This window comes from Callithrix jacchus, chromosome 2 (genome assembly GCF_049354715.1).
Source record: "Callithrix jacchus isolate 240 chromosome 2, calJac240_pri, whole genome shotgun sequence".
Lineage (NCBI taxonomy): Eukaryota > Metazoa > Chordata > Mammalia > Primates > Cebidae > Callithrix > Callithrix jacchus.
The window spans coordinates 138,337,930-138,482,108 of NC_133503.1; the positions used below are offsets into that span (position 1 = coordinate 138,337,930).

Genomic DNA, 144,179 nt, shown 5'->3' on the forward strand with positions numbered 1-144,179 from the left:
AGGATTTTTAGGTCTTACATTTAAGCCTCTAATCTATTTTCATTTGATTTTTGTATATGGTGAGAGACAGGGGTGTGGTTTTATTCTTCTGCATCAATATATCCAGTCTTTCTAGCACCATTTGTTAAAGAAACTGTCCTTTACCCAATATATATTCTTGGCATCTTTGTCAAAAAATATAGTTGGCTATAAATGTGTGAATGTATTTCTGGGGTCTATTCTGTTTTATTGGTCTATGTGTCTGTTTTTAAGCCAGTAAAATGCTGTTTAGGTTACTAGAGCAGCTCTGTAGTATAATTTGAAATCAGGTAGTGTGATGCCTCTAGAAGTGTTCTTTTTGCTCAAGATTTCTTTGGCTAATTATTGGTCTTCTGTGGTTCTATGCAAATTTTAGATTTTTTTTCTATTTCTGTAAAGAATATTATTGATACTTTGATAGGAGTTGCATTGAATTTGTAGATCACTTTGGATAGTATGGACATTTTAACAGCATTAGTTCCTCCAGTCTGTGAGCATAGGATATCTTTCCATTTGTTTGAGCCCTCTTCAAGTGTTTAATAGTTTTCATTGTAGAGATCTTTGGTTACATTTATTCCTGTTTTTTTTGTTGTTGTTGTTTGGTGGGGTTTTTTTTTTTTTTTGTAACCATTGTAAATGGGATTTCTTTATTGGTTTCTTTTTCAGATTGTTTGTTTTTAGTGTATAGAAATGCTACTGACTTTATATGTTGCGTTTTTATCCTGAAACTCTGCTGAATTTATTGACCAGTTCTAACAATTTTTTGGTGGCATCTTTTTCTAAATCTAGGCTCATGTTATCTGTGAACAGGATAATTTGATTTTTTCCCTTTCCAATTTGTATGACCTTTATTTTGTTTTCTCCCCTACTTGCTGTGGCTAGGACTTCCAGTACTATGTTGAATAAAATTGATGAAAGTGGGCATCCTTGTCTCATTCCAGATATTAAAGGAAAGGCTTTCAAATTTTCTCCATTTAGTATGATGTTAGCTGTGGATTTGTTATATATGTCTTTTATTGTTTTGAGGTATGTTAGTTCTATACCCAGTTTTTTGAGAAATTTTATCATGAAGGCATATTGAATATTGTTGAACGATTTTTTTTAGCATTTATTGTAACTATCGCATGGTTTTTGTTCTTAATTCTGCTAACGTGATGTATCTGTCTATTCATTTGCATATGCTGAACCAGCCTTGCATTCCCTGGATGAATCTCCATTGATCACAATGAATGATTTTTTCATGTGTTGTTGAATTCAGTTTGCTAGTATTTTGCTGAGAAATTTTGCCTCAGCAAAATTTGTTCATCAGGAATATGGGCCTGTAGTTTTCTTTTGTGTGTGTGTCCTTGTCTGATTTTGGTATCAGGGTAATGTTGATCTCATAGAATGAATTTAAAAGTATTCCCTCCTCTTCAACTTTTTAGAATAGTTTGAATAGAATTGGTGTTATTTCTTCTTTAAATGTTTGGTAGAATTTAGCAGTGAGGCCATTAGGTTCTGGGCTTTTCTTTGATGGGAGACTTTTTTACTGCTTCAATCTTATTACTTGTTATTGGTCAGTTCTGGTTTTCTGCTTCTTTGTGGTTCAGTCTTGGTAGATTGTGTGTGTAATGGAGTTTCATCCATATCTTCTAGACTTTCCAATTTGTTGGCAAGCTAAAGATTTGTCAATTTTGCTTTTTTTTAAACCAACTTTTAATTTTGTTAATCTTCTGGGTTTTTTTGGTCTCAGTTACATTTATTTCTGCCCTGATCTTTATTATGTCTTTTCTTCTACTGATTTTGGGTTTGTTCTTGCCTTTCTAGTTCCTTGAGATGCATCATTTGTATCTCAAGGTTGTTTATTTGAAGTCCTTTTACTTTTTTGATGTAGATGCTATACACTTCCCTCTTAGCACTACTTTTGCTGTATCCCATAGGTGTCAGTACATTGTGTTTCCATTTTAATTTGTCTTGAGGAATTTAAAATTTTCTTTTAAATGCCTTCATAGTCCCTCCATTGTTCAGGAGCATACTATTTTATTTCTATGAATTTGTACAATTTTCAACATTTTTTCCATTATTGATTTCTAGGTTTGTTCCAGAAAAAAATACATTGTTTTAACTTTGATTTTTAAAAATTATTAAGACTTATTTTGTGGCCTGCCCTATTGTCTATCCTGGCAAATGTTCTGTGGAAACATTCCATGTGTTCTGAAAAAATATGTGCATTCTGTAGCTGTTAAATGGAATGTTCTGCAAATACCTGTTAGGTTCATTTGCTCTAGAGTGCGGTTTAACTCTCATGTTTCTTAGTTGATTTTCTGTCTTCACAGTGTATCCATTGCTGAAAGTGGAGTGTTGAAGTCCTTTACTATTATTGCATTGTAATAATACAACATATAGTATTATAATCTCTCCCTTTAAGCCAATTAATATTTGTTTTAAATGTTTGGGTGCTTTGGAGTTCGGTGTATATTTATTTAATTGTTATATTCTCTTGATACATTGACCCTTTTATCATTATATAATATTCTCCTTTGCCTTTTTTTTTAACTGTTCTTGACTTAAAGTTTATTTTCTGTACTATAAAGCATAGCTACTCCTGCTCTTTTTTGGTTTCCAGTTGCATGGAATATCTGTTTTAATTCTGCCACTTTTAGGCTGTGCATGTCTTTATAGGTAGAGTGGGTTTCTTAAAGACAGCACATAATTGGGTCTTTCAAAAAATCTTAACCCATTTAGTCACTCTATGTCTTTTAATTGGAGAATTTAATACATTTACATTCGAAGGTATTATTGATAGGTAAGGGTTTATTATTGCCTTTTTGGCACTTGCTTTCTGATTGCTTTGTGGGTCCTTCCCTCCATTTGCCTTCTCCTACTGTCTTCTTTGTGGTTATCCACGCTGTTTATTTTAAGTGTCTCTATTATACATTTTTACTTTCTGGTTACTATGAAACATACAGAGACCTCTTATAACAGGTTATCTCTAACTGATATGGACTTGACTTTGATTGCAAAGAAAAGAAAGAAAACAAACTCTATACTTTAGCACCCTTCATTTTGATTTTCAATTTTTCAGTTTACATATTTTTATATTGCTTATTTCTTAACCAATTATCATTATTTTTATAAAATAGTTTTGTCTTTTAGTCTTCTTACTTAAGCTGTTAGTGGTTTCTTTATCTCAATTACAGCATTAAAATATTCTAAATTTGTCTGTTTTCTTTCTTTTACCAGTGAGTTTAATATCTTAAGATGTTTTCATGTTACACATTAGCATCCATTTCTTTCAGATTGAAGAACACCCTTTAGTATTTCTTGTAAGGAAGGTCTGGGGTTGATAATTTCCTCAGCTTTTGTTTGTCTGGGAAATTCTTTATCTCTCTTTTGTGTCTGAGAGAAGCTTTTCTAGGTACAATATGCATGGCTGGCAGCTTGTTTTTCTTCAGCACTTTGAATATAGCATCCCTATCTCTCTTGGCCTACAAGCTTTCTGCTGAGGAATCCACTGCATGTCATATTGGAGTTCCAACGAATGTGGTATTTTTTTTCTTTCCTTTTGCTGCATTGAGTATCCTTTTTTGTCTCTGATTTTGGCTAATTTGATTATGATGTGTCCTTTTTTTTGAGACGGAGTTTTGCTCGTTACCCAGGCTGGAGTGCAATGGCGCGATCTCGGCTCACCACAACCTCTGCCTCCTGGGTTCAGGCAATTTTCCTGCCTCAGCCTCCCGAGTAGCTGGGATTACAGGCACGCGCCACCATGCCCAGCTAATTTTTGTGTTTTTAGTAGCAAAGGGGTTTCACCATGTTGACCAGGATGGTCTCGATCTCTTGACCTCATGATCCACCCGCCTCGGCCTCCCAAAGTGCTGGGATTACAGGCTTGAGCCACCGTGCCCGGCCGATTACGATGTGTCTTGCAGAATTCCTCTTGGGTTGAATTTGGTTGATAACTTCCAAGCATCTTGTACCTGGATGCTGTCTTCCTTCTTCAGATTAGGGAAATTTTCAGCCATTATTTCCTTAAATATGCTTTCTAAACCCTTTTCTCTCTTGTTTCTTTCCTATCAGAATTCCTATTATGCAAAGATCGGTTCATTTAATGGTGTTTCGTAATTCTCAGAGGCCCTCCTCACTCTTTTTAATTCTTTTTTTTCTCCCTGATTGGGTAATTTTATATATTTTGTCTTCAGGCTCATTAATTCTTTCCTCTGTTTGATCAAGTCTGCTGTTGAAGATTTCTAACGAGTTTTTCTAATGAAGATTTCTAATGAGTTCAGTTATTGTATTCTTTATTTGTAGGTTTTCTATTATTTTTAAAATTGTTTTCATTTCTTTGTCAATTTTCTTATTTTGTTCCTGGATTGTTTTCCAAATTTCATTTAGTTTTCTATCCATATTTGCTTGTGATCTCTGACCTTGTTTAAGAGGATTATTTTGAATTCTCTCTCACAGACTTCACAGACCTTCATTTCTTCTGGGTTCATGCTGCAGCTTTGTTGGTTTCTCTTGGTCATGTCATATTTCTCTGAGTTTCCACAATCTTTGTGTGTTTACACTGATGCCTGAACATTTGAGGAGACTGCTACCTCTTCCAGTTTTTAAAGATATCTGTTGATGATGTTAGACCTTTACTACTTACTATCAGAACTCAAATGCTGTTCTGTTATTGCTTCTCATTCTGGGGAGGACTTATGGTGAACTGAACTGACACACTGCGGTCGAACTAATTTGTTGCCCTACTGTTGTTTCCTGGCCTCAAAAACTCATAGTGAACACTGGAATTCAAATGCTGTTCCATAACTAAACTGTTGCCCTCACATTGTTTTTCAGTGTGGGGGAAACTTACAGTGAGCACTGGAAGTTAGATGTTGCCCCAGAAATATATTGCTGCTCTGCAAATGTTTTCCAGTCTGAGGAAGACTTAAGTTGGCACTGTAACTTAATTCTGACATTTTAGTTGTTTCTGGGTAGGAGAAGGCTCCATGCAAGCACCTGGTCTTTGTGGAACAACCAGCCAAGGATTTGGGCTTTCCTATGGGTTGTGACTCTTGCAATGCTATGGTGCTAATCAGTCTCTTCAACTTGGCAGCTCCACTTATCAGAGTGCAGAGAAGCTCTCAGGATCCACTTTCCAATCATTGTGATTAACGCCCTGCTTTTTGTCCCCAATTCACTACAGGTGGTTTAGCCCATCTGGCATTCCTGATGGCTCCTGTGGGACAGAACGGGAGTGGGCTTCCACAAAGATTTGAAGATCAATGGAGAGATGGAACATGCACCTCCAATTCCCTTCTCTCACCACAGAAACAAGGAGTTTAAAGAAATTCTCTGAGTGGTATTTTGCTGGCTTGGGAAAGGCACAGTCTGAAGTGAATATTTCTTTTACCAGTTGTGACTTCTCTCAATTCTGCAAGTGTAGGGAGTTCTCCAATTCTGGTGAATTCAGGGTGGTATTCTTGTCTTTGAATATTTTCTATTTATATGTTTGTTGGGGGACTGATGCTGGGGAATCTTCTACTCCACAGTCTTGCTGATGTCACTGTACTGTTCATATTTCTATCAGCATCCTAGTCACAACCACTTATGCAGTAACTAAGGAGTGCCAAAGTTTCTCTAGTCTTCTTGTCTTCTAAGCCCTCAACAGCTAGGCTTTTTCTAGCTGGTTTCTACAAATTCTTCCAACCTCTTTCCATTACCCAGTTCCAAAGCCACTTCCACATTTTTGGGTATCTGTTATCAGCAACACCCCACTTCTCTGTACCAATTTTCTGTATTAGCTTGCTTTCTGTTGCTTGTAACAGAATAATTGAAACTGGATAATTTAAAAGAAAAAGAATTTATTTCTTATAATTATGGAGGCTAAGAAGTCTCAAGTTGAGGGGTCATAGCTAATGAGAGCCTTCTTGCTGGTGGGGCCTCTTTGAAGAGTCCTATGGCAGTGCAAGGTGTCACATAATGAGGGGGCTGAACATGCTAGCTCAGGTTTCTAGTCCTTGTTTTAGAAATCCACCAGTCTGACTCCCATGATAACCCATGAATCCATTAACCATTTAATCCATTAACTTACGAATGGACTAATGTGTTCATTATGGCTAAACCCTTATGATCCAATAACTGCTTAAAGGCCCAACCTCTCAAAGTTGCCACACTGAGGAATAAGTTTCAAAATGAATTTTTTGAGGGGTATTTAAACCATAGCTAGGTATAGGGTTTCAAATGTGCAAGATACAAAGTCTGGAGATCTGCTTCACAACATGTGGACATACTTAACACTATTAAATTGTATACTTAGTGGTTAAGATGATAAATTACAGGTTATGCATTTTATACTACAATTTACAAATCTAGGCTTGTTATATAATAAATAGTTCACTCTCTCTTGTAAAATTTACTACCTTATCAAATTGTTCAAATTGAACCAGTGACTGAACTGTAGTCTTCTCTAGAGCACTTAAAATTACTAAAATAAAAGAATAAGTATGTAAACCAATAGCTGGCAATGCTTTTAAAATAATTCACTTATTTAAACTGTGACACACACACAAATGACAAACTATTAGTTATTTGATGTCTTTACTATATCTAAAATAATTGCTCTGACAGAGATAGGGACACAGTAAAAGAGGTACTATTGAAGTTAGTATACTATACTGCAGATACTGTTGAAATACTTTAGAAGTACTATTGAAATATTTTAACAGAATGGCACATTAAACAGACTGGCTAAAGTTCTTATACAAGGACCTCATCTAAATAACAACAAAATAATAATAAATCTAAGAATTGCATAAAAGAGATATACAAAATTTGGATGCCAACATTCTTTTTCTTTTTTTGAGATGAAATCTTGCTCTGTCACCCAGGCTTGAGTGCAATGGCACTATCTTGGCTCATTGCAACCTCAGCCTCCTTCGTTCAAGTGATTCTCCTGCCTCAGCCTCTCTAGTAGCTGGGATTAATAGGCACATACCACCATGCCCGACTAGTTTTGTACTCTTAGTAGAGACACAGTTTTACCATTTTGGCCAGGCTGGTCTTGAACTCCTGACCTCAGGTGATCCACCTGCCTCAGCCTCCCAAAGTGCTGGTATTACAGGCATGAGCCACTGCACCTGGCCTGAATGCCAAAATTCTTAAAAGACACATGGGGAGTTATCTCATTATGAGCTCCATAAGACTAAGATCTGGCAAAACCAGATCTTGAAGTATGAGATGAAACCTCAAACTGACATTTCCATTAAATTTCTCCATTAAACAACCCATCACAGTAGGGATAAATTTGCCACAGTATTAAACACTGACTAGAAAACTTCTGTAGTATAGCAGAGGACATGGCCAGTTCATGCATTATCTATGCTAAATTAAGCTCAGTATGGTTTCAGAATGATTCAAGCACATTACATTTATTGTGCACTTTATTTCTATTATTACTACATTATAATACATAATGAAATGATTATACAATGCATCATAATGTAGAATCAGTGGGAGCCCTGAGCTTGTTTTCCTGCAACTAAACAGTCCCATCTGGAAGTAATGGGAGACAGTGGCAGATATAATCAGGCATTCAGTTCTCATACGGAGTGAGCAGCCTAGATTTCTTGCATGTGCAGTTCACAATAGGGTTCACACTTCTGTGAGAATCTAATGCCACCGCAGATCTGACAGGAGGCGGAACTCAGGTGATAATGTGAGTGATGAGGGACAGCTGTAAACACAGATGAAGCTTTGCTTGCTTGCCCACTGCTCACTTCCAAGAGGCCACAAACTGATGCCAGGGGTTGGGGACCCCTGCTCTAAGTAATAGTTTTAGCATCCCCAAACAGAGTCATATAATTTATACAATTGTGTTTATTAATGTGTACTAATAGGTACAGTTATTTTCTGGGTGGGTTGAAGTATTTCCCCATCAAAAATCCACAGCCCTTACTATGACAAAATAAAAACATAACAAAACAACAAAATAACAGTTCAATTAGATTTTGTGTTACTTGCTTAGAATATTCCAATTATCTAATACACAGACATATTTAATTAGAATGCTTATTTATAGAATGCTTACATAAAAGCTATGTTAAGACTTTTTTTATTACTCATAAACTTTATTGTCCCTATCACTCCTAATCCTCTGAGAAAATGAAAAGGTCCTTGACCCAACTGAAAAGTTACATCTGCTAGATAGGTTAAATTGAGGTTCTCCAGAGAGCCTTTGCCAGTGGTTCACAGAAGTTGACTGCTAGCCCAAAATCATCAGAATAAGCTGATGATTACATGGAGGAGATAATTTTGGCTCAAGATATTCGGAAGAAGATTCTTCTATATATCACACTCTGTTGCATACTCTTCTATTTTACCTTTGTGATAATACTATTACCATTCTCCTTTATTGCTTTAAGGTATTCCACTTCTGACTTAGCCTATCATATTCACTTTACTAGTGGTAATAAGTTACCTTTGTCTAGACCCAAGTTGGCAAACTATGGCTTACAGACTGAATCTGGCCTGCCACCTGTTGTAAAAAATGTTTTATTGGAACATAGCCACAGCCATTTTTTTTTAACATGTGGCCTGTGACTGCTCTTGTGCTACAACAGCAGAACTGAGTCATGACTAAAAAAAATGTATGGCTCACAAAGCCAAAAACTTTAACATCTAGCGAATATTTGCTGATCCTTGATCTAGATAATAATAACTCTATAATTCGGTTCTTCCAAGCTATTTTTAGCTCAGTCATTTAAATAAATGATGTTAAGGTATGTTACTCTAACTTTCCAATAACAATACTCTTTGTCCAAGAAAAGCATAGTGAGAAGGAAAACAACAACAACAAGAACAAAAAGCCAAACAAACAATACTCTGCGTGCAATATATACACAAAATAAAGTGTCCTTGTATCAGGGAAATTACAAAATGCAAACAATAACTATTTGTCAACAGTACTCAGAAACAGTATATCTGGAGTTTCATCCATGTGGAATTATCTCTTATATATCTTTTTGTTATTTTTTTTCCTTTAAACAACGAGACTCCTCAGTGCCAGTACAGGACCAAGGTTAATTGTCTGTTGAATGATTAGGCCATTCCAACAGTGTAATTTCTGTGGTAGTCAGTCTCCAAGTTAGTACACATTGATTTTCACTTCTTGGTATTCATGCCCTTGTACACTGTATTTCTCCCACACTGTGCCAAGGTTGGTGTATGTGGTCTCTATGGCAACTGTGATGGTATGCCACTTTCATTGTTAGGTAATAAAAGACAATGCTGCCTTGTTCTCTATCATACAATTCACTCTAGGGAAAGTTAGCTGCCATGTTGTGAGTAGCTCTATGAAAAGGCCCATGTAGCAAGGAACTGAGTCATCTTGCCAACAACCAGTGAGAAACTGAGGCCTCCAATTCCTCAGCCAGGTGAGTGAACTTTCTTAAAAGTGGACCCTATACTCCATTCAAACCTTCAGAGAACTGCAGCCTTAGCTGACATTCTGGCTGTAACTTCATAAGATACACTAATCCAGAACCACTCAGATGAGATGCTCCAACATTTGCAACCCTCAGGAACTATGTGACATAATATTCTTGTTTTCAAGCTGCTAAATTTGGAATCATTTGTTGTAGAGCAAAATATAACTAATACAATTTAGTTCCCCAACATCCCAAATGAACTATACATCCTTTCAAAGGGTACATAAAACACTTTATGAAGAGAGAATTCTGAGAATAATGATCCTATCCACAGGAGTGAAACGACTAGAAGCTTTTATAGAAAATTACTTTGGTTGATGTAGTAAATAATACATCCCAAAACTGTGAGGCACAGCAAACACAACAAACCAGTTTAAATTCTTTAAACAAGTAGTTATAAATAATAGAATTGTCTTGGATATTCTTTTGGCCAACCAGGGAAGATTCTTTACTATTGCTAACATTGTGTATTATAACTAAACACTTCAGGTGAATTGGAATAATCTATATCTAAGCTAAAAGAAAAGGCAACCCGGCTACCTGGCTACCTAAAATAAACTTGGAAAGTCTTTGAGACTTGTTTTCGTGATCAGGTCTGGGAAATTTGGAGTCATGGTTGTGAAATATCTTCCAGGCCTTTCCAGTTATACTGATCCCACTGGTGTTCATTGTCTATGTTCCAGAATCTTAAATGCTTGTGTGCAGCCATAGAATCATCAGTGATTCAACAAATGACTCAAAGACAAAAAACAGCAAAAAATTACTTTGATAGACACAAAAAACTGAAAATCAGATCTCCACAGATGAAACTTCACCCTCAAGGAAAATCACCAACAGGGTTAAAGAGCTGCACAACACTTGAGGTTTTCTCCTGCAGCTTTGATTTAGGAAGGACTAAAAATAAAGAAGTTTCTACAAACATAGAAAAAGACTGATTTTTTTTTTCTGTAGCAATGTTAACAAAACAGCCATAAGAACCAGTTTTAAATCCATTCAGTTGATCAAGAATAACCTGCATCAGTGAGCTGTGCACTAATGAGTACGCTCGCCGGGGAAAGACTCACTCCAATAAACACACCTCTCAGTGCCAGCTAATCAGCAGCAGTCTTACCTGAGTAACTGAGTTTCCACAGATGACTTTCAATCACTCATACCCCTGAAAGTCTGTCAATTCCTGGCACTCCATGCTTCTCCTAAAGAAAAATCTGATGTAAGGCTAACTAGCCCTCCCTGAGTATGGGAAGCAGCACATTCAGCTTTTTCTTGTCAATGTTTTTAATGTTGAGTGCTGGTCTCATTATCCTTTGACCAACTCCCCTGATTCTTTTATCATTTTTAAAAACTCTTCCTGTTTGATACTACTAACAGTAATGGTAATGATGATGATGATCATTATTTTGTAACTTCTACTTACCATATGCCGTGCACTGTGCCAAGGGCTTTCATTATCTTAAGGTCTGGCTACCAGCACTTTTTAGATTTTCTGGTAGCACTCATACCTGAGGCTATCCCTGGCTTATTCCATGTGCTGGTCCTTTGCTGGTTGCCTTTGATTCACTCCTCACCCTTTCTCTGCTCTGTCATGGAAGGCTGACTCCTTGAGATTTGGGATTTGCCAGGCTTTCCCGTCAGCTGGCTTCCAGCTCACTTCTGCTACTGGGAATCTGTGGTGAAAGATGGAAGACCAGAAAGGAGGAAGGAAGAATATTTCTTCCCTTTTGGCTTCTGGAGATGGCTTGGCCAATAACTGTATTTCTTCCTATTGCTCCAGCTCCTTTGAACATGTCTTATTTCTTTCAGTGCTGAAGGCATGATGCTGTAGATATCAAGGTTGTTTGGCAATCCTGTTTAGATTCTCAGCTTTTACAACACCAATAATACATTCTTTTTAAAACAGCTTGAGTCTTTCTAATTTCCTGGACCATTGACAGAATCAGCAAGAACAGGTGGTAGAATTCATATCAGGTGGAATTGAGAATCTGGAGATTTGGTCCCAAGTCTGTCTCTGAATCACTTGTGACCTCGAAACAATCACAGGTTGGTGCTTCAGTTTTGCTATCTATACAATAGAATTATTGATCTTTAAGGGTCCTCCTCCTGGCCCGCTATCATTATCCTACCCAATTAGAACCTTCTATAATGCGTGGCTTGCAAAAATTGGTTTAATGTTTATAAGAGTTATAACTGTTCTATTCTGTCATGTAAGAGCTTAAAAATTGCTTTAAAATGAAAATGCAGAGCCCTTGTTTAAAGAGTAGGAAAAAGGTGTCATTAAAAGTGTTATAAATAAAGATTTTCCTTTAGAAATTTGTAATATTTATAAAATGCTATAGAGGTAGTAGCGTAAAGGTGATATATGAGCAAATTAACTTAAAAAGTATAAAAATTTTTCTGGCATTATATATTATACAATACAACATATAATACTACTTTATTTTTTTAAATTTTTTATTGCATTTTAGGTTTTGGGGTACATGTGCAGAACATGCAAGACAGTTGCATAGGTACACACATGGCAGTGTGTTTTGCTTCCTTTCTCCCCTTCACCCACATTTGGCATTTCTCCCAGGCTATCCCTCCCCAGCTCCTGCCCCCCCGCTGGCCCTCCCCATTTCCCCCAATAGACCCCAGTGTTTAGTACTCCCCTTCCTGTGTCCATGTGTTCTCATTTTTCATCACCCGCCTATGAGTGAGAATATGCAGTATTTCATTTTTTATTCTTGTGTCAGTTTGCTGAGAATGATGTTCTCCAGATTCATCCATGTCCCTACAAATGACACGAACTCATCATTTCTGATTGCTGCATAATATTCCATGGTGTATATGTGCCACATTTTCCCCATCCAGTCTATCATCAATGGGCATTTGGGTTGGTTCCAGGTCTTTGCTATTGTAAACAGTGCTGCAATTAACATTCGTGTGCATGTGTCCTTATAGTAGAATGATTTATATTCCTTTGGATATATAGCCAGTAATGGGATTGCTGGGTCAAATTGAATTTCAATTTCTAAGGCCTTGAGGAATCACCACACTGTCTTCCACAATTGTTGAACTAATTTACACTCCTGCCAACAGTGTAAAAGTGTTCCTTTTTCTCCACATCCTCTCCAGCATCTGTTGTCTCCAGATTTTTTAATGATTGCCATTCTAACTGGCATGAGATGGTATCTCAATGTGGTTTTGATTTGCATCTCTCTAATGACCAGTGACGATGAGCATTTTTTCATATGATTGTTGGCCTCATATATGTCTTCTTTCGTAAAGTGTCTATTCATATCCTTTGCCCATTTTGGAATGGGCTTGTTTGTTTTTTTCCTGTAAATCTGTTTGAGTTCTTTGTAAATTCTGGATATCAGCCCTTTGTCAGATGGGTAAACTGCAAAAATTTTTTCCCATTCTGTTGGTTGCCGATTCACTCTAGTGACTGTTTCTTTTGCCGTGCAGAAGCTGTGGAGTTTCATTAGGTCCCATTTGTCTATTTTGGCTTTTGTTGACAATGCTTTTGGTGTTTTGTTCATGAAGTCCTTGCCTACTCCTATGTCCTGGATGGTTTTGCCTAGATTTTCTTCTAGGGTTTTTATGGTGCCAGGTCTTATGTTTAAGTCTTTAATCCATCTGGAGTTAATTTTAGTGTAAGGTGTCAGGAAGGGGTCCAGTTTCTGCTTTCTGCACATGGCTAGCCAGTTTTCCCAACACCATTTATGAAACGGAATCCTTTCCCCATTGCTTGTTTTTGTCAGGTTTATCAAAGATTGTATGGTGGTAGATATGTTGTGTTGCCTCCGATTTCTCTGTTTTGTTCCATTGGTCTATATCTCTGTTTTGGTACCAGTACCATGCTGTTTGGGTTACTGTAGCCCTGTAGTATAGTTTGAAATCCGGTAGTGTGATGCCCCCCGCTGTGTTCTTTTTGCTTAGAATTGACTTGGCTATGCGGGCTCTCTTTTGGTTCCATATGAAGTTCATGGTGGTTTTTTCCAGTTCTGTGAAGAAAGTCAATGGTAGCTTGATGGGGATAGCATTGATTCTGTAAATTACTTTGGGCAGTATAGCCATTTTCACGATATTAATTCTTCCTAACCGTGAACATGGAATGTTTCTCCATCTGTTTGTGTCCTCTCTTATTTCGTTGAGCAATGGTTTGTGGTTTTCCTTGAAGAGGTCCCTTACGTTCCTTGTTAGTTGTATTCCTAGGTATTTTATTCTCTTTGTAGCAATTGTGAATGGCAGTTCGTTCTTGATTTGGCTTTCTTTAAGTCTGTTATTGGTGTATAGGAATGCTTGTGACTTTTGCACATTGATTTTAAATCCTGAGACTTTGCTGAAGTTGCATATCAGTTTCAGGAGTTTTTGGGCTGAGGCGATGGAGTCTTCTAGGTATACTATCATGTCGTCTGCAAATAGAGACAATTTGCCTTCCACCTTTCCTATTTGAATGCCCTTTATTTCTTTTTCTTGCCGGATTGCTCTGGCTAGAACTTCCAGTACTATATTGAATAGGAGTGGTGAAAGAGGGCATCCTTATCTAGTGCCAGATTTCAAAGGGAATGCTTCCAGTTTTTGCCCATTCAGTATGATATTGGCTGTTAGTTTGTCGTAAATAGCTTTTATTACTTTGAGATACATTTCATCGATACCGAGTTTATTGAGGGTTTTTAGCATAAAGTGCTGTTGAATTTTGTCGAATGCCTTCTCTGCATCAATTGAGATAATCATGTGGTTTTTGTTTTTTGTTCTGTTTATGTGGTGAATTACGTTTATAGACTTGCGTATGTTGAACCAGCCTTGCATCCCTGGGATGAATCCTACTTGATCATGATGGATAAGTTTTTTGATTTGCTGTTGCAATTGGCTTGCCAATATTTTATTGAAGATTTTTGCATCTGTGTTCATCATGGATATTGGCCTGAAGTTTTTTTTTCTTGTTGGGTCTCTGCCGGGTTTTGGTATCAGGATGATGTTGGTCTCATAAAATGATTTGGGAAGGATTCCCTCTTTTTGGATTATTTGGAATAGTTTCAGAAGAATGGTACAAGCTCCTCCTTGTGTGTCTGGTAGAATTCGGCTGTGAACCCATCTGGACCTGGGCTTTTTTTGTGTGGTAGGCTCTTAATTGCTGCCTCGACTTCTGACCTTGTTATTGGTCTATTCATAGTTTCAGCTTCCTCCTGGTTTAGGCTTGGGAGGACACAGGAGTCCAGGAATTTATCCATTTCTTCCAGGTTTACTAGTTTATGTGCATAGAGTTGTTTGTAATATTCTCTGATGATGGTTTGAATTTCTGTGGAATGTGGTGATTTCCCCTTTATCATTTTTTATTGCATCTATTTGGTTGTTCTCTCTTTTCTTTTTTATCAATCTGGCTAATGGTTTGTCTATTTTGTTGATCTTTTCAAAAAACCAGCTCTTGGATTTATTGATTTTTTGAAGGGTTTTTTGTGTCTCTATTTCCTTCAGTTCAGCTCTGATCTTAGTTATTTCTTGTCTTCTGCTAGGTTTTGAGTTTTTTTGATGTTGCTCCTCTAGCTCTTTCAATTTTGATGATAGGGTGTCAATTTTGGATCTCTCCATTCTCCTCATATGGGCACTTATTGCTATATATTTTCCTCTAGAGACTGCTTTAATGTGTCCCAGAGATTCTGGCATATTGTGTCTTCGTTCTCATTGGTTTCGAAGAACTTCTTTATTTCTGCCTTCATTTCATTGTTTATCCAGTCAACATTCAAGAGCCAGTTTTTCAGTTTCCACGAAGCTGTGCGGTTCTGGGTTGGTTTCTGAATTCTGAGTTCTAACTTGATTGCACTATGATCTGAGAGACTGTTTGTTATGATTTCAGTTGTTTTGCATTTGCTGAGGAGTGCTTTACTTCCAATTATGTGGTCAATTTTAGAGTAGGTGTGACGTGGTGCTGAGAAGAATGTATATTCTGTGGATTTGGGGTGGAGAGTTCTGTAAATGTCTATCAGGTTTGCTTGTTCTAGGTCTGAGTTCAAGCCCTGGATATCCTTGTTGATTTTATGTCTGGTTGATATGTCTATTATTAACAGTGGAGTGTTAAAGTCTCCCACTATTATTGTGTGGGAGTCTAAGTCTCTTTGTAAGTCATTAAGGTCTTGCCTTATGTATCTGGGTGCTCCTGTATTGGGTCCATATATGTTTAGGATCGTTAGCTCTTCTTGTTGTATCGATCCTTTTACCATTATGTAATGGCCTTCTTTGTCTCTTTTGATCTTTGTTGCTTTAAAGTCTATTTTATCAGAGATGAAAAAAAAGCAACTCCTGCTTTTTTTTGCTCTCCATTTGCTTGGTAAATCTTCTTCCATCCGTTTATTTTGAGCCTTTGTGTATCCTTGCATGTGAGATGGGTTTCCTGAATAAGGCACACTGATGGGTTTTGGTTTTTTATCCAATTTGCCAGTCTGTGTCTTTTGATTGGTGCATTTAGTCCATTTACATTTAGGGTTAATATTGTTATGTGTGAATTTGATACTGCCATTTTGATGCTAGCTTGCTGTTTTGCCCGTTAGTTGATGTAGATTCTTCATTATGTTGATGCTCTTTAGCATTTAGTGTGATTTTGGAATGGCTGGTACTGGTTGTTCCTTTCTATGTGTAGTGCCTCTTTCAGGAGCTCTTGTAAAGCAGGCCTGGTGGTGACAAAATCTCTTAGTACTTGCTTGTTCGCAAAGGATTTTATTTTTCCTTCACTTCTGAAGCTCAGTTTGGCTGGATATGAAATTCTGGGTTGAAAGTTCTTTTCTTTAAGGATGTTGAATATTGGCCCCCACTCTCTTCTGGCTTGTAGAGTTTCTGCCAAGAGATCTGCTGTGAGTCTGATGGGCTTCCCTTTGTGGGTGACTGACCTTTCTCTCTGGCTGCCCTTAGTTTTTTTCTCCTTTGTTTCAACCCTGGTGAATCTGACGATTATGTGCCTTGAAGCTGCTCTTCTTGCGGAATATCTTTATGGTGTTCTCTGTATTTCCTGCATTTGAGTGTTGACCTGACTTGCTAGGTTGGGGAAATTTTCCTGGATAATATCCTGAAGAGTATTTTCCACCTTGGATTCATTCTCTTCGTCACATTCTGGTACACCTATGAAACGTAGGTTAGGTCTCTTCACATAGTCCCACATTTCTTGGAGACTTTGTTCATTCCTTTTGCGCTTTTTTCTCTAATCTTGGTTTCTCATTTTATTTCATTGAGTTGATCTTCAACTTCTGATATTCTTTCTTCTGCTTGGTCCATTCGGCTGTTGAAACTTGTGCATGCTTCGTGAAGTTCTCGTATTGTGTTTTTCAGCTCCTTTAATTCATTCATATTCCTCTCTAAGTTATCCATTTTTGTTATCATTTCCTCGAATCTTTTTTCAAGGTTGTTAATTTCTTTGCATTGATTTAAAACATGATCTTTTAGCTCACAAAAGTTTCTCATTATCCACCTTCTGAAGTCTGATTCCGTCATTTCATCACAGTCATTTTCCATCCAGCTTTGTTCCCTTGCTGGTGAGGAGTTTTGGTCCTTTCTAGGAGGCGAGGTGTTCTGGTTTCGGGTGTTTTCCTCCTTTCTGCACTGGTTTCTTCCCATCTTTGTGGATTTATCCACCTGTCGTCTGTGTAGTTGCTGACTTTTCGATTGGGTCTCTGAGTGGATGCCCAGATTGTTGATGATGAAGTATTTCTGTTACTTGGTTTTCCTTCTACCAGTCTAGCCCCTCCACTGTATGACTGCAGAGGTCCACTCCAGGCCTTGCTTGTCTGGGGTGCACCGATAGCAGCTGTGAAACAGTGAGGGATGCTACTAGTTTCTTTTTCTGCTATCTTTGTCCCAGAATGATGCCTTCCAAATGTCAGTCTTCTGGATATAGAGGTGTCAGGGAGCTGCTTGAAGAGACAGTCTGTACTTTATAGGAGCTCAGGTGCTGATCTGTGAGCTCTGTTGTTTATTCAGGGCTGTTAGGCTGCTACATTTAATTCTGATGCAGCAGAACTCATAAAAAAAAACCTTTTTTTCTCAGATGCTCTGTCTCAGGGGTTTGGGGTTTTCTTTATGTGTCTGTTGCGCTGTCCTGCCCAGCTAGGAGGCAGTCTAGTCACTATTTGCCTGCCAAGGCTCTGCCCTGATGGTGTGAGGTCTGCCCTGTTGCTGCAGGCTCTGCCCTGCTGCTGTGGTCTCCACCCTCCTGCCATGGGCTACGCCCTGCGGTGGAGTCTCTCTGTTGTGGCAGGTTGCCTCGGCAATGGCAGGCTGCGTCAGCAATGGGAGTGTACCTCAGTAGGGTCGGGTTTCCTCGGTAATGGCAAACACCCCTCCACACTGAGCTGCACCGTCCTGGGTTCAGCCATGCCCGCAGTGAAACTCTCCACCCGGAGTGTTTGGAATCGCCATTTTGTTTGTCCCACTGCCCTGGCCCAAATGCCATTTCCCTGGAATCTCCTGGCCTGGCTCACTGTCCAAGTCCCGTTCAATCATATGGATATGCCAATCGCCCTCTCAAGTCTCAGATTGCCGGTTCAACAGGGCACCCAGACCAGTGTGCTTTGTGCAGAGCACTGCTGAGGTGCAGCGCCTGCCACTGGCTGCACCGGCCGCCAGCTGCACCAGCCAAAACTGCTTTGCTGGCATCCCACATCTCTTTTATACCTGGGAATTTCCCCGTTCTGTGGACAACAAAGATCTGTCTGGAAATGCGGCCCTGACTCACCCTCCGCGTGTTCACCGAGAGCTTCAATCCTGGGTTGTTCTCACCGCGCCATCTTGAGTCCTCCTCAATACTACTTTATTAATGTGATACCTTGAATAATGATAAGATTTTTCAGGCTTACTTTCCACAGACTCATTAAATGGGTCATCAAAATTTAAACTTTCAGAAATTTTATTTTTGATTGATACAATTTAAAGTGACATTAGTTTCTCTTGGAAAGTGACAGATTGCAAATATTTTTTGATTATTTTAAATTTTGATGAGGATCTTGCTGCCAATGCAATTGTTATTGGAGCTGTTAAGAGTATTTTGTAGCCTGTTACAGTTGGGATACATTTCTGATAAATTATTATTGTTACTATATTTTAAGACTAGTCCAGTATAGTAGTGAGAAGGGGGGAAGAGTAGAAAAAAGATTTTGATCTGTAACTGACTATGAATAATCAATTGAGATAACTCACTACTCTCAGGTCATCCTGATAAATTGTTTTGAAATAAAAATTTTAGCATATGTAGAGCTGATGATTCTCTTGGAGCAATTTTTCTAAAAATATTTAATTCTTTATACAAATTAGTTTTGTATGAGACTAAATTTAATTGTAAATGTAAATTTATACAATGGCATTTTAATGTTTCCTTTGACGTTTCCTATAACTTGTAGAGGTTGTACAAGAAACTAAATGTGGCTTCATGATTTGTATAAAATTCAAAATTATGGTTTATGCAGTCTACCAATGTATCTTTAATTATAAGGAGAAAACTGATGTAAACATGGTCTCAGCTGCCATGGTGGCACCTACCTGTAGTCCCAGCTTTTTGGGAGACTGAGGCAGAAGGATCCCTTGAATCCAGGAGCTGGAGGCAGAAATCCTTAAGTCCAGGAATTTGAGGCTATAGTGTGCCATGATCAAGTCTGAGACTAGCCACTGCTCTCCAGCCTGGGAAATACATCAAAAACCTGTCTCAATAAATAAATGTGAAATTGTCTTACTCATTAATAATTTGTTCGTCTGAAGCTTCATATGAAACTAGTATATTTTTCCATCAAATGACACCATCTTTAAATTACTTTTCTATTTTTAAGACACAATCTTTAAATTTCTTTTCTATTTCCAAGCCTATTTCTGTTTCTAAACAGCTTTGCAATGTTAAGGCTGTTTTAAAAATCTAAGATTCCAAATATTTTAGAGAATTTTAATGATTCCCTGATATGCTTTCTTGAATATCCATGTGTGCACTTTTATTTCACAATAATTTACTGAGAGTTTACTGCCTGTATTCTGGCAGTTTTTGTTCTGGCCTCAGGCCAGGTGTACAGACACCTCAAGGTTAGGCTCCAGGGACTGATGGCCATGCCCATCTCCCTGTATGGGTCCCAGAGATGCCTACCTGCAGAATCCCTTTTTTCTCCCTTGCCTGCAGCCACTGCTGCTGTTGCTGCTGCTTTTGTGCTGCTGTCACTATTCCAGCTGCCATCATGGTCCCATGTCCAGGTCCAGCAGCTTTAGTCAGGTAAATATAATCTTTTTGTGTACTTGAGACCTTGAAAGATGAGCAAAACACTGCAGAAGAGGAGCTGGGGCTGTTTATCTTCTTTCTACACAAGAAATTTTTGTAGCCTCAACTGTGAGGGACCTCAGTCATTGATACTTGCTGCAGTAAGTCTCAAATCAGGGGTCAAGACACAGAGCCACAGATACTCAGGAAAAGCCATAGCATTGCCAGGGGACATAGGAGATTGAGCACAATTTTTTCCAAGATGTTCAACAACATATTCAGTATTATAGGTGACTGAGAATTTTCCAGAATTGGTGTTACATGAAGATTGGTATGTTGGAGCAAACAATATCTAACCACCTTGAGGAAACTTGAGATGTTTACTTACATGCCAGCATGTTATCTTTAGTACTTCTTGAAGATTTTACACGATTCATTCACCATAGGTGTGAAATATATTGTACTGTTTTTTACAATGATATTGTAAAAAAAATTTTTTAATGTGAAAACAAGTTTTAAAATAAGTTTGAAAACATTTTGTTATGGAAAATTTCAAACATATTCAAAAGTAGAGTGAATAGATAATATAATGAACCCCTCCTTAGGTACCCATTAACTCAGCTTCAATGATTCCATAATTAAATTTATCTATACCTCCATTCCGTTCCCTCAGTCCTAGGTTACTTTGAAACAAATCCCAAATATCCTATCATTTTATCAGCAAATATTTTAATAATATCTTTAAAAGATTAGGTACTATTATTTCACCTAAAAATTGAACAATTCTTAATATTATAAAATAGTTATTAGTTAAATTTCTCTAATTATCTCCAATTTTTTTGGAGTTTGTTTGAACCATGATATAAACACACTCTGCATACTGCTATTAGTTGGTATGCTTCTTAAGTCTCTTTTAATATATAATTGCTGGCTGGGTGCCATGGCTCATGCCTGTAATCCCAGCACTTTGGGAGGCTGAGGCGGGAAGATCACTTGAACTCAGAAGTTTGAGACCAGCCTGGGCAAAATAGTGAAACCCTGACTCTACAAAAAAAAAATATACATAAAAAATTAGCTGGGTGCAGTGGCATGTGCTTGTTGTCCTAGTGACTCAGGAGGCTAAGACAGGAGGATTGCTTGAGGCTGGGAGGTAGAGGCTGCAGTGACCTGAGATTGCACCATTGCAATGCAGCTTGGGTGACAGGAATAAAACTGTCTGAAAAAAGGAAAACCCAAATCCTGTCTCAAAAAAAAAGCCCCAAACATATATATATATATATATATATATATATATTTGCCCCATCTTCTCTTTTTTTCTTTGTAATTTATTTGTTGAAGAAACTGGGTCATTTTGTACTGTAGAATGAAGCATGGTAATGATTCCGCTTGTTGCATCCTGCTATGGTTTGAATGTTTGTGTCCCTGCAAAACTCATATGCTGAAATTCCAACCTCTGAGATAATGGTATTAAGGAGATGAGGTTTTTGGGAGGTAATTAGGTCATGAGGGTGGAGGCCTCATGAATGGCTTTAGTGCTCTTATCAAAGAGATCCAAGAGAGACCTTGTGTTCCTTCTACCATGTGAGGACACAGTAAAAATATGGCTATCCAAGAACTATAACTGGGCCCTCGAAAGACACCAAAGACTTGATCTTGGAGTTCCCAGCCTCCAGAACTGTGAGAAATGAATTTCTGTTGTTTATACGTCATTCAGTTTATTGTATTTTTTAGAGCACCCCAAATGGACAAAGACACATCTCTAGGTGATTGTTTAGCATATTCTCTAGTTCTTGGTATTTCTGTAACTTGGTCCTTGTATTTCTGTTGGCTTAGATGATTTAGCTTTGATTATTTGGTGTGTGGCTACTTCATAGGTGGTCTTATGTACTTCTATTCAGACACAATAATGCCACTTTTTTGTGATGTTAGCAGCTGTTAAATCTTTTTTCAGATCCATTATTTCATGAGGGTTTACAAAAGGATTATATTTAAATTGTATCATTATTTATTAGTTGGGCTATTTCTATAAAGATAAATCTCTCTGTATAAAATATGGTTATTATGGTCTGAAGTATAGTATGCATAAAAAAACAAGACTTACGCTTATGCTTGATTCTTTATTTACCAGTTTTCAAAATAATGAATTGCTTCTCCAGCATCCTCCATATGAGACCAATGAGGGTTTTTAAAACAATAATTATGAATTCGTGGGTTTAAATTTATTTGATGTGTTTTAATTCCTACTAATGCCCAAATTGTCTCATCTTTGGCCAGTGAGACAGAATGCTTGGCTTTTGAGTCCTTTTGACAGGCTGACACTAGTCTTTTATAGTTTCCTCGCTTTTTGGTATAGTCTGATATTGTAGCTTCGTCTGGCGCATTTTCTGTCCCAGGTTTGGAAACAGCTCTTTCTCCAGTGTATCCTGTGTTCTTAAGTGAAAATGATGTTTTCAAACTATAGTCAAGTTTCTAGGTTTTTCCAGTAGACAGACCCAGGAGTTTTAAAAAATAAAATAAATAATGAATTCATATTGGTACTTCTAATTCGAATTCAGGATCACAGGGTTTTTGTTTAACATTACCAATCTTAAGTCATCTGTATCTTCTTTGTCCATGAAGAAATTGATTGATTCTCAAGGACACCAATATAATTATTCAACTGCTTTGTCCCACAAAACATAACCCCACGCCCAAATAACTGTATCAATGCTATACCAACGTTGTGTTTACTGCAGACAATTTATAATTATTTTATTTTTAGAGGCAAGGTTTCACTTTGACACCCAGGCTAGAGTGCAAGCCATGATCATTGGAATCTTGAACTCAGAATAGCTGGGAATACAGGAGCACCCCACTACAAGCAGCTAATTTAACACATTATTTGTAGAGACAGGGCTTTTACTATGTTGCCCAGGCTAATCTCGAACTCCTGGGCTTAAATACCCTCCTACCTCAGCCTTCTACAACCCTGGGATTACAGGTGTGAGTCACAGCACTGGTCCACTTTGTGATTATTTGTATGGTTAATTTTTTGTCTTTAGGTTTAATCCTACTAGGATTAAACAACCAAATTATTATGCTGTAAAGTCACTGGAAATAATTTGTGTGATCCATTTTTAAAATTTGTTTTTTGTTTTATAGAATTATTAAATTTAATTTTGTTTTATAATTATATAAAATATTTGTGTCCTCGAAGTCAATATACAAAATTAAGTACATTCAGAGTAGTATGACTTTTGTCTCTGCTGCTACTCTATTCTCTCTCATAATTTTTTTTTTTTGAGACAGAGTCTTGCTGTGTCACCAGGCACCAGGCTGGAGCACAGTGCCACAATATGGGCTCACTGCAAACTCCGCCTCCTGGGTTCAAGCAATTCTTCTGCCTCAGCCTCCTGAGTAGCTGGGATTACAGGTGCTCACCACCACGCCCAGCTAATTTTTGTATTTTAGTAGAGATGGGATTTCACCATGTTGGCCAAGATGATCTTGATCTCTTGACCCCGTGATTCACCCACCTCAGCCTCCCAAAGTGCTGGGATTACAGGCCTATAATTTTTTAAAAATTAAATTTTTGGTTTAGTATTCTATTTCTTCTAGTTTTTATAGTGTGTTAAGAAGATATATAAGGCTCATAGGAAACTAGGTATCTTTCACAACCTGAAGTTGTAGAGTTTGGGGGTAAAGAGGGAAAAGGAGGATGGAGGTAGGCATTGGGCTTCTGATGGGCATAGCCAGAATGACCAGGAAATTGAAGAGTCTGCTGTTACTTGCTTGAGTAAACAAAGGAAAATGCTATAAATACCTGGAAAGATACAAGAAAAACTAGAATAATAGTGAGAAGCAAGGTAAAGCTTCATTCAACACTTACTGAGAACCCATTGTTTTCTAGGAATGGTGACAGGGCAAGACTAATCAAGTTTTAGGGAAGGTCTAATTTCTTAGTATACATTTTCGTTTGTGATTACTTGGGTTCTCTTATTTTATTCATATTGTTATGAAGTAGTTGAGAAGAAGTTGATTTTGGACTGGGCATATCAGGGAATGCTTCAGTCCAGTTCTAAGGTTCTATAGTGTCTTGTTTCAGTAGATGGCTCTTGACTGATAGATAATCAAAGAGATACATAGAGAAGCAAAAGATAGATAGGGAGGCAAAGAGAAAGGGCATCCCAGGACGAAGGGGACAGGTGACCTAGGTGTGTTTGTGAGCATTCAATCATGGCTGTTCTCATATGAATAATTTCTTTTCTTTCTTTTTTTTTTTTGAGATGAAGTCCTGCTCTGCTGCCCATGCTGGAGTACACTAGCATGATCTTGGCTCCTTTTAACCTCTGCCTCCCAGGTTCGAGCAATTCTCCTGCCTCAGCCTCCAGAATAGCTGGGATTATAGACATGTGCCACCACACCCAGCTAATTTTTGTAGTTTTGTAGAGACAGGGTTTCACCATGTTGATCTTGTGAGAGAGTGAAATATGAACTCTTGACCTCAAGTAATCTGCCCACCTTGACCTCCCAAAGTGCTGGGATTATAGGCATGAGATATTGCTCCTGGTCAGGTAACTATGGAAGGTAATGAAGATATATATATATATATATATATATTTTTTTTTTTTTTTCAACAGATGGGGTCTTATGGTGTTGCCCAGGCTGGTCTCGAACTCCTTGAGCTCAAGTGATCCTCACACCTTGGCATCCCAAAATGCTAGGATTACAGGTAAATTATATTAATAATTTCTATAACCACAATTTGGGACAAAACAACTCAACATGCTTAAAAATCCTAGATAATTTGGCAGAACCAACCAGTATGGCATAAATGGAACATTTGAAAATAAGGAGAACATATTTTCTCTCATAGAATTATGTTATTTAGAGTAAGGTGATTAATCATGTGTGTCCACTTGACTGGCCACAAGGTGCCTAGACTAAACATGATTTCTGTTGTGTCCGTCTAGGTGTTTCGGCGTGAGATTAGCATTCAGACTGGTGGACTCAGTAAAGCAGACAGCCTTTTCCAGTGTGAGTGGGTATCATTCAATCGTTGAAGGCATGAAGAGAACAAAAAAGTGAGGAAGAATTCGCCTTCTTTCTTGCTGCCCACCTGCTTGGGCTGGGACATCTCATCTCACCTTCTCCAGCCTTTGGATGAGGATTTACACCCTGGTTCTCAGGCCTTCAGGCTTGAACTGGAGCTACACTATCAGCTTTCCTGGGTCTCCAGATTGTGGATGGTAGATCACGGTAGTTTTTAGCCTCCATCATAACATAAGCCAATTCCTAATAATAAATCAATCTCTCTCTCTCTCTCTCTCTCTCTCTCTCTCTCTCTCTCTCTCTCTCTCTCTCTCCCCCTCTCTCTTTCTCTCTCTCTGTCTCCATATAACTATCTACTCTCTAGTTCTGCTTCTCTGGAGAACCCTAATACATAGAGTTATAAATTAGGTTTTTTGTTTTTTGTTGCTTTTAAGATAGAGTTTTGCTCTTGTCGCCAAGGTTGGAGTGCAATGGTGTGATCTTGGCTACTGCAATTCTGATTCTCATGCCTTAGCCTCCTGAGTAGCTGGGACTATAGGTGCATGCCAGTATTTTTAGTAGAGACGGGGTTTCACCATGTTGGCCAGGCTAGTCTCAGACTCTCCCAAAGTGCTGGGATTACAGATGTGAGCCACCATGCCTGACCAAAATTAGTTTTGTTTTTTTTTTTTTGTTTTAAATTTTAAACAAGCCCTGTCTGTGAAAAAGGCAAAAAGAGCCCTTTTAAAAGATCCTCTTATTTCACAAAAAACTCAGTTGCTCTTATCACAGCTCTAAAAGTGGAAGAGTTAGGTGAAATGAGAAAACATTGTCTCGATTATTCTAAATGGTTGTAAGGCACCACTTGTTATAGTGCTGCTTTTATTTTTTTCTGTGTTATTTGTCAGGTTTGTGAGGGAGTGAAATATGTTCTTGGATACCATGGTAAGAGCGAGAAGAGATTACTGCATTTCATCAACTTAAGATGCCTTTGACTGTAAGATGTACTGTTATTTTATGCACATTAAGAAAGAGAAAAAAACTGTCATTAAACCGTGACACAATGTGAGATCCACTCCAACTTCAGAGATGTTAAAATGTGAAAATAAGTGTGCATTTTAGAATCAATATGATACAGTACTTATTGACTGCCTACTATGTACCAGGCTTTGTTGCTGATCCTGACAAATGCTATCTTAATTAATTCTTATAAAAACCAAGTGATGTGTGTATCCCTGCCCTTATTTTACAGGTGAGAAAAAAGAGGCACAGTGAGGCTAAAGATATTGGCCAAAGATCACAAACCTAAGTAGAACAAGCTACTTTCCTACTTAACAAGAACCTTCCTCCCTTCAATCCTCTGTTATGTTCTGTTCTGTTCTGTTCTGTTCTGTTCTGTTCTTCTTTTTTAACTACAACAGTCATTTATTCTCTCTAACAATTACAATTGGTGGGCAATTTTGGAGTAATTTGGTTGGGTGTTCTGGCTCAGGGTCTCTTATGAGTTTGCAATCAGATGTCAGCCGTGGCTGTATCATCTGGACACATGACTGAGGCTGGAACATTCAACTTCAAGGTCTCTCACTCATGCGGCTGGTAAGCTGGTGCTGGCCGTTGGCTAGGAGTCTTAGTTTCTGGCCACATGGGCCACTCCATGAGGCTGCTTGAATGTCCTCTCAACATCGTGTCTGGATCTTTGGATTACGAAAGACCAATACGGAATCTGCAATGCCATTTATAATTTATCCTTGAAAGTTCACACACTTCTGCTGTACAAACTTCTGTTCTTACCTATGACTCTCTGGTCAAGCTATGTCTTGATAAATGGTAACACTTTTGAGTCTTTGAAGAAGGTGATCTGTTTTTAGTGTGGGTACTTTTCATTGATCTCAAACTCTTGTAGCATAATACTGGGAACATAATGAGTCACTGAGTTTTTTTTTTTTAATTTTTTATTGCATTTTAGGTTTTGGGGTACATGAGCAGAACATGCAAGACAGTTGCGTAGGTACACACATGGCAGTGTGTTTTGCTTCCTTTCTCCCCTTCACCCACATTTGGCATTTCTCCCCAGGCTATCCCTCCCCTCCTCCCCCTCCCACTGGCCCTCCCCTTTTCCCCCCAATAGACCCCAGTGTTTAGTACTCCCCTCCCTGTGTCCATGTGTTCTCATTTTTCATCACCCGCCTATGAGTGAGAATATGCGGTGTTTCATTTTCTGTTCTTGTGTCAGTTTGCTGAGAATGATGTTCTCCAGATTCATCCATGATCCTACAAAAGACACAAACTCATCATTTCTGAGTGCTGCGTAATATTCCATGGTGTGAGTTTTTAATCATTACTTGAGTAATGTTAATGAAAATCTTTTTGGGTATATATTTGAATGCCAAATAGTTATTGACTATCCAAAATGTGGTTTTCCTTGGTCTCGAGGCCGGGGCTTTGCATTTGTTAGGGTTCTTCAAACAGAACCAATAGGAGATAGATAAGTAGGAAGAAAAAGAAAGAAATATAGAAAGAAAGATTGATTGATTGATTTAGATATAACTATATGAGAGGGGATTTAGTAAGGGAATTGGCTTACATGATTATCAAGGCTAAGAAGTCCCACAACAGGCCATCTGCAGGCTAGAGACCCTGCGATACCTGTGGCATGTCTCAATCTAAATCTGAAGCTCTCAGAGCCAGGGAGGCTGATGTTTAACTCTAAGTCTGAGGCTGAAGGCCTGAGAAACTGGGGGGCTACTGGTCTAAGTCCTAAAGTTCAAAAGCTGGAGAGAACCTTGGAGTTTTGATATCCAAGGACAGGAGAAGAATGTATCCCAGTTCTAGAAGAGAGGAAATTTCTTTTTGTTCTATCTGGGCCCCCAGCCAACTGGGTGGTGCCAGCTCACATTGAGGGCAGATCTTCACTGATCAGTCTCCTGACATGCATCAATCTCCTCCAGAATCACCCTCCTAGACACACCCAGGGATGATCCATTACCAGTTCTCTAGATATTCCTTAATCCAGTCAGGTTAGCACCTAAAATTAACCACCACAAGGGCTTTACTTTATATGTCTAAAATTCCCCAAAGAGTTCCTGGACAAGGGCTATTGCTGTGTTCAATAGTAGAATGCTAGAATGCCCTTTCTTTCTTTCTTTTTTTTTTTTGAGATAGAGTTTTGCTCTTGTTGCCCAGGCTGGAGTGCAGTGGCATGATCTCGGCTCACCGCAACTGCCACCTTTTAACAAGACAGTTCCTTACTGCTTTTAAAATGCCCTGGGCTATTTCCTCCATTCTAAACTACTGAAGCATACTCATGTGCAAAAGCAGCAAGGATCCCTACCTAACACATAATCTAGTTAAGAGCAGAATTCGGAAAATGAGACACTCAACAGGTAAGCATTTGTCTTTGGGGTGAAACTTCCCTTTGTTTCAGTGTGGACAACTTAAGTGAATTCTTTTAGTAATGTACTTGTAGGGCAAACACCTATTCATTTTTCTTGGGGAAGCCCAGGATGTAGAGTAATAATCTCAACTGCAAAAGCTTTAGAGTGAGATATTAAGTGTCTGTTTAATAATATAAATGTAGTGTATTAGCAAGTTAATGAAAGAAATTCACCTAAATCTGGATTTGGACTATCCTTTATGTGAAAATGATTGTGTCAGTGGAAGTATGTGTCTTTTTGTTCAAGCAGTGTCCCTTCAAAGTTGGGAACAATGGCAGGAAGGTCATGCAGGTCTGGACTTCCTTTCCCCTCAAGGCAAAGAGAAGTCTGTGATAAGAATAGAGATGGCTTGAAGCTAGATGAACTGGACTGTTGGTGTCCTACATAGGAGCTATTTAAGAAGGAACAGCCCTGATTTGGGAAGATGTTTAGAGACTCATTCTAATGATTGTCCCAGGTATGTCTTCGAGATGAGGGCACCCTCACCCTTAAGGAACTGAGTTCTCATGCTCCTGCCATCCTGAGGTGAAAAAGAAAAGGGTCTTGCACAAGGGAGAGAAGGCAATCAATCCTTTACTGAAAGCAAAGAGGGAATTGAGCTTGGCCTCTGGTATATGGAAGTGTCTGAAGATTTCTGTGAATGAGGGTGCTGCTGACCCCCACTCCAGTTAGATAAAATCCTGTGGGAGTCAAGTAGAGAGACTCAACTTGTATTTGGGGCGTGGTTTTCGGAGTAACCACCTTTAGTTATGCCATAGGTCGCCTTCTATGAGTATTCTATTTTTTCAAACCTTTTAGTGAAGCCTTATTTAAAGGGATAGCCCTCTCCTAGATGTGCCTTGGGGGCATTAATGAAGGGGTCTATGTCATGCTTGCAGTTTACATGACGCTGGAGAGGCAGAAAGAGCCTAGGGCAGGTGGTGGGTCTAAACCGAGATGCTGTGCATGGAATAGTGCAATAATCCAGAAACAGTAACTGTCTGGGGGATCCCAAGATTTTGTAGAACTTGCCATCATTTTTCAGGTTTTCACTGCTGTACTTGAGAAAGTAACCAAATGAAAGATGAGACTTTCTGCTTTTACAGGGTCAGGCTATTGTCATTTGGGCATTGAAGAGATGACCTTAGGGAAGCTGGAGAACTTGGGGAAACAGCTGACTTGCACATCCTTCAATGCTCCACTTACATATTATTCCTTCTGAAGTCTCCTCAGCTTCATGCTAGTTTGGTGTCTTTTCTAGTGTTCCTTTAGCCCCTTGGATGCTATCATTTACACAACTAAATAATAATTGCAACAGACTCTTATTGAGTACTTACGTTACACCAAGGATTGCATGGATTATCTCGTTTAGTAATTTGGTAATCCCCATTCTAAAGCTAAGGACACTGAAACCTAGCAAAATTATGTGATTTGCTTCAAGTCCTACAGAGAGACTCATGGAGCCTGATTTTGAACCAAGATGGTCTAGTCCAGAGCCAGTACATGCAGGATTTAGAATATACTAATTTTATTTCTCCCCTTGTCCAGTTTTTTTTTTTAAGTACTATGAGCTTTCTTAGGATAATCTCTTTCCTTTATATCTGTATCCTTATCTTTCCTTATCTTTTAGTATAGGGCTAGGCACCTTAGTAAGTGAAAAATGTTTATGAAAAGGATAGATGAAAGATAGAGCCTAAGGCATAACATTTTAATAACACACTGAGGCTCTTACAGTTTATGACTGAATAAATAAAGTACTCACCTCTCCTTTTGGTACATAATTATCATTCAATAAATGTTAATTATTTGTTATAATTAAGTTAGTTATTTTATTATCATTTAAGGGAGGAGGATCACTTGAGGCCAGGATTTCAAGACCAGCCTGGGCAACATAGTGAGACCCCGAGATCTCTGCAAAAAAAAAAAAAGTTATATTTATTTAGAAAAACAATCATCCTTGCATAGGAATGCATCATATGTCTAATTTTTTTCAAAATTTCCTTCACTCTAATCACATGTTTCCACATGATTTTAGAAAGAGGTGAATGGTTAGTTTCTATGCAGTATTTTGAATGTGTAGGAGTCAAATGTCACTTTTGATAGAGTTTTCCCTTGAAATTTGAGTTGTGTTTGCTTGAAATATGCATACAGTTAAGTAGAAAAGCAGGCTGCTACAAGTTCAATTTAAGAAATCTGTAGTGTCACAATTTGAGAATGAAGATGACATTAAATGTAAAAGCTTCTTATCATATGTGTCCAGCTACCACAGCCTGAGGACAAAAGACGACTGGCAGATTCGAGGAATGTTGTGATTTTAGTTTACAAAACTCACCTTCTCATTTTTCACTTCATAGCCAGTAAGTTCCTAAATTGCTTTTACATTAAAAATTTTACGATACCTACTTATGGTGTTAGAATATCCCGATGTAGATGTCTTTGAGGAGGTAGCGTAAGTACATTATTATATTCTCATTATTGTTATATACCCTTTGTCCATTTGTGGCAGAGCCTGGTGGTTGCATATTCCAATATCCATTCTTCTACTTAAGAACAGAATCTTGTACTTATATGGGCACAATACACCCAACTAATGGACTTAGCCTTTCTCACAACTAGGTGTGAGTGGATTATCTGCTCAAAAAGATAAAAATGGAGGTGTTGTGAGCTATTTTGGGAAAATCTCTTTTAAAAAGAGAGAGTAGACCTTTCTTTACCCCTTCTCATTTCCCATTGCCTGGAATGTACACATAATGCCTGGCACTCTGGCAGCTATTTTGGAACATGAGGTGACATGGAGAATAGAAGCCATAAATGGCAAAACAACAATGTAGAAAGATCCTGGGCGTCTAACACCATGAAGCCTTAATACTAGCATTGAACTACCAATTTCTGGCCTTCTATTATGTGAAAGAGATTTACACTTTCATCTTATTTCCACTGTTACTTTGGGTCTTTCTGTTATATATGGCCAAACCCAATCCTACTAAATAAACCATTAATAAAGTATCAGAAACTGTTCAAAAGAACTTTCTTTGTATTTCTATCAGTGTGTCAAGGTGCCTTCATTCTGTAGGGTTTTGTTTTTCTTCATCTCTAGCCTCCTGGTCCTATCTTCCCTTCTCTAATACTCTTGGTAGTTTCCCTTTATGATGTCAGCTATTTTGAGGACACTTACTGCTATACTGTTTTCAGTATTACTGTAAGGATCTTATCATTTTCTCAGATAGCTCCTCTTTTCTCTGAAATTTGCCCGGGGCCACAGCATAAATCTACAGTTACAACCATGAAGATAGAGGTTACCATTAATTCAGAGGGCAGGAACTTGTGGACACAGCTGTTCTAAGTAATATTTTATTTAATAGGATTTGCGGATACTAATTTTTAGATAGTATTTCTAGGATGATAGATTAGCAAATAATGAGTTGAATACAGACAGTCTTGATTTCAACCAAGCATTTGATAGTCTCTAATGAGGAACAGTGCATACAAAGAACCCTGACCAAGGAGTCTAGAGCTATGACTCCCAGCTCTGACATTCATTAGCTAGAAGAAAAGGCATCTTTTGACTTGGAAAAGATGTCTAAACTCCTTGAGCCTCTGTTTCCTTATCTGTAAAATTAGCTGTGATAAAGATAAAATAAGCTATGATAAATATTAAATGAGCTAATGCACATGTAATAATACAAACATTTTTGCTTTTAATTCTAACGTACTTTGCAAACGTAATGTACTTTGCATCAATGGTAAAAAATCTGGGTCCAGAACTAAGTACAGACTTGCAAGATATGTGATTTGGGCCAACTTATTTAATGTCTCCGAGCCTCAGCTTTCTTATCTATAAAATGAAAATGACAATACTATAGACTTAAGTGGGCTGGTAAGAGAATTAAATGAAATAATGTATGTGAAGACTCCAAGACTGTACCTGGTGATCAGAAAATGAAAAATATTAGTATTCTTGTGGTTATTGCCATTATTACCATTTTGGAGTTAAATGGAGATAAATGGCTTGCTGACATTTAGAGTAGATAAATGGATGTGTAGTTGACCCATACTATAAATAGAATATATATTACTAGCTTAAAATCAACTTAAAGGAACAATTGGGTAGAATACTGCAGGCACAGGTAACATTTTTATTAATGTAATTTGTGAAGATCAAGTTTGCTTATTACATGTGATCATAACACCAAGTTGGGAGGAATGAAACCGTGGATGTAATATAATGGAAAAGACTTGGAGTTTGAAGACTTTGGCTTTGAGACCCAAAATGAAACCATATGACTCAGTTTCTTCATCTGTAAAATGATATTAACACTAGCAAAATACCAGGAAGATGTATTGTGAGTATATGTTTTAAAAATCTCACATAATTCATTACTCATTTTGCAAAATGACAGTAGGCTGGCCTCTTAACATTTAAAGTAGATCCAATAAATGGCAATAATATAAATACTATTTACCAGCTTCAAACTTATGCAATTTCTTTTAAAAATAGGGAACTGGAATTATTTCAAATTTTATGCACAAGGTGTAACTTTACTAATATTTCCAATCCATGTACTGAAAATTTGCATAAAATGAATTAACCTGGGCTGCTACTCAGGAGATAGCTGGATGGTTTTGGATTCTGAAACCAGCCTGAAACATTGAAGATATGAGAAGAGCAATTTGACCAAAATATGATGGTTGCTCCTAAAAAGATCAATTTTGATAGAAGACTGACAATATACATTTTTTGTCTCTCAGCCCTATCTTGGAGACAATGGTGCCCTGCTGGTGTGGGGGTAGAAGCTGTCTGGAGTTGACTAGATAAGCTAGATTTGTATATTAAGTTGGATAAAACTGAACTTTGGAGCTATACTGGGTACCTGTTATTTTCCTGTTTGCCATTCAGACCACAAGAAGGGTCTAGCCAGATATCTACCAACAATGGCTATGTCAAGTGCATTCTTTCAGTCTCACTTGACTTCTAAAGCCTTGTGTTTTTATGGCTTTGCCATAGCTACTGTGGTGAAGAACTCTATGCAGTGATGAAATGCAAGGGCCCATGCATTTCTCTTACCTGAGGCGAATGTTCAGTCTCTGGCTTGTCTTACCATTACTAGATTTCTATGAAGTCCTACATAGAAGACTAGGTGCTAGTGGCTGCTGAAGTGGCCACAGCTTGGGTGTTCAGAGGAATCAGTTCCTCATAGAGCCGATTTTGATTAGGGGGAAACAGGAATCAGGATGGAGCTAGCAGATAAATTCCCTCTCTATTTCTCCCTGCAGTGGACTGTTCTGAGTTATGATTTTTCCATAAAGCCTGTCCAGACATGTCCTGTGTGGCCAAGTGAGAGTCAAGCAGTGCTTGTTTTGACATAGCAGCTAGTGTGATCAATGCATTATCTTACATTTGCTCCCCATCCTGTGCTGCTTCAATCGTCTTTTCCTTTTCTCTTGCTGCCCTGGGATTACACTTGTCCGTAAGTCTTGCCACAGACTCTTTTTTTTTTTTTCCTAGAGAACTCAGACTAGGGCACTTACTATGAGCAGGGAATTGAGCTAGGTACTGAGTCCGTACCTTCTAAAAGCTACAGTTTAGGTCAAGAGACAGAAACACGAAGCATACATTACAACACAAAGCCATGCCTGATGACAACTCATAATCTCATCTTTGAGATCTTCCAGAACCTTGGTAGTTATCTCAGGTTCTGGGGATTTCTTTTTGTGCTACTTTTCACCTCCTGATTTACCTCTAACATTGCAGTTAGTCCTCTGAGACTTATTTAAGGTCTTCATGTGAAGAAGGCCAGCATTTTCCTTGGAGTTTCAAGAAAATATTTGGAATGTGTTCATTTCTGTAGGTATTTTACTTTAGAAATTACACCACTCAGTTTTTCTTTAATAATACCATTTTATCATAGTCTTCTTTTAAAATCAAATTATTGTTGGATTTTTTTGGCTGCTCTTCTGAGTCAGATAATTCAGCATAATGATGTTGTTTACCCATAGAGACTGTTTAGACTAATTTTCATCCTGCTTTATGAAATTAATTTAGCAGTCCTTGCAGCCTAGCTAGCTGCCTGTGTGGTACTCTGGTAGGTGTTTTGGACCTAGACTTTATATTTTTGAACATGTTGTCCCTAAGTAGAGACAAAAATGTGATTGAATTTGAAAAGTGCCAGAAATTTGCTTTAATTGATTAAAGGTAGAACATAAAATGTGTTGTGGGAAAGTCTTTTTCTTCATTTTGGGAGGTTTAATTTGTTGTCTTATTCATGTCTGAATAAATTAGGCATGTATGTTAAATATTGCTACTTACCAAATCATCCTAAACCTTGCAGCAAAAACAGTAATTTATTTTTCACAAAGTTTATGTGGGTCATTAACTCAGGAACGGCTTAGCTGGGTAGTTCTGGCTCAGGGTCTGCCATGAGATTTGCTAATCCATCACTTCTCAGTTAAGATGTTGGTCAGAGCTGTAGTCTTTAAAAGACTTTACTGGGGCTGGAAGATCCATTTCCAAACTGGCTCACTCATTGGGTTAGCAAGTTGACGCTGGCCGTTGGAGGCCTCAGTTTCTCACCACTAGGATCTCTCCATAGGGCTGCTTTGGTGTTCTCATGACGTGGTAGCTGGTTTCCCCAGCATGAGTGATCCAAGAGAAAACAAGAAGAGGGTGGAATGTTTTAAAGGACAGCCTTGAAAGTCACACATTGTCACTTCTACTGTATTCCATTGGTTGCACAGACCAACCCTGATACATTGTAGGAGGGAACTATACAAGGAAGGTAATGAGCACCAGGAGACAAGTGTCATTAGGGAGCCACCTGGAGGTTGGCTACCACATTAAATTGTATCAGTTACGTTTCTTGAAAGCCTTTTAGCTGTGGAGTAATCCAAATGCAAACCTTATCAGACAGGGATGAGAGGTATTTTGTTTGATAATAACATTCTCAAAGGCTGACCTGATTGGAGATTGGCAGCATGTATCTCTGAAGAGATTAATTTAATGGTAAGTGATTTTTCCCCTTCCTCTGCTGGAGAGAACACCAGAGGTAGTGATGAGAAGGGAAAAAACAAGATGCCCATTGGAAGGACTCATGGGGATGGGGCAAAATCTTAAGTTCTTTGTAGTTATAACTTTAGTAACTCAAAGTTTCTTTAGCTCACACTTCTGGCAAAATTCCCATAGAAAGTTCTGTGATTCTCCCAGTTGTCACACATGCCCACAGTCCAGCCCATTAGGAGCAATCATCACATGGGACTGCTGTGTTTCCTCTCTCTGTTCCAGCTTCCCCGAGTCCACGTCTGCAGCCTCCACTTCTTTGCCTGTGATAATAGTGCCTATCACAAGAATGCTAAAATCTTTGCTGAATATACTTTTTCCCTGAAGCTACAAATCCCCTGGGGGCCATAGGGATGCTGGACCCAGTGCAGCAACCTCACAGGTAGAAAAATCAGCCCTTTTTCTAACTTCTATGATCTACATCATTGCCAGGGCCCTGAAGCACGACCTGTGCCCAGACTGTCACAAAGTATTTCATGAAAACAGGTCCTTTTTACCTTTGAGTAACTCTCCAACAAAAAAGCACAAGGACCAACAGTAGTGTTTAGACACCGCTAAAACCACAATCCAAAGGAAACAAGCCTCCGAAGGAAATGGTGTTTGCAGAAAACCAACTTGTCCTATAACACAGATAACATTCTTTCGTCTCAGCTTGAGTATTCTTGTATCCTTGAGAGGTACTCTTTTAACTAGTTCTTTTTCCATTATGGCCTGGGCCTTGCATACCCAAAGACCTGTTGGTAGGCTCTCCTAGAACAAAAAGCGAGGCTCTGTGATGCCTTATCAAAATCTCTGCTTCTCAGGCCAGCAGGGTGGCTCATGCCTGTCATCCCAGCACTTTGAGAGACTGAGGAGGGAGGATCACTTGAGCCCAGGAATTCAAGACAAGCCTGGCAACATAGTGAGACTCCCCATCTCTAAAAAAGTTAAAAATTAGTCAGGCATGATGCTTTAGGGAGCCATGATCACACCACTGCACTCCAGCCTGGTGAAAGGGTGAGATCCTGTTTCAAAAACACAAAAACAAAAACTCTACTTCTTACATATCAAAAGCTCTTGCACAGCTGGACTAAATCCTTCTTGGTCGTGGTGGGATTGTTTTCACACACTGTAGGATTGGATTTTCTAATATCTTAGAGCATTTTGTGGCTAAGTTCATGAAAGATACTAGTCTGTAGTTTTCTGGAAGAGACTGTGTAAAATTGGTGTTAAATTTTTGGTAGAATTCTACATTGAAACCATCTGATAATTGATTGGCTTCTCTTTCCCTCCTCCCTTCCTTCCTCTTTCTCTTCCTTCTTTTCTTTTAATAGACTTTATTTTGCAGAGCAGTTTTAGGTTCACAGCAAACTGGAGAAGAAGGTACAGAGATTTCCCACATGCTCTCTTGCTCCCATGCATGGTTATCCTTCCCCATTATCTGCTACCCTCACCAGATTGTGCATTTGTTACAACTGATGAAGCCACACTGCCACATTGTTATCACCCAAAGTCTGTGGTTTACATTAGGCTTTACTCTTGGTGTGTTATCTTCCATGGATTTACACAAATGTATAATGACATGCATGCACCATCATAGTACCACACAGAGTTGTTTCCCTGCCCTCTGAATCCTTGGCCTATTCATTTCTCTGTCCCCTGGCAACCACTGATCTTTTCACTGTCTCTGTAGTGTTGCTTTTTCCAGAATGTCATATACTGTAGTTGGAATCACATAGCACATAGCTTTTTCAGGTTGGCTTGTTTGACTTAGTAATAAGCATTTAGGTTTCTTCTCTGTCTTTTCATGGCCTGATAGTCATTTCTTTTTAGTGATGAATGATATTCCATTGTCTGGATGTACTACACTTTATTTATCTATTCATCTACTGAAGGACATTTGGTTGTTTCCAAAGTTTGGTAACTGTGAATAAAGCTACTATAAACATCCATGTGCAGGTTTTTGTCAATTATATCCAGTTGATTGATGGGTCATTGAGTTCAACTATATCCTTATTGATTTTCTGCCTAATGGATCTGTCCATTTCTGACAGAGGGGTATTGAAGCCTCTAACTACAATATTGGATTCATCTTTGCAGTTCTATTAGTTTTTGCTTCTTTTATTTTGATGTGTGCTTGTCAGGTGACAGGTTGTTATGTGTTCTTGGAGAACTGGCACCTTTATCATTAGATAATAATGCTCCTCTCTAGCTCTGAAAACTTACCTTGCTCTGAAATTTGCTCTAACATTAATATAACTAGTTCTGCTTTGTTTTGGTTAGTTTCAGCTTGGTATATCTTTCTTCATTCATTAACTTAAAAAATTTTTTTCTCTCTTTTTTTGGGGGGGGGATTATCACACAGTCTTTTTTTTTGAAAGAAAGAAAGAAAAAAAGGAGTGAAGGAGAGGAAGAAAGAGGAAGAAAAAGAGGGAGAGAGAACAGGAATATTGCTTTATTCTGAAAATGGGTATTAATAATGGCCAATCAATATTTTGTGTATTTAAGGTGGAGAATGTATATTTTGTGTATTTAAAATGGAGAGATCTATAAATATTTATTGAGTTTACTTGTTCCAGATCTGAGTTCAAGTCCTGGATATCCTTATTAATTTTCTGTCTCGTTGAGTCTAAATCTCTTTATGAGTGTTATGTATCTGGGTATTAGGATCGTTAGCTCTTGTTGTTGCATTGATCCTTTTACCACCATATCTTTGTTGGTTTGAAATCTATTTTATCAGATGCAAGAATTGCAACTCCTGCTTTTTATTTATTTATTTATTTTTGCTCTCCATTTGATTGGTAAATCTTTCTCCATCCCTTTGTTTTAAGTCTTTGTGTATCTTTGGATGTGAAATAGGTGTGGATGCAGCATATCGTTAGGTTTTGGCTGTATCTTTTGATTGGGGGATTTAGTCGATTTAAATTTAGGGTTACTGCCATTTGATGTTAACTGGCTATTTTATCCATTTGTTGATGTAAATTCTTCTTTATGTTGATGCTCTTTACTTTTTGGTATACTTTTAGAAAAGCGAATACTGGTTGTTCCTTTCTATGTATAATGCTTCTTGCAGAAGCTCTTGTAAAGCCAGCCTGGTGGTAATAAAATCTCTGAGTACTTGCTTCTTCATAAAAGATTTTATTTTTCCTTCAATTGTGAAACTTAGTTTGGCAGGATATGAAATTCTGGGCTGAAAGTTCTGTTCTTTAAGGATGTTTCTGCTGAGAGATCTGCTGTAAGTCTAATAGGCTTCCCTTTGTGGGTAACCTGACCTTTCTCTCTGGATGCCCTTAGTATTTTCTCCTTCATTTCAACCCTGGTGAATCTAACGATTATGTGCCTTGGGGGTTGCTCTTCTTGAGGAATATCTTTGTGGTGTTCTCTGTATTACCTGGGGTTGAATATTGTGCTGCTTTGCTAGATTCAGAAAGATTTCCTGAATAATGTCCTGAAGAGTATTTTCAGCTTGGATTCATTCTCTTCGTCATATTCAGGTACACCTATCAAACATAAATTAGGTCTTTTCACATAGTCCCATACTTCTTGGAGACTTTGCTCATTCCTTTTTATCCTTTTTTCTTCTTGTTTTATTTCATTAAGTAGGTTTTCGATCTCTGATATCCTTTCTTCTGCTTGATCAATTCGGCTATTCAAACTTGTGCATATTTCGCTAAGTTTTTGTGTTGTGTTTTTCAACTCTGTTAGTTCATTTATATTCCTCTCTATATTGTCTATTCTTGTTAGCATTTCGTCAAACCCTTTTTCAAAGTTCTTAGTTTCTTTACATTGGGTTAGAACAAGTTCTTTTAACTCTCAGAAGTTTCTTATCCACCTTCTGAAGCCTGCTGCTGATAATGGCACACAGTCCTTTTCCATCAGGGCTTGTTCCATTGCTGATGAGGAACTATAATCCCCTGTAGAGGGAGAGGGGTTCTGATTTTGAGTATTCTCAGCCTTTAATGCTGGTTTCTTCCCTTTGTTATAAATTTATCCATCTGTTGTCTTTACAATTACTGCCTTTCTAGTTGGGTTTCTGAGTGGACGCCCAGTTTATTGATTCCCAGCACTGGAATCCGAGCAACACACTACGCCAGCCAAAACAGCAGTGATAAGACTGATGGTACTCTTCTGCCCGGGAATTTCCTCCCCTTTACTCTGCACGAAGAGCTGCCGTGCTTAGGTGCCGGCAAAACTGGCCACAAGAGTCCCACTGGCCACCCGTGGGGCCCCTCCACTGGGAATCTTCTGGTCCATGAGCGACGAAAATTCATCTGAAAGTGTGGTGTCCTCTTGTTCTCTGCGCTTTCACTGGGAGCTACAATCCCGAACTGTTAGCGATCAGCCTTCTTGGATCTCTCTCCAAAACTGGCTAATTTTTGTAGTTTGTAGTAGAGATGGTGTTTCACCATCCTGGCCATGCTGGTCTTGAACTCCTGACCTCACGATCCACCTGCCTCAGCCTCCCAAAGTGCTGGGATTACAGGAATGAGCCACTTTGCCCAGCCCTATTAACTTTTAATCTATATGTGTCTTATATATAAAGTGGGTTTCTTGCAGACAATGTAGAGTTGGGTAGTTTTCTTGATCAATTTGCATAATCTGTCTTTTAACTGGCACACTTACATCACTGACATTTGTGGTGATTATCAATATATTTGTATTAATATCTAGCATATTTATTACTGGTATTTGTTCTCCTTTTTCTTATTCTCTTTTTGTCTTCCACTCTTTTTCTACCTTTTGTGATTTTGATTGAATATTTAATGTTTCATTTTTTTCTTCTTTCTTCACATATCAGTTGTACTTTTTTTTTAACCTTTTTTTTAGTGGCTGCCCTAGGATTTGCAATATATATTCACAAATAATGCACATTCAAATAACACTATACTGCTTCACAGTTAGTGCAAGTACCTTATAATTAAAAAATAATCCCAATTCCTCCCTCCATCCTGTGTGTATCATTGCTTGCATTCATTTTGCTAACATACACACACACACACACACACACACACACACACACACACACACAGATGGATACATAATGAAATACAGTACACACACATACACACAGAAGGATGCATAATCAAATACAGTAGTGTCCCCTTATTTTCAGTGGATACCTTCCAAGAATCCCAGTGGATGCCTGAAATCAAAGATGGTACTGAACCTGATTGGCATCAAGTGGAACGCACTTAAGTTCTTGTCTTCCACCCACAAATTTAATTCTTTTTTTCATCTTACCAAAGCACTTACCATGCACTGTGGCTGTAACTTTTGCAGTCTGACAGCAAAACGAGCATTCATTTCTTTTTCTTTCTACACAGTTCATAGATTGAAATTCATTCTTATTATAGAATTTAGAAACCTAGGCATATGTTTTTTTTCCCCTTTTCCTATTAAGTAAAAAACTCACCTCTTCACTTCTCTTTAGCTTATTCAAATTGCCACTATCACTACTCTTGTGCTTTGGGGCCATTATTAAATAAAATAAGGGTGATTTGAGCGTAAGGACTGTGACACTGAGACAGTTGATCTGATTACCAAAATGGTTACTAGGTGATTAACCTGTGGTTAGAGTATACAGCAGAGGTCCCCCCACCCACCTCGGCTGCTGCGGACCTGGATCTGTCTGCAGCTTGTTAGGAACCGGCCTGCAGAGCAAGGAGGTGAGCAGCAGCCAAGCATTACCACCCGAGCTCCACCTTCTGTCAGATCAGCAGCAGCATGAGAGTCTCATAGGAGGCGAACCCTGCTGTGAACCGGTATGCAAGGGATCTAGGTTGAGTGCTCCTTTTGAGAATCTAATGCCTGATGCTCTGAGGTGACAGTTTCACCTGGAAAGCATCCCCTTGCCACCCCGCCGTCCGTGGAAAAATTGTCTTCCACAAAACCAATCTCTGATGCCAAAAAAGTTGGGGACCACTAATATTCAGCCCAGATTCACTGGATGAAGGGGATGATTCATGTCCCAGGCAGGACGGCATGAGATTTCATCACACTGCTTAGAATGGCATGAAATTCAAAACTTACAAATTGTTTATTTCCAGAATTTTCCATTTAATATTTTATTTTATTCTATTTTTTTTTATTTTTTGAGACAGGGTCTCTCACTCTGTTGCCCAGGCTGGAGTGCAGTGGTGCCATCTCGGCTCCCAGGTTCAAGTGCAAACCTCTGCCTCCCAGGTTCAAGTGATTTTCCTGCCTCAGCCTCCTGATTAGCTGGGATTACAGGCATGCGCCACGAGGCCCAGCTAATTTTTGCGTTTTTAGTAGAGCTGGGTTTTGCCATGTTGGCCAGACTGGCCTCAAACTCCTGGCCTCAAGCAGTCCACCCAGCTTTGTCTCCCAAAGCTCTGGGATTACAGGCGTGTGCCACCACACCTGGCCTCCATTTAATATTTTTGACCTTGGTTGACCACAGGTAAATGAAACCCAAGAAAGCAGAACTGCAGTTAAGTGGGAACTATTGTACATTGTTGCAATTGTTGTTTTGAACAAACTCTTATCTGTGGGATTAATTAAAATAAGAAAAATAAAACTTTTAATTTTACCTTCACATTTGTTCTTCCCTTATGTAGACATGAGTTTCTGACCTAGTGTTTTCCCTTCTCTCTAAAGAACTTTTAACATTTCTTGCAAGGCAAACCTATTGGCTATCCATTCCTTCCATTTCTGTTTGTCTGAGAAAGTCTATTTCTTCTTCACTTTTGAAATATAATTTTGCAGAATTCTAGGTTTTTTTTTTTTTAATTTAACACTTTGAGTATTTCACTCCATTCTCTTCCAGCTTGCATGGTTTCTGAGAAGTGGGGTGTAATTCTTATCTTTGCTTCTCTATAAGTCAGGCATTTTCCCCCACTATGGCTTCTGTCTTGAGTTTTGGTTCGTCTTTAGTTATTCTGTAGTTGAATAAGCTGAGGCATAGTTTTTTTGACATTTATCCTGTTTGGTGTTCTCTGAACTTCCTAGATCTGTGGTTTGGCATCTGATATTAATTTGGTAAAGGTCCCAATTATTATTATTTCAAATATTTTCTTTCCTTCCTTGCTTCTCTTTCTTGTATTCTCATTATGTGTGTGTTGTACCTTTCATATAGTTGTCCCACAGTTCTTGAATCTCCTGGGGTTTTTTTTTTTCAGCCTTATTTTCTCTTTACTTTTCAGTCTTGGCAGTTTCTATTGAGATATCCTCAAATTCAGAGATTCCTTCCTCAGCCATGTCCAATCTACCAGTAAGCTCATTAAAGGTATTCTGTAGTTCTGTGTTTTCGATCTCTAGCATTTCTTTTGGGATCTTTCTTAGAATTTCGCCTCTCTGCTTATGTTGCCCATCTGCATGCGTGGTGTGTACTTTACCCATTAAAGCCCTTAGCATCTTACAGTTGTTTTAAATTTCCAATTTGGTAATTCCAACATCCCTGCTATATCTGGGTCTGGTTCTGAGCCTTAACTCTGTTTCTTCACATTACGTTTTTCACCTTTTGGTATACTTTGTAGTTTTTTATTTTTTGATGTCATCTGAAATAAAGATAATTTACTTTTTGCTTTTCAAACTAAAGGTCTTTTTTTTTCTTGCATAATTTTCCTGGCATCACCAGAACAATGTTTAAAGGAAGTAATAAAAGTGAACATTCTTATCTGGTTCTCAATCTTCTGAAGAAAATGTTCAGTCTTTCATCATTAAAAGTGATGCTGAAGCAAGGCAGAGTGTCTCATGCCTGTAATTTCAGCACTTTGGGAGGCCGAGGCGGATGGATCAGTTGAGGTCAGGAGTTCAAGACTAGCCTGGTCAACATAGTGAAACCCCATCTCTACTAAAAATACAAAAATTAGCTGGGCAGTGGCGCAAGGGCCTGTAATCCTAGCTACGAGGGAGACTGAGGCAAGAGAATTGCTTGAGCCCAGGAGGCAGAGGTTGCAGTGAGACGAGATCATGCCATGGCACTCCAGTCTGAGAAACAGGGTGAGATAGAGTGAACCCTGTTTAAAAAAAAAAATTATGCTGGTCCTAGATTTGGAGTATTGATAGTTTGTGATTTTTAAGGAATTGGTCTATTTCTTCAAAGTTGTTGACTACATGAGCATGATGTTGTTATGTAGTGATATGGTTAGGTTTTGTGTCCCCACCCAAATCTCATCTTGAACTGTAGTCCCCGTAATACTCATAAACCCCACTTGTCAAGGGAAACACCAGGTAGAGGTAATTGAATCATGGGGGCAGTTTCCTCCTGATGTTATTGTGATAGTGAGTTGTCATGAGATATGATAGTTTCATAAGGGGCTCTTCTTCCTTCTCTTGGCACTTCTTCCTGCTGTCTTGTGAAGAAGGTGTGTTGCTTCCTCTTCACCCTCCCCCTTGACTATAAGTTTTCTGAGGCCTCCCAAGCCATGCTGAACTATGAGCCAATTAAACCTCTTTCCTGTATAAATTACCCAGCCTCAGGCAGTTCTTTATAACAGTATGAAAATGGACTAGTATATGTAGTATTTCTTTATCATCTTTTTCTGGCTGCAGGATCTGTAGTGATATCTTATTTTGTTCCTGCTATTGATAATTTTGTCTTCTTTTTAAAATTTTTATCAATATTGCTAGAGAATTATACATTTTATTGATTTTTTAAAACCAGACTCTTATTTTGTTGACTTTCTCTATCATTTTTCTGTTTCTTATTTCATTGATTTCTGCTCTTATTCATTATTTTCTTTCTTCTGCTGGCCTTGAGTTTGTTTTGATCTTCTTTTTCTAATTTCTTAGGGTGCGAACTTACTTTATTAATTTGAGATCTTTCCTCTTTTATAATCTAAGCATTAGAAATGTCAGTGCCGTAAGTTTCTCAGCATTGCTTTAACTGCATCCCACATATTTTGATATGTTGTAATTTTAATTACATTGAAATTCTTTGTTTTAAAAATGTTTGTTTGAACTCTGTCTTTGACCCAAGTGTCATTTAAAAGTCATTGCTTAATTTCTAAGCATTTTAAGAAAACTTTATCTTGTTACTGACTCCTGGTTTGATTCTGTTTTGGTTAGAAAACATTCTGTATGATTTTAATTGTAAAATATTTGTTGAGGTTTTGTGGCTTAGGAGATGGCCCTCCTTGGTGAATGTTCCATGGGCACTGGAAAAAAGTGTCTATTCTGTCATTGTTGGGTGGAAGCTTTTATATATCAATTAGATACTGCTGGCTAATTATATTGCTCAGTTATTCTATATCCTTGATGATTTTCTAGCTAATAATTTTCTCAGTTGCTAAGCAATCAAAAGCTCTTTAGTTTTAAAAAGAGGGTTTCTGGAAGAATCATCATCCTCAATAATAAACAGTCAAAGATCAATTTCAAAGCAACATGTGCTTTCTTTCCTTCTAGGAATGTCTCTGTTGTTTCCAAACTCAGGCTAGAATCAATTAGTGGTCACTCTCTCCTTTTGCAAACAACCCAAATTATTTTCTAGATTCTTTACTTTGGATGCAACTGAATAACCTTCCAACCTAACTTGTATTTATAGGTTGCTATTTTCTTCCCATATATTTACACAGTCTGCTAGTTATTCCCCATACTGCCAAATGTCTTCTGAAATAATCAGCTGTCAGAGGTGAGAAAAATCTGTTAACACATGATGTGTGGCATAGCACAGAGTTGTGATAAAAAAAAAAACTAGAGTATTAAAAATTCAAGCTGCCCTCTTTTAGCTAAGCTTTAAGCAAGTGCTAGTCATCTGCCCAAGGTCATTTGACTTTTGCCAGATTCTCCGTATTGTGAACACTCTTGCGATACTTCTTATGTGGCACCATCTAAAACTTTCTTGCATACTCTCTAGACATTTTACATGGAAGTGCTAAGTAAACTGTGCTTACTGTCTTGGATCCGTCGAGTCTCCTGGGCCAGAGCCCTGGGAATCCCTAGCTGGCGGTTTCTGTTATTGCATACATTGCACGTATCTCCTGTGGATTCTGCCTCCAAAATACCTTTCAAATTTCTCTCTTTCTCCTCATCTCCACCACCACTGGCTTGGTTCAGGCCCTCATCAAGATAATTCCGGTAGTATGCACACTGGTCCCACCTTGCTTTAATTCATCTCCACGTGGCTACTGTGAGCATAATCTAAATATAAATGAAATCGCATTTCTCCTTCTTAAAGTCCTTCTATAAATCTTCCCATAGGTACTGGAATCAAACTGAAGCAGTAAGTTAGCTGACAGATATTTACCTACCTCTCTGACTTCATTTCCACCAACCTCCCTTCTGTGCTTATTTGCAGCCACTCAACCTGCAATTACTTTAAGTTTATGTTGTTTAGTGTCCTATGCATTAGCAATTATTATTCCTTCTGTCTTACATACATTTTCTACTCATCCTGACCTAGGTCAGGCATCGTCCCCTCTAAGATGATTTTCTGGTGTGGGTTGGATGTTTCTCCCATGTTCCACAGCATCTTCTACACTATTCTCTCCATATGAGATACAGTATGGCATTGTGGTTTAAATTGCAGGCTCTGAAGCCAGAGTATGTGAGTGTAAGTCGCCTTTTTGTTTCTGTTTCCTTTGAGAGAGAGTCTTGCTCTCTTGCCCAGGCTGGAGTGCAGTGTGGCTTAATGTTGGCTCACTGCAACCTCCACCTCTTGGGCTCAAGCAATTCTCCTGCCTCAGCCTCCCAAGTAGCTGGGATTACAGGCCTATGCCACCATGCCCAGCTAATTTTTGTATTTTTAGTAGAGACAGGGTTTCCACATGTTGGCCACGCTGGTCTGAAACTCCTGACTTCAGGTGATCCACCCACCTCAGCCTCCTAAAGTGCTGGGATTACAGGTGTGAGCCACTGTGGCCCTGCCGTAAGTCACCTTTTTAAAATGACTGTGTGACCTCTGCAAGTTTTTTTAGCTTTTCTCATTCCTCAGTTTCCCTGTCTGTGAAGTGATAACAGTATCTGTCTAATGTGAATGCTTTGGTTTTTTTTTTTTTTTTCACCTGGGTGCAGGCGGGCTGAGGGTGAAAATGGCCTCAGCTGCTTTGGGTTTTATATTGAGGTGACAAACATGGAGTCCTTAGAATTATGCCTACATCAGAGTGGACATTCGATGCATATTAGCTGTTCCCAATAATTTATTTTTCAGTTTGCTGTTTCATAAGATCCTAAGCTTTCAAAAGAATGTAACTAGTCTTTGTTTTGTCAGCATGTAGTGCAAAGAAGGCATTCAATGCTTTGTGAATGCAGAAATGACGATAAGCACCATATGTTAGGTGTTCTTTTACATGGTGGTACTCTCCTATTCCCCAGTACTTTCTGACACATTTAGCTCATACAAGAACAAGCCAGCAGTGTGTACAGCAAGTCTTTAAACAATTATAGTAAATTATAGCATATATATTATATTATTTATTTCCAGAGCAAGTTTTCGTAACTTAGAGAAGGATAATATCTAAATTTGATAGAATTTTATTGTTTGGGTGATTTGTTTTGAAAAGTCAGCACTGTTCTTTCTTGTTGGTGTGTGGCATCTTCTATGACGCCGTGTGCCACTAGCTTCAAATTATGACAAAATCCACATATTGCTCATGTTGTTGGCATAGTGGAAAATTCTGTTTCCTATCTTGTTTGAATCTCTCACATATTTTTGCATTTTATACAATGTTTCAAAATCACATCCTGTGTCCAATAGGCTAAAAACAAGCAAGCTCCTGCCATCTCCCTGAGAAAAGGCTGCTAAATGGCACAAGATTTCATTTTCCAGCAACATCGTCTGGGAAATACACAAGACATTCATCTTCCTCCATTTCTAGATTAATGTGTTTTTATTTAATAAAACTAACCACATTGTGTAGCAGTCCATAATCTTCTGGATGTCTATATTAGAATTAGTTTTGACTCTGAATGATAGAAACTCAAAATAACAATGGCTTAAACAAGTTAAAAGTTTATTTCTCTCTTATGTAAACAGAAGCAGTTCTGAGCCAGAATGGCAGTTCAATCATCAGAGACCAAGGCTCTCTCCAGCAAGCTGCTCTGCCATCCTTAATACACAGGTTCAACTCCTAGTTTAAGAGAGCTGTTCCTTTCCAGCCTTCACATCCTCAGTCCAGCCAGCAGGAAAAGGAAAACACTGTGCTATTTAAGGACACTCCCTGTAAATTGCGTATGCATTCCCATTTATCAGAACTTGGTCACAGGGCCACACCCAGCTCAAAGGAAGTCTTGGAAATATAGTCCTTGTCCTGGGTGGCCATGTGCTCAGCTGAAAATTGTGGGTTCTGTTTCTGAGGAGGAATATATGTATATTGGATGATTACTACCAGTCTCTGCTACTTTGTCTTTGCCATTTAACTGTCTCAGCTTAATCGGGTTCAAAGTTAAAAAAATAGAGGGTAAAATGGCTCTATTGATAAAAAATATGTATTTGATCCTTCAGAAAGGGTCAAAATTAGGGTGTTAGCTAGTATGAGACTCCTTTTAAATGTTAGAAGCTATGTTAATTTTATGAATTGTCTCTAAAATTTTTTTAAAAATATTAATATTGTTATAGAAAATGTTTCTTATAAAGGAGCAATATAATAATAAACTGGCATATGACACCAAAGGCACAGGCAACAAAAGACAAAGTAGACAAACTGAGCTTCATCAAAATTAAAAGCTTGGTGCTTGGTGTATCAGTTGCTGGGCTCAGTGGCTCATGCTTGTAATCCCAGCACTTTGGGAGGCCGAGGTGGGAGGATCACTTGAGCCCAAGAGTTTGAGATCAGCCTGGACAGCACGACCAGACCCTGTCTCAAAAAAAAAAAAAAAAGATAAGAGTATCTGAGAAGGGAGTAATATCTAGAACATGTGCAGAACTCCAACTCAACAACAACAACAAAGAATCCAATTTTAAAAATGGGCAAAGGACTTGAGTAGACATTTCTCTAAAAAATATATATATAAATGGCCAAAAAGCACATGAGAAGATGCTCAACATCACTAATCACTAGAGAAATGCAAATAGAAGACCACAAGGAGATACTACTTTTCACCGATTAGAATAGGTATTATTAAAATAAAGCAGTAAATAAGTGTTGGCAAGGATGTGGAGGAACTGGAACTCTTGTGTGGTGCTGCTGGGAATGTAAAATGTTAAGATCTTGGTGGAAAACTGTATAGTGGTTCCTCTAAAAATTAAAAATAAAATTACCTTATGATCCAGCAATTTAACTTTTGAGTATATACCCAATAGAATTGAAAACAGGGTCTCAAATAGATATTTTACACTCATGTTCACAATAGCATTATTCACAATAGCTAAAAGGTGAGAGCAATCTAAATATCTATCAGTGGGTGAATAGATAATAAAAATATTATATCTACATATAATCAAGTATTATTCAGCATTAAAAAGAAAGAGAATTCTGAAGCATATTCTGATATAGAGAAGGCTTATAGACATTACGCTAAGTGAAACAAGTCTGTCACTAGAGGACGAGTACTGTCTTATTCCACTTATATGGGGTATCTACAGTAGTCAGATTCATAGAGACAAAAAGTAAAATGGTGGTTGCCGGAGGCTCAGGGGAGAGGAAGTGGAGAGATTTTGTTTAATGGGTATGGTTTAATTTTGGGAAGATGAAAGGGTTCTAGAGATGGATGATGGTAATAGTTGTATAATATGAACATATTCAATGCCACTGAACTATACTTTTAAAAATGGTAAAATGCTAAATTTTATGTAAATTTTATATTTTACCATTTTATATAAAAATATTTTATATTTTTATACACACACATTTATATAATCAGTCTTGAAATCATTTCTAGAGATTTTTTTTCCCAATAGTTTTGATCTTATTGTGAAATGTTATTTTTGAAAAAATTCTATAAAACATACACAAAACAGAGATAATAACATATGGAAAAGTTCCTAGTTCCCTTTACTTAATGTTAATGCCTCAGTTTATAATAAATATTTTCTGTGGATGATTAGACCATTGCCCCAATTGTTGAGTACCATTTGTATTTATCACCCTTATTCCAATGATTTGAAAAGCCAGCTATGAATTTTCGTATCTGTGAACTGAACTGAGCTAAAAAAGCTTTGGAAAACCTGACTTACTATAGATTCTGCAAAACTAGGAGCATTGTGCAGACCAAGAGTTGTCAAACTTTTCCCCAATAGTAAATAAACATTTTAGGCTTTGTGGACCACATTAGGCCTGTTGAATAGTTAAAAAAAAATTTTTTTTAAACATCCCTGTAAAAATGTAAAAACTCTTCTTAGCTAGTGGGGCCCTGCAGTAAATGGCTATAATTTGATGACCTCTGGAAGACCATGAAGCCCTTCTGCCTGCCACCAAGCCACAGTTAATAGGTAGATGTGGGCATATGATAAAGGCAGGCCAATCTTTAGAGTGCCGGCAACCTCTCTCTGGGCCTGACTCAAATAGTATGAGTGAAGTCTATGGGATTTATTTCCTGAAACTCTGATAAGGAAGCATGTAGCAGTAGTGGGTCCTAAGTGAGAGACAAGGGGGTGGTTATTCCCTATAATAGGCTCAGTTCCAATCCCACTGTATAAGTATAATAAACCACTTTTTTTTTGAGGGAATGTATGTGTTCCTTGTAACCAGAAGAACCAAAATTACTTTCATCCATTACAAATGTAAATTGATAGAAACAGAAGACAGCCTGATAATATTTAATAAAGTTGAATATGGGCACACTAGTGATCCAGCAATTCCGTGCTTAGTTTTCCTAAAAAATTATTGGACATGTGTACCAGAAGATACTTATAATAACATTCATAGCACTGTAGCGAAGGTCCACAGAGTCTCTTTCAACCTGATCAAATCCCAGCTCTGCTCCTTACACAGCTATGTGACCTCAGGCAAATTGCTTAGTTGTCTGTGCCCCATTTTTCTCACCTGTGGGGTGAGAGCAATTATTTTATCCTTACAGGGTTGTCATGGGGGTTAAATAAGTTGATATACATAGAGTGCTGGGCACAATCTGAATGCTATATTTTTAACTATTATTTCAACTCTCATTATTATAGCATCATTGTTCATAATAGCAAGAAACTGAAAACAAGTTAAACCTCTATCAGTAGAGCATGGGTGAAGAAATTGCAGTATGTCTATACTATAGCATAGGAGTGAAAAGAATGAACTAGAACCACGTATATCAATAGATACAAATCTTGGACGCATAATGTTCAAAGAAAAGTCCAGACACAGAAGAACACATATAGTATAGTCCCTATGCTATAACATAAGCAAAATTAAACATTTTCTTTAGAGACACACGCATAGGTAGCAATAACAAACAGTACAACCGTTCAAATTAAAAATGGGAAAGAAACAAAACTCAAGGTAGTGAACAGGTAGATGGGATTGGGAAAGAGCTTCAGAGACTTTTGTGAAGCTCATAAATTCATAAATTTGGTAATAAGTTCATGAGTGCTCTGTGTTATAAATGTGGGACAATTAACCTCAATGGACAAAATCTTCCTTTTTTTTTTTTTTGAAATGGAGTCTCGCAGTCTCGCCTAGGCTGGAGTGCAGTGGCGCGATCTCAGCTCACTGCAACCTCTGCCTCCCAGGTTCAAGCAATTCTCCTGACTCAGCCTCCCAAGTAGCTGGGATTATAGGCACCTGCCACCATGCCCAGCTAATATTTTGTATTATTTTTAGTAGAGATGAGGTTTCACCATGTTGGCCAGGCTGGTCTTGAACTCCTGACCTTGTGATTCACCTGCCTTGGCCTCCCAAAGTGCTGGGATTACAGGTGTGAGCTACCGCACCTGGCCCCAAATCTTTAAGAAATTTTCTTCAAGAAAATTTACATGGATATGAACTGAGCTGGTGAAAATCCAGGAAATAAGAGTTAAAACAAATAGTTTTAATAGTTAATATGCTCTATCAAGAATTCATTCAGGAATTAAATTGGTTGAATGGAACTTGCTCTATGAAATACTTTGATAAAAATTTATCAGTGCTAGTATACTTATTAGGATGTTTGTCTTAATAAATTCAGAGTTGAATATTTAGCTGAATATCATCCTGTGCATTGTTAACAATACCTTAACGGTACAACAGACATTGAATTTATGTAATGCGCTTTACACATTCATAGGAAAAACAAGGTTTTGACAGAAGTCTGGATAGGAAGCAGGTGTCAGGAAAACCTAAATGGCCAACTAGCTAAAATGCAAAATAGCAAGAAAGTATTCATCTCTAGAGGTAAGAGAAACAGGAAAATACCAAAAAATATATCATCAAGGCAGAAAACTAACAAAGATCTTTGGGACTCAAAGTTGACACTTGACCAAAGGGACCTCTTTTCATCTGCACATGGCACATACTGTAAGACTGACCACAGGCTCGGCTGTAAGGCAATTCTCAACAAATTCAAAACACCTGAACTCATGCTGACCACACACACAGACCATGAAGCAGTAAAAATAGACATCAATACTAAGAAGATCTCTCAAAACCATACAATAACAGGGAAATTAAGCAATCTGCTCCTGAGTGACTTTTGGATAAAGAATGAAATTAGGCAGAAATCAAGAAATTCTTTGAAACTAATGAAAACAAAAATACAACATACCAGAATCTCTGGGATATAGCTAAAGCAGTGTTAAGAGGAAGGTTCATAGTGCTAAATGCCTACATCAAAAAGTCAGAAAAATCTCTAACAACCTAACATCCAACCTAGAAGAGCTAGAAAAATAGAGAGCAAACCAACTCCAAACCTAGCAGAAGAAAAGAAATAACCCATCTTACAGATGAACCAAACAAAATTGAGATGAAAAAAGCTATACAAAAGATCAATGAAACCAAAAGTGGGTTTTTTGAAAGAATAAGATAGTAATAAAAAAGAAGATCCTAATAAACAGAATTAGAAATGACAAAGGTGACATTACTACTGAACCCATAGAAATACAAAAGAAACGGTGGCTCATGCCTGTAATCCCAGCACTTTGGGAGGCTGAGGTGGGTGGATCATGAGGTCAAGAGATTGAGACCCTCCTGGGCAACATGGTGAAACCCCGTCTCTACTAAAAATACAAAAAAAAAAAATTAGCTGGGCATGGTGGCGTGGGCCTGTAATCCCAGCTACTCAGGAGGTTGAGGCAGGAGAATTGCCTGAATCCAGGAGGTGGAGGTTGCGGTGAGCCGGGATCGTGCCATTGCACTCTAGCCTGGGTAACAAGAGTGAAACTCCATCTCAAAAAATAAAAGTAAAAAAGAGAGAGAAAGAAAGAAATACAAAAGAAAGCCCCTCAGAGACTACTATGAACACCTCTATGCACACAAATGAGAAAACCTAGAAAGGGATAAGATCTTACAAGCCCACAGCCTTCCAAGATTGAACCAAGAAGAAATTTAATGCCTAATAGACCAATCATGTGATCCAAAATTAAGTCATTAATAAAAAAATCTACCAACCAGAAAAATGCCCTTGGACCAGACAGATTCATAGCCAAATTCTACCAGATATATAAAGAAGACCTGGTAGGCCAGGCACAGTTACTCATGCCTGTAATCCCAGTACTTCTGGAGGCTTAGGTGGGTGGATTGTTTAAGGACAGGGGTTCAAGACTGACCTGGCAAACATGGTGAGACCCTGTCTCTACAAAAAGTACAAAAATTCACCAGATGTGATGGTATATGCCGATAATCCCAGCTACTTGGGTGGCTGAGGTGGAAGATCACTTGAGCCCAGGAAGTCAAGGCTGTAGTGAGCCATGATCACACCACTGCACTCTACCCCGGGCAACAGAGTGAGACACTATAAGAAAACAAAGCAAAACAAAAGAACAGCTGGTATTAATTCTACCAAAACTATTTCAAAAAATTGAGGAGGAAAGACTCTTTCTTAACTAATTTAATGAGGCCAGCATCATTCTAATACCAAAACCTGGCAGAAACATAATGAAGAAAACTTTAGGCCAATATCCCTGATGAACATAGATGCAAAAATCCTCAACAAAATACAAGCAAATCAAATCCAGCAACACATCAAAAAGCTAATCCACCTTAATCAAATAGGCTTTATCCCTGGGATGCAAGGTTGGTTCAATATATGCAAACCAATTAATGCAATTCATCACAAAAAGAGAACTAAAAACAAAAACCACCTAATCATCCCAATAGATGCAGAAAAGGCTTTTGATGAAATTCAATACCTGCTCATGTTAAAAATCCTCAACAAACTAGGCATCAAAGGAACGTACCTCGAAATAATAAGGGCCATATATGACAAACTCATAGTCAACATCATACTGAATGGGCAAAAGCTGGAAGCATTTCCCTTGAGAAACAAAATAAGGATGCTCACTCTCACCACTCCTATTCAACATAGTACTGGAAGTCCTAGGCAGAGCAATCAGGCAAGAGAAGAAAATAAAAGGCAATGAAATAGGAGAAGAGGAAGTCAAACTATCTCTCTTCGGTAATGATATGATTCTATACCTAGGAAACCCCATAGTCTCTGCACAAAAGCTCATAGAACTGATAATTTTAGTAAAGTTTCAGGATACATAATCAATGTACAAAAATCAGTAGCATTTCTATATACCAATAACATCCAAGCTGAGAGCCAAATCAAGAATAAAATCTTATTCATAATCACCACAAAAAGAATCAAATGCATAGAAATACAGCTAACCAGGGAGGTGAAATATCTCTACAACAAGAATTACAGTAAAACACTGTTGAAAAAAATCAGAGATGACACAAGCAAATAGAAAAATATTCCATACTAATGGATACGAAGAATCAATATTGTTAAAATAGCCATAACTACCCAAAGCAATTTACACATTTGATGCTATTCCTATCAAACTACCAGTGACATTCTTCATAGAAATAGAAAAAAGATTCTAAAATTCATATGGAACCAAAAATAAGCCCTAATAGCCAAAGCAATTCTAAGCAAAAGGAACAAATCTGGAGGCAATCTGACTTCAAACAGCACTACAAAGCTACAGTAACTGAAACTGCATGGTACTGGTATAAAAATACACACATAGACCAATGAAGCATGTTAAATAACTCAGAAATAAAGCCACACATCTACAATCATCAGATATTTGACAAAGTCAACAACAAGCAATGGGGAAAGGATTCCCTAATCAATAAATGCTGCTCAATAAGTGGCTAGGGATATGCAGAAGACTGAAATTGGACCCATACCTCTCACCATATACAGAAATCAACTCAAGATGGGTTAAAGACTTAAGCAGAGAACCCAAAACTATAAAGACCCTAGCAGGGAGAACCTAAGAAATACTATTCTGGACATAGACCTTGGCAAAGATCTTATGACAAAGGCTCTAAAAACAATTGCGACAAAACAAAAAATTGATAAATGGGACATAACTAAAGATCTGGGGCACAGCAAAAGAAATTATCAATGAGGTAAACAGACAATCTACAGAAGGGGAGAAAATTTTTGCGAACTAAACATATGACAAAGGTTTAATATCCAGAATCTACAAGGAATTTAAACAAGCAAAAAAGAAACCACCTTATTAAAAAAATGGGCAAAGATCATGAACAGACACTTCTCAAAAGAAGACATACATGTAACGAACAAGCATATGAATAAATGCTCAAAATCATTAATCATTAGAGAAATGCAAATCAAAACTACAATGAGATATTATCTCACACTCATCAGAATGGCTATTCTTAAAAAGGCAAAAAATAATAGATATTGGCAAGGTTGTGGAGATAAGAGAATACTCATACACTCCTGGTAGGAATGCAAATTAGTTCAGCCACTGTGGAAAACAGTTCAGTGATTTCTCAAAGAACTTAAAACAGAATTACCAGTAGATCCAGCAATCCCATTACTGGATATATACTCAGAGGAATATGAATTATTCTATCATAAAGACACACATACATGCATACTTATTCCACCACTTTTGCCCCTCAACAATGGACTGGATAAAGAAAATGTGGTACATATACACCATGGAATGCTATACAGCCATAATAAAATGAAATCATGTCCTTTGCAGCAACATGATGCAGCTAGAGGCCATTATCCTAAGTGAATTAATGCAGGAACAGAAATCCAAATACTGCATGTTCTTATAAATGGGTGCTAAATATTGAGTACACATGGACACAAAGACAGGAACAACAGACACCGAGACTTACTTGAGAGTGAAGGGTGGGTGGAGGGTGAGAGTAAAAAACTACGTATTGGGTACTACACTCACTATACGAGTGATGAAATCATTTGTATACCAAACCTCAGTAACACACAACTTATCCATGTAACAAACCTGCACATGTATGCCCGGAACCTTAAATAAAAGGTGGCGGAAAGATAAATAAATAAAGAAAAATGAATTCAATGTTGAGGTGATTATTTGGATGATAGGCTTGATCAATTAAGCTGGCACATGCAGTTTAGGAGTAGACATATCTGTAGACCCCCTTCACTTCCAAAAACCACTGCATAGTTAGCTGTTTTCTCAGGCAACAGCAAATACACTGCCTTCAGGTATCTTCAGGGGTGAGAGTACAGCAATTTCTGATATACGTCAGCCTGTAAGCTTTCATGACAATGTGTTGCACGATGAAGTTGATCAGAGCATTCATGAGGTACAAGGTGCGAGATGATATGCCTCTACGGGGCACCACTTCCTTTAGGACCCTGTTTATGCCAAATGAATAATTTCTGTGGCCAAAATCAATGCTGGAATGTGCTTTCTTTGCTTTCTTTCTGGAGGTTGGGATTTGATGTCTTTTGGAGTACTTGTGCTTTTTGGTTCTGGATTTAGCCATTGTGGATGTTGTTCCTCTGATCAGTTACAAATGGAGAGAAGGGCCCAAGACTAGGTAGGAGTGCTCATATTTATAGTGACATGTCACAGTCAGACTTCAGAGGCTTCCCTCTGATTGGAAATTACTTTTCCTATGTCACAATCACCTAGCAATAGCATTGATTTGTTGTTAAGTTCAAATCTTGTTCTTGGCCAGCCTGAAGCTTTCCTAAGAAGGAGGATTGAGACTGATTTTAGGGCAAAAAGAGGCGTGCTCATTCTTTCAACTTTGTTTCTTAGCAATTCACAAGCACAATATATACAATATCCTCAGAATTGCAAAATCCCATCAAACTGAGAGGGTTAGTGAAAGGGAAGGAAAGTTGCCATAGGCCTTGTCTCAGGGCCACTGTGTTCATAAAAGCATTCAGAAATTCATTTTATGAGCAAATGAATAAGTAAATAAGCCACTAAAGTCTCAAAATGACTATTTTATAAAAAATATGTACGGCTAATCTGGTTTTAAGAATTGTGACTATTACTTTAAAAATGAAGCTTAAGCTTTTATCTGGACTCCAACTCCTCAGGAGCAAACATGTACAACTGAAGAATAAAACAAAAACTCCCCTATTTTATTGCTAAAATATGGACTGTGTTTGTTAACCTTTTATAATGACATTAATTTTATTCTTGCAAATTTCACAGATTTCATTACACGGTCTGCGTTTACTTGACATTGTAGTTCTCTTATTAACTGAAAGATGTTTGTAGGGTCACTCTTGACCATGTGCTTCAATGCAGCAAATTACCACGGCTTGTGTATGCCTATGTAACAAACCTACATGTTCTGCACATGTACCCCAGAACTTAAAGTATAATTTAAAAAATATTTCATTGCTTTCTTAATTAAATGTACCCCTGAATAAAAGAAAAAGACATGCAACTAACTATAAAAATAATAGGCTGGGGGCCATGGCTCACACCTGCAGTCCAAGCACCTCGGTAGGCTAAGGAGAGATGATTGCTTGAGCCCAGGAGTTCAAGACCAGCCTGGGCAACATAGAAAATCCCATCTCTACAAAATATATAAAAATTTTCAGGGTGTGGTGGTGCACACCTGTAGTCCCTCTACTTGGGAAGCTGAGGGTGTGGGGAGGATCACCTAAGCCTGATAATTCAAGGCTATGGTGAGCTGTGATCATACCACTGCACTCCAGCCTGGGAAATACAGTGAGACCGTGTTTCCAAAAAAACCAAAAAACAATATACAAGCATTTCAATTATTCGCAATTGCCACAACTCTTAATGCTGTCACTAAATGTCCTTCACTAGGAGCTTCTTCACAGATGAGGTAGAATGGCTTATGTGTAATTTCTGGAATGTTACCTTAATTTCTCCCCTTTCTCTCCCACTCAAGAAAGTAAATCTGAAATGAGGTAAGAATAATGTTATTATTGCGATACTTTGAACAAGCTCTGACTTCTGAAGACAACAGACATCATTTGTAAATAGCCACAGCCTATTATAAGTAATACATCTCAGACTGTGCTCATTACACTGAGAGAAGGCTGCTGCTTCCAGGGATGCTTGGGAGTGATGGATTTTTAGTCAGCTCTTGCTAATTTTGCTTTCAAATTTCTCTAGATATAATTACTTAGTTTGCTTAATTATAGCATAGCTTTTATTTGCTACCGTTTAGACTTAACTATTAGGTGGAGAACATTTTTCCCTCTTCTTCCACATATCCATGTTAAAGAGCTTCCACAAACGTAACAAACCTGCTCTCTTTCTGCATCAGTCACTCCTCCTTGAAACAAATGACTTACCTGATGGGAGGTGAAGATAGGACAGCCTTGCAGACCTCACCCCTTTTAGGATCCTCCCTGGGATCTGACTGTGGGGAGCTCTGTCACTGGGAAGGGGTCACTATTTGCCAGCTGCCCATGACTGAGTAGGTCCTTCTGCTTAACCCTTTGGTGTTATATCATAAGCTTATTGTTGCATCACACCTAAAGGCTGTTCTCCAAATAGCTTGTCAGTAATGAAGCTGAGGTTTTGATCTCCATCTTTCTGGTTCCTTTGGCTCTTTCAATTGGTTCTATGCTTGAGTGAAGAGAATGAAGGATGCAAAGTATTACAGTAGCTAAAAAAAAAAAAAAAAGAGTTTTTAAAGCCCAAATGATAAGCTGTATGCTAAAATACTAAATGACCAGAAAGTCCAGAAAATGAGGAATACTTGTTTTATACAATTTCTGGCTAATGTAGGATTTCAAATTTCCTTCTAAAATTCAATGAATTATTCTAAAATATGTATGAGTTCACCACTGATAGGCAGTTTTTTTTTTTCTTTTCCTTCTCACTTCCTCCTCCTCCAGACAGATTGGGACAAAGGATAAACAAATTTTTGCATGATGGCCTGCAGGAGATGCCCACAATATGATTAATCCAGGCAGTACAGCAAGTCTGTTTACTTTGCATCTATCACACCCTGAGAATGGACAGTGTAAGAACTTCTGTCCTTTCTCCCCTTCCCCTCTGCCTCTATCCCAAGATCATAGCATTAGAATGAAGCCTGGTGTCCTTTAGCAGGAGACACAGTGGATGAAAAGGACTGATGACCAGTATACCAGAGGTCCTGGGTCTCCAAGCTGTTTAAAAGTAGCTGGAGTCTGAAGTCAAAAACTGTTTCCTGAATTTTCCAGGCTCTTGATTTGTGCTCCATCATATTATGTCTATATAGGACATGGACTATATTGTATCCTCCTTTCCGTGATTAAGTAGGTAAAGTATTGGAGTTATAGTAGCTTATTCTTTCATTGATGACTCAGGATCTTGTAATGATTCAAGGTCATAAACAAGACCCATGATTATCTGACAATAATATAACTGTGGTAGAGGTGATATTAACTCACAGCAGAAAGCATGCACTGAGAGGGATGAGTGTACTCTGGGTACATTTTCATAGCCACAGTATTAGTTTTCTATTGCTTTAACAAATCAGCACAAATCTAGCAGCTTGAAACAACACAAATCTACTATCTTACAATTCTGGCCTCTCACTGGGCTAAAATCAAGATACGGACTGGGTCGCTATCCTTTCTGGAGGCTCCATGGGAGAGTCTGTTTTCTTGCTTTTTCCAGCTTCTAGAGGCCACTTGTGTTCCTTAGCTTTTCCTCTGTCTTCCAAGCTAGCAGTAGTGGGTGGAGCCTTTCACACACTGCATCACTCTGACCCTGACTCTCCTGCCTCCCTCTTTTGCTTAGAAGGACCCTTGTGATTACATTGGGCCCACCCTGATAATCCAGGATAATCTCCCTGTTTCAAGGTCTTTAGCTTAAGCACATCTGCAAAGTCCCTTTTGCCATGCAATGGAACTTGTTCATTGGTTCCAGGTTTGAGACATGGATGTCTTTCAGGGGACATTATTTTGCCCACCACAGCCATCATCAACAGAATGGGATTGTTATAGAAGATCTGGGTCACTGATGGTAAAGTAGTCAGAGATGAAAAATACTGTCCTTCATAGCAGGTGACCGGAAATATATATGTATAGATATACATAGATATCTCTCTCTATAGATATGTCTGTTTGTCTATCTATCTATCTATCTATCTATCTATCTATCTATCTATCTATCATCTATCTATCTATATCTATCTATCTATATTTTTGAGACGGAGCCTCGCTCTGTTGTCTGGGCTGGAATGCAGTGGCATTCACAGCTCACTGTAACCTCCCCCTCCTAGGTTCAAGCAATTCTCTGCCTCAGTCCCTGGAGTAGCTGGGATTACAGGCACCTGCCACCATGCCTGGCTAATTTTTGTATTTTTAGTAGAGACAGGGTTTCACCATCTTGGCCAGGTTGGTCTCGAACTCCTGACCTCATGATTCTTCTGCCACGGCCTCCCACAGTGCTGGGATTACAGGCATGAGCCACTGCACCCAGCCGAAAAATTTATTTTAAAAATACTTTCTATATATGGGTTTTCTTGTCACTTACTTATTTTTCTTCTAAATAATATAGTTGTCTTGGATTTTTACCTTCTGTGCTGTGTATTTACATTATAATTCCAAAAATATGCTTAGTAAAACATTTTACCCTTGAAAGCAGGAGGATGACAGTAGAGGTGAGATATTTCTTCTTCTTTTTTTAATTTGAGATGGAGTCTTGCTCTGTTGCCCAGGCTGGAGTGCAGTGGCTCGAACTCAGCTTACTGCAACCTCCGCCTCCTGGTTCAAGCAATTCTCCTGCCTCAGTGTCCCAAGTAGCTGGGATTACAGGTACCTGCCACCATGCCCAGCTAATTTTTGTGTTTTTAGTAGAGATGGGGTTTCACCATGTTGGCCAAGCTGGTCTTGAGCTCCTGACCTCATGATCCACCCACGTTGGCCTCCCAAAGTTCTGGAATTACAGGCAAGATATTTCTTCTTTTCTTTCTTACTTCTCTGCTTCTCACGTTCCCGTTTCCATTCCTTCTTTCCTGCTTCTCTCTTTTTTACAAGTATTTATCTGATGCCAACCATGTGCCAGGCACTGCATGAGTTACACTGTGCAGATACAGAGATGAAGAAGGTATAATTTCCACTCTTAAAAAGCTCACAGTTTATTGAGGTAGGCAGCCATGGAAATAACTGATTATTATGAACAAAGAGATAAAGACTATGCCAAGCATCGATAGGGTGTAAGCAAGGGGAGAGGGAGAGAGGGTGGTTCCTAGATCACTTGGCCTATTAGGCAGGCCTCTAAGAGGAGGAGTTACTGTGTTAGTTTCGTCTTGAAGGACACAGATGTTATTCAGGCAGATAAGGTTGGTGGCGAGGGAGGGGGAAGAGTGTGGGGGCCCTGCAAATGAAGTACTTGCAGGAAAAAACTTAATGTTTTTGCTTGTTTGTGCATGAGGATGGGAGACCCACAGTCTGGAAGAGGCAATGTGGAGCCCGCGATTGGCTGTTTCATCTTGTCTGGCAGTACTGGGGTATGGGAGGATGTGGAATCTCCAGAAAGGGGTGCAGGAAGCATATTTGCCAGGAGAGAATCTAGGTTCCAGTTAAGGCAGTGGTTCTTTAGACTGGGGACATTCTGGAAACACCTAGGGATGTTAAACAAACAAAACCAAAACAATAGAACAGCCATGCCAGGGCTAGACCAAGGCTACCTAAATCAGATTCTGCAGGGGCCAGGTTCAGGCTTTTTTTTTTTTTTTTTTTTTTAAGTTTTCCAGGTGCTTTTAATGTGCAACCAGGGTTGAGAATCACTGAGCTAAGAAAATATTTGAAGGTGTTGGGGAGTTTTAAATTTTTTTCTCAAACACAGAGGAAAAGGGTGAAGAGGGAGGGAAAAGAAGAAGGATAGGAGGTGAGCAGATGTGAGGGCAGATGAGTGGAAGCATGGCCTCTGTGGGCGACACATGTTCTCTGATCACGGACTCCCAGCACTGAGACGTGAAGAGAAGCGGACTTTGCTGTAAACTTGTTCCTGTGCTAATATTATAGACTGAAGCAATCTGAAAAATTCTTTGAGCATTTGACAAGAAAGAGATCTAGAAGAACTGAGAAGGGCTATCTGAGGAGGGAGGAACCAGGCTGGTGTCCTCTTTGCTAGGGAGACCAGTTTAGCTTTTGCCTGTCTTGTACTTCCATGCTTGGAAATAAAACAACAATGTTCCATGTTCCCCTTTCCCGACTTGTTGACAGTTTTCTGGCCTAGGTCATTTCTCTGTGACTTCTCCCTCTTGCTGCATTCCTAAGGCTGATGCTCCTAACCTTGCCAGTTCAGAGCCTTCTCTCCCACACCTGAGTCACCCATGTCCTGCTTTTGTTCTCAGGTGACCTGAGAGAGAGTTGCGGGAGGATTAGATTAGCTTTGTGCAGAGTAAGAACATCATAATAAAGGAATTAGCCTTGAGAGTAGGTTGAAGGTTGTCAAATCCTGGATGAGGTTCCAGAGAAGTCTGACGTTCTTTAGCAGAAACAGGAACTGTATTGGGACAACAGAGAGAAGAAAAACTCTAATTTTGTTTTGAGCTCTCATTCAATTATTGTAGTAAAACATCAATAAACTAAAAAGCAATTAAACCCCCCTGAATCAATACATTTATCACTGTAAGTGGATTTTTCTCTTACTATGCTAAGAGCGTCCTTGTTCGGCACATGGAATTGGCATCGAAGTTGTCCAAGATCACATGCCTGCCAAGTGTGGAGCCAGGAGGTAAATGAGGCCTGTCAGACATCTAAGCTGGAGCTCTTAATCACTATACTACACTGCTTCCCATTCATTGGCCCAAAAGGGAGGATGTTCTAAGCAGGCAGAAAAGAATAAATAACAACAGTGAGGCATGAAATCACAAGCTACATTCAAGAACTAGTGAAAAATTATTTTGCTAAGAGTAGAGACAGTGCATGTGGAGAGAGATGGTTAGAAAGGTATGGTGGGCTCAATTTATAATGTCTTAATTGTAGTCTAAGGTATTAAAATTATTCTATAGGTATTTGAGAATCACCAAGAATTGGAAACATGTATATAATTGGCTTAAAGTGGTGTTTTGAGAGGGTCAATGTGGAGCAGGTGCAGGAGGGAGTGGAAGAAATGAGGTTAGAGAGTCCAGCAATGCTATTTATTGTGTAGAGGCCCGGGAGGGCAAAATAGAGGCCTGGACTGGAGGCAATGGGAATGAGAAGGAGGAATCATCTCTGAAAGAACTGGTGAAGTGTGATGATTAATTTACAGCTTGAAACTAAAAAGAAGGAAGGCTCTCATAAAATGCTGACATGTACTGAGCACTGACGGTGTGTCTAGGCAATGTTCTGCGTACTTTCCAGGTATCAGTTGGTTCTCACAACAACCCTATGACACAGGTACTATCATTAGCATCTCCTGTTCCCAGGTGAGGAAACTAAGTGGGCCTCAGCTCACATAGCTCACATAGCTGAGGCCCACTATGTGATCATACATAGTAGCAGAGCTGGGATTCAGAGCCAAGCACCTTGGTTGCAGGCCCCCTGCTCTTTACTCTCAGACATCCTGCTTCTCCATGGGCTCTTAGGTATGTAGTGCTCTACCTGTGCTTAATCATTGTGTCTCTTTCATCTCCACAGGCTTCGAGGCAAGCAGGGAGCACTTCTGCCTCACGGCTATAAATGTGGCTGTCGCCAAGTAAGTGTCAGAATCAAGAGTTGAACCCAAATCTTCTAACTCCGTCTCCAGGGCCCTGGGCAAACCTTCATGCTCAAGACTACAAGGAAAAAAGAAAAAGAAAAAAAAAAGCTTCATGAACCCAAATAGTACACTGAGGGCAATGGAAAAGATATGATTTTAGGATTTAGGATGAAAAATCTGATTTTAAGCAACTTTAGGAGTATGCTTTTCTTTATGTTCAGTAGAATCCCTGAGGCTGTGGCCTATATAAAGGGAAAATAATTTATTTTCTCAACAAAAAAGAAGATTCTCACAGCCATCATGTAAGTTTACATTCTAGATGAGTCAGAAGGAAACCCACACCTTTAGCTAGAAGGAAAAGATGATTGATTCTAAATTGAGAAGAAAGGATTTAAGGAAGGGAGACCATGCTCAGAGAATCCTAATACGGTTTTAAAAGTATGTAACCCCTTCAGTTGTCCTGCAATGCCCTTTTAAGCTGATTTACACATTAAGAAACCAGAAAGACAAATATATTAGACATCATAAAATTGGAGGCTAATAAGCATAATAAGGAAATTATGTTCATTGCAAAACAGCCAACTAGGAACCAGGGACTGCCAAGCGTCTTTCTTTAAGTACATGGGAATATTTTCCAGTCTAAGTGATAGAATAAAGTCCTGCCTTGGTTATACTCAATTAACAAAATCCAGTATTGAGTTTAGTAAAATCTAGAGATCTAAATATACTGTCTCTTCATGGCCTGATGAAAGAAAAGAATTCTCTAAGAAACTCATTCCGAAGACATTCATGCCAAGGCTAGTTCCCAATGTTCTTGTGCTGAGTTCTATTTGAAGACCATCTTTCAATGTAATACAGTCTTTCTCTTGGTTTTCCAGTCTCTCTGGGCAAAGCTGTGCTGCTAGAGTAGAGACCTCTTAGAGGAATGCTGGGCTGAGTGAGGTCAATTCACTTAGAGTGTGCTGGAGGCTGCCATCTGGGGACATAATCTCTCTGGTCTGTTGTTTACTGAAATCACCATTTATGTTTAACATCTGCAGAGTACTTTCTACTTTCCAACATGTTGAGTTGATCAGTTGAAGGAATAATACTATACCCTGTAGTAGGCCTTGCCAGTTTCCCTGATGAAACCCCATCTCCTCTCTCTTGTATAAAAATTATATATTTTTTTTCACAGAGAAGGGTTTAGGGGACATCTGCTTACATGAGTCTGTCTAGGATCCACAGAATAGTGTAACCAAGAGTCTCAGGACAACAGAACACCTTAGAAGTGCTTATTTTTTCCCCCAGCTATACAGATGAGGCAAGTTGTGTTATAATTGAGGACTCTAAAATAACACTGTGGTTCTTCTCTGAATGGTATTTCCAATAGAGCAGGTTGGAGAAATGTCTTGCCTTCAGGGCATTTTATCTTCACTATTGAGAATCTCATCACCTTGAAGAAGTCAAGACCATACAACACAAATAATTTTTAAAATACAATTTCCTTAATAATCCTTTGATATAAGCAGGCTAACCCTACTGCTTTACAGGTGAAATTCAGAGAAATTAAGCTCCTTACTTCAAAGATGCATACCCCAGAAATGTGGTAAAACTGAGCCTAGAACTAGGTTTCTTTACACTGCATTGTGCTGCTGGAATCAAAGCACATACCTACCTCTGCTGCCTTAATGGAGTTGGTGGTTTTCAGGTGGTTTTTAGTAGTGTTTGTTACAAAGTCACTGGGGTTCTGCAGGTCCTTCATTCGTGTAAGAATCTGTGATTCCAGTACTTAGGAAAATACCAACTTACATGCCTCACTGAGACTCATGAACTATTTCCTTTTCAAAATGCTCTTCTTCTACCTGTCACCTTATTATTTGGTGTACCGCTTTGCCATCTACATTGACTGCAATTTTAACAAAAAGAGAAAAAACTATTATAAAAAGCATTGTGGAAGTAGTCAAAATTGGCCTATTTTCTGTGTGGGCCTTTCTTCTGCCTCCTCACCTCCACTACAGCTCCTACTCCTAACAACCCAGATCACCCACTTAACAATTGAATTTCTCTATATTTTCTCTCTTCACTCGAGTAGGATTTTAAGGCACTGAGAGGTAAAAACAGATTATGAGATGAGCTCAAATTCTGGATCTGCCACTGATGTTTAAGCTGCATGTCTTTGTGCATACCCATCCTCAATCAGTGTTTTCTCTACTTTTACGAAATTCTCTAATGGAAGAGAGGACTTAAATTCCTAGAACGATAGGAAATAGGAGCTCCTGAGGGAACACCTTAGTCATTATTATATTCCTAGTGGTAGCACAATTACTTATATCTACTGGTGTTCAAAAAGTAATTCTGAATGAATGAATAGGGCCCTCCCAGAGCAGTTGGCCAGCCACATCTCAATCTTTCACATTGCAGGGAACTGCAGGGAACAAACATTTGTGAATGCTGTTGTGCGGGTGCTTTATAGATGTAATCTCATTTAATCCTCATAATAGCTCTATGAAGTAGGTTTCATGAGTGCTGTGTTCCAGTGAGGGAAGTGAGGATCATAGATACAGGTGAAGGAATGTGCTCAAAATCCTGTAGTCAGTTATAGGACTGGAATTGGAACTTCATTCTGCTCACCCTAGAAGCCCATGTTTTCTGATACACTGAGCTACTTACTTCTGAAGGACCATAAGTTTTGTCTCTAGAAATTACCTTATTTTATTCCACTCTCTTCCATGCATTCAGAAGGAACACTGAATACCATCATATTAACATATTTAGATGTTTTCTTTTGGGCTCAGTTCAAAGTTTTCTTTTTTTCCCTTTGGCTATTTGTCTACTTTCTTACCTATGATGTAAGTATTTCACAAAATGCTCCTTAAGTTAAAAACCCAATATAACAATATCAGGAGCAAATTTAGAGAAAAGATGTCACATGACTTAAGACAGTTATATTTAGCACTGCTTATAATACTATAAAAATATTTTTGTGGAATAGCTCTCACTACAGAAGTTTTTGAAATGCTTAATAAAGAGTTGAGGTTATTACTGACTTTCTAGCATGCAAGCATCCTCCACCTTTTGTAATTGTTAGTCCCCTCCATGGTTTAGTGACTCCATGGCTAAGCTGGGTCCACTGTGCATCCAGACCCTCAGACATCCTCAGGTGTTAGATCTGCCACAGGAAGCAATGAGATGTGAGATGTGTTGGCTTTCTGACTGAAGATGCCTTGTGCCACGCCAAAATTTAACTAGTCCAATATTACTTAATCATGCATACTTTAGAATATCAATAAAGATTCTAAATGGGTGCACAAACCCAGGAACAGGAAGGAGCAACCTAAAGCTCTGGAGGTATTTTTCATGACAAAATGTTAGAAGCTAAACATTAAGACATTTACCTAATTTTGCTTCATATTATACATGTTTTGTATTCTCTACTAGACTTAAGTGACTTGATAAAAAAGAATGCTTTTGTATTTCCCACTGCTCTTATTAAAGTGCCTTTTAAACAACATTTTTTCAATATACAAATATTTTTCCTATTTATTTTCCTATTTCTTATATTACAGCTTGCTAAATGCTTCATTGTTTCATTTCGGCCTTCATCAGCAGTGGGAAGAAGGTATTTTTTTCCTTAAATTAGTGGTTTCATGTTTATACCTATTATATTTATCCTTTCCGATTTCTTACATTCTTATTTTAAAATTTTGATTTCCTATTTCTTATGGAAAATGGGATAACTCTTTTATCTTTCCTAAGTAGCCAACATAAACTCATATTTTTCTTAGTTGATTTCTATAGAATCAACTAGCTTATTAGAACCAAGGTAATTTTACTTAGAGTAATAAGATAAAGTTCTAAAAGGAAAAGATACTATGTGGATCTCAATTTTCTTAGCTATGATATAAATAAAAAATAAACGTGGACTCATGATGCCCTGAATTAATAGAATAATAATTTGCTGGAGACCAGGAGAAAGCATTCTTTAGGGGAGATGACCACTATCTTCTCGGAGCAGCTCCTGCTAGTGAAAGTGATGGCCACAGTCCTTAGACACAATAATCTTTGGTGATAAGATCACATCACTTTCTTTTTAACTGAGCAAAAATCACTAAAGTTGTTGAGTAATTCATGTAAACAAAGAGAAACAAATTATTGAGTACCTACTATGAGCTAAGCACCCTGCTAAGTGATTCATTGTTTCATTTTGGCCTCTCAGCAGCAATGTGACAAAGACATTTTTTCCTTAAATTAGTGGTTTCATGGTTATCCTTACAATTATATTCACTCACTTATATTCCGACATACCTCCTCGAATAAGAAAAAAGTAGGGTAAGGCTCCAGATTTTCCATAGGAGGTTGTCCAGAAGTTCAGACACTCACATGGGATTGTGCTGGCCATGGGAATGGCATCTATGTATATCTTGGTAGAAAGGAAAAAAGATTGAGAATGGCTGGACTGCAACTTGAAATGTCACCCTAGACAGAATATCCTATCACTGGGGAAATAATATTTTTATTTTTAAAGTTGTATATTAATCTAAGGTACACTAAAAAAGTGAACAGCACATCCTCAAGTTATAATTTCTCACGTTATGACTTAGGACAAGTATAAACAAAAACCCAGGATGATTTACTTACAGTGTAAAGGCAAATATTAAGTAATTAATGGTGATATGAATGGATGATATGCAGATATGACAAAACCTTGGAGGTGATATGTGATCAACTAGCATTTGGAAAACCAGGGTGGTGCCTGGCCTGCGGTCTGGAGCTCTGTGTTAATCTTCATTGAATAGCATTCACTCACCTTCTAGAACTCAAAGAATCTTCCCTGGGGTGACTTTAGGCACTCTAGATTGGAGTGTTTAAGAGTGGAATAGGGGAGGCAGATCCAAGATGGCTGAATAGGAACAGCTTGGGAGTGTAGTTCCCAGCAAGAATACTGCAGAGTGATCACTGCATTTCCAAACGAGTTATTACTGCCCACAGACCAGGAGATTCCTGGGCTGAAAAGCATCACAAGTTTCCAGCATGGCTGTTTCAGCTGGTGCAGCAGGTCTCTGCACAAAAACACACACAAATCTAGGTGGCAATTTCAACTGGTGCCTGGAATGCCTGGGAGACAGAGCCAACCATTCAACTGAAAAGAAGGGGGCTGAAACAGGGAGCCAGGTGATCTGGCTCAGTGGGTCCCACTCCCACAAAGACAAGCAATCTGAAAAGCTCTGCTTTTTGCTATGAGAGTTTCATAGCAAATGCAGCTGGACCTGGGATGGTCTAGCGCTGTTGGGGGAAGGGAGTCTGCCATTATTGAGGCAGTTCACCACTACTGTGGCAGTCTGCCATTACTGAGAGGCAGTTCTAACTATACCTCTATAAACAAAACTGCAAGGAAGTTCACACAGCAGCTGGGCAGAGCCTATGGCAGCTCAGCAATGCCTCTGCTAGCAGACAGTGACTAGGCTACCTCCTAGTTGGGCAGGGCATCTCTATAAATGGCAGCAGCACATCAGAAACTTATAAATAAAGTCCCACCTTCCCAGACAGAGTGCCTGGGGAAAAAAAGGCGGTTATGAGTTCCACTGCAGCAGACTTAAACATACCTGCCCAGCAGCTCTGAATGGAACAACGGAGCTCACAGCTCAGCACTTGAGCTCCTATAAGGGTCAGACTGTCTCCTCCAGCAGCTTCCTGATCCCCATATATCCAAAGAGACACTTCATAAAGTAGAGCTCAGTCTGACATCTGGCAGATATCCTTCTGGGACGAAGATAACAGAAGAAGAAACTGGCAGCAACCCTTACTGTTCTTCAGCCAATACAGGTGATCCCCAGGCAAGCAGGGTCTGGAGTGAACCTCTAGCAGTCCTACAGCAGAGGGGCCTGACTGTTAGAAGGAAAACTAAAAAAACCAGAAAGAAATAACTTCAGCATCAACAAAAAGGACATCCACTCAGAGACCCTGTCTGAAAGTCACCAACTACAAAGACCACAGGTAGATAAATCCAGAAAGATGGGAAGAAACCGGCGCAAAAAGGATGAACACCAAAAACCAGAATGCCTCCCCTCCTTCAAGGGTTCACAACTCCTCACCAGCAAGGGAACAAAGCTGGAAGGAGAATGAGTCTGACAAATTGACAGAAATAGGCTTTAGAAGGTGGGTAATAACAAACTTCTCTGAAATAAAAGAACATGTTCTAACCCAATGCAAAGAAACTAAGAACCTTGAAAAAAGGTTTGACAAAATACTAATGAGAATAAACAGCTTAGAGGAGAATATAAATTACCTGATGGAGCTGAAAAACACAAGAGAAATTCACAAAGCATATACAAGTTTCAATAGCTGAATTGACCAAGCAGAAGAAAGGATATCAGAGATTGAAGATCAACTCAATGAAATAAAACGAGAAGGCAAGATTAGAGAAAAGAGAATGAAAAGAAATGAACAAAGCCTCCAAGAAATATGGGATTATGTGAAAAGACCTAATCTACGTTTGATAGGTGTACCTGAATGTGAGGGGGAGAATGAATCCAAGTTGAAAACACTCTTCAGGATATTATCCAGGAGAACTTCCCCAACCTAGCAAGGCAGGCCAACATTTAAGTCCAGGAAATAAAGAGAACACCACAAAAATATTCCTCAAGAAGAGCAACCCTAAGGCACATAATCATTAGATTCACCAGGGTTGAAATGAAGGAAAAAATGCTAAGGGCTGACAGAGAGAAAGGTTGGGTTACACACAAAGAGAAGCACATCAGAATCACAGTGGATCTCTTGGCAGAAACCCTACAAGCAGAAGAGAGTGGTGGCCAATATTCAACACCCTTAAAGAAAAGAACTTTCAACCCAGAATTTCATATCCAGCCAAACTAAGCTTCATAAGTGAAGGAGAAATAAAATCCTTTATGAACAAGCAATTGCTGATGGATTTCATCACCACCAGGCCTGCCTTCCAAGATCTCCTGAGATAAGCACTAAACATGGAAAGGAAAAACCAGTACCAGTCACTCCAAAAATATACCAAATGGTAAAGACTATTGACACAGTGAATATAAATATCAACTAATGGGCAAAACAACCAGCTAGCAACAAAATGGCAGAATAAAATTCACACATAACAATATTAACCTTAAATTTAAACAGCCCAAATGCCCCAATCAAAAGACACAGACTGGCAAATTGGATAAAAAGTCAAAACCCATCGGTGTGCTGTATTCAGGAAACCCATCTCACATGCAAGGGCACATATAGGCTGAAAATAAAGGGATGGAGGAAGATTTACCAAGCAAATGGAGAGCAAAAAATGGCAGGAGTTGCAATCCTAGTCTCTGATAAAATAGACTTTAAACCAACAAAGATAAAAATAGCCAAAGAAGAGCATTACATAATGGTAAAAGGATCAATGCAACAAGAAGAGCTAACAATCCTAAATATATACACACCCAATATAGGCGTACCCAGATACATAAAGCAAGTTCTAAATGACCTACAACAAGACTTAGACTCCTGGACAATAATAGTGGGAGACTTTAACACTCCACTGTCAATATTAGACAGATCAACAAAACAGAAAATTAACAAGGATATCCAGATCTTGAATGCAGATCTGGACCAAGCAAACCTAACAGACATATACAGAACTCTCCACCCCAAATCCACAGAATATACATTCTTCTCAGCACCACATCACACCTACTCTAAAATTGACCACATAATTGGAAGTAAATCACTCCTCAGCAAATGCAAAAGAATGGAAATCATAACAAACCATCTCTCAGACCCCAGTGCAATCAAATTAGAACTCAGGATTATGAAACTAACTCAGAACTGCACAGCTTCATGGAAACTGAACAACTGGCTCTTGAATGCTGACTGGATAAATAATGAAATGAAAGCAGAAATAAAGCTGTTTTTCAAAACCAATGGGAATAAACACACAACATACCAGAATCTCTGGGACACATTTAAAGCAGTGTCTAGAGGAAAATTTATAGCAATAAATGCCCACATGAGAAGCAAAGAAAGATCTAAAATTGACATCCTATCATCAAAATGAAAAGAGCTAGAGGAGCAAGATCAAAAAAAACTCAAAGGCAAGCAGAAGACAAGAAATAATTAAGATCAGAGCAGAATAAAGGAGATAGAGACACAAAAAACCCTTCAAAATATCTGTAAATCCAGGACCTGGTTTTTTGAAAAGATCAACAAAATAGACAGACTGCTAGCCAGATTAATAAAAAACAAAAGCAAGAAGACTCAGTAGATGCAATAAAAAAAATGATAAAGGGTGTATCACCACCAATTCCACAGAAATACAAACTACCATCAAAGATTACTACAAACAACTCAATGCACACAAACCAGTAAACCTGGAAGAAATGGATATATTCCTGGACACTTGCACCCTCCCAAGCCTAAACCAGGAAGAAGTTGAAACCCTGAATAGGCAAATAACAAGGGCCAAAGTTGAGGCAGCAATTAATAGCCTACCAACCAAAAAGAGTCCAGGTCCAGATGGGTTCACAGCCAAATTCTACCAGACACACAAAGAGGAGCTGGTACCACTTCTTCTGAAACTATTTCAAACAATCCAAAAAGAGGTACTCCTTCCCACATTATTTTATGAGACCAACATCATCCTGATATCAAAACCTGGCAGAGACTCAACAAAAAAAGAAAACTTCAGGCCAATATCCATGATGAAGATAGATGTAAAAATCTTCAGTAAAATACTGGCAAACTGATTGCAACACCACATCAAAATGCTTATCCATCATGATCAAGTAGGCTTCATCCCTGGGATTCAAGGCTGGTTCAACATATGCAAGTCTATAAATGTAATCCACCACATAAACAGAACCAAAGACAAAAATCACATGATCATCTCAATAGATGCAGAGGCTTTTGACAAAATTCAACAGCGCTTTATGCTAAAAACTCCCAATAAACTAGGTATCGACGGAACATATCACAAAATAATAAAAGTTATTTACGACAAACTCACAGCCAATATCATACGGAATGGGCAAAAACTGGAAGCATTCCCCTTGAAATCTGGCACTAGACAAGGATGCCCTCTCTCACCACTCCTATTCAATATAGTACTGGAAGTTCTAGCCAGAGCAATCAGGCAAGAAAAAGAAATAAAGGGTATTCAATTAGGAAAGGAGAAAGTGTATATATACATTTGTGTATATATACATACATACATACATATATATATGTATACAGAAATTTAAAAAAAAGAGTGGAATAAAACTGACTCTGAGTCAGACAATCAATTACCTAATATGTCAGTTCTCCCTTCTAAATATTGGCAGAGAACAAGTTTATTTTATAAATTTATATCTATGTATAGAGACAGATGTGGGAAGAAAAAGAGAGATTTATTATAGGAATTGGATCATGCAATTTGGAGGCTGGGAAGTTCCGTGAACTGGTATCTGCAAGCTGGAGAAACAGGAGAGCTGGTGGTGTAACTTAGAACAGACCCAAAGGCCAGAGAACTAAGTGAGCAGATGGTATAACTCCCAGTGAGAGTCCAAGGGCCTGAGAATTGGGGGCAGGGATGTAGCAGGGAAAGCAGATGGGGAGGGAGCTGCTAGTTTAAGTCCTGAGGTCCAAAGGCCCCAGAAACAGGAGCTTCAATGACCAAAGTCAGGAGAAGATGGATGCTCAGCTCAAACAGAGGGGGTGAATTCACCCTTCTTCCTCCTTTTTGTTCAGTTGGGGCCCTCAACAGATTGGATGATGCCTACCTGCATTGGTGAGGGTGTATCTTCTTTATTCAGCCCATGGATTCAAACATTAATTTCTTTTGGAAACACCCTCATGGACACATCCAGAACTAATGTCTCACCAGTCATCTGGGCATCCCTTAGCCCAGTCAAAGTGAGACATAAAAACCATTACATGGGTGAAAATCAAAGACTCTTTATCAAGCAGCTTTCTGTGGAGGAGACAGAAAACAATCTGTTTTTCTTTGACATTGCGGAGGCTTCCATGACCCTTATTTTATTATATTGTAGTGGTTTTCGTCACTTCTCAGAATGGAAAATGATCCAGGGACAGTTTATCAAGTAATATCTATGTGCCAGAGAGTGCTGACCAGAGAAATGACAGAATTGTGCCCCTGAAAAGCTAAGTAAAACATTATTAAGGAGTTCTCGCGATACTGATGAGAGAGCTGCACTAGATTTAAGACGCTGATTCAGGACAAGTAAGCCCAGTACATAACAAAGACTTCTAAGAAAATCTCTGTATATTATACTGTAGTGAAGAGGGAATTGGATTGGAGAAAATTCAACACAGAATCGTAGTTGCATATGGATGGATGTATTCGTGAAAGCTCAGATATCCCAGGTATCCAGGTTTGCCCTTAAGCCACTACTAAATGATAGTAGTTATTCTTATTTCTTAATATCTTCAGAGAGAGTGTGTCCACATTGTTCCCATAAGGCTTACGCCCAGGCTATTTTCTAGTGTCTATCCTAAATCCCTCCTATTGAAAGTTAAGCCCACCCTTTCTTGGGGAATGGCTGTCTGATGTTTCTTTCAATATCATGAATGATTGAAAAGAACTTCTTATGAATCTGCACTCCCTGTCCATCTACATTCCATTCCAAATTCTACTGTTCTCAGCACCTCTGGTCATGAATGTTGTCATCCTGTTTTGTCCGTCTTGTATTTTTTCTACCCCCAGATAATTGCACTATTACTTTTAGCGTTTCCTTCCAACTGTATACACATACATTTCTTTGACTTATCGTCCCTTCTCCCATATTCCAATTTCTAAGGTTTCACATTCTCCCTTTTTGCATTTTTCATTCTTCAAATTTCTCTTCTCTTCTAAATTCTAAATTTTATTTCTTATCTCTGGACCAGAATAAACATGAACAATGGTCACCTCTCATATGTATGTACCATTGTACATACAAGGCAAGGGAGCCCACCGGTTTAAATTGTGCTTTGCTGTGCTCTGAGGGTTATAGCTACATTATTCAGTGTGTGAGAATTTGAGGGAAAAAAAATCATACCTCCAAGGTTTTGAATGCTTTTCCAGGCTGTAATTTCCAGGACCTGCATCTTTAGGGGTGTATTACTGCTATTGCTAGGAGGGAGGGAGCAGATAGAAAATGAATATACTCAAGGGCTCAGAGGCTATTACTGATGCTGGAGGCGGGTAGTCAGGCAACAGCAAGTAAATACAGCAGAACAGTGGGAGAAAGATATTTATCTTTTGAGCTAGGGGATGATTAGTCCCAGGGCTTCTGCATGGGGCAGTCTTACAGGTGATTTGTAGAATGTTCTAGTCATATAGCAATTGACTCTGAGCAGCTGCATCTTATAGACCTGAAAATAGCCCCAAAATGAGATTTCTGAGACCCCAGAGCTGCATACAGCAGAGCTGGTGACAGTAATGACACCTGGGCATTGGTGATATTGAACAGCTCTTTACAAGGCTCCATCATGCCCATTGTTGGTAAGAACTTTGTAACAATCCTGTGAAAGACAAGGGTAAATATCACTAAGACTCTGTTGTGCAGATGAAGAAACTGAGGCTGAAGAGCTTAAATAAATTGTCCAAAACCACATACTTAGTTTTAATGTTACCCCATGTTTCCCAGGGCACAACAGCTTCAGGGTAGAACTGGATCTTCATAACAGTTTCTGTATTTCTTTTACTGCTATTCACCAACTTTTGGAATTCCAGATCTCCTACAATTTCTCCATAATAATAATGTTAATAATTATAATTGCATTCAAAATTAGCTATTATTGTTTAAGCATTTACCACATGCTATTTAAACCTCGAATAAATCCTAACACCTCACAGTGTTATTGTTACCCTTACTTAAAATATTTTTTTAAAAGGTTCGGCCGGGCGCGGTGGCTCAAGCCTGTAATCCCAGCACTTTGGGAGGCCGAGGAGGGTGGATCATGAGGTCAACAGATCGAGACCATCCTGGTCAACAAGGTGAAACCCCGTCTCTACTAAAAATACAAAAAATTTTAGCTGGGCATGGTGGCGCGTGCCTGTAATCCCAGCTGCTCAGGAGGCTGAGGCAGGAGAATTGCCTGAATCCGGGAGATGGAGGTTGCGGTGAGCCGAGATCTCGCCATTGCACTCCAGCCTGGGTAACAAGAGCGAAACTCCATCTCAAAAAAAAAAAAAAGGGGGGGGGGTTCGGTGAAGTTTAATAATTTCCTGAGATAATACAGCTAGTGAGCAGCTGGTGTAAGATCATAACCACAGGATACACAGTTCCAGAGTCACATATTTGCATTAGGACATATTCAGGGACTCATTCAGGGAGTTCCCAGGGATGTCCCCATGTGCTTATAAGCACAGCTCTCCTGGTGACAACAGCCTTTCCTCCTCTCCAGGGTGGTAGCACACCGGGCTGCTCTGACTCTTGGCCTTGGGGGGTGTGAGTCTGGGGCTCTGTTCATGGTGGCTCTGGCTGCTTCATCTCTCTCCCCATTTCTATTCCCTGTTAGAGTGGCAGCAGCCACTTCAGTGAAGGAGGACCCAGTGTAAACTACTTCTCTATGAATCACAGCCTGGTGCTCTGGTTTCTTAAAGAGATGTCAGCAGTAAATACCTTTTTTACCTTTTTATGTGTCTCTACTTCCTAAGAACTTGGGCATGAACCCAGAGGGGCAGGGCAGAAGGGCATGCTCTTTGCTCTGTGCAAAATTGCTCTTCTCTTTCAACTGCTACTTCTCATCTTTACACAAATCATGCTGCCCCTCATCTCTTTCATTCCTAAGCACATTCTCTTACCTTTCCCTCAAAAAGCGTCCCGGGGCCATTCAGACATGCGCAAGAGGGACTGACCTCTCAGAATTAATATTTCCTTTGGACTCTTAAACTGGAAAACCCATTATCCCTGCTGTTACAGTCATTGCTTATGAGGCATGTCTTAGACCCTCTTCTAGTAAGTGGAGGATGTGAGGTTTTTTTGAGGCAGCACATCTTTGCATTTCCACACACAGCAGGGTGCTTGATATGTAGTTTATGATATGAATGAAAATATGAATGAGTGCATGTAGGTAAACAAGATTAAGTAGTGTTGTTCTGTTGATTTTAGAAAATCTAAGATCAACAGGAGCTACACTACTTAATCTTGTTTATTTTAATATTTCTATCAGAATATTAAAATAAACCTTGACTTGTACTCATTTGAAAATAACTTATGTTTTTATTAAAAAAGGATATTAAAATAAACCCAACTCATTTCTGCCACAGGGTATTTGTCCTTTCTATTTCTTTTCACCAAATACTCTTCTCTGAATTTTGCACAGCTTTTTCATTTCACTTAAATTCAATGTAACCTTCTTATAGAGGCTGTCTGTGATAGCTCCATTTAAGATATTATCTACTGAGGTTCTTTACTCCTTTACTCTGATCTGTGTTTATTAACAGAGCTATTGAATGTTTTCTTATGGTGGGTAAAATAAAGTTCCATGAATATCGAGATCCTTGCCTTATTTTGTGCTGTATCTCCAGGGCCTTGAATAGTCACTGACAGGTAGTTGTGATGGTGGCAGTGGCCCATCTGGAGCAGCTGCTGTGGGAATGCCAAAGGCAGTAGGGGGCGGTGTGGCTGGGGCTGCATGCTCCATGGAGCTGGCAGGTCCCAGGAACAGGCAGGAGCCCTGTCCCCTGCTGAGTTGATGGGGTGAGAGCCCTGTGATCCTGAGCCGTGGCTCCATATCCAGGGGTTCCTGCCCTCTAGGGATCCTGGGAAGCCCTCCATTTCCACAAACTCAGAAGTGCCTGCTCCTGCTCCCTGTTCTCTCCCTGCTCCTGGTGCCCGCTCCAATTTCAGAGCAATGTTGAAGCCAAGCCCAGGCATTGTTGCAACCAGCCCTCACCCTGCCTTGCTCCTCTCTGAAACTTTGGGCACCCATGAGCTCAGGGAGGAGGGCCAGGGGCTGGTGATGGCAGTTGGGCGCAGGCCTGTAGGTGGCCCTTGGGGCAAACAGCCTGGGAGCCATGGAGAACATGTTGATGGTGGCAGGAGGCAGACAGGTTTCTAGGCAGGAAGGGGTGGGTCCCTGGTGAAGCTTCATCTTCAAGCCAGAGAGGGCCTGCAGACTGGGGGCCAGGCTGCCAGCTCCAGGTGGGGCCTGTGACCCGGAGTGAGAACTTATGGTGCATTTTCCAGGCCTGCCCAATGCCACCCATGGACCAATCAATGTGCACTTCCTCCCTTCTGAGCCCATACAAATCCCAGACTCAGTCAGACTTGCATACTCATTGGGATGACCTGCCTGCAGAAAGGAGCTGCCCACTGCGGTCTCCTCTCTGTTGAGAGCTGGACACTCATCTGGACAACTTGTCTGCAGAAAGGAGCCACTCACTTCAGGTCTCCTGTGAGCTGTTCTGTCACTCAGTAAAGCTCCCTCTGCCTTGCTCACCCTCCAGTTTTCAGCATACCTAATTCTTCCTAAATGAGGGACAAGGACTTGGGACCCACTGAATGGCAATACTGTAACACAAACAGGGCTGAAACATGCTCCCCACTCACCACATTGCAGGTGATGAGGAGAGAAGAGCTATGACCTTTCTGGGAGCCTAGACCTTGGAGCTCCCCAAGCCAGGGCCATGACATGCTGTGACACACTTTTTGGGACTCTGCAGATCCTAGTGTTCTCTGAGCTTTCCAGCACCATTGAGTTCCCCTTGTCCCGACACTGGTGCCCACAGCAGAAGCTGCTTGCAGTATATCTTGGTCCAGCTGTAGCCTTACATGGAGCCAGCACCTGTGTTGGCACCTGGAGCTGCCCACCCCACTATAGTTGGTGCACCTGGCTGTACACAGTGGCCAGACCCCGCACTCACTTGCTCACACATCTCTCACTGCTCCGCAGCTGACTTGCCTTTGGCAAGTGTGGGATCTGGGCTAGTAGTGCAAACTGAGAGCACTTTTGGGCTGAGTGGGTTGAATGAACCCAGTGGGTGCAACCAAAACCCAAGCGGGTGACAGGAGGAGCTCAATAAATATGTACTGTGACAGGAGGAGCTCAATAAATATGCACTGAATCAGGAATTAAGCCAAGAAATGCTTCCTAAAAAGGGTGTGTGCCCACATACAGAGGCTTCCTTTTAGGGAAGGAAGATGCCACTTTTGTTAGATGCTACTTTAGGGAAGACATTCAAAGTTCAACAGTTTGGTGACATCTAAAATGTTGACTCCTCAAAAAAGTTAATTGTTTACGATCTCTTCTTGTTGCTCCTTGAAAATGTATATCTAGAGCTATAAAACTCTTAGTTCAGAGTCCATTACTTCCTAGTATTTACAGATGGACAGTCTCCTGACGAATGACAGCTTATATGAAAAACTGGTTTTATCTGCCAAAATTGAAAAATAAGTAGACTTTAGTGCAGTGTAGATTTTTAAAATACTTTTATACTAAAAAACAAATTATTTTGCTGACCTTAAAATATTTGATAAATGTTGGACCTTTGCTTCTGGTCATGATGGAGTAACAATGATTAGATTTACTCTCTTGCCTGAAATAAGTAAAAAAAAAGACAAAGTGTATGAAACAATGGTTCTTAGGATATTGGACATAAGATTAGGCACAATGGTGACCTTTGAGAGATGCCTTCAAGCAAGGCAAACCCTACAGTTGCCCCAACTTACTGTCTTGAGACAGTGTCTAGGCTGTGGGACAGGGAGAAGAAACCAGGACAGAGCTTGACAGTCTCCCTGAGTCTAGGGGTTGAACTGGAAGTCTAGGTAAGGTAGGTAGAGTGGTTAGAGTTCAAGGACAGAGTGCCAGAGAAAGAGAGATGTACAGGGAACTCCACTGTCCCCTCAAGCATTCAGCTAAGTACTGATCAGCTCATGCACATGTAAAACCCAATTGGGCACTGGGAAGAACCACTCAGAATGATTAGAGGGAGCAACCTCTCAGGCTCACATGGTACAGAGAATAGTGCCTGCTCCCACCAGCAGTGGTGGAAAATGTCATAATTCACAGGCTCTCCAGTGAAGTATTAAGAAGTATTTTCTCTGAGTAGCACAGAAAAATTAGTTGTATCCTAAATGCTGCTCTGGTCCTGCCTGACAAAGCCTGAAAGCAAGACTTGAAATTTCCAAAACTTAACCATGTCCCAGAGCAAGATAAATTTAAAATACAGCCTGCAATTAGGTAAAAAGAAAAAAAATCTGTCAGTGAAACTGACCCCAAATGACACAAATATTAGAATTACTAGACAAAGACATTAAAACAGCAATAACTATATGCTATCTGTTCAAGAAGCTAAAGGAAAGATTGAGCCTGTTAAGCAGAGATATGAAAGATATTTTTCAAAGACCCAAATTGAACTTCTGGAGATTAAAGCAACAATAAGAACAAAAGCCTACTAAATTCTTGTTGCAACACCAAAAACATGATCTATAAAAGCCCAAATTAAACTGGACTTCACTGAAACTAAGAACGGCTCCTCTTCAAAAATTCTTTTAGAGAGAGAATAAAAAGACAAGCCACAGATGGGAAGGAAATATTTGCAGATCACATATCTGATAAAGGGCATATATATAAGAATAATATAAAGAACTTTCAAAGCCTAATAATAAGAAAACAAACAACCCAATTTAAAAATGGGGAACATATTTGATAAATGTTTTACCAAAAAAGATATAAATGGGAAATAAGCACATACAAATATGCTTAACATCGTTTGTTGTTAGGAAAATACAAATTAAAACTACATTGAGATACCACTACAGACTTGTTAAAATATCTAAAATGAAAATGACCGACTCTCCACCATGTGTTGGTATAGATGTGGAGCAACTGGAACTCTCATATACTGCTGGAAGAAATGGAAAATGGTACAGTCATGTTGGCAAACAACTTCTAAAAATAATTTCTGAAAATGTTAAACATCTACCTACTGTCTGAACCAGTCATTCCTCTCTAAGGAATGAATCCAAGAGAAATGAGAACATATCTCCATATCAAGACTTATACATGAATGTTTTTAAGAACTTTATCTTTAATAGCCCCAAGCTGGAAACAATTATAATATATCCATCAACAGGTAAAAGAGTAAACAAATTATAGTATAGTCACATAATGGAATTCTATTCAGCAATGTGAAAAGAATGAACTATTGATATATACAGCAACATGGATAGATTTCAAAACAATCACGTTGATTGAAAGAAGCCAAACAAAAAGTGTAGATGGTGTATGATTCCATTCATGCAAAATTGTAGAAAATGAAAACTAATCTACAGTGACAGAAAGCAGATCAGTAGTTTCCCAGAGATTGTTTGTGGGGCGGAGATATGCAGGAGAAAGGCATTACAAAGGGGTATGAATAGTCCTTGGAGGTAAAAAGTATGGTCATTATAATTTTGGGGATGGTTTCAAAGGTATATACATATAGAAAACCTCCAATAACGTATACTTTATGTGTATGTATTATATTGTTCATTATGCTTCAATATAGCTCTTAAAAATATATAACAATTGGCCAGGCATGGTGACTCATGCCTGTAATCCCAGCACTTTGGGAGGCTGAGGTGGGTGGATCACCTGAGGTCAGGAGTTTGAGACCATCCTGGCCAACATGGTGAAACCCTGTCTCTACTAAAAACACAAAAATTAGCTGGGTGTGGTGGCACATGCCTTAGTCCCAGCTACTTGGGAGGCTGAGGCAGGAGAATCACTTGAACCTGGTAGGCAGAGGTTGCAGTGAGCTGAGATCGTGCCACTGCACTCCAGCTTGAGTGAGAGAGAGAATGTCTCTCTTTGTCTCAGAAAAAAAAAAATATATATAAATTTTTCATTAAAATCTTTTTAAAAAGAATTTCATTTATCTTGCATTTTTGAAAAGAGTAAATTGAACACAATTCAATACCTTCTGAGTGGCTCTGGTTCATCTTTGTGAATATGAATTATCATAAGACAACCTCAAAAATAAACTCAGATGAATGTAAGTGACTGAGTTTATACCTGGGATTTTGGTCTGCTCTTCAAGTTCTTCAGGCACCTCTCTGCTGTCAGTTTTCATAACCTCCTGCCACCAGCATATCCTCCTCTAATCTGAAACTCCATTTAAAGCCCCATTGGCTGAAGATGTACTGCCAAACCTTTCTACAGACTAAAGCTCACAGGCCACCTCAGCAGACAACCCCACCTCTTATTTCTGAATACTAAGAAGTTCTCACTTACTCAACATCGTTGGGCTAGCCCCAGCCTTCTCTCCCTCTTCATTTTCAAGATCAATCCCAGCCAGTGGGACATGTGTTGCCTTTCAAAGGCATGGCTAGTAAACGTTCTCTGTTCAGTAAATGAATGAATGAAAAAGAGATGAAAAAATTCTGTAACCTGACATATGCTATCTTCTTTTTGGTCCCTCTATCTTAGTTGCTGATCTTTCTATGCTGTTTTCTGGAAATGCTGCTCTGTGGGATCCTTCTGTGGTTCATGGTGACATGGACATTAGCGACCAGGGCTCTAAGGTGTTAATCACATTATGTTTTAAACATCTAAGTCCCAGAGGTAAAAGGAACAGCGTGATTGCTGTGGAAAATGTCGTAAACTTTGTTTTGTTGGTAGGTCTGTGTATATGGAGATTGGGATAGTTTTGTCCATCTATCTAGCTCTCTGTCTGAGAGCTAGATATTTTCACATTTCTTTTTCTCCTCTCTATCATCCTAAATGTTTTAAGTTATTTCTGGTGCCTCTTCTGTCAATAATTTTAAATGAAGTAAGTCTTTCTCTGCAGGTTTGTTGATGCCTTCTCATTGAACTTTCCTGGGAACAAGCATGTTAATGGCGTATTTAATATTGGTATAAGCCATTGATTTGGGTTTGTGATATTTGCTGGTACATTGTGTCCTGAGTAAAACATAAAAACACACTAAAATGTAACCTAAGAAATGGAATATTTAAATGGTCATGAATGAGAAAGCACAATCCAATGACTTTACGGAATGTGGAAATCTAAATCTGAGATTCATATTTGATTATAAGAAGTGTTATGTTTCAGAAAAATTCTTTTTAAGAACTAGTAAAGGATATAAATAATGACATCTAAAAAGTTTCTTACTTAAAATTGCTGTCAAAGGTATAGTATATACGATAGTAAAAGTCACTTACTGACATTTATCATTGAAATGTTGGTCTTTAGAAATGAATTGCTGTAATAAAAATAAATCTGGTATTGCTGCTGTTCTAATAAAACCATACTGAAATCATCATCCCTCTGAAGTTGATGACCTAATCAATCTTTTTTTTTTTCATAGTTGAAAATGGTTACTCTGCTATTGGATTAATTAAGAATCTGTGTTCAGAAATCTTTTTCTGTTTTTGAGACAGGGTCTTGCTCTGTCACCCAGTCTGGAGTGTAGTGGCACACTCACAGCTCACTACAGTCTCAATCTCCTGGGCTCAAGCAATCCTCCTGCCTTAGTTTCCCAAGTAGCTGGGACTACAGGCATGCACCACGACACCTGAGTAATTTTTGTGTTTTTTTACAGATGGGTTTCCACCATGTTGCCCAGGCTGGTCTTAAATTCCTGGGTTCAAGCGATCTGACTGCCTTGGCCTTCCACAGTGCTGGGATTACAGGAATGAGCCACTGTACCTGGCCTGGAAATCTTAACTTTGAAATAATAAAACAAAATTAAGGTTTTTTTTCTTGCTGTGGTAAATGGCAGCATTGGCCTTGATTCTTCAACCCTTGCCATGTCTATGTCCTTTGCTATGTGAATTTACTGTTCCCTTCACTCTGTGGGTGGAGGATATTTTCTCTGCCCTGTGATATTGTGTGGACTGAAGAGAATAGAGCAGAAGCAACAGTGTAACAGTTGTGAGTCTAATTCTTTTGTAATTCTGCTTCTCTTGTGCCTCTGCCATTGCCATGAAAGAACATGTCTCCTCTCAACTGCCCATAGGAGGAAGAAGGTGAGGGACCCAAGGAACAAAGCCATCCAAGCTGAGCCCAGGCTAGATCAGCTGGGTCCTGGCCCACACAGCAATGTGCAAGGTAAATAAATGCCTATTGTGGTATGCCACTGAGACTTTATGGTTATCTGTTACACAGCATTATCATAGCAATATCTAACAATACTCTACGGATAAAGAGAATTGCAATGATAGCACCAAAAATAGTTATACACTGTGTTTTCTGAACATTTGTAGCAAAATGACATATATAGTGTTTTGCTTCTGTGTTAAGAGTCTAGGTTAAAAATAATTGTGGCAGCAATTCTCAGAAACAGACATTAATCAATCCATGATAACATTAAATTAAATAAGTAATATGAAAAGTATAAAATTTTGGGTTGTGATTGCCTTACCTATTCATCTTTTTTTTTTTTTAATTTTTTATTGGATTTTAGGTTTTGGGGTACATGAGCAGAGCATGCAAGACAGTTGCGTAGGTACACACATGGCAGTGTGCTTTGCTTTTCTTCTCCCCTTCACCCACCTTTGGCATTTCTCCCCAGGCTATCCCTCCCCACATCCCCCTCCCACTGGCCCTCCCCTTTTCCCCCCAATAGACCCCAGTGTTTAGTACTCCCCTTTCTGTGTCCATGTGTTCTTATTTTTCATCACCCACCTATGAGTGAGGATATGCGGTGTTTCATTTTCTGTTCTTGTGTCAGTTTGCTGAGGATGATGTTTTCCAGATTCATCCATGTCCCTACAAACGACACAAACTCATCATTTCTGATTGCTGCATAATATTCCATGGTGTATATGTGCCACATTTTTCCAATCCAGTCTATTATCAATGGGCATTTGGGTTGATTCCAGGTCTTTGCTATTGTAAACAGTGCTGCAATGAACATTCGTGTACATGTGTCCTTATAGTAGAACGATTTATAGTCTTTTGGATATATACCCAGTAATGGGATTGCTGGGTCAAATGGAATTTCTATTTCTAAGGCCTTGAGGAATCGCCACACCGTCTTCCACAATGGTTGAACTAATTTACACTCCCACCAACAGTGTAAAAGTGTTCCTTTTTCTCCACATCCTCTCCAGCATCTGTTGTCTCCAGATTTTTTAATGATCGCCATTCTAACTGGTGTGAGATGGTATCTCAATGTGGTTTTGATTTGCATCTCTCTGATGACCAGTGACGATGAGCATTTTTTCATATGATTGTTGGCCTCATATATGTCTTCTTTCGTAAAGTATCTGTTCATATCCTTTGCCCACTTTTGAATGGGCTTGTTTGTTTTTTTCCTATAAATCTGTTTGAGTTCTTTGTAAATTCTGGATATCAGCCCTTTGTCAGATGGGTAGACTGCGAAAATTTTTTCCCATTCTGTTGGTTGCCGATCCACTCTAATGACTGTTTCTTTTGCCATGCAGAAGCTGTGGAGTTTCATTAGGTCCCATTTGTCTATTTGGGCTTTTGTTGCCAATGCTTTTGGTGTTTTGTTCATGAAGTCCTTGCCTACTCCTATGTCCTGGATGGTTTTTGCCTAGATTTCCTTCTAGGGTTTTTATGGTGCCAGGTCTTATGTTTAAGTCTTTAATCCATCTGGAGTTAATTTTAGTGTAAGGTGTCAGGAAGGGGTCCAGTTTCTGCTTTCTGCACATGGCTAGCCAGTTTTCCCAACACCATTTGTTAAACATGGAATCCTTTCCCCATTGCTTGTTTTTGTCAGGTTTATCAAAAATTGTATAGTTGTATGTATGTTGTGTTGCCTCCAGTGCCTCTGTTTTGTTCCATTGGTCTATATCTCTGTTTTGGTACCAGTACCATGCTGTTTTGATTACTGTAGCCTTGTAGTATAGTTTGAAATCCGGTAGTGTGATGCCCCCCGCTGTGTTCTTTTTGCTTAGAATTGACTTGGCTATGCGGGCTCTCTTTTGGTTCCATATGAAGTTCATGGTGGTTTTTTCCAGTTCTGTGAAGAAAGTCAATGGTAGCTTGATGGGGATAGCGTTGATTCTGTAAATTACTTTGGGCAGTATAGCCATTTTCACGATATTAATTCTTCCTAACCATGAACATGGAATGTTTCTCCATCTGTTTATGTCCTCTCTGATTTCGTTGAGTAGTGGTTTGTAGTTCTCCTTGAAGAGGTCTCTTACGTTCCTTGTGAGTTGTATTCCAAGGTATTTTATTCTTTTTGTAGCAATTGCGAATGGCAGTTCGCTCTTGATTTGGCTTTCTTTAAGTCTGTTATTGGTGTAGACGAATGCTTGTGATTTTTGCACATTGATTTTATATCCTGAGACTTTGCTGAAGTTGCTTATCAGTTTCAGGAGTTTTTGGGCTGAGGCGATGGGGTCTTCTAGGTATACTATCATGTCGTCTGCAAATAGAGACAATTTGGCTTCCACCTTTCCTATTTGAATACCCTTTATTTCTTTTTCTTGCCTGATTGCTCTGGCTAGAACTTCCAGTACTATATTGAATAGGAGTGGTGAGAGAGGGCATCCTTGTCTAGTGCCAGATTTCAAAGGGAATGCTTCCAGTTTTTGCCCATTCAGTATGATATTGGCTGTTGGTTTGTCATAAATAGCTTTTATTACTTTGAGATACGTTCCATCGATACCGAGTTTATTGAGGGTTTTTAGCATAAAGGGCTGTTGAATTTTGTCAAATGCCTTCTCTGCGTCAATTGAGATAATCATGTGGTTTTTGTTTTTGGTTCTGTTTATGTGGTGAATTACGTTTATAGACTTGCGTATGTTGAACCAGCCTTGCATCCCTGGGATGAATCCTACTTGATCATGGTGAATAAGTTTTTTGATTTGCTGTTGCAATCGGCTTGCCAATATTTTATTGAAGATTTTTGCATCTATGTTCATCATGGATATTGGCCTGAAGTTTTCTTTTCTTATTGGGTCTCTGCCGGGTTTTGGTATCAGGATGATGTTGGTCTCATAAAATGATTTGGGAAGGATTCCCTCTTTTTGGATTGTTTGAAATAGTTTTAGAAGGAATGGTACCAGCTCCTCCTTGTGTGTCTGGTAGAATTCGGCTGTGAACCCATCTGGACCTGGGCTTTTTTTGTGTGGTAGGCTGTTAATTGCTGCCTCAACTTCAGACCTTGTTATTGGTCTATTCATAGTTTCAGCTTCCTCCTGCTTTAGGCTTGGGAGGACACAGGAGTCCAGGAATTTATCCATTTCTTCCAGGTTTACTAGTTTATGCGCATAGAGTTGTTTGTAATATTCTCTGATGATGGTTTGAATTTCTGTGGAATCTGTGGTGATTTCCCCTTTATCATTTTTTATTGCATCTATTTGGTTGTTCTCTCTTTTCTTTTTAATCAATCTGGCTAGTGGTCTGTCTATTTTGTTGATCTTTTCAAAAAACCAGCTCTTGGATTTATTGATTTTTTGAAGGGATTTTCGTGTCTCAATCTCCTTCAGCTCAGCTCTGATCTTAGTTATTTCTTGTCTTCTGCTGGGTTTTGAGTTTTTTTGATCTTGCTCCTCTAGCTCTTTCAATTTTGACGATAGGGTGTCAATTTTGGATCTCTCCATTCTCCTCATATGGGCACTTATTGCTATATACTTTCCTCTAGAGACTGCTTTAAATGTGTCCCAGAGGTTCTGGCACGTTGTGTCTTCGTTCTCATTGGTTTCGAAGAACTTCTTTATTTCTGCCTTCATTTCGTTGTTTACCCAGTCAACATTCAAGAGCCAGTTGTTCAGTTTCCATGAAGCTGTGCGGTTCTGGGTCGGTTTCTGAATTCTGAGTTCTAACTTGATTGCACTATGGTCTGAGAGGCTGTTTGTTATGATTTCAGTTGTTTTGCATTTGTTGAGCAGTGCTTTACTTCCAATTATGTGGTCAATTTTAGAGTAGGTGTGATGTGGTACCTATTCATCTTTTATACAATGTCTGTTACCTTTCAATACATTCAACAAATTCAATAAGAATTGAAATAAATTAATGAAGAGTGTAATCTCTTTTCCTTCCTTATTTTTCTTTTTGTTTTCCCTTAAAAGTTTACTACAAAAAGGCAAAACATCCAAAGAAGAGACTTCAAACATCAAACAAACCAACCAGAAATTCACGAATTATTGCTCGAGGTCAGTGGTTCTCAATGGGATGTGACTATGCCCCTCAGGGGAATCTGACAAGGTCTGGAGACACTTTTGGTTGTCATAATTAGGGGTGGGTGCTAATGATGGCTAGTGTGTAGAGGCCAGGGATATTGCCAAATATCCTACAAATACGCAAGATAGACAGACCTCCCCACAACAAAGAATTATTTGGCCCTAATAATTTTGTGTGTCCTGTGATTATTTTTGTATTCTTTTGTCTTGAAGCTTCCTAAATCTTTCCCTTTTGTTTCTTTTTGCATTCTCTATGCAGTCTCCAAAGACTGACTTGACTTTTGTCTTTTTCTTCCCCAGCCTTTCTAGAACTGCCTCCCTGAATCTCATGACACTTTTCAATTTCTTCCTTGTTGTCTGTGTTCTTATCCACAAAAACTCCCTTTCAGTATTTTGACTTTGAAGATGAGCTTTCTCCTTCTGGGAGCTATTTTGGCTTAACTCCCTCTTCTCTCTTCCTCCCAGATTTTCTGGAGATCCTCTTTTCCCTACTCAATCTCTGCTAAGCCTTGTAGCGGAGGATCTAGATATAGTGTGTCTGCACATGGAATTTTAAAAATTACAAATAATTAAAAATTTTTAGTGTTACTGGTTTAGATAAAGGTGTGGAATTTGTGTATTCCACAAAAGATTGTATCTTTTCTTCTTTTTGACCTTTATGAAACTTTGGAGGATGTGTGGAGAGATTCAGATTTAGGTAGCTACAATTATCTCTGCTATCCAGAAATGAAATAATGTCATTTGTTTTTTAACTTTGCTTACAGTATCCTTGTTGTATAGAAGTTTTGCAGTTTTATGTAGTTAAATCCGTCTTTTTATGTTGTTTATGGACTTTTGTCATGCTTGAGAAAGGTTTGTTCCCCCAAGAGTGTAAAAGCGTAATCTCATATTTTTTCCAATATGTTTTTTAAACAAAAATGTAAAAATCTGAATGTATTTGTATTGTAAGACATAGGATTCTATTTTTTTTTTCTCTTTCAACTTCTATTTTAGAGCTTGGAGTACATGTGCGGGTTTGTTACAAAGGTATATTGTGTGATGCTGAGGTTTGGGTAGATTGAACTCATCACCCAGATGTAAGCACAGTACCCAATAGTTTTTCAGCCCTTTCCCCACTTCCTCTCTCCTCTCTGTTAGACCCCAGTCTATTGTTCCCATTTTTAGGACATGGGATTCTAACTTTTGTTTTTCGTTGCAGATAGTTGATTTAAAAAATACTATATGATTTTAGGTGGGTAAGCATTCTTCCCAAATTCTTAGGCTAAAGAAATGTTAAAGCCTATACAGGGCATTTGTAAAGGATTTTGGTGTGAAAATTCCCTGGTGCAACCTATACCGACTTATGAATAACCATTTGAAATACAAGTATTTAAAGACTGGAAATGATTGTGCTTTGTGCACTCAATCAGATATGGCAAATAAATTTTGATTCATGTACCATCTCTAATTGATAATGGCTGCCTTGGAACTCTGTGTTGAGAAAAGCTCTCAGGCCAATTTGAGCTCAGTTGAAAAGGACATTATGACTATTTAGGTAGAAGTGAGCTGGGCATCAGTGGAGTTGCTATGAATGCAACACATTGCTGTTCCCATTAGCACTTTTAATTTCGATCATCGTTGCCTAAGATGGTGTCTGCCATATAGTAGAGCTTGGGCACAAAAGCTAGGCTGCCTGAGTTTGGTTGGATTCTGGCTATACTACTTACTAGTTTTACAAATTTGGGTCAATTATTTAGCCTCTCAGTATTTCACTTTATCTGTGAAATTTGGGTAATAATAACATCTATCATATAAAATTATATTTACATATAAAAATACTTCTTTGTAAAGTGTTTAGAATAGTCCCTGATTTATTATAAACAATAGTTATTATTGTTATTTTTATTACAGATGTTAAATAGGTATCTGTGGAATGAATATATTCAGCTGCTTTATTACAATGTTCCTTGCATGTGTAGGAAATTATGCTAGTACCTATGAGTCTAATGGTGTTAACTGTTCTTTTGGAAAGGGTAATTAGACTCAATAAGAGAATCATATCCAACACAGATGTTTTATTTAGTATCTACTTACATGAATTCTAGAAAAATTATAGTGCTTTTAGATATTAGCCTTGCAAATCCAGATTTATAATGCGACCCATTGTCTTAGCAAACTCAGAAAAGTTTATTGGGAGAATGAATATGAGGTGTTATGAGCTCCTCAGAAGAAAGTGGCTATTAAGTACAAGATCATAAAATCATGAAATGTGAACTAGACTATTGTGAATCTTTGACATTTATCTCCATAGTTGAATCTATATTAGACTAATAAATTTGAAGGGAGTAAATTTTAGTAATTATGGAAATCTTATTTAAGTATGTCACAGGTAAACAAACTGCACAGCAGATGCTATAGGTGAGAACATGAACTTGAATCCTATTCTCAGGAAGAGGTTTTAAATAATAAGGAGAGCATATTTCGATTTGTTTATGTACATTTACTGCAAAAGAAGAGGCAAGCAGTCATCAACAGCGTAGCTGTGGATAAGTATTGGCTTTCAGCTTTGCTTTAAATGAATCTGTGTGTTCTGTTTTGGATCACTTCCTGAAGTCAATACTTATTGGCCTCAAAGGACCGCCCTGAGATCTAAAAAGATGTCTATCCATGGAGATAACATTTACAGCAATTACGACTGCATTTTAAAATTCATGTCTAAAGTCCATTTCTCTTTAAAAATAATCATTGTTATCTTTCAGGAAGCAAATCACATGCAATTATGTAACTGTGTTTCTATTTTCTGTTGGATATTTTAGATAAGTTTATCAAGGTGATCTGTGCTCAATGTGTGGATCTCATGTCAGCAGCATCAGCCTCACCTAGGGGCTTGTTAGAGCTGAAGAATCTCAGAGTCCATGGCAGATTTCCTGAATCAGGAGCTACATTTTAACCAGATCCTTGGGTGATCTGAAAATGCAGTAAAGTTTGGGAAGCACTGCTGTTGGTCATTAAACAATCTAATGAACTAAGACTTTTGCTGAGCACCTGGTAGGTGGAGGGGGTCGATTACACAATTTAAACTGGCAGTCATTTACATCAGTACAAGTTGGCTGAGGTGGGAATAAAATGTTTGCTCAAGTGGTCTGTTGATTTTTGTAAAAAGAAGAAAGGGCAGTAATACCTGAAGGTATTAAATTGTAATACCTGAGGGCATCAAAATGGAGAAAGGTGACTGGTGTGTCAGTGGAGTCATGCCCTATTACTTAATTAGAAGTGTATTGTTTCCGTTCTCTGCTTTTATAGTCAGATAAACATTGAACAGAACACAACATCTGTTTAGTGATTCAGGAGTTGGATTTTCAAGGGGGAAAGTTACCTAATTATAATGTCACTAAACTTGTGCTAATTTCACAACACTCATTTTTCGGTCCTCTATGGAGAGTGAGATTAGGAAACACTCAGAATGGGTAAGTCAGGTCTGTAGAATGAAGTCAGCAATCAATGGTTAATTTAAAACAAAACAGCCACACAGCCCAACCCACACACAATCATCCTGTTGCCTTCTGGACACTTTCGGTTGGAGCTGATACCTGAGGACATTTATCCTCTCTTTCCCAGGCTTAAAGAACAGGTGGATTTAAAGCTCTCTTTTGTATGGTTTGTTACAAAGTAACAGTAACTGATAGACCGTCTCCTCACTCTGGATACAGACCAAGCTAATGAGACTTGAGGATGGCCACTGGTTGAAGACCCAGGACTGATGAAAGTGCCAGTGACTCTACTGATTCCAGGCTACTGATTTTTATTGACAGCCTGTTGACATAACAAACTAAGAGTTTGTGATTTAAGCTTTTTTAAGTCCTTAAATATATAAGACCTTTCTAATAGTGCTTATTTCTATTCTAATTTGCCTTAATTAAACATACCACCTCTTTCGAAGCACTCTTACTGTTTTTTAGTTATTTGCAAATGGCTTTGTCTACAGAGCAGTGTGTGTGTGTGTGTGTGTGTGTGTGTGTGTGTGTGTTTACCATCCTGCCCCTCCTGCTATGGCAAAACTCAGCAACATATGAACCCTGGGAACAGTAATTGACTTTTCCATTTCTCTGTTGTTGGGAGAGGGAAGTATAAGGGTTACATCAGAATCTTTCTACAAACATTCTGCTCTAAATCAGACTCCACTGGTGAGTAATCGTTGTTGCCTTGGTGAGCTTTACTGCCATTTGCTGATGCAGCTTGCTGTAGCCAAACTACCACAAGGGACGTATAAATGGCGGCCCTGTATTCCAGCTCCTCTTGGAAGAAATCTATAAAAGAGCAGAGATGTGAACCTAGCAATAAATCCTAGAGGCATTTGTGCTGGAGCCATGAAATGATACCAATAACTCCTTAGTAACACATTAAAGGGACAAAAAGGGAACCCGCCAGGGAATTTTATGTATTAGGGCTATTTTTAATTGAAAATCATCAAAGACACAACAGAGCATGTGACAACAGCTGTTTGTCCATTGCTTTTCATTCATTTTAGATTTTATCTTGAACTCTACTTTTATCTTGCTACTTAACAGCTCATTATTTAAAACAGCCTTAAAGATTGGTCAGCTACTCAAGGGCCCCTAACCACTTAGGTTCATCAACCTACAAGCTCCACACTTGTTCTCACCTTTTCAAAGCTGCTCTCTGTGATCTCATCTAGCCATCCTCAATAAGTCAGTTCAGTAATCAGCCAGTCAGTTTAGGTCGAGTTGGTGTCTACTGTGTGTCTAGTACTGTGCTGAGTGTCACAGAGAATATGAGGAAAGAGAAATCACTGCTCCTCACAGGGCTCAGAGCATATTTAGAGCTGCCCAGAATAAAACAAGGGGGCCAGGAAAATAATGCAAGGTAGAGTTAAATGCTAAACTGTTTAAAGATGGGGGAACTCAGGGTGGTGGGAATATGAGGGAGGGTTTCTTGGAAGAAGAGGACCTGAGATGGGCTCTGAACAGGAGGCAGAAAGTAAGACAAGTGGGCAGTGTTGTAGCTGCAGACAGGGCTGTCAGAAGCACAGACTTTATGTTAGTGACTGGTGGGAAAACTCGGATGGATTGGGGGTGGGATACAGGGCAGAGAAGATGATATAGGAAGACTTCACCTGGAGAAGACCAAACTGGAGTTAGAGAGGTAAAACTGTGGCACCTCCAAGGTGGGAGAAGATCAGGGAAAGGGAAGGGGGTGTAGCAGGGGAAGGAAGAGCTGAAGAGACATTGTGAAGAGCTTGGGATCTCTTTCCCCATTTTGGAAATTCCTTAGCACACTTCCTTCCTACTCCATGTTTCTCAGAATGTGTTCTGTGAACCACCTACATTGAACTTGTTAAAAAAGGAGATTTTCGGCAGATTCCCTGGGCCTACTAAATTAGAATCATTGGAAATACAGATCTTTAATAATTCCCATACATTTACCTAGAAGAAAATGAAGCTCAGGGAGGCTAAGTAATTGGCCCAGTTATCACAAAGCTCAGCACGTGGTGGAGCTGTGGCTGGCATCCAGCCTCTGAGGTTCGTTCCGCTTCTGTCCTGGTTGCCTCTGCGTACTCTGGCTTTATGTCGTATGCAGAAGCTAGGCTGGCTACATCTGTGCTGTGACTTTCATGTGTTTATCTTTTAAAAAGTATTTTTTCTTGTTTGCTGTGTGTTTGTTTGTGGGGCAAACATTCTAACAATAAAGGGAATAAAAAAGAAAGTTATCCCTAATATCTTACCTCATCAAGTGAACTCTTTTTTTTTTTTTGGAGACAGAGTCTCACTCTGTCACCCAGGCTGGAGTGCAGTGGTGCAATCTCAGCTCACTGCAACCTCCGCCTCCCAGGGTCAAGCAATTCTCCTGCCTCAGCCTCCCGAGTAGTTGGGATTACAAATGTGCACCACCCTACCCAGCTAATTTTTGGATTTTTAGTAGAGATGAGGTTTCACCATGTTGGCCAGGCTGGTCTTGAACTCCTGACCTCAGGTGATCCGCCCACCTCAGCCTCCCAAAGTGCTGGGATTACCGGAGTGAGCCACTCACGCCCGCCCCAAGTGTACTATTTTCATTTATAATGTGTCTAATGGGCTGGAAGAGGTAGTATAAATGTAGCAAAATGTCCACAATTAATCTAGGTGAAAAGTTCTTGGTTCCATTTTTTGTTTTTCCATTTTTTTCTGTAGAGTTGAAAATTTTCAAGGTGAAGAGTTGCTAAGGAAAAAGAGAGGTAAGTGGTCTGCTTCAGTGTGCCTCTGTCTTCCTTCCCACTGACTGGGAAGTAGCTGCTAGCAGAGTCACAGCCTTGGATTAGAGATAAGACGCACCTGTTGAGGAAGGCGGAGTCTCCCTCACAGCCCTGGACCACGTACTTCTGTGCTAGAGTACAACATGGAAATAAAGACCTATCTTATTTAACAACAACAACAACATAACCACCGGTAGCTATTAATCTGGTTTCTGGGCTGCTTGCGTCCAATCCCAGCTCCTCTGCTTGCTGATTAGGTGAGTTATTGGAACTTCACTGTGTCCCAGTTCACACGTTTCAAATGGGCATAGTGTCACTTTCTCATGGGGTTGTTTTGAACACTGGTCACAACACGTAACACTTTTAGAATAGTGCCTGGCATACAGTAAGCATTCAATACATGTAATTACTATTACATGCAGTTAATATGTGTATCACATGTAATTACATGAAACTATTAAACACCAAAGAAGTTGACAGTGAACCGCAAACCTGGTTCTGAGGGACACTGGGCAAGTTTTTGTGGAAGAGAAGTCAGAGGAAGAAAGTGAGTTTCATATTGGTTTGGGATTTGAGACAGTTCTGCAATAAAAGGAATGTTAGTGTCAAACTAGGTATAAATTTAGTATTTTATGTGATAAACAACCTATAAAAAGGCCATTGGAAAAGCAATTCTATTCATTTACTTTCAGACTCTAGTGCTGGCAAAAGCCAAGAAGAACCTCTGGGGTGATCAGTCTGTGAGTGCCTGGGATATATTGCTGTCATAGTGGGGTCAGTGAGGGCCAGTTGAGAGAGCACTAGGCTGACAGACGGGGACCTGGATTTCCAGCTCTGCCACATGCCAGCTGTGTGATTTCTCTGGTTTTAGTTTTCCCATCTGCAGGAGGGGGTTTGATTTTAAAAATCTGGATTCTTAAGTAAGACTGGCATGGAGGAGTTATTTAAATTTAAGCAGAAATTATTCAATCATGCTTCTCCTTTCATTTTCAATATAGTAGGCAGATATTTATTGTTATGCCAGTCCTCTGATGCCTAATGACTGAGCTCATGCCCTCAGCTTTAGAGCCTGATGCACTTATCTGGGTGAAGACATTCACTTTCCTGCATGCATCTTTGTTCATTCATGCATTCATTCATTCATTTAATATATACATATGTGCCAGGCTCTATGCTAGGCTCTGACTATACGGTGATAAAACAGTCATAGTATCTGCCTCCTCACACAGAGAGTCTCAGGGGTGAGGCAGCCAATAGACAAGGAAGCCAGCAAAAGAAAATTCACTTATAAAATTGTGTTAGGCACTATGAAGGAAGCTGACGAGTTCACTTGGAAGGCTAGCTGGGAGATTTCTGAGCACATGAATTTAGGCAATTTTCTAAAGGTGGAAAAATCTCAGCCATTAGAAGAGATGGTGGTGGAGTGGGGAGAATGAGCCAAGTGGAGGAACTAGGAAAAGGTAAAATTGCTGAGGGGTCTTGTTAGTGTTAAGACAGTATAGAGTTCATGCTTCATGTTCTTACTATGAATATGGCAACTTAAACTTTTTTCTAGTATCTTTTTGGAAAACAAAACAAAAATGAAAGAAAAACTATATTTAAAAATTGAAGAAATATATGTTTATTATTTGAAAAAGTTGAAAAATACAGATATGCCACCAACAAAAGGAAAGAAAGCTCTCTTTTTATTCCTCTCAGGGATAAACACTTTAGTAGTGTTAGAAGTGATATCTACAACCATCTCTGCATCTGTGTCTCTGCTGCTAAGCCTGTGTCTATATTCGCATCTGTTTCCATTTTCATTTCCATATCTGTATCTATCTCCAAGGAAGCAGATAGCTTGTATTATTTTACAACTTGCTTTTTTATTTGTGAAACAAATCCCAGGCATCATATCATTTCATCTGTAAATATTTCAGAATACGCACATGTTTTCCTAGGGGGGTTCATACTGTACTGAGGTGGTAAGGGAAGTAACAATGACAGTTATCAGTCATTTCATTTGGGCCACTGAGAATAATTGGCCAAGCAGTTCTTACTCTAATAGCTTTCCAATGATAGCAACAGCAATCATTAACATTTCTATAACATTTACAACTTTATCCCAATTTTCCCATTTTATTCTGGTAGGAAGCATTTTTTACACATATTTTACAGACAAGGAAATGGAGGCTCAGAGAAGTGACAATGATATCCTCAAGTGGACATAAGAGGAGAGACACTGCTTACACATTGTCAGTCTAGGTCTGAATTCTCTGCATCTTGATGTCTTCTGATCACCAGGATATGCCCAGTGCTCCTGAACTCTAATTAACAAGATGCAGTGGAATTCTAATTGGATATGAATTAATGATTTGGATTGGAAGTATTCTCTCAGCAAGACAGAGCAGATAAAACCAAAGTAAATATTCAATAATATATTTAGTAAGATCCCACTTTTAAGAACTTACTGGCACATATGCAATGTAAAAGAATTATACCTTCCAAAAATATAAATAGGCCTTAAATTCTAGGAAATACTGGATACCAACTGAGCTGTTTGATTTCATTTCTGCCTGTGAGTTTTTCAGTTTTTTATAAAGTAACATGTTCTTTTCTAGCATATACATTTGAACACAAATTTCAAGTCTCAAGTCATATTATTAAGCACAAAGAGCTGGCTGTGTAATCCACGGACAGGGAGGCAACAATGGATGTGCTTCCTTCACATCAGAAGAAATGAAGCCCTCCTTGTTATTTCAGTCTATCACAGCAAACTGATTACTTGGTTGCATTTTGAATAGCTCATCTAAAATGACTCGAGGCAAGCAGACACTTGAGATTTTATAATCAACCTTTGGGCTTCTATAGATCATTCCTATGCCCAGAGGGCACCTTTGACAGACGAACGAACATGCACGGGTTTTGCTGGGGATTAAACTGGTCATTCTTGTATGCTATTAGAAGATTTTCTATCTGGATTGCCAGATTTCTGCACAGACAGAGAAACAAGTATTTTTTTTAACTTGAAAAGATTCCATGATACGACTAGTAATAATAATAATAATAATTAACCTTTCCGTCATGCTTTGTAGTTTATCAGGAGTTTTTAATTATCTTATTAACGACACATTGAATTTAGCATTCTTTTCACTTTGAATTTTTTTCGATGAGGGAACTTAGACTAAGAGACATTTAGTGACTGGAAACCATGTGCTTCAAGCGTGGGTTCCAGTGTTTTCTGTAGCGATTTGTTGCTTGCAAACAATAATGAACAATAAGATTTCAGTTCAATGGATGGTCCATTCATAAATCAAGGCTAATGTCTTTCTTTGATGATGTAGGTTATCCAAAGAGGAGAACATCCAATCTGTCACCTTCTTGTGCTTCCAGCTCTGCTGAGGGAGTGCATTTTGCTTCCAGCACAGTGCTCAGTTCACACAGTTCCCATGGATACCTAGCGGCTACAGAGGCATCTAGGCCCTGTTGGCACTCTAACCAGAAGTAGTATTCCCAGAGACTACAAGCACACTGCACACCTTGGCTCAGTTTCAAACTGGAGACAGGCACAGAAAGAAAGACCTTCCTCCCCAACTTCCCTGGGGAGGCCTTGAGGAGACTTCCTTTTTGTTAGTTGTCTCCAAATTGCCCGTCAGAGTGGTTCTCAAATGGTGGCTTTTGGCGTGGTTGTGAAGGGTCTGCAAGAACATATGGGCACCAAGCGTGGCCTGTGGCTGAGATAAATGAAACATCTCCCATATATGCCTTGTTATTTTTCAAGTAAATGAGGTTGCTGTTGGGCTTAATTAAAATAAAAATTAATTTAAGAGCAATGCTGAATGCTTAGTAGCGTTTTGCCATGATGTATTTTTGTATCAGTGGTTATGAAAACTACTGCCATTCTCACATGGGGAATGGCAGAATTGTTTACTGTGAAACTCTGCTCCCACATGGCAGGCTGGAAACAACTGCTTGCTTCCAGAGGAACAGGGCCGAGGTATGCAGCTGATGAGGTTCTCTTCTTTATGTGGCTTACAGTTATGATGGCTTCCATTACTGATGGGGCACAGAATCTCATCCTTTGAGGTAAGAGCCACAAGGACCCTCAGAGATCAACTAGTCAGGGTCCTCGTTCTAAAGATGAAGAATCTAAAGCCAGGAGAGGTGGAGTGACTTGCCTAGGGTCATGTGCTTAGTGGAGGCAGGCTGGACCCAGGTCTGAAATCCTCTGACTTTGAATCCAGAGTACCTGCTAGCTCCCGACACCTATAGTAGCCCTTAATTATAAGGGCCTCATTATCTGAATTCATCTTCACAGCAATAGGTAGTAGACAGTCTCATTTGCTTTTATAGATGGAGAGGCTGGGGCACTAGGCAATCAGGAACTTACCCGGAGTCATCCATGTAATATACATGAATTGAGCTCTCCCCCGGGGCACCTCAAAGGCCCTGTGCTTAACTATCGCACCACGTATCTATGGGGTCATATGACATTATTTTGTAATCTGATTTTTTCACTTAAAAATATATTGTTAAATTTTTCAATAATGGTTTCTACCCCATGATTTAAATTTTGTTATACATATTACACTATGTTATGAGCAGCTTCACTATCAAATTTCACTAATGGAAACTGCTAAATTTTACAGAAAATTCTTTGCTATTTCCTTAGGCTAAATTCCCAGAAGTTAAATTGTTGGACTGAATAGCATACACATTTAAAAATATTTTGCTATGTGTATTAGTCTGCTTGGGCCATCATAACAAAATACCACAGGCTGTGGTTTCAACAATAGAAATGTAATTTCTCACTGTTCTGGAGGCAGCAAGGTTCCAGCAGTGTTTGGTGTCTGGTAAGTGCTCTCTTCCTGGCTTGCAGACTACTACTGTGTCCTCCTGTGGACCTTCCCCTGCATGTGCATCAGAGAGAGACAGGTCTCTGGCCTCTCTTTCTCTTCTTCTAAGGACACCAGTCCCATCAGTTTAGGGACTCACCCTTATGACCTCACATAACCTTAATTACCTAGTTAAAGGCCCTGTCTCCAAATATAGTCACTTTGAAAGTTAGGACTTCAACACATGAATCTGGAGGAGGGAAGAACAATTCAGCTCTAAGGATAGTTTGGAATACTGTCCTTAGTATGTCTTTGGACGGGATGTCCAGTTGATGTGTCTACCATTGGCACATGAAGAGTTTCCCCTTGCACCCTTGTCGACGCAGTATTGTTTTAAAATATTTGTCAATTTGATGGCTAAAAAATGGTCTTTTGTGGTTCTAATTGCCATAATTTTTCATACATATACATTTTAAATGCATTTCCTTTTTATTTTTTTTTTTGAGATGGAGTTTTGAGATGGAGTGCAATGGCAGGATCTCAGCTCACCACAACATCCACCTCCTAGTTTCAAGCAATTCTCCTGCCTCAGTTTCCCGCGTAGCTGGGATTACAGGCATGTGCCACCACACCCAGCTAATTTTGTATTTTTAGTAGAGATGGGGTTTCTCCACTTGGTCAGGCTGGTCTTGAACTCCCGACCTCAGGTGATCTACCTACCTTGGCCTCACAAAGTGCTGGGATGGCCACTAGGGCCCCTATTCACTAATGCCTATTCATTACAGGCATGAGCCACTGCACCCAGCTGCATTTCCTATTTATTACATTTACCCATTTTTCTATTCATTATTTATCATTCGAGACTTACTTGGGCATATATACTCTTTGTCATATGCTACTAAATTTTTTCGCAGGTCATTTTTACTTTATAATTTTGTTTATGAGTATCACCTTTTAGATTTTATTGTGATTTATTAGATAATATTATACTTTAAAATATGATTTTTAATTATCAGCATTTAGCTTTGCTTCTTAATTTTATACAGGAAATACAAATTTATTATAGCAAGCCTAAAAGGCATAGATGAGCAAGACAAAGAAAAAATAACTGTAACCCCTGTAGACATTTTTGGGTTCAGCCCTTCAGACTCAACCATGCAAATACATACATGTGAATACCTGTGTCATACATAGACTTTCAAAATTTTTGTAAAAATGGAATCATCCTTGTACCAAACCTGGTTTATGCAACAGACCAAATCTGTTTGGTACTGCTTCTCCTTGCTTCTCTGATGGAGCTGCCCTAGATAGCCCTAGTGGCCACCCCTGTCCCTGTCACTGACATCACCTCCAAGGAGAGACACTGTGAGTGTCTCTGGATGGGACCCTCAGAGGCCATGGCATTCCCAGTGGCTGCTTGGAGAGACCAGGTAACACAACCTAGGGAAGGAGGGAGAGGGCTATTGCCCTGGGGGGACTTTGACAGTGAGAGGCAGAAGACGGAAGGGACCCGCAGAAAAACGATTCATCCTGCCTTCATCCAGTGGACTGTCCTGACAAGCAGTGGTATGGCCACCTCTCTAGAGATGTTTTGTTTGTGCAACGTTGTGACACTTAATAATGCATCATGATGAGTTTGCTCTCCTTCCTTCCCTGCCTCACTTTCCTGTTTCCTTCATTCATGCTTCCTTAGGATTGCACCTCCAAATAAGCATTGGAACAAAAATGTTTGCCTCACACTCTATATCCTGGAGAATTTTGGCTAAGACAAAACTGTTTTTACATTTCTTTTTTTTTTTTTTTTTTGAGACGGAGTTTCGCTCTTCTTACCCAGGCTGGATTGCAATGGCGGGATCTCAGCTCACCGCAACCTCCGCCTCCTGGGTTCAGGCAATTCTCCTGCCTCAGCCTCCGGAGTAGCTGGGATTACAGGTACTGAACACCATGCCCAGCTAATTTTTTGTATTTTTAATAGAGACGGTGTTTCACCATGTTGACCAGGATGGTCTCGATCTGTTGACCTCGTGATCCACCCGCCTCAGCCTCCCAAAGTGCTGGGATTACAGACTTGAGCCACCGTGCCCGGCCTGTTTTTGCATTTTTATCCCACTGCAGCAAACAGATTTGTTGAACTTTGAGCAATTAGTTTTAACTATTTTGAGTGTTGTGTTGAGATAGATTCTGAAGCTCTGCTCTAAGCTGGAAAGAGATTCATGATTCAAAAGTAATATCTGTGATGCATGTTTGGAATGGGCTTGACGGAGTGGTAGAATGCACAAGCTGAATTGACTTCCTGAGAGATTATCCTAGTTTATATAGCAGTATACTTAACCCTACATATATACAGTACTATGTTTTTCTCCTATACACACATACATATAAGTTCTAATTTATAAATCAGGCACAGTAAGAGATCAACAATAACTGATAATAAAATAGAACAATTATAACAATATACTATGATAAAAGTTATATGAATGTGGTGAATCCCAGCCAGGCGTGCTGCCTCTCTGCCTTCTCCTTCTCCGCTTTTGGGGTTTCTTGTCACTTCTCTGTTGGAATCCAGTGTTCTCTCCGGTTAATGTATTTGACGTGTGACTGTTTATACACTATTTTGGTTCTTCTGAGTGGAAAGAGTGGGCATGAAATGCTTCTGGTCAGCCATCTTGAAGCCCACTCCCAGACTCAGGGAATTTTTTAGGGCAATGAAACTGTGCCATATTATACTGTAATGGTGGATATGTGTCAAACTCTCTTTCTCTCTGTCACACAGTATCTTCTTGTTCTGTACTAACCTATTTTCAGTTTGCCCTTGATGACTGGTCACTGAAACTGGATAATGGGGGCTACTGTATATGACTGTCATATTATTATTATTTTAAAATGTTTCTTCTTGTGTTGCAGATTTTATTCTAAGGTCATTTTCCTTTATCTTGATGTACACCCTTTAGAAATTCTTCACTGAGAATCTCAGGTTTTGTTCTTCTGAAATATTTTTATTCATTCTTGAATGGCAGGTTTTTGGAGTACAGAATTTGAGGTTCATGTTTGTTTGTTTTTACTCAGCACATTCAAGAAATTATTTTTGGTGGCCTCCACTGTTGGTTTTGAAGTCAACTGTCAGCTTACTTGTCTCTCCTTTGTAGATAATTTGTAGAGCTTCCAGCTGCTCTTAAGATAGTCTCTGTATCCTAGGTATTCTTCTATCTTACTATGATGTGTGTAGGTGTGTCTTTATATTTATTTATTCTGTTTGGAATTCACTGCACTTCTTGATTTAAAAATGCATGGAATATTCTGGAATATTATTTATACAGTCTCTTCAAATGATGCCACTCCTTTCTTTACATATATACACACATTTTTTTTAAATTGCATTTTAGGTTCTGGGGTACATGTAAAGAACATACAGGATTGCTGCATAGGTACCTACATGGCAATGTGGTTTGCTGCCTCCATCCCCATCACCTGTATCTTACATTTCTCCCCATGTTATCCCTCCCCAACTCCCTACTCCCTACTGTCCCTCCCCTACTACCCCCTCCACAGATCTCCGTGTGTGATGCTCCCCTCCCTGTGTCCATGTGATCTCATTGTTCAACACCCACCTATGAGTGAGAACATGCAGTGTTTGATTTTCTGTTCTTATGTCAGTTTGCTAGGAATGATCGTTTCCTGGTTCATACATGTCCCTACAAAGGACAGGAACTTATCATTTTTTATGTCTGTATAGTATTCCATGGTGTATATGTGCCACATTTTCCTAGTTCAGTCTATCATCGATGGGCATTTGGGTTGGTTCCAAATCTTTGCTATTGTAAACAGTGCTGCAATGAATGTATGTGTGCATGTGTCCTAGAAATAGAACGATTTATAATCCTTTGGATATATACCCAATAATGGGATTGCTGGGTCAAATGGAATTTCTATTTTTAGGTCCTCGAGGAATCGCCACACTGTTTTCCACAATGGCTGAACTAATTTACACTCCCAACAACAGTGTGAAAGTGTTCCTATTTCTCCACATCCTCTCCAGCATCTGTTGTCTCCAGATTTTTAAATGATCGCCATTCTAACTGGTGTGAGATTTTGTTTGTTTTTTTCTTGTAAATCTGTTTTAGTTCTTTGTAGATTTTGGATGTAAGTCCTTTGTCAGATGGGTAGATTGCAAAATTTTTTTCCCTTTCTGTTGATTGCTGATTCATTCTGATGATTGTTTCTTTTGCTGTGCAGAAGCTCTGGAGTTTAATTAGATCCCATTTGTCTATTTTGGTGTTTTAGTCATGAAGTCCTTGCCTATGCCTATGTCCTGAATGGTTTTGCTTAGGTTTTCTTCTAGGGGTTTTATGGTGTTAGGTCTTGTGTTTAAGCCTTTAATCAATCTGGAGTTAATTTTAGTGTAAGGTGTCAGGAAGGGGTCCAGTTTCTGCTTTCTGCACATGGCTAGCCACATACACTCCAGCCTCTCTGCCATGAACATCCAACACCAATGGGGTCCAGTTGTTATAATCAATGAACCAACACTGATACTTCATTATAAACCAAAATCCATAGTTTATTTTAAGATTAACTTTTAATGTTCATTATATATGTTTTGATAAACGTTTAATGACACCTTTCCACTGTTATAGCATCATATGGAATAGTTTCATTGCCCTAAATATTCCCTGTGCCTGGGGAGTGGGCTTCAAGATGGCTGACTAGAAGCCCTTCATGCCCACCCCTTCCACTTACAAGAACCAAAATATAAACAGTCACATTTCAAATGTATTATCCAAGAGAAGACACTGGAATTCAACAGAGAAGTGACAGGGAACACCAGAAGTAGAGAAGGAGAAGGTAGAGAGGCAGCACGCTTGGCTGGTATTTGCTGCGAGCTGTAGTACATATATAGCATGGAATTCTGTGAAGCCATAAAAAGGAATGAGATCATGTCCTTTGCAGGGACATGGATGAAGCTGGAAGCCATCATCTTCAGCAAACCAAAATGGGAACAGAAAACCAAACATTGCATGTTCTCACTCATAAGTGGGAGTTGAACAATGAGAACAGTGGACACAGGGAGGAGAACAACACAATGGGGCCAGTTGTGGGGTGGGGCAGCGTAGGGAGGGAGAGCATTAGGACAAGTAGCTAATGTATGTGGGGCTTAAAACCTAAATGATGGGTTGATAGGTGCAACAACCACCATGGCGCATGTATACCTATGTAACAAACCTGCACATTCTGCATTTGTATCCCAGAACTTAAAGTAAAAAAAAAAAGTATATGCACAATATAATACTATCCAGCAACAAAAAAGAATGAAATCTTGTCATTTACAGCAACATGGATAGAACTTGAGGGCATTATGTTAAGTGAAATAAGCCAGGCACAAAAAGATAAATCTCACATGTTCTTAGTTACATGTGGAAGCTAAAAAACGTGATCACAGGCAGGTAGAGAGTAGAAAGATATCAGACTAGGAAGGGTGGGTGTTGGGGAGAGGGGAGGATGAAGAGAACTGGGTTGTAGCGTATAAACATATGGTAAAATAAAAGGAATAAATTCAGTGCTTGATAGTGAGTAGGGTGACTATGCTTAACAAAGATGTATGATACTTAGGTGACAGATACCCTAAATACTTGACTTGATCAATACATGTCATATACACATAACAAAATTTCTCATGTACCCCATACATTTGTACAAAAAAGTAGAAGCCAATAAATGGTTCTGAATGTAAGAATGAAAAAAATTGTACACACACACACACACACACACACACACACACTCCCTGTGTCTATCTGTCCCGCTCCAAAAGCCTTCCCCATTGAGTTTTATATTTCAAGTGTTTTATTTTTCATGTCTGAAAGTTTTGTTTGATTTTATTTCAAATTTTGATAATTTGTTTCTCTTTCTTTTTTAGTTTTTTCTTTAAACAAATTATAATACTTATCTTGAATTCTGTATCTGGTCATTTTAGTATTTGAAGTAGTAAAATATATCAAATGTTTGCAGGCATAGTTTTATTATATATTGTTTTTGCCAACTCGAGTTCGTGGTGGCTTGTGTGCTTTGTGATTGTGTGTGTGTGTATCTCTGTGATGGAAGTTTGCCTTGGAATTCCTAGAGTCCTGCATTGTCAGTGAACTTCTTTTTAAATTTTTTTATTTTTATGTATTTTTTATTGCACTTTAGGTTCTGGGGTACATGTGCAAAGCATGCAGGATTGTTGCATAGGTACATACATGGCAATGTGGTTTGCTGCCTCCTTCTCCTCGTCACCTATATGTGGAATTTCTCCCCATTATCCCTCCCAACCTCCCTGCCCACTGCTGTCCCTCCCCTACCCCCCCTCAACAGACCTCAGTGTGTGATGCTCCTGTGTCCATGTGTTCTCATTGTTCAACACCCACCTATGAGTGAGAACATGCAATGTTTGTTTTTCTGTTCTTGTGTCAGTTTGCTGAGAATGATGGTTTCCAGATTCATCCATGTCCCTACAATGGACACAAACTCATCATTTTTTATGGCTGCATAGTTTTCCATGGTGGATATGTGCCACATTTTCCTCATCCAGTCTATCATCGATGGGCATTTGGGTTGGTTCCAGGTCTTTGCTATTGTAAACAGTGCCACAGTGAACATACGTGTGCATGTGTCCTAGTAATACAATGATTTATAATCCTTTGGATATATACCCAGTAATAGGATTGCTGGGTGAAATGGAATTTCTATTTCTAGATCCTTGAGGAATCACCATACTGTCTTCCACGATGGTTGAACTAATTTACACTCCCACCAACACTATAAAAGTGTTCCTATTTCTTCACATCCTCTCCAGCATCTGTTGTCTCCAGATTTAAAATATATATTTATATATATATATTTTTTTTTATTGCATTTTAGGTTTTGGGGTACATGTGAAGAACATGCATGATTGTTGCATAGGTACATACATGGCAATATGGTTTGCTGCCTTCCTGCCCATCATCTGTATCTGGCATTTCTCCACATGTTATCCCTCCCGAACTCCCCTAGTTGTCCCCCACAGACCCCAGTGTGTGATGTTCCCCTCCCTGTGTCCATGTGTTCTCGCTGTTCAACACCCACCTATGAGTGAGAACATGCGGTGTTTGATTTTCTGTTCTTGTGTCAGTTTGCTGAGAATGATGGTTTCCATGTTCATCCATGTCCCTACAAAGAACATGAACTTATCATTTTTATGGCTGCATAGTATTCCATGGTGTATATGTGCCACATTTTCCCTATCCAGTCTATCATTGATGGGCATTTGTGTTGGTTCCAAGTCTTTGCTGTTGTAAACAGTGCTGAAGTGAACATTTGTGTGCATGTGTCCTTATCATAGAATTATTTATAATCCTTTGGATATATACCCAGTAATGAGATTGCTGGGTCAAATGAATGCTATTCTAACTGGTGTGAGATGGTATCTCAATGTGGTTTTGATTTGCATTTCTCTAATGACCAGTGATGATGAGCATTTTTTCATATATTTGTTGCCTCATAAATGTCTTCTTTTTAAAAGTGTCTGTTCAGGTCCTTCACCCACTTTTGAATGGGTTTGTTTGTTTTTTTCTTGTAAGTCTGTTTTAGTTCTTTGTAGATTCTGGATATTTGCCCTTTGTCAGACGGGTAGATCACAAAAATTTTTTCCCATTCTGTTGGTTGCCGGTTCACTGTAGTAATGATTGTTTCCTTTGATATGCAGAAGCTCTGGAGTTTAATTAGATCCCATTTGTCTGTTTTGGCTTTTGTTGCCATTGCTTTTGGTGTTTTAGTCATTAAGTCCTGGCCTAGGCCTATGTCCTGAATGGTTTTGCCTGGGTTTTCTTCTAGGAGTTTTATGGTGTTCAGCCTTAAGTTTAAGCCTTTAATCCATCTGGAGTTAATTTTGGTGTAAGGTGCCAGGAAGTGGTCCAGTGTCTGCTTTCTGCACATGGCTAGCCAGTTTTCCCAGGTCCATTTATTAAACAGGGAATCCTTTCCCCATTGCTTGTTTTTGTCAGGTTTGTCAAAGATCAGATGGTTGTAGATGTGTGGTATTGCCTCTGAGGCCTCTGTTCTGTTCCATTGGTCTATATCTCTGTTTTGGTACCAGTACTATGCTGTTTTGATTACTGTAGCCTCATAGTATAGTTTGAAGTCAGGTAACGTGATATCTCCAGCTTTGTTCTTTTTGCTTAGGATTGACTTGGCTATGCAGGCTCTCTTTTGGATCCGTATGAAATTTAAGTGTTTTTTCCAGTTCTGTGAAGAGGGTCGTAGGTAGCTTGATGGGGATAGCATTGAATCTGTAAATTACTTTGGGCAGTATGGTGATACTGATTCTTCCTAATCATGTGCATGGAATGTTTCTCCATCTGTTTGTGTCCTCTCTCATTTCCTTGAGCAGTGGTTTGTAGTTCTTCTTGAAGAGGTCATACACATCCTTTATTAGTTGTATTCCTAGGTATTGTATTCTCTTTGTAGCAATTGTGAATGGCAGTTTGTTCTTGATTTGGCTCTCTTTAAGTCTGTTATTGGTGTATAGGAATGCTTGTGATTTCTGCACATTGCTTTTGTATCCTGAGACTTTGCTGAAGTTGCTTATCACTTCCAGGAGATTTTGGGGTGAGACCAAGGGGGTCTTCTAAATATACAATCATGTCGTCTGCAAATAGAGGCAATTTGACTTCCTCCTTTTCTAATTGAATACCCTTTGTTTCTTTTTCTTTGCTTATTACTCTGGCTAGAACTTCCAATATCATATTGAATAGGAGTGGTAAGAGAGGGCATCCTTGTCTAGTGCCAGATTTCAAGGGGAATGCTTCCACTTTTGCACATTCAGCATGATATTTGCTGTGGGTTTTTCATAAATAACTTTATTATTTTGAGATACATTCTGTCGATACCTAGTTTATTAAGAGTTTTAGCATAAAGTGCTGTTGAATTTTGTCAAAGACCTTCTCTGCATCTATTGAGATAATCATGTGGTTTTTGTTTGGTTCTGTTTATGTGGTGGATTATGTTTATAGACTTGAGTATGTTGAACCAGCCTTGCATCCCAGGGATGAAGCCTACTTGATCGTGATGGATAAGTTTTTTGTTGTGCTGCTGCAATCAGTTTGCTGGTATTTTATTGAAGATTTTTGTGTCTAGGTTCATCATAGATATTGGCCTGAAGTTTTCTTTTTTTGTTGAGTCTCTGCCAGGCTTTGGTATCAGGATGATGTTAGTCTTATAAAATGAGTTGGGAAGGAGTCCCTCTTTTTGGATTGTTTGGAATAGTTTCAGAAGGAGTGGTACCAGCTCCTCTTTGTATGTCTGGTAGAATTAGGCTGTGAACCCATCTGGACCTGGGCTTTTTTTGGTTGATAGGCTATTAATTGCTGCCTCAACATCAGCCCTTGTTATTGGTCTATTCAGGGTTTCAACTTCTTCCTGGTTTAGGCTTGGGAGGGTGCAAGTGTCCAGGAATTTATCAGTTTCTTCAAGGTTTACTGGTTTGTGTGCATTGAGTTGTTTGTAGTAATCTTTGATGGTAGTTTGTATTTCTGTGGAATCGGTGGTGATATCCCCTTTTTCATTTTTTTATTGCATCTATTTGATTCTTCTCTATTTTCTTTTTTATTAATCTGGCTAGTGGTCTGTCTATTTTGTTGATCTTTTCAAAAAACCAGGTCCTGGATTTATAGATATTTTGAAGGGTTTTTTGTGTCTCTATCTCCTTCAGTTCTGCTCTGATCTTAGTTATTTCTTGTCTTCTGCTTGCCTTTGAGTTTTTGATCTTGCTCCTCTAGCTCTTTCAATTTTGATGATAGGGTGTCGATTTTAGATCTTTCCTTACTTCTCATGTGGGCATTTATTGCTATAAATTTTCCTTTAGACACTGCTTTAAATGTGTCCCAGAGATTCTGGTACATTGTGTCTTCATTCTCACTGGTTTTGAAGAACAACTTTATTTCTGCCTTCATTTCATTGTTTATCCTGTCAGCATTCAAGAGCCAGTTGTTCAGTTTCCTTGAAGTTTTGTGGTTCTGAGGTAGTTTCTTAATCCTGAGTTCTAATTTGATAGCACTGTGGTTTGAGAGACTGTTTGTTATGATTTCCATTCTTTTGCATTTGCTGAGGAGTGATTTACTTCCAACTATGTGGTCAGTTTTAGAGTAGGTGTGATGTGGTTCTGAGAAGAATGTGTATTCTGTGGATTTGGGGTGGAGAGTTCTGTATATGTCTGTTAGGTTTGCTTGGTCTAGATCTGAGTTCAAGTCCTGGATATCATTGCTAATTTTCTGTCTCATTGATCTATCTAATATTGACAGTAGAGTGTTAAAGTCTCCCACTCTTATTGTGTGGGAGTCTGTCTTTGTAGGTCGCTAAGAACTTAGTTTATGTATCTGGGTGCTCCTGTATTGGGTGCATATATATTTAGGATCATTAGCTCTTCTTGTTGCATTGATCCTTTGACTATTATGTAATGCCCTTCTTTGTCTCTTTTGATCTTTATTGGTTTAAAGTCTATTTTAACAGAGACTAGGATTGCAACTCCTGCATTTTTTTTGCTCTCCATTTGTTTGGTAAATCTTCCTCCATCCCTTTATTTTGAGCCTATGCATGTGAGATGGGTTTCCTGGATACAGCACACCAATGGGTTTTGACTTTTTATCCAATTTGCCAGTCTTTGTATTTTGATTGGGGCATTTAACCCATTCACATTTATGGCTAATATTGTTATATGTAAGTGTGATCCTGCCATTTTTGATGCTTGCTGGTTGTTTTGCCCATTAGTTGACACAGTTTCTTCATTGTTTCGATGCTTTTTACCATTTGGTATGTTTTTGCAGTGACTGGTACTGGTTGATCCTTTCTATGTTTAGTGCTTCTTTCAGGAGGCAGGTCTGGTGGTGATGAAATCTCTCAGCAATTGCTTCTCCATAGAAGATTTTATTTCTCCTTCACTTATGAAGCTTAGTTTGGCTGTCTATGAAATTCTAGGTTGAAATTTCTTTTTTTTAAAGATGTTGAATATTAGTCCCTTTAGCATTTTTCCCTTCATTTCAACCCTGGTGAATCTGACAATTATGTGCCTTGGGGTCGTGCTTCTTGAGGAATATCTTTGTGGTGTTCTCTGTATTTCCTTGACTTGAATGTTGACCTGCCTTTCTAGGTTGGGGAAATTCTTCTGGATAATATCCTGAAGAGTGTTTTCCAGTTTGGATTCATTCCGTCACATTCAGGTACAGCTATCAAAGGTAGATTAGGTTTTTTTCACATAATCCCATATTTCTTATAGAATTTGTTCATTTCTTTTCACTCTTTTTTCTCTAATCTTGCTTTCTTGTTTTATTTTATTTAGTTGGTCTTCAATCTCTGATATCCTTTCTTCTGCTTGGTCGATTCAGCTATTGAAACTTGTGTATGCTTTGGGAAGTTCTCTTGTTGTGTTTTTCAGCTCCATTAAGCCATTTATATTCTTCTCTAAGCTGTTTATTCTTGTTAGCATTTCATCAAACCTTTTTACAGTGTTCTTAGTTTCTTTGCATTGGGTTATAACATGTTCTGTTAGCTCAGAAAAGTTTGTTATTATACACCTTCTGAAGCCTGTTTCTGTCAATTCATCAGACTCATTCTCCATCCAGCTTTGTTTCTTTGCTGTTGATGACTTGTGATCCCTTGGAGGAGGGGAGGCATTCTGGTTTTTGGTGTTTTCATCATTTTTGCACTGGTTTCTTCCCATCTTTCTGGATTTACCTACCTGTGGTCTTTGTAGTTGGTGACTTTCGGATGGGGTCTCTGAGTGGACATCATTTTTTGTTGCTGATGAAGTTATTTCTTTCTGTTTCTTAGTTTTCCTTCTAACAGTCAGGCCTCTCTGCTGTAGGACTGTTAGAGGTCCACTCCAGACTCTTCTTGCCTGGGGATCACCCATAGTGGCTGCAGAACAGTAAGGGTTGCTGCCAGTTTCTTCTTCTGTTATCTTCATCCCAAAAGGATACCTGCCAGATGTCAGCCTGAGCTCTCCTTTATGAGGTGTCTCTTTGGATATACAGGCTTCAGGGAGCTGCTTGAGGAGACAGTCTGTCCCTTATATGAGCGCAAGTGCTGAACTGTAAGCTCTGTTGTTCTGTTCAGAGCTGCTAGGCAGGTATGTTTAAGTCTGCTGCAGCAGAACTCACAACCGCCTTTTTTCCCAGATACTCTGTCTTGGGAAGGTGAGGCTCTATTTATAAGTTCCTGATGTACTGCTACCTTTTTTTCAGAGCTGCCCTTCCCAGCTAGGAGGTAGCCTAGTCACAGTCTGTCAGCATAGGTATTGCTGAGCTGCTGTGGGCTCTGCCAAGCTGCTGTGTGAATTTACTTTTAATTTTGTTTATAGAGGTATAGTTAGAACTGCTTCAGTAATAGCAGTCTATCTCAGTAATGGCAGACTGCCTCAGTAATGGTGGTCTACCTCGGTAATGGCAGACTGCCTCTGTAATGGTGGTCTACCTCGGTAATGGCAGACTGCCTCTGTAATGGTGGTCTGCCTCGGTAATGGCAGACTGCCTCTGTAGTGGTGGACTGCCTCCTAATGGCTGCACTTATTGAGAAACTCTCAATCTAGAGCGTTTCAGATTGCTTGTCTTTGTGGGGGTGGGACCCACTGAGCCAGATCACCTGGCTCCCTGTTTCAGCCCCCTTTTTTTCAGTTGAATGGGTGGCTCTGTATCCATGGCCTTCCAGGTGCTGGTTGAAACAGCTGCCCAGATTTGTATGAGTTTTTATGCAGAGACCCGCTGTGCCGGCTGAACAGCCATGCTGGGAACTTGTGGTGATTTTCAGCCTGGGAATCTCCTGGTCTATGGGCAATAATAACTTGTTTGGAAATGCAGTGTTCACTCACCCTCTGCAATGTCCTCGCTGGGAACTGCACTCCAGGGCTGTTTGTATTCGGCCATCTTGGATATGCCTTAGTCAGTGTGCTTCTACAGGGATGATTTGAGTTTGCTTTTATCAGATGTCTAGGAATAACATGGACTAGGGATCACTTGAAACCACAACTCTTAGAGTTTTTAAAGGACCACAGAAGTAATGTAGATCTGAGCCTTAAATTCATTTAAAGGCTAGCCAGTAGATACAACTTGCCAGGAAAATCTTTTTTATTCCCAGCTTCTAGAGTGTAGGTAGAGACAGGTACTATTTTTTTGCAGATTCTATTGGTCCCCCTCCCCACTTTTCTTCCTAGTTAACCTTTTCCCTTAGAGTGTACCCGTTTTTAGAACTCTCCACATGCCCAAGTCTTTGTTTGCAGTCCCCCATGCCCCAGTGCTATAGACCTTCAGGATCTGTATATGCCCAAAGATACCCAGTAGTTTCCAACCTTGCTTACCTTCCTAGACTTATGTTTGAGGTTTTGGCAAAATTATTTCATCTTCTTTTAGCTTCAGATTCTCAATGAATATACCTGTCAATCAATCATTGACCTATCTATGGTTTATTTATATTTTATTGAGTGTTAGATGTCATGTAGCAAGGGTTTTCAAGAACTCTACTCTGCCATAGGCTGTTCAGTCTGTTTTTTACCATGCCACTGCATTTGCCACTTCAGGTGCCTAAAATCCCATTCTCCTAACCTTTCCCTCCTCACCACTTTTCTAAAGAAACCCATCCCAAGGAATCCACATAGTATAAAGAAGGAGGGCTAATTCAAAGTGATGAGATTGGATGTAAAAAGTCATCAGTTGTCATCCTGGCTGTACCAGTTGAAACTTACTAACCTGCCTGCACCTCAGTTTTTTCATTTATGAGGAAGAGTATCACCCCACGAGCTCTTGGAGCCTCCTTCCAGCCTGGACATTTGCTGAAGAGCACAGATTCCTTCATAAGGTGGGCACCTGAAGCTGTCAACTTTTGATTTATGGTTTAGTACATAATTTTACCCTGAGTACTTTTAAGCACAGATTTTATTTTAGTTTGAGTGCTTTACAGGACTCTTGTGTAGTTACTCTATACTGGTGCCTTGTCTCACCTTGGAGATATTACTGAGACTGATATTTTGGAGAAAGCTATGTAGAACCCTGGGGTTTGAACCCTCAGAGTGGATAGTGATACATTAGAAGGGGAAGGATTGGTTTGGGGACTGCTGTTTCAATTCTCTCTCTTTCCCCTGATTTCCACTTGCCTACTTTCTCCCTCATTTGCCTCTTTCCACAAGTGAGTATTGATTGAGCATTTACAATATGGTGTGGAATGCAGTGGTGACCAAAACAAACATGGTCCAAGTCTTTTAAAAGCTTACAATCTAGTGAGGGAGATAGATACTAAACAAATGTAACGTGCAGATTTGTGTCATACCATTTTGGCACAAGAAATGTCACATCAGTTTTTTTTTTAAATCAAATTAAGTTTAGCTTGGACAGATAATTATTTAGTCCAAGGGACACAAATATGTTTTTGGGTGGCCTATCTCCCTTCTCTGGGGCTTAATTTGAACCAAAACCTTGAAGTTGGTTAAGTAACAAAAGAGATATTAGAAATAATTTTTGGTGGGTGATATTAGTGGTATTTAAGATATCTCCTTGGTTAGGAGTCATGCAGAGAGAGCCATAGCCCTGGTAGGAATAAAATATTAAAAACTCACGCTTGATCATTTGAGCTGGTAGTTCTTCCTTCTCCCATTCACAGGGCATCACTGACAGTTTCTAATGTTAGAAGAATCCTAATAGTCACTAAAAGGTCTCTGACAGTCACAGCCTGGTCAGGCTAGCCCAGATCTCTTTTAAATATACTTGGCCAATAGTGTCTTATATATTTATTTAAATTGACAGGTAAAAATGATAAATGTTTGTGGTGAACAACATGATGCTATGATATATATGAACATTGTGAAATGCCTAAATCAAACAATTTAACTTATGCGTTGCTTTGCATACCTTCACTTTTTGTGCTAAGGACACTTAAAATCTAGTCTTTCAGCAGCTTTCAGATGTTCAACATGCTGTTATGAACTGTAGTCAACATGATGTACAAATAGATCTCTTGAACCTATTTCTTCCATCAGTAGTGTCTTGACTGAGCTCCACAAGGCCAGAGTGCATCATGTCCATGACATAGTGCCATGTAGGCTCCCCACTGGAGATGGTGCCATCTTGAAAGGGCTATGTACCATGAGGCATCTGTCCCCGACCCTCCTGGGACTGACTGCCCCTCTATTCTTTGTCACTTGCTCCTTCAATTACTCCCTTTTCAGATGATATAGTTCTATGTGTTTTGAGATACAGAATTTAACACATGGTGGACTGAATCCAAAGTCTCTGTGCTCTGCCCTGGAAAAAACAAAACCCCTTACCACCTTGTGAGGGGAGGTGTAACACTAATTCGACTTTCTTCTTGAGCCTACTGCTGAGAAAAGACAGCCTGGGGTAATTTCTCAGACAAGTTATCTGCTACACAAGTAACTATATAAATAAGAATTGTACTTTTAACTTGGATTTCTCTGAATTGTCCATCCAAGTTGACTTAGCTATTTTTGAAGGTCTGATAGAATCTACTTCTTAGGACCTTTCCTGAAAGACATGAGAGATACAGCAAATGAAACCCTGGACATGAGAATTTTATTTGTTTGGGTGTACATACACTTAAGGATCCAGGGTAAGTGAATTTTGAAGAAAGCACCAATGTCCTTGAGGTAGTAATGGTGGTTCTAAGGAGAATAGTGTAGAAAGTTGAATCTTAAATGCATTTACATTTTTCTCTAAACAATTGGTCTGGTTTGATCCTGGTGGGGTATTTTACTTTCTGAAACCATGATCACCCATATATACACATTGCAAAGCATAACAAAATCCTTTCAAAGAAGACAAAGCATAATCTTCTGGGTTTTGCACTCCAATGAATCTATAGTACACATAGATACATTATTTTTCTTTTGGCTACACAAACAAAAGGAGTCTAGCACTTTGATGAAAATACCAGATTTCTATTCTGCCTAGAGTGTACACATTTTCCCTGTGGATGTTTTCTCAGTTCAGATGATGAAAACATTGAACCAGAAAAACAAAACAAAACAAAACATCAGTTTATGCTTTCATTCGATGTCCTGCAAAATGGTGACAGGCATGAGTGCAGCACTCCAACAACAAATTGAACCATGTGTATAATAAACAGGACTGAGCTTTCCTATTGCTATAAAAACATTATTATATGTTCTCTGATTTGCAACATTTACATATCTCGTTATGGGCTGGATACTTAAAATGCTATAGAGAATCTCATTTCACCTCTTTTGTGCAATACATGGTTTCCAAGTATCTCATAAATCTTCATTTACTGAGTCTAGTGTCTTTTTTAAATTTGCATTTGCAAACCATGATTGCATTATGTTCCTGGAACCCTGGGATATGAATTTACTACTGCATTTACAGGCAGCTTTGTTACAGACTCCTTTATTAAGGAATGTTGGAGGAGGAATAGTCACTGATGAAGACATATTTGAAATTCATCTGAACACATTCTTTTGTAGCAACAATGGAACTTAAATCTGCAAAAAAGATTATATTTGCTCATCTTTCGTTTCAAGAAAACTTCCTTTAAATGTCTTGAATTTATATACTTTGGAATCTTACATACATTGTTAATTTGAAAGCCCTTCCTTAAAGGCTGAGCTTTTAAAGAAAATAAATAAAGGGTAGAGCAAGCATTAATTGTCATTTTCTCCTTGAGGAAGATTGCATTAATTTTTAATTTGTGGCATATTTGCATTTTTTTTTTTTTTTAGACGGAGTTTCACTCTTGTTACCCAGGCTGGAGTGCAATGGCGTGATCTCAGCTTACCGCAACCTCCGCCACCTGGGTTCAGGCAATTCTCCTGCCTCAGCCTCCTGAGTAGCTGGGATTACAGGCACGCGCCACCATGCCCAGCTAATTTTTTGTATTTTTAGTAGAGATGGGGTTTCACCATGTTGACCAGGATGGTCTCGATCTCTTGACCTCATGATCCACCTGCCTTGGCCTCCCAAAGTGCTGGGATTACAGGCTTGAGCCACCGCGTCCGGCCCGGCATATTTGCATTTTACAGTGGCAACCAGATCTGTGCATAATCTGGAGATCAAATTGTTCCTGGTACTCAAACTCTGATGAGCTACGCCCTACTTAGAAGGTGGACAAGAGGTTCATTGTGACTCTGGAAAACAGATTTTTCTTTACATTTTCCCAATCTTGGGAAGAGTGGACATCACAAGGAACTGCCAACATAGAGAACATCATCTCTGCCCTCTAGAAGCTCACAGAGTAAAGGAATCATTTCCTAAGGATGTGGCTTTCACTGCTGGTGGTTCTGCAAAGATCGTAGTCATATATAGACATCTTTTAAACTGTCAATAATTATACATTTTTTGTAATGTGTATTTGAAAAAAATTATATCAAAACCAATACTATTTCTCAAGACAAGGCTAAAGAAGGTGGCAATGTTGGATGAGTTAATATGAAGAAAAGTATATTAGTTTAATTATAATATGGTAGATACTAAGATAAGGCAAGTTTTCTCCACCAGCTGCTCTAACTGCCTGAACATCTGCAAGAGTCCTCCAGTCTGTTCTTTGCTATATTCATTCTCCATCTCTTTCTTTCCTTCCTTACTTCTATCCTCCCTCCCTCCCTCCCTCCTTTTCTCCCTCCCTCCTTCCCTCCCTCCTTCCCTTTCTCCCTCCCTCCCTCCCTCATTCCTTCCTTCCTTTTGAGATAGGGTCTCACTTTGTCACCCAGGCTAGAGTACAGTGGCAGGATCACTCACCACAGCCTTGACCTCCCAGGCTCAGGTGATTCTCCTGCCTCAGCCTCCTGAGTAGCTGGGATTACAGGTGCACGCCACCACACCTGACTACTTTTTGTACTTTTTGTAGAGATAGGGTTTTGCCTTGTTACCCAGGCTGGTCTCAAACTCCTGGGCTTAAGTGATCTTCCCATCTTGGCCTCCCAAAGTGGTTGGATTACAGACATGAGCTGCTGCACCCAGCTTTCCCATCTTATTTCTGCTGGCACCCTACTTTCCCTTCCCAAGCCTCTAGCATCCTTACCCACTCTTTCCAGACTTGGGTAACACCATGGTCATGAGACGCCCCACCCTGCTTCGGCTCGCCTTCTGTGGGCTGCACCCACTGTCTAACCAGTCCCAATGAGATGAGCCAGATATCTCAGTTGGAAATGCAGAAATCACTCGCCTTCTCTGTTGATCTTGCTGGGTGCTGCAGACCGGAGCTGTTCCTATTTGGCCATCTTGCCAGCCAGCTCATGCATTTTAATTACTAAACTCTTTCTTTGAATGCTCTATTTTCAGAGTTTATTTATAGCATGGTCATGCCTTCCCATAGCTGAAAACAAAATTAAGGGAAATAATTGTGCAAAATGTCTTTAACTAAACCTCATAATTACTTTTTTCCTCCAGCTGTATTTTAGGACGAATTCTCAATATGGCCATATTTACACATACTCCTTTAACCTATTGCAGAGCTAGAATCAGGAATGGAGTCCAGTTTGTAAATTTCTATGGTGTACTTATAATCTGTGCTATATGATGGAATAAGGTGCATCTTATTTAGAAAATGCAGTTATGGAGATAGAAGCTCTAAGTTAAATCAGTGCTATTTGGTTCTCCTGACACATGCCCAGAGAGGAGTCGTGTTCAGTGGGATGGCGTGGTGGTTCCATTCTCGTCAGTTCTTTCTGAAACTGTTAACACTCCCTGGTTGGGTTCTAATGGGTGTTGTTTCAATGTTTCCCTTTTTCTTTTTGTTTTTTAGCACCAAAGAATCTGGTATTTCCTGTTGATTTGTACTCTTGATTTCCTAGCCATTTTTGTGAAGGAGACTTTGAGCCACCATTATTCTTGTGATGTGCAGCCAGTAGGATTTTTTTCTTATTTTTGTCAGATCAAGCATAGTTACTTGTAAACCTTTTTCAAGCATTATTCATCAAAATTATTATCAGAAAAGGAAATAAAGGCAGGAAAAGAGATTTGCTGAAAATGAACTAGACAGTGCTTCTTTAAGTGGAGAAAAATATACTAGGTCATATTAGAACTCACTGGCTACGTGTCACAAACTGTGAGGGTTCTGAAATTTGACCTTCTTTGCAAGCTAACAAGTTAGCCATCCTGTTTCATGGATGCAGGTCGAAGACGCAAGACTCCTGGACAAATAACAATATTACTCAGAGCAATAGCAGCAGCTAGAGTATTAGCACTTTTGAGTGGGTTCCCTAATCCCTAATTCTCATAGTGTGATACTAACAGGGCCAGATGACACCTGTACAGGCAGTGGATTGTATTACAGAGAGGAACCCTTAACATAGGAAACCCAAATATTTTATAATAGACAGTGAGCAAGACTGCTCTTTGCTCTGAAAAGCAAAGTGCTCTGGGAAACACTCTACGTTCCAAGACTTTTCATTATACAAACATCCTTGCAAAGATAGTCTGGAACAAGGGAAGTCAGTGCTTTGCTCATAAGACATGTAGAAACATGAGAGACCAATGGACAATTGTCTCCCAAAGCTGAGAACGTACAAGAGTGTGCTGTTCACTGCAGTGACTGCTTGGCTGTGAGAGAGTTATGCATTAAGTGCACAAGTTAGCATCATAGTGAATTAATATCAGTGCTACATGGGCAGTGCTGAAAGAGGTGTGCTTCTTTCTATTTACCTGATGCCTGTCTTGCATTTCCAGTTAGCTTGCAATGTGTGTGTGTGTGTGTGTGTGTGTGTGCCTGTGTGTGTATCTGTATATATATATATCACTGTTGCAATATATGTGTATGTGTGTGTGTGTGTGTATATATACATACATATATATATATATCTCACTGCTTATCTCTTACAGAACAGAGCACACAGTTGATTGATAATGCTAAGAACAGTGTAGAAATTAAGGGTTGCTTATTCTTTACAGCTCAGAAGGCAGCTCTCTTAGGTTTCTTCAGGACCAAAGATTATGGGGTGTTAGCATTTTTTTGGCTATGTTATTTTCTAGTATTTTGGTCCAGTGTCTAGCAAAACCCTGAGCAAAAAATGGCCACCTGGAAAATCTGTTTACTCTGGCTCTGGCTACTGCCTTTTCAGCCATCCATGTCCTGGAGGATGTGGCTGAGATCTTGTTGAAAGGAGACAAAGATGGGCTTGCTTCTCCAGTCAGATTGGGAAGGCTGCTTGTGAAGGGTGGGGAATGGCAGGAAGCCATGCTGGTGGTGAGGAGGAGGATACTCAGGAATGGGAAGAGAGGAGAGACTTCATATGGCTGTGTAATGGTGGTGGGACACCAGGGTCTAGTTATCTGGTTGTAAGCTGCAGAAAGCAATGACTTTGGGGGTCCTATATTTTTTCTTATGAAAAACATTATTTCTACTTTTTATGTTTGGTAACATTTCCCTCCTAAATGCAAAACTGATGTGTGCTTAGTGTGTAAATTTAGGAAACACAGAAATGAAAAAAAAAATGAACCTAGCATTTAGGATCTGGTAACCTGAAGCTCCCCTCCACACCCCAGATAACACACATACCTTGGTGTGTCTGGAGAATGGATGGTAGAATGGTATTGTGAACAGGGTGTGTGGTCAGTGTCAAAGACAAACAAGGCCAATCCTAATTAAAGTGCTAAGTACAGATTTTAATCAGTAATATATGATTGCAATGGGGAAAAGGGTCCCGAGTGTACTGCACTCAATTTTAATTTGCACAGAGGTACCCATGGCATTTCCAGAGAGAAGAGGGAGTGTCGGGGGGAGTTGGGAGGTTGTTCAGTAGAGTCAAGGAAATGAAAAATTATGAAAAGCAGGACGACAGGGAGAGGGTTCATCCATGTGAAACCCATCTGGGATGGCTAGCTGGTACATATCGAGCTAGGCTCCTACCCTCCCACAGAGGCTAGGAGACAGCAATCCTATCTTCAGGAGTTGGCTAAAACAAGCAATTCTTTTGGCAGCCTTGAGTTTTCTCACAGATACCTTAGGGACACTAGGGTCATCCCAGGGATACAGCCTTGCGCTGTTGGAAACTACGTTAGTGTTTTGTTCAGGTCTTCATAGGCCGAGGTTAAGACATAGTCAAGAAGAAGCCTCTGAGGAGCCTGGCTAGAGTTTGATCAAGGAGAATCTTGGCCATGAGGCAGGCCAGGTTTAATTCCTGGCTTCGTTTACATCGTGGGTGATTTATGTACTCTTTTTAAGTCTCTGTGTGCTTCTACCTACCCCATTCCATACCTACCACACTGTGTCTCTCTGAGGATTGACAGGGGTATGTAGCCTGCTGCCCGGTACACAGTAAGACCTCAGCCAACACTAGCTGTTGTTATTATTGCTCTCCTTTTCTCCTACAATGTAATCATAACTTACATCCTCTTTTGTAACCTGGTTTTCAAATTTAGAGTTAGGTCCTGAACACTGCTTTTGGTTTTGGGGTTCTTTCTTCAGGCAAATGAACCTCTTTTTTTTTTTTTTAGACAGAGCCTCGCTTTGTTGGCCAGGCTGGAGTGCAGTGGTACAATCTCGGCTCACTGTAATCTCCGTCACCTGGGCTCAAGTAATTCTCCTGCCTCGGCATCCCTTGTAGCTGGGATTACAGGCACTCGCCACCATGCCTGGCTAATTTTTGTATTTTTAGTAGAGATGGAGTTTCACCATGTTGGCCAGACTAGTCTTGAACTCCTGACTTCAGGTGATCCTCCCGCCTAGGCCTCCCAAAGTGCTGGGATTATAGGTGTGAGCCACCGCGCCCAGCCAAATGAACCTTACTCAGCAGTGAATATATATCAAGTTGACCACCACAGGGAAACCGTGAGCTGGTGTCTGAAGTGCCTTGTTCACTTGGGAGTGCATTGCTCTTGGGCCCGACTTGGGAGGTGGCCTGTGAGGAAAAGGCACAAGGTCACAGGAGACACAAACAAAAGTATGATCCTTTTGAGGCCTGCAGAGTGAGGACTCGTCACACTCGGCCCAGGCGGGGGATTCAGGCCCTTGTGTACAGATGGAGAAAACTTTTGATTTGGGGGATAAAAGAGAATTGTTTGATCCTATTCATGAAGGAGAGCAGCATAAAGTGTTTAGAGGTAACCCGGTATCAGACACTTTGGCGTTAGGGATGGCACACTTTTTTTCTTTGGATCCCAGCTAGAAACCTGGGGCATTCTCTTCCTTGAGCAGTTGTTTGGGCATGTAGGCACCCTGCGTACAGGGCCCAGAAGGCAGCTTGGCCAAAAGAAAACAAAATCCAACCCATGTTCTGCAACAGGTGGAGTTCCACCCACAGCCCCCAGCCTAGAGACTCAGGGGCAGGATGCCTTCTCTGAGAAGTCTGTGGTGCTGCGCTCTGCTCCCTCACCCACTTGGAACTCACACAGTTTCTCTCTTGTCTCCTGGGTTTAAATTCCAGCTCTGTCACTTTCTAGCTGTGTGATCTGGGGTAAGTAATTAACCTCTCTGTGCCTTACTTTCTACATCTATAAAATGAAGATGATAATGATATCTCATAGGGCTGTCACAAATATTAAATGCACATAAAAATAAATTATATCAGTACCCAGTATGTGGCAAATAATAATTATTGTTTTTAATCATCACCATCATTACATTAGCTTCAGTGTTCTCAGCCTGATTGGTGCAGTTATTACTAACTCTCTACCGCATTCTCTAACTAATTGCAACACACACTAGGTCAGGGCCCTTCATGGTCTTAGCAGATTTCAGTATTTTGATACTTACCCAGGAGAGTGGCTTTGTTTTTTTCTTAGAGAAGTAACCTTCCGCTCTGTTTGGGGGCTCACTTTTCCCTTTGGTTGTGGGAGAAGCAGTAGGGTTCATTCTGTTTTCTAAAGAGCCAGCTTATCCCCCCAGCCTGGTCCATTCTTTATGACAGGAAGAGGTGGCCACTCTTAGAGGCAACTTGCTTTCCAGGAGCCTCAGCTACACTCTCACTCCATACATACTGGAAAAGGAGCAGGGATTCTCGCAGAAAGCTTTTCTGTGGCCTGTGGTTCTTAGGTGGGAGGTCAGAGCTCCAGAACTATTGTTACCAGAGAGGGCTTTGCAGGCTTAACAGCAGCACATGGTCTCATGCACATGCTCTCTTGAATGATTTTTAGACAGGTCACTTCTGGAATACATCTATATTAATAATGCCTTTTGGTTCTGCAGTGATCATAACCTAAGCCTACAAGCTCTGGGATGAGGCAGGGCCTGGCAGGGCTTCCTTCCTGCACAGTTCCTCTGTGTAGGTAGGTAATGTGTCTTCGCCCTTCTCTTGAGCAGGAAGCAAACAGCAGCAATTCAGAGGTGGGCCGGGGCTGGGAGCAGAAACTGCCTTCCAAAACAGCATCGAGCGGCAGGGTCTGTCCCAGGATTCAGCCTTCTGTGTTGGGTTGTGGAGCTCTCAGAGTGGTTTCTGGTTCATTGGCTTGTAAAATGACGGTAGCCACCACAAGCTCAGGGGCTGCTAGCAGAACACAGCCCAAGGCTTGAGACTGGAGAATGATGCTTAGTGCAAATGAAAAAAAAGGCAGAAATGCCTAAATGTCCAGGGTAGTCTGTTAGTAGCTCTCACCTGACCCTCATCTAACACCTGCCTGGGAGAACAGCCAGAGCTCCTAAGCAAGGTGTAGTTCTCCCCTGCCATAGGATTAGACTCCTTGAATTGAATCCCAGCTTCACCACCTGTGAGATGCTGGGTAAAGTGCTTCACCTCTTTCAGCCACAGTCTGATTGTCATACAATGGAGATGCTAATAGTACCACACTCATCGTAATGCGGATGAGAATAGACACTTGATGTAGAGGCTGAGCAGAGGCCTGGCCCATAGTAGCTGCTCAGTGAATGTCAGCCATGGTGGCATTGTTATTACTATGTAAGGGATTTGGGCACTTACCTCGCCCCGTCTCCCATGTTATATGCTTCCTGAGTGAGGAAGTGATGTTTCTCTTCCTGTATGGGGCAATGAGGAAGGGAACACGCAGACCCTGGAGTCTGCCAGTCTGCACCTGGCCTCTGCTGCCTGACAGCTTTTAACTTTGGGCACATTCCTTCCCCTCCTCATGCTTTAGATCCCTTTCTGTGAATGGGAGAACAATAGCGTCTGCCTTCTAGGGGTGTTGTGAGGATCAGTGAACTTATGCACATGAAGTCCTTCCCCTCAGCACTGGGTGAGTGCCCAGAAAACACTAGCAATGATGGCTCCGTGTCCAGGGAGAGGACCTGGCGTGCTGCCTCTCATCAATTTGCTACTCAACAAATGGCTCTGTGCTGGGTTGGACCCAACACGCTGGACCTGCCCACTGTGGTTTCTTCCTGTTCCCCAATTCTCCCAAGTTCCATTGAAAGTCTCTAAATGTGTACTCCAAGAGCAACAACAGAAATATGCTGGAGGGACCAATTGGCCCTGTTTGACAGGTTCTGAGTGGTTTCTTGGGAGGCAGGACTTCCCGTGCTAAGGCCATGATAGTCTTGGGCAAACCAGGATGGTCAGTCATTCTTCTGTTGCTCACAACTTCCATCCCACACTGATGCTAAGGCGTTTGCTTCTAGAGGCTATTGTCATGGAGTGGATGGCAATTTTGGTGATGGCTTTTCCCTCTGCTTTTTAATCAATGCCATCTCTCCCTTCAATGCTACTAAAATTGGCAGTCTGTAACCTGACACTCTACCCTCAACCATGAATGCTGGGCTGGCTTCCATGGGAGTAGAATATGTTGGCCTGGGAAGGTGGAAAATATCTTGAGCAGCTCAGACTTAGTTCATCGAAGTCTGTTTCCAGGCAGTAACACCAATTTCTTGAGGGCTTGGTGCCAATGGGAACTTGGGGCCTGGGTAGCACAGACTGGGAGTGATATACCTGATTCTAATCATCACTTTCTTCTCTTTGAGCTGTGTCACCTTGGACAAGACTCTTAACTTCTGGGGGCATCTAGTTTTCTCCTCTGTAAAAAGGGAAGGACATTAGGTAGTCCATCTAGGACTATTCCCTCGTGCTCATCAAGGCAATGGCATTGGCCATGCTGGCCTGGGTTTGTGGAGGACAGCTGGGAAAGGATGTCTCACTTTGGGCATGTTATTAAGCCCTCTCAGCCTCATGTACAAAATGAGGATAATTATAGTACCCTGTATGGAACTGTTGCTAGAATAATTCTTTAAAGGCTGAGTATCTGGATTTAGGAGACTGGTTTTCATGTGAGCCTATAAAATCAATCCTATTATTCTATATCCATATTCCATTCTTTAGTTCAATCATTCAATAAATATTTATTCCCTACTTACTATGCACCAGGTACTGAGCTAGGTCCTGGAGACACAATATTGAATGAGTCAGCAGGTCGTTTTTCTTCCTCCTCCTCCTTTCTTCTTTTTTGTAAACAACAATTTGTTAAGCACTCACTGTTGAAAGATTTTAGGTCTCTAACCAGTATAATCCTTTCCTTCCTTTTAACTAACAGAATCCCTGCGTTCTAGGATGTGGCAAGGTGTCCATTAAAACATTATTTTTCCCAGCCTTCTTTGCAGAGTTGTGTATGTGTCATGGGATGAGGGTGGTGGGTGGGCAGGGTAACATGTAACTAGAAATCACTGAGTGGGGCTTACATGGAAAGCTTTCTAAAGGTGTATGACTCAGCCAGCAAGCCCCACTGCCTTTTTCTGTGTCTCCCTTGTCTGTTCCTAGAACACTCAAGTGAGAGCTTGAGCCCCAGCAGTCATCTTGTAAGCCTGAGGACAAGGGCCGCAGCCTAGGGATGGTGGAGCCTAGAGCTGGAAGGAGCCTAAGTGCCCAAATGCATTTTGGAGTCATCATACCTGCTCTGCTCTTATTTTATAAGGGGAAAAAATTCTTGCTTGATTTAAGCCAATATTTAAGTCTCTGTTACTAGCAACTGAATTCAATTTCTGGTTGATTTATCTAATATGTACAGAGCAAAATGCAGAGACAGATTTAATTGTTTTTCCCTAAACGTCAAGAAGTGAAGGCTATAGAAATTTAATACACAAGAACTTAACGTTCAAACACAAGACATTCACTAATCTTTTTCAATACATACCAAGGGAAGCTCACTAAGCCAGGCCTTTTCTCATATGCCCCCTGTAAAAGAGGTAAATCTGAAATACCCTTAGATCCTGGTCTCCCTAGGGTTTGGCACCATGGAATTAAATTCACACAATTAAGTGTTTATTTCAGCTTTTTTTTTGGCATAAGATGATATGCCCAATTAATCTTTTTTTAAACTAGCAGAATGCTCACAAATTCTCAAAACCTTTATGAGAAATCCAGATGGTTTTGTTCAATCTGCAACCCTAATATGGTTGTATTTTTAATAACGTTAATGGAATTAAAACTTTAAAATTCACCTGGCACATGTTTTTACTCACTCCAAGAAATGATGAGAATAGATTGCATTCACTGAGTACTTACTGTTTGCCAGCCTCTCTGATAAATACTTAAGGAGCATAATATCATTTAATCACCTCAACACTCCTGTGAGGTAGGTGTTATTATTGCCATTTTGTAGGTGGGAAACTGAGGCAAAAGGAGTTTCAGTAGCCTGCCCAAAGTCACAGAGCTAAGAAGTAGTGATGGGATATGAACTCAAGCATTCTTAAAAATAAGCCATCCTGGGCCGGGCGCGGTGGCTCATACCTGTAATCCCAGCACTTTGGGAGGCCGAGGTAGGTGGATCACGAGGTCAAGAGATCGAGACCATCCTGCTCAACATGGTGAAACCCCGTCTCTATTAAAAATACAAAAAATTAGCTGGTGGCGCATGCCTGTAATCCCAGCTACTCAGGAGGCTGAGGCAGGAGAATTGCCTGAACCCAGGAGGCGGAGGTTGTGGTGAGCCGAGATCGCGGCATTGCACTCCAGCCTGGGTAACAAGAGTGAAACTCCATCTCAAAAAAAAAAAAAAAAAAAAAAAACCATTCTGTTGCAAAATAGGTGAACTGCTCTGAACAAATTATTTTACTGTTTAAAAAGAAAACTTGCACAGTTTAATATCGCTATGTATCAAAAAGGAGGTATATTTCAAGAAACTTTATGTAAAAATGCCCAAGGGCACTCTGAGTTTGTTCACAATCTTGGCCAATGTCCCGGAAGACCTTTGTCCTAAGGGATGGTAAAATGGATGCCTCTTGATTTGAAGACAACCAAAAACATGCAGTATTTGTGCTTGGCACCCTCATTTGGAACATCTGGATTTTTATAACCATGCAGTTAGGTAGGAATGTGGGGAAGATATTCAGTAACGAATGCCTGGTAGGTTGCCAAGTACTTATCAGAATGAAAACCAACTAGTACCTGCCCATCAGTCCTGTAGGGAGCTATATACTATTGCCTCTTCAACAGATGAGAAAAGCAAGGCCCAGAGAAATCAAGTGACTACTGAATCCTGATGGCCAGGCTCAGCCTCAGGCAGCTCAGATTCCGTTGGTTTGAGATGAGGCCCAGGCATCACTGTTTTTAATGACACTGTTGGTTATTCTATTTTGCAGCCAAAGTTGAGAACCACAACTCTATAGTCCTCGGAGGTAATAACACTAGACCACATGCTTGCACCTTTGGTCAGGAGTTAAAAGCGTTTACATTCTCTGGCCTGTGGATACCTTGGACTCTGTTGCTGCGACCTGGTGCTTGTGCTCTGCTGGCTCCTCCTGAAATGATTTGCTCACCCACAGCACTGTCCAGCATTCCTTGTGCTGATCTTCATTGCCTCACTCTGGTAGAAGAGAAGGAAAGCTCCCAGAGAGTGTGTGAGGTTGAGTTCCCCAAGAACCTGACTCTGTGATGGAGACCAGCACGCAGGCAGCTTACAGGAGTGAAGGCGGCAGGACTGGGCAGAGCGAGGAAGTGAACTGCCTTGTGGGTGCTGATCTTATGGGAGCTGGGAGTTGGAGAAGCTTTTTAGGGTTGTGCCACTTGGCAGCAAAAGGGCTGGCCATTGACCAGTCTTTGGATGTGGGTCCACTTCCCTCTCCTCAGGAGCCTGTGATTCAGAGAAGGGCAATTCCTGGAAGACTCGGCTGGGAGCTGGGAGCTTGGGGCTTCTAATACTCCCAGCAGCTGGGCAAACGGGTGTTTCAGTCTTGAAGAGGTAGTGGAGGCCTCAGTGGAGGGAAACTTGGGGCCCACCACAGCACTCACTACACAACAAAAATTAGAATAGCAGAGAAAGTCTGTCTGACTGTGGCTTTGCTGTCACTTTGTTGTTGGCTTCACCTCAAGGCAGCTGCGGCCATTTACTTGTCTGGGTGCGTCTTACAGGGGCCGTTCCTTTCTCCAAGCCATGCCTCATATTTATGCAGTGGAGTATCTCTTTGAATGATATAGATCATCCCATAAGGGTGAACCTGGAATGAAAACTGGTATAATAGTCTGGTACCAGGCATGAGTCTTACCTTCTAACAAGGTCCTTGGAACTTGGTGATGGTGGACTCTAGCAGCACTGTAGGAATCACATTTCTTTTATAGTGAGCCTGCTCTTGTCCTGGAGAGAGACACAACCTCATCCCTCAAGGCTGCTCACTGCAAATGCAATCCTGAGAAATGGCCTAAGTAAAGAGTTGTCGGGGCCTTGCGTCCTTGGCGCATCCAGCAAGCTGAGCATGAGAGATCCATGGAGGAGAGCAGGAGAGGACTTTCCAGGGGAAGGAACAGCATATGCCAACTTTCCTAAAGTGTTTTATGTGGAAGCTTGCCTCCTGAAATGTTACAGCGGTTACTAAGAAAAAACAAAAAGAGTTTCAAGGTCAAATACGTTAAATACGTATTAAACAAAGTGTGGCAAGATTTTTGTTTGTTTATAACTGGTGGGTTTATGAGAGCCTTTAATACACTAATGAGCACTGTGAATATTCAAAAAGAGGGAACAGTATGTAGCATTTCCCTTTTTTTTCTGGATCTTGGAGCCATTTTTGGTGTAGCACATTGAATATTATATTGCATTCTAGTGGCCGTAGATACTAGGATAAGGTCCCTGTTAGGGTTTTAGGAAGGTCAATAATGCCATTGTTCTCTACTCAGATTGGAATCAACCGAGAGACAGATCTAGAGTCAGTTGGGTGCAGATGGAAATGCCACATTTATTATTGCCAGTGCTATGTAACGAATGTGGCCTAGGTGGTTCAGTAATTCTAATATTCTACCCAGATGTAGGCAGACCTGTTTACCCAGCTGTGCTGGAAAACCACAGGCCTCCCCACCTTGCAGGATCAGGTCACTTGTACTACCTACAGGCAAGTAGGCTCCAGGGAACAACAGAGAGGAAAGGAGGACTCAAATGTTCACAGCAGATTATTCTTCCATGCTCACCAACCAGGTTAGTCGGGCCAGGAGCACTGCTCTGATGGACATCCCTCAACAGACATGAAGCCATGAAGAGTGGGGAGTAAGTGTTCCTCCTTAACACCCTGTCAAGACTGCATGATGTCTCCAGGTCAGTGGATGAGTGTTTTGATGCTAAGCCAGGCCATCTACCAAGGGTGTTGAGAAACAGGTTTATCACCCTAACAGAGCTGTCGGACACAATTTTCCTCCCAGAGTTAGGGCACTTTGCAAGTTTCTTACTGCTCTTGAGGCATTGGGAAGAGAACACAAGGAAGGGATGGAGATTCCTGAGTGCTCCCTCAAAGACTGAGTGAGTGACTGCCCTCTATTTGTAGGAAAGGGTCCTGCACACTGGGGGCAGAGCACGTGAAATGGGCCCTGATGCTGAGACTGTTGTACCAGACACTGTTAGTGTCCCACCCACATCTCTTCAGCTGTCCTATTGCAAGCACTGCCCCTCTTTGCCCAAGGGTTTCCTCTTGGTCGAAAGTCTTCCAAGCTGGGAGTTAATGCCCCTTGGAGTGGTCCTTAGCCAATGTTGGATGAAACTTAGAGGTTCAATGCCCCACTTTCTTGCACCTTGGGTGGGATGACTCTAAGCCATGTTCTATAAAGTCTCCAGAAATCCCCAGTGGGAGTGAGCCCTGGTCACCCACAGTGGTAACCTGCTTGATGACACATCATTTGTTTGCTTCCTTCCCATGCCCATCTCACATCTCAAATAAATGACTTCCACCCAAATCCTTGTTTCAGGATCAGCTTCTATGTAACCCAAACTAAGACTCATGTTATCCACAACATCCATCCCTCCATCTGTCCATCCATCCATCCATTCATCCATGCATGCATGTGTCCATTCATGCCTCCATCAATGTATCCATCTATCTGCTCATCCATCCTACCAAGATATCATATGCCAGGCAACATATGAGGTACTCAGGAGAAGGGATAATAAATCACAGGCTTTGAACTAAAGTTGCTCAACCAAATTGCTTTATGTTCCCCATATCACCAGGCAGAGATACTCAATGCATCAGATACCAAAGGGGCATTGGAAATACTGAATAATTTTCTTTTCAAAGGCTTGAAGAGGGCTGTCAAGCTGAGCCATCCCCACTGGAGCAAACGGTGCCTGGCACATGGTGGATATACACTGAATGAGCGCTCAAATGGGTAGAGTGCACAGATGGATTCGTTGTAAAGTAGGCCACATTTTCTCTGGAATCCCTTGCTTCCTGAATCCTTGCCTCAAAACTGTAAATTTATTGTAAATTCACAATTCAAAAGATGGTCTCAAAAAATCAAAAAACTCACTGAGGTCAGGTGAGTGTGAGATCTCTCAGAGGAAAATTTTTACACTTAAAAGAAGAGGCAGCAGGGAGACAGATGAAAGCAAGTGACCGATGCCAAAAGCTCTCCGCACCAGTGCCAGAGATATGGACCAGCAGTCATTTATGGTACCTTTCAAATCATAGAATACATAAAAGATTAGTCCCAACTGCAAGATTGAACAAGGCCATGTTTGGAGTTCTTATGTTGTCAGTTACTAAGTGCAACCCATGAGCCATCACTTGTGATTCTTAAACAGCTGGAGGTTGTAAGAGTGACAGCTCTTAACCTTTCCCCTTTGCAGTATGGAGGGGTCTGATGAGGCCTGATCCCTGGTGAGTTGCCACAGGAATGAAGCATGCAAACGGTTTGTGTGATGGGAGAGTTCATGCTAAGCTGTTGGTTCACAGTGGACTGCTGGTTCATGGTGGACTCTTAGAGATTGAAGCGGAAGGGGCTTGAGCTGGTTCTTAGAACATGAGTAGGATTTGGCAGGTGGAGGAAATAGTAACAGTCCCCATTTATCAAGTACCATGTGCTGGCTCTGGGATAAGAGCTTTTAAACAGAATCTCATTTAATTCTCCCAAAACCTAGATAAGCACCTATATAATTATTTCTGTTTCAAAGATGAGTGATAGAAATGTTTTCTTTTCTTTTTTTTAATTGCATTTTAGGTTTTCAGGTACATGTGAAGAACATGCAAGATAGTTGCATAGGCACACACGTGGCAGTGTGATTTGCTGCCTTCCTCCCCTTCACCTATATCTGGCATTTCTCCCCATGCTATCTCTCCCCAACTTCCCACCCCCCGCTGTCCCTCCCCTATTCCCCCCAACAGACCCCAGTGTGTAGTGCTCCCCTCCCTGTGTCTATGTGTTCTCATTGTTCAACATCCACCTATGAGTGAGAACATGTGGTATTTCATTTTCTGTTCTTGTGTCAGTTTGCTGAGAATGGTGGTCTCCAGGTTCATCCATGTCCCTCCAAAGACACAAACTCATCATTTTTGATGGCTGCATAATATTCCATGGTGTTTATGTGCCACATTTTCCCAGTCCAGTCTATCATCGATGGGCATTTGGGTTGGTTCTAGGTCTTTGCTGTTGTAAACAGTGCTGCAATGAACATTCGTGTGCAATCGTCTTTATAGTAGAATGATTTATAATCCTTTGGATATATACCCAGTAATGGGATTGCTGGGTCAAATGGAATTTTTATTTCTAGGTCCTTGAGGAATCGCCACACTGTCTTCCACAATGGTTGAACTAATTTATACTCCCATCAGCAGTGTTAAAGTGTTCCTATTTCTCCACATCCTCTCCAGTATCTGTTGTCTCCAGATTTTTTAAATGATCGCCATTCTAACTGGCGTGAGATAGTATCTTGATGTAGTTTTGATTTGCATTTCTCTAATGACCAGTGATGATGAGCACTTTTTCATATGTTTGTTGCCCTCATGTATGTCTTCTTTTGTAAAGTGTCTATTCATATCCTTTGCCCACTTTTGAATGGGGTTGTTTTTTTCTTGTAAATCTGTTTTAGTTCTTTGTAAATTCTGGATATCAGCCCTTTGTCAGATGGGTAAACTGCAAAATTTTTTTCCCATTCTGTTGGTTGCCGATTCACTCTAATGACTGTTTCTTTTGCTGTGCAGAAGCTATGGAGTTTGATTAAATCACATTTGTCTATTTTGGCTTTTATTGCCAATGCTTTTGGTGTTTTGGTCATGAAGTCCTTGCTTACTCCTATGTTCTGAATGGTTTTGCCTAGATTTTCTTCTAGGGTTTTAATGGTGTTAGGTCTTACGTTTAAGTCTTTAATCCATCTGGAGCTAATTTTAGTGTAAGTTGTCAGGAAGGGGTCCAGTTTCTGCTTTCTGCACATGGCTAGCCAGTTTTCCCAACACCATTTATTAAACAGGGAATCCTTTCCCCATTGCTTGTTTTTGTCAGGTTTGTCAAAGATCAGATGGTTGTAGATATGTTGTGTTGCCTCCAATGCCTCTGTTCTGTTCCATTGGTCTATATCTCTGTTTTGGTACCAGTACCATACTGCTTTGATTACTGTAGCCTTGTAGTATAGTTTGAAGTCCAGTAGTGTGATGCCTCCTGCTGTGTTCTTTTTGCTTAGAATTGACTTCACTGTGCGGGCTCTTTTTTGGTTCCATATGAAGTTTAAGGTGTTTTTTTCCAGTTCTGTGAAGAAGGTCATTGGTAGCTTGATGGTTTCAACTTCTTCCTAGTTTAGGCTTGGTAGGAGGCAAGTGTCCAGGAATTTCTCCATTTCTTCCAGGTTTACTAGTTTATGTGCATAGAGTTGTTTGTAATAATCTCTGATGATGGTTTGAATTTCTGTGGAATCTGTGGTGATATCCCCTTTATCGTTTTTTATTGCATCTATTTGGTTATTCTCTCTTTTCTTTTTATTAATCTGGCTAGTGGTCTATTTTGTTGATCTTTTTGAAAAACCAGCTCCTGGATTTATTAATTTTTTGAAGGGATTTTTGTGTCTCTATCTCCTTCAGTTCTGCTCTGATCTTAGTTATTTCTTGTCTTCTGCTAGGTTTTGAGTTTTTTTTATCTTGCTCCTCTAGCTCTTTCAATTTTGATGATAGGGTGTCAATTTTGGATCTCTTCTTGCTTTTCATGTGGGCACTTATTGCTATACATTATCCTCTAGAGATTGTTTTAAATGTGTCCTAGAGATTCTGGTACTCATATTCCTCTCTAAGTTGTCCATTCTTGTTATCATTTCCTCAAATTTTTTTTTCAAGGTTCTTAGTTTCTTTGCATTGACTTAGAACATGTTCTTTTAGCTCATGGAAGTTTCTCATTACCCACCTTCTAAAGTCTGATTCTGTCATTTCATCACACTCATTCTCCGTCCAGCTTTGTTCCCTTGCTGGTGAGGAGTTGTGATCCCTTATAGGAGGCGAGGTATTCTGGTTTCGGGTCTTTTCCTCCTTTTTGCACTGGTTTCTTCCCATCTTTGTGGGTTTATTTACCTGTCGTCTGTGTAGTTGCTGTTTTCAGATTGGGTCTCTGAGTGGACGTCCAATTGTTGATGATGAAGTATTTCTGTTTCTTAGTTTTCCTTCTAAAAGACTGGCCCCTCTGCTTTAGGAGTGCTGAGGTCCACTCCAGGCCCTGCTTGCCTGGGGATCACCTGTAGCAGCTGCAGAACAGTAAGGGTTGCTACCAGTTACTTCTTCTGCTATCTTTGTCCCAGAATGATGCCCGCCAAATGTCAGTCTGATCAGTCTTTTGTGAGGTGACTCTTTGGATATATGGGGGTCAGGGAGCTGTTTGAGGAGATAGTCTGTCCTCTATAGGAGCTCAAGTGCTGAGCTTTGAGCTCTGTTGTTCATTCAGAGCTGCTGGGCAGGTACGTTTAAGTCTGCTGCAGCAGAACTCATAAACCCCCCACTTTTTTTTCCCCCAGGTGCTCTGTCCTGGGGAGTTAGGGCTTTATTTATGAGTTTCCATTGTGCTGCTGCCTTTTTTTTCCAGGGCTGCCCTGCCCAGCAAGGAGGCAGCCTAGTCACTATCTGCCTGCATAGGCTTTGCTGAGCTGCTGTGGGCTCTGCCCTACTGCCAAGTGAACTTCCCTGCAGTCCTGTTTATATGGGTGTGGTTAGAACTGCCTTGGCAATGTTGGCCCACCTCTGTAATTGCAGACTCTCTTTGTAATGGCGGGTTGCCTTGGCAATGGCAGGCTGCCTCAGCAATGGCAGACTACTTCCGTAGGGGTGGAGTGCCTCGGTAATGTTGGACGCCCCCCCACCCCCCACAGAGCTGGACCATCCCAGTTTCAGCTGTGCTTGTCATGAAACTCTCAACCCAGAGCATTTCCCATTGCTGTTTTTTTGTGTGTGTATGTGGGGGTGGGACCCGCTGAGCCTGATCACCTGGCTCCCTGCCTCAGAGCCTTTTTTTTAAGTTGAAAGGTTGACTCTCTCCCAGGTGTTCCAGTTGCCTGCTGAAAAGGCGCCAGGATCTATGTGATTTCCTGTGCGGTGACCCACTGTGCCAGCTGAAACAATGTTTCTGAGATTCGAGGAGCTTTTTTGCCTGGGAATCTCCTGGCCTGGCTCCCTGTTTCAGTCCCCTGTTTAATCAGATGAATGGGTGACTCTACCTTCCCAGAGCTCCAATCACCAGCTTAAAAGGGCAACCAGACCAGTATATTTTGTACGGAGAACCGCTGCACTGGGGCGCTGGCAAAACCGCAGCGCCGGCCAAAGCAGCCACACTGGCAACCCGTGGGGCTCCTCCGCCTTTGAATCTCCTGGTCTGTGGGCAATAAAGATCCATCCGGAAATGCAGCATCCACTCACCCTCTGTGCTTTCACTGGGAGCTGCAACCCTGAGCTGCTCCTAAAGGGCCATCTTGGCTGCTGTCCTCAGAAATGTTAAATAATTTGCTCATATCAACAATGAATTAAAGGCAGAGCCAAGGTTCAGATTTAGGTGGACTTCCTCTAGGGCCTGTACCTTCAGCAACCATTTTGAACAAAGCTACTGCTGTGCTATTTCCTAGAGGGGAGGGAGGGAGGGGAATTAAAAATTAATAAAAACAAAAAAAGAAAAGCAAAGAAGAAAAACATTTTGCAATAATCATGACCTTGAATGTCAGAATGAGATTCTAAGATACACTGCTTCCTTGGTGGTGGTATTCTTTGTCGGTGTGACCCAGTCAGACTGGAAGCTGGGACTGTTTCCAATCCCTTCCATTCAGTGTGTAACACACCACTGAGCATTCCTATCCAAGTGCTGACAATGGTTCCTCTGCATGTGTGTTCAGGTGTCTTACGCAAAGGAGTTTTCAGTGACCCAGAAGGAAGCTAAGGGATAAATGAGCCGAATTCTTCTGCTGTTCGTTGAATGTGGCCACAGGCTGTGGAGCTGAGGCATCTGCCCTCTCTGCAAGGGCTCAGCCAGAGACACACTGGAGCATTGAGTACCTCTGCTGTACTCTTGCTGTGCTTTCTCATGTAGCTCATCTCCTGCCACCCTAGTTTCTTATTTTAATTTTTAATTGATATAAAATGCACAGAACAAAATTTACCATCATAACCATTCTTAAGTTCAGGAGTGTTAAATACATTCACGTTGCTGTCCAACTGATTTTCAGAACCTTTTCATCTTGAAAAACAGAAACTCTGTACCTTTTAAATAATAATTTTCTATTCTCCTCCAGCCCCTGGCAACCACCATTCTACTTTGACACATAATTCATGGAAGTGGAATCATACAGTATTTGTCTTTGTGTGGCTGGCTTATTTCACTTAGCATAATGCCTTCAAATTTCATCCATGTTGTAGCCATTGTCAGAATTCTCTTTCTTTTAAAGGCTGAGTAACATATTGTATGTGTGCACCGCATTTTGGTTAGCCGTTCATCTGCTGACGGACATTTGGGCAGCTCCCACCTTTCAGCTGTTAGGAGTAATGCTGCTGTGAACAGGGGTGTGCAAATGTCTTTCAGAGATCCTGCTTTCCATTCTTTTGAGTATATAGACCATTGTTTCCTATGTTCAGTGGCCACAGTACAGGGAAAAGGTGGGGGGGGGAATGGCAAATAAATAAATGGAAAACTCGGAAGTGCTCACAAAGGATTTCCTAAGAAGCCATAAAGATGGTATAACAACCCAGCGAAGGAGGAGTGAAACCTCACAGCCCTAGTAAGCAGTTTCAAAGACAATTGCTGAGCCCAGAGCCCAACAGCTGACAATCTTAGTGGGGCTAAAAAAGAATCAGGAGACCCCACACCTAGCTCCCTCTTGATCTCTTCAATCTGGCATCCCTCTTGCATCTTTGCTTTAGGTTCTGCATTCAGCTGGAGCATTATTCAGACTTTGTTTTGACGAAGGATGGAGTCTAGATAGGAAGCCCTAAATCCAAGCCATAATAATTAATGACTCCTAGCTCTGCTTCAGAGGCTCAGACTGGAGGCAAGAGCCTTAAAAGAGATTTTCTCAACCTTCAGCTAGCCTGTCTCCTTAGCTGTGGAAAGCAAGCCTCAGCCTGTCACCAGGGCCCAATGCTATACCATCTGGGCTCTTAGGGGAAGCTGGATGAAAGTGTGAGTTGCTGCAGCCTTGCTATTTAGGGCTGGCTGCACGGCAGACGTCCTTTACCCAGAAGCCATATGTACCCCTCCCTCTGTGGGGAGAGAGAAGAAGCACTGCTCAAAGGTCCCCATGAACCTTAAAGGGAGGTCCCCATGTCCTGTAAAGTGGCCTGGTCCTGGAGGAAGCAGGATGGCCCTCAGCACAGGGAGGGATGCCTTGTCTCTCTGGGAGGGTTTACCTCTTCTAAGGCTTTGAGCTATAATGCCAGACTATGGCTGGCTCCAGGGTGACAGGGGAGGGCAGAAGGCAGTAGAAGCCAAGTCAGGGAGCCCAAGAGTGAGGCCTTGGTGTCTTTTGTCCCACTCTGCATTAAGCAGGTTTCTGGCTGGCAGCCCCACTTTGAGCTAAGTGGAAACAGGCCTGGAAGGGAGCAGGGTATGGCTGGTCCCAGATGTGTACCTCCCAGAGCCTGTGCTCTCTGGATCACAGCAAGAGTTTCTTGTGGCTGCAGCATTAGGAATGCAGACCAGCCCCTCTGAGAGGTCAGCACTTAGCTTCCTGTTAGAGCTGCAAGGGGCCCTGGAGATCATCTGGTTCAAGCTGGTCATTTTATAGTTTTAATCAAGCCAGGAATGTGAAATGACTTGCCCCAGGCCACACAGTGTTAAAAAGAGCAGATCCAGCAGCGTGACTCCAAAGTTTCTTCCTTCCACCCTGTAGGGCCTCCCTGAAGGGTCAAGTTACTACTGTAGTCTCCTACTAGTGGTCTCAAGTGTGATAAACACAAGTTTTAATTAAGGAATATGGGCATCATGAGGGCATATACCATGCAGGCAGGTAATAACAAGTGGGTGAAGAAAGTGGAAAATAGCTTCGGCCGGCGTAGGAGGTCTCTTCTTGAAATCTCCTTGTGATTAATTAAGTTCTTGAAAAATGCCCCCTTTATAGAGAGAATCTAGATTCTCAGGTTCCATTTAGTTAGTCTCTAGAGTTGAGCAAATATCCTGTCTCCTTTTTTTCCAGGTTATAGTTCTTCTCTGAGATTTCGAATCTATAAACCTAAACTTCTGTTTATCAACCGTCTTCTGTTTTCACCTTGATTGTCACCTCCAGACCTAGATACATTTGGCTTGTTCGGGGAAGCCAGGTCAGCTTCTTTCCCAGTAATATAGGAGTTTCCATGCAAGAGCACAGACCTCCAATTGTTCAGCCATTGTCCATCCCTGAGTGTCTTCTATGTTCCAAAAGTGTTCTATGTATTGTCTTTAATCTTCACAATAGTCCCAAGTGTCAGCTACAGTTACATGTTTTCAAGCACAGAAACTGAGGCTGGGAGCCTCTTATTTGCTCAAAGGTCTGAGACAAGGGACACACACACACACACACGCACACACACACAACTGACTGAAGCACCTCCTTCCAAAACATCCCAACTCTGGTGAGAGACTACTGGGGAGCCAACTCAGTAAAACACAAGAGACCCTGGGATTCATATTGTTTATAAAGTGAGCCCCAGAAACTGCATAGTCAATTAGCCCATTGGTGCTATTCAAGGCTGTATTTTGAGGACTGGACTCTAGGATGAACAATCACTCAAAGGGTTATGAACAGGCTATCTGCCAAATCACCCTGCAGTTTCTAAGGGCATTAGAGCTCAGATCAGAGCTCTGATCTGCCTGCATCAGAGCTCTTCCCCATCAAAGGACAGGAGTGTGAAGGGGCTGCCTGTCTGGCTCAGATGATGATGCTCTCCTCTGCATCAGCACCTGCTGTTTGTGCCTTTTCTGCAAAGGCATATCCAGGAGGGAGCCTGTGAGGCACTGGACCTCAGAGTCACAGGGATGGAGGAGACTTACTGATCTGGAGGACACTGATCTGGAGACATCATCCAGACCAGTGACTTCCAAATGCGTCTTTCTCCAGACAAAACCTTACATGGAGGCCACACTAGATGTTGGTGCCTCGCACGTATCCCCTTCACACACCCCAGGGTCTCCTGCAGCAGTTTTCAGCAGCGTCTGCATAAACATGTCCCTGTCCTTATGATGGCCAAGTCGAAGGTGTACTGGGCAGTCTCGCAAAGGCCCAGCATGAGAGGGTCCTGTTGTCACAGCCATGCCACTGCAGTAATGCTCTTTTCATTGACTTTCCTCCCATCCTTGCCCCACTTCTCCACTCCTTCATGGTCCTTTCCAAGATCATCTCCCACATAAACGAATTGCACCCAATTCTTGTTTCAGGTTATGCTTAGAAGAACCAAAGACAGATAATCCAGAGCCTCAGCTTTAGAACCTTCTAAGTTCTAGGGGAGCTCTGAGGTACCCTTAGTTTGTCCAGCTCAGAAAATGTTAGTCTTGTTCAGTGCCTTGTGAGATGGCCGGTCAACCCGCTCCTTGAGTGTCATAGAGCTTCCTATCCCCTCATTCCCAAGACCTTTGTGTAGTACATATAGAAGATCAAGGCTCTCTTAGTTATAAGTGATGGACAACTCAAACTGGCTTAGCCAAAAAGAACATTTATTGACTCCAGAAATGAAAAGTTTGGAGAGTTGAGCCTGGACTACCAGCAGTCCAGATCGCACCACCTTTGTGCAAATTTAAATGTGTCTTCATGAAGGCACTATCGGACCAGCTGCCAGAAAACTTTTTAATAAATAAACAAACCTGAATAACTTTGAGGTGATTGGCACACTCTGTAGCCCTGAGAAGAGCTGGGCTTAGGCTGGATCCAGATTTCTCTCATCTCTCTGTGTCTCTCTCTCCTGCCATCTCTTAGAAATGCCTTCTATAGGGTTCATTCTCAAGCAGGCTCTTCCCTCACAGTGACAAGGCAGCTGACGGTAGTTTCAGGCTTATATTCTATTTTCTCAGCAACCCCAGTATAAAAGATCATGCCTGCTTCTTCCAACTGTTCCGAACAAAGTCCTGGAATTACATCTTATTTGCCGTAATTGGCCTGATTTGTGTCACAAGACACTAATCACGAATCAATCAGTATGGCTGCAGCAATGTCATGCTCTGCTTGTCCAAGGGTGGGTCCCTCATCCATGATGGAATTAAGGGAACAGGTTAGCACTCCCAGCCCAGCCCTAACACCCTGAGACTGGGGGGAGGAATGGGTTTCTGAGACAGGTCAGGGATCATTGTTGGAAGAAGAGTAGTGGCTATGGATGCTGAGTGGTCAAAAACAGTAGATGTCAATTCTAGCAGTGTGGCTGAAACTTCAATGTGCATGAGTCACCTGGGGATCCTGTTAGACATAGGTTCTTGACGCTTACTCCTAAAGATTCTAATTCAGAAAATCTGCAGAGGGGGCCCATGAATTTGCATCTCTGAGAATGCTGATGTTGCCAGTGCCTGAGCACACTGGGTCACAGTACACTGTGACACTCAGGCTCAGTGATCATCAGATTTCTCAAGCTGCTGCTGAAGCCCCTGAAGCGGTGTGCCCTGGAGGCAGGCTTCTTTGAAGGGTCTGCAAAATATGGCTGTGGAGAAGGACGCTCGGCCATGTTTTCCTCTCTGCTCTTCCTGTTTACCAGAAGATAATGGCACTTGGCCAAAGGATGCTTGTGTGGAGTACCCAAGCTGTCACATGAAGGATTTTCCAGGAAATTCCTTGAGGAACTTTATGTGACAGATTGGGTACCCCACACAAGCCTCTTTCCCCTGCATATCCTTCCCTAAGACGATTTTTGATTTGGGAAGAGGAAGGGATAGAGAATGCAGTTAAGGACCCAGGGTCCCTCTTAACTTCATTCTCTATCCCTTCCTCTTCCCAAGGGACAGATGAAAGTGATTTGTCCTTCAGGAAGGAAAATGAGTTTCTGAAAATAGAAATAGTGTACGGAGGGATTGAATTTTTAAGAAACCTGAAAAAGGCCGATGCCCTGGAATTGCTATAGACTAGAGTGGGGTCATTTCAGACACATCAGATGTATCTAGGGACTAACCCGCTGAAACAGGAGCTGGGTTGAGAGGAAGCCTGATTGCCCATACAGCAGCAGAGCCAGGGGCAGCAAGCCCGCATCCTATCTCAGCTACTTGGGCCAGCAGAAATGCTAATTCCAGTACATCCTGATAGAAATATAATAAAGATACACTGTGAGCTGCATATGCAACTTAAAATTTTACAGTAGCCAGATTATAAAAGTAAAAGGAAACTGGTGAACTTGATGTTAATAACATATTTTATTTAACCCAATATACCCAACACATCTTCATTTTGGCACATAGTCAATTTAAAAATTCCAGGCCTACATGAATGGAGCAGGAAGCCATCATCCTCAGCAAACCAACACAGGAACAGAAAACCAAACGCCGCATGTTCTTGCTCATAAATAGGAGTTAAACAATGAGAACACATGGACACGGGGAGGGGAACATCACATACTGGAGCCTGTTGGGTATGGGGGGTGAGGGGAGGGAACCTAGAGGACGACCAAATAGGTGCAGCAAACCACTATGGCACATGTAGACCTATGTAACAAACCTGAACGTTCTGCACATGTGTCCCAGAACTTTAAATAAATAAATAAATAAATAAATATTCCAGTTCTAATCCCGCTCTTATACAGTTAGGATTCTTTTTTTTTTTTTTTTGAGACGGAGTTTCGCTCTTGTTACCCAGGCTGGAGTGCAATGGCACGATCTCGGCTCACTGCAACCTCCGCCTCCTGGGTTCAGGCAATTCTCCTGCCTCAGCCTCCTGAGTAGCTGGGATTACAGGCACGCGCCACCATGCCCAGTTAATTTTTTGTATCTTTAGTAGAGACGGGGTTTCACCATGTTGACCAGGATGGTCTCGATATCTTGACCTCGTGATCCACCCGCCTCGGCCTCCCAAAGTGCTGGGATTACAGGCTTGAGCCACCACACCCGGCCTACAGTTAGGATTCTTTACCATAACTGTGAAAGCATGATTTACTTTACAGTTCAAGGTCAACTCTGGAATGTTATAAAGGCAATGACAAGTAATAATAATTTCATAAAGTCATCCTTGCTAGAAAAACTGTCCATCATCTGTAATACATACGTACATTGTGACTGAGGTATTTCATACAAAAACCTTCGAAATGTGCTCTGCATTTTACAACACAGCACATCTCAATTCAGACTGACTACCTTTCATGTGTCAATAAATACATGGGGCTAGTGGCTGCTGAATTGGACAGCACCTCTTTAGTCCTGGCAGGCCGAACTGTCCACCGTCTCTTCCTCATTTTCTTCCTCTTCCAGAGTGCTATGGGTGTTGCTTAAAAGCCGAGCAGAGATAGTACCAGGTCTGGCAAAGACTCAGCTGCAATGGCGGTGGTGGCTGTGTAGACTCGAAAAAAGTGTGACAACTGGCTCGTTTTGTGATGAGGTGTCTCCTGCCTTGCTTGCTCTGTGCAAAGTGTGAGTCATTATGAGGGGCTAGGAGGAGGGGAAAGATGAGGTTCTCTCTATTCTGAGGCCTTGTCATGGGCCCTCAGGTGTGTGGGGGCAGGAAGGAGGGGCCGACACCATGGAGAATGGGACCGTGATGGGCTATGGAAGGAGGAACCTGGATTCACAAAGATAGATCTGTACTGTGGGGTGGGTACAAAACTCAAAATACCATTTGTCTGTGTAGGGGAGGAGCAGGAAGAGGGAGAGATTAAAGAGCTACGTACTTTTATGATTCAAACACTCAGGAAAGAGAATGAAGACCAGAGCCACTGAAAATGTCAGGCTCGTGGGTTCTTTTTAAAATCAGATCTTAGAGTTGTCTCAATTTTCCAGAGTTTTGTCTGAAGAGCCATTTTTCTTTCATGCGTCACACATCTGTTTTCAGTCCTTCTTCCTTGATTTGAACATTAAAACAAAACTAGCTTCATGAACAAACTTCCACTGGCTTCTGAAATGTGCAGATATGTTATCTTTGAAAAGCATCTGGTCAAAGGCTCCCTCACCAGACATGGCCATGGAGCTCTGAGTCTTTTGGGAAGAGCTGCTTTACCCTAGAAAAAGTGACAGTGATCTCCAAGACTCATCAGCCCAGTGGCTACAAGCTCAGGCTGGGTTTGGCTCAGGCTGGGTTTGGCTCAGCCATCCCATTGCTTTGCTAGGCCTCTGTCAAGTTATTTAAAATCTCCCCAGGCCTGTTTCTTCTTCTACCACATGTGAATAATAATAGTTCTTACCTCACTGGGAAGTTGGGAGGATTAAAAAAAGAAAAAAACATGCGGCCGGGCGTGGTGGCTCACGCCTGTAATCCCAGCACTTCGGGAGGCCGAGGCGGGTGGATCACAAGGTCAAGAGATCAAGACCACCCTGGTCAACATGGTGAAACCCCGTCTCTACTAAAAATACAAAAAATTAGCTGGGCACGGTGGCGCGTGCCTGTAATCCCAGCTACTCAGGAGGCTGAGGCAGGAGAATTGCCTGAACCCAGGAGGCGGAGGTTGCAATGAGCCGAGATCGCACCATTGCACTCCAGCCTGGGTAACAAGAGTGAAACTCTGTCTCAAAAAATAAAAATAAAATAAAAAAGATGTATATTATGCTTAGCGCAATGCCTGGCACAGGTAATCATGATGTTTTTTCCTGCAAGAAACACCAGCTCTTCTGGGCTTCTGGCCAGGTTCTGCAGTTCAGTGATGAGGCTGGCCAGGTCGAGTGTTCTGCTTTACCAAATCACTTGGCTTTAAAGTAGACATGACCGTGTAACATGACAGATGTGGGAGATGACACACAGAGAGGAGTGAATTGCCTATAGCTGCTTAGGGAATGGCAGAACTCAAGACGAAACCCTGAATAACTATTTTCCAGTGCTTATTTAGCAGGGTCTTCTGGCACCTGTGAGTTAAATTTTAGAAAGCATAGAGAGGTCATGGAGAAGGCAGGATTTGAGTATGTGGCTGCAGAACAAACACAGCAGCCTGATACAGAGGCAAATATGAAACCCTGAAATGCAAATCTAATATATTCAATAGGGTTGGCTAATAGATAGTCACAAAAAATCTCACAGTGAATATTGATCTGACATGGGAAAAACACTTTTGATCTATGTCAAGTAAAAAACAGGAAATAAAACTGCCATAAATTTAAAATCAATCAATCAACCTATCTATCTATGCCAAAATGCTCTAAACCAGATGTTATCTTTCTTATCTCTGTTGGGTAATAGCATTTTTTTCTTGAGGCTTTGTTGTATTTTCTACAATGAACACTTGCTGCTTTCATAATCAGGAAAACAATGCAGGTTATAAAACATTTCCAGTCTCCGGTTCACACCAGGAAGCCCGCAGCTCATTCTCATCTCTCTCAGCCTAGCAGGACTCCTAGTGGCTTCAAAGCCTGCTTTGTTTACGAAAGGATGATTATGTGGGTGTCCAGGGAGACAGACTGATAGAGAACAACGTGAGACATGTTTTATTGAAGACGACAACCAGAGTCAAGACGCTCTCCAACAAAAACCTTCAGTGGATTCAGTGGATGGCTGTTACAGTCAGAGTAAACTGGGTAAATGGCAAATGGGAATGTTAGCAAGCTCTGTGGTGGAAGAGCACAGACCTTCTTCTGTCTCTATGGGGCAGTGATTAAAAAGAAAGTCCATCATGATTGGGATTTTTATCTAGTTGGGGATCAGTTAGCCCAGACTCCTTCACCGGGAGTCTGATGAAGTCAGGGGCTGGGGTTCCTCCCTCCCCCTCATCTCACTGGCTTTCTGGCCAGCTTGTCTCCAAATCACAGGGGAATTCTGCTTCTTCTCTCCCAGGCCCTAGAGTCTCACCTATGGCTGTCTTCCCATGTCTGCCCATTCTGTCTTTTTGCCCTGATTGAAGTTCTTTGGCCTTGGGTCCAGTTGTTCTTCTCTGCCCAGCCTATTTGGGTCTGTCTATTGTCTCCACAATCTTTTTGTGTTGATTCTACATTTGGCCCTTTGCTGATTTCTCAGATCCCTTCCCTAAAGCTTTGGGGCAATCAGCATTGCTCCTCTCCAGTGTCCACTGGCCCCAGGATACAACCTGCTCCTATGTGCTCAGGAGAGATGTCTGGATGTCGTTGGCCCTCTGGCTTTGATCTGTGCCACATCCACAGAGTCTCTGCAGCTCTGTTATTCTTGACAGCCATTCTCCACCCATATAGTTGCAATGAGGCCTCTCCTGCCTTGCTTGCTCTGTGCAATGTGTGAGGCATTGTAGGGAGTCAGGAGGAGGGGAAGGATGAGGTTCTCTCTGTTCTGAGGTCCCATCATGAGCCCTTGGGTGTGTGGGAGCAGGAAGGAGGGACCAACACCATGGAGAATGTGCTCAGCACCAAAGCCTGGGAGATGGGACACTGACAGATGAAAGCAGGCCCACTCTGTGACTTGGTTCTGCCACCCCTAGTTGGGAGACTTTGGGCAAAGTACTTAACCTCTCTCAGCCTCAGTTTCCTCGTCTGCAAAGTGGTGATAATAATAGTCATCTGGTGAGTTGAATTGTTACATGTAAAGTATGTCCAAATTGTTTGACACATAACCAGTACTCAATAAATGTTAGTTGTTACGTCATTATTCTACTGTTATAAAAGCAGCCTGACGTAACTGGTAAGAGGACCGGCTCTGGAGTCAGACAGCCTTGGCTAAACTGTTCTTCTGACTGTGACTAGCTGTGGCATACCCTGTGTGCCTCAGTTTCTTCTTCTGTAAAATGGGGCAATACAGAGCACTACCTCTAGGACTTGCTGTGAAGATAAAATGAAATAATGCAACGATGCACTTTGAAAATGCCTGATATACAACACCATAAAAGGTTTGCTGTTGTTTATATGACAGATGATGGTCAGTTTTTTCTAGCAAGGATGACTTTATGAAATTATCATTACTTGTCATTATATTTATAATATTCCAGGGTTGGCACTTGAACTCTATAGTAGATCAAGCTTTCATGATTGTGCTGAAGAACAAGAACAATATAAGACTGAGATTAGGACCAGAACTGGCCAGCCAGGTGTTCCCTCTGTCCAGGAGAATGAGCTCATTTTGTCCCAAACCAGATTCTGTTTGTCTTGAGTGCCCATGAGCTGAAACCAAGGGGCCTCTGAATGGGGGACTGTACTGGCCACCAGCAATGTGTTTGGAAACACACATGGATTGCAATGTTAAAGATCTAGCCTCATTGCTTGACACGAGGAGAAGTGAGAATCCTTTCAAAAATTATCATTTTTTGTTCAAGAATACAAAAATGACTCAAAATCATCCTGGGAACCACGAGGTACAGGAAAATATGACCTCATGGAATCCCTGGAGATGGCTAGATGTCTTCTAGAGAGCTAGCCTTTGACATCATTATAAACCCTATTTTAGAAAGAAATCATAAAACTCAAGGAGGAAAACTTTCCTGC

General features: G+C 40.2%; 1 protein-coding gene and 1 long non-coding RNA gene across 15 annotated transcripts; one reads left to right on the forward strand and one right to left on the reverse strand.

Annotated features, from left to right (window-relative positions):
- The first annotated feature begins 9,301 nt into the window (after positions 1–9,301).
- LOC144581587 (uncharacterized) lies at positions 9,302–90,843 on the forward strand. Of its 14 annotated transcripts, none has more exons than XR_013532607.1 (9): positions 9,302–9,416; positions 11,368–11,507; positions 24,288–24,379; positions 24,621–24,906; positions 62,968–63,025; positions 66,577–66,629; positions 82,912–83,030; positions 86,969–87,052; positions 89,875–90,843. XR_013532607.1 is itself a non-coding variant. In XM_078365896.1 (9 exons), exons 4-9 carry the CDS (start codon positions 24,811–24,813, stop codon positions 90,006–90,008), a joined length of 534 nt encoding a protein of 177 aa, XP_078222022.1. In that variant the 5' UTR covers positions 9,302–9,416; positions 11,368–11,507; positions 24,288–24,379; positions 24,621–24,810; the 3' UTR covers positions 90,009–90,843. The 14 variants fall into 14 exon arrangements, 5 of the variants coding, with proteins under 5 accessions (XP_078222022.1, XP_078222025.1, XP_078222027.1 ...); XR_013532608.1 differs by having other exon boundaries at positions 82,939–83,030; XM_078365896.1 differs by having other exon boundaries at positions 24,621–24,896.
- Positions 55,457–57,819, reverse strand: LOC144581588 (uncharacterized). Its single transcript, XR_013532616.1, has 2 exons — positions 57,697–57,819; positions 55,457–56,099 (listed from the first exon to the last, which is right to left on the reverse strand). It is a non-coding gene; the product is annotated as an uncharacterized LOC144581588 (long non-coding RNA).
- Positions 90,844–144,179: the final 53,336 nt, after the last annotated feature.

Bases quoted from the DNA above. Each gene is read 5' to 3' on its own strand.
- LOC144581587 (XM_078365896.1), top strand. From the start codon at position 24,811: ATGAGGATTTACACCCTGGTTCTCAGGCCTTCAGGCTTGAACTGGAGC. The intron at 24,897-62,967 runs GTAGATCACGGT...TCATCTCCACAG, and splicing joins GGGTCTCCAGATTGTGGATG to GCTTCGAGGCAAGCAGGGAG. The intron at 87,053-89,874 runs GTCAGTGGTTCT...TGGATATTTTAG, and splicing joins TTCACGAATTATTGCTCGAG to ATAAGTTTATCAAGGTGATC.